Genomic DNA, 116,863 nt, shown 5'->3' with positions numbered 1-116,863 from the left:
GGTAGCAGTGTTGGTCTGCCGTAGTCGAACCAAAATAAAAAAAAATCCTTCCAGTAGCACCTTAAAGGTAAAGGGACAGCATACAGCTTCTGGGTCATGTGGCCAGCATGACTAAGCCGCCAGGAGCTCATCCCGTTGTGGGGATTCGAACCACTGAACTTCTGATCGACAAGCCCTAGACTCGGTGGTTTAACCCACAGCACCACCTGCATCCCTCCCAGTAGCACCTTAGAGGCCAACTAAGTTTGTCATTGGTTTGAGCTTTCGTGTGCATGCATGTGGTCTCTAAGGTTCTACTGGAAGGATTTTTTTATTTTCTTTCACTAGAGATTAGTTAATAGGTTTAACTGATGGGATAACAAGCACATACCAACCCAAGATTATGTTATCCATCTGTAGATTTCTTACTCTTTTTATAGAGCTGCAAGTGTGTCCAACACTCCATCCAATCCCACTGACCAATCTCTACTTCTCAGACAAGGCACAGTACAGATACTTTAGATACCCAACAATTTTATTTTTTAAATTGGTTTAAACACCAAAATCTGCAAAAGCCTCTCAAAAGACAAGGCAGTGATCCTCCAAGGCGAACATTCTTCCTTAAGCTTTTGTGATACATTAAAATTTACAAAACTTCAAAAGTAGCTGCAAAAATACTGTTTTCAAATAGAAAATATAGTTTCCATCTCAGGTTCAAGAAAAACTTTTCAATGCAATCCAGAGGCTTAGCAACAAGACGAGTCGCTTTCATTTCTAATACTTTGCAATCAAGGCATCACCAGGTTTAAGGCCTTTCACAGTTGTGCTGTGGGGGGTGGGGATGTGGGTGGCCTAAAATGTATGGTAAGTTTAAGTGAACCATGGGGTCTTTGGAGTGCTCTGTGCATTAAAAAGTAGGGTTAAAGCTGAGCAGATCCCCGACTCATCAGCCAGAATTGTAGTAGTGTCAGACCTAACTGGACTGGCCAAATCATTACAATTAAAAAAAGGAAGGAAGTGGATTTGATATGCTAAGAGCTGCATTCCACCAGGGAACTTTAGACATTGTTCTGGCTTCAGCATCAGTTTCCTTTGCCAGAACTGTTGCAAGAAATCTCCTCAAGAGGTCCACTGGAAAAGATGTCTGGGGAGTGTGTGAAGGGGGGGGGGGGGAGAGAGAGAACATTCCCTTATTCTTACTCCATAAGGGAAGGGAGTAAGACCTCAATAAAGGCACACAAGCTGAATTTCTGTCAGTTCAACTTCTAACTGTTACAGCATGATTGGAAGAGAAAATGCTTCTTTCAAGCATTTAGCTGTGTTCCAGTAATGCTAGTCCCATAGAGTGCAGGGCAGGATGCAAAATAATCTCTGGATGTCTCATTCCCTGGAAACAGATTGCCCAGCACAACTCTTGCCCAGCAGCCATCTGCTAGAGCAGCGTACACCAGTTCCTCTGGATACATGTAAACCCTTTCATCCTCCCTAGTCGGCGGAAAGCCTGAGACACATCCTTAGGATAATTAAAAACAAAACAAAACATACATGAGCTCTTGCCTCACCCAGCAAGCAAACAAGAGGAGGAAAAACCCGGTAGCTTATAGTGTGTATATTCCATCAGAGAGGATGAGGTGCTCTTTGGACATCGCAATAGGACAGTGACATGAACTTGTAGGGAAATGAAGTGCTTTTAAGTACCAGGAGTCAAAAGGGGGAAAACTACTGCGGCTGGAGAAAAGTCCAGTAGCAGTCTGCGTTTTTTTAAGGCAGTTGCTGGAGGACTTGTGTCCTAGAAGTGCTCTGTTCTCTCCATTCCAAGGCACTCTTCTCCACAGGCCATGGAGGGACCACAAATTCATTTTGGGTCTGCCCCTCTCCCTGAGCTTCAGACAACCAGGGAGCTGTGGAAGAGGACGGTGTCTTCAGCCTGGTGCCGCTTCCAAGTCTCCAAGCTCAGCGGAGGCGATTTTGGGTTCTCGCTGAAGTCGTCTCCCCTCGAGTCTTTCCGCAAACTGAGGATTGGGACCGTGTGAGTGGGCTGGCAGAACGTGCCCGGTGGCATGGGGCTGGGAGAGGAAGAGAAGTCTCTGAACAGGAAGTCCACACTGGGAATAAAAGGCTTCACCAGGCTGAATCGACAAAAGGCAGAGCCAGTTGGGTTGAAGTGAACTTTGTTCTTGTCGGGACAGGAGGGCAGGAAAGTCTGATCAGGGCCTGGAGGCCTGGAGAGGGAGAAACCACAAGGAGAAAAAGATGAGGAATGCAAGGATTGATGCCATCAACTGGCTGAGAGTTTCAACTGGTTGTTGTAAAGATCCTTTATACAGTGGGAACAGCAAGGAAGAGTGTGTGAAGGAGGAGAATCTGTGACATTCCTTGGTTTTGCACTTTGGGACATGGGCGGGGAATCTGCGGTCCAACAACACCTGCAGGGTTCAACTCGCATCAGGCCCAGCCATCGTGACTGATGGTTAGGAATGCTGAGGGCTGGTTGGTAGGTTGGATCGTGATGTTTCCCCAACCCCTGTGGGCCACTCGCATGTCAATCACTTGACATCACCGCAACATTTGGAAAAGCATTCCTCCCTGCACCATTTGCTGTTTAACCTTTCAGCCAACAGGCTCTTATAGAAAGCCAGGGTTTGCGGCCATGGCCAGTCAGCTGCTTGTTCTTGGCAGGTAGGGCTTGCTGTCAGTGCCAATCAGGGGTACACTTTAAGGCTCGCAGGTCTTCATTTGTCCCACACATATGACATCAGGTGGATGGGTGTGAATTTTGGGGGAAGCAGCCTCAAGGGCTAAATTAGGGCCTCCTAATTTGGACCACAGGCCAGAGGTTTCCCAGGGCTGATCTTGGAGGAGGTGGACTGCATTGGATAAGGCTGCAGTATCTCGGCCTGCTGTGTCCCTAGACGCAAGTACCATTCTTACTTACGCAGCTTCCTCAAAAGCCCGGATTTTCTCACAGCCCTCCGGAGGTTCCCGCTTGAACACATAGGTGTGGTTGGGACGAGGAGACAGGGCAAAGGCAAGGACTGGAGAAGTGCTGCCGTTTTCTGGCGGAAGTGGGGGAGAAAAAGAGAAAGGCTTGAATGTGACACAGACAAATGCAGAACCAGTAATGCTGAAATGCATCTAAATCTGGAAGAATCGTTTGCATAATGTCCCATCCAGGTCATTGATTCTAAAGCTATTCTTCTTGCATCTTCTGTACATTCAGCCTTATTAAAAATCAAGTTTTTTTTAAATATGTATCGGCAGAGTCTCTATGGAAGTAAACAGCAAGAGTCGTCAGTGTTTAGACGGCATCACTTTTATACTTTTGTTGCCAACTGCTGTGACACGTATTTTTAAACAAATTGGTGGTTGATAAAGGTTCTTATCAATAAAGGTTCACATGCAGATTCAGGGCTGTCTGTGTATCGTGTATACAGAAGGAAAGCTTTGGGTTTGGTTGGCTTTGGAAGTCTGGCCTTGCTCTTGGTCTCTGCTTCCCGTTTCCAACTTCTCCCTTCGCCACACATTCCTGGTCTTTATTCCTTCTTACATTCAGGGGGCACTCCCAGAAATCCCTCAACATTTATAAGTCCTCCCTCCATCCTTTCCCCCTTCACTGGGGTATCACGGAACACAGTGGGCTTTTCCCTGCCCTTGCTGCCATAAAAAAGTTACAAAACTAGCAGCCAGGTCCATGTGTAAAGAAGGGGAGATCACACCGTGGATGCAGAGGGTGGGATTTTCACCATTTATCTTCATAAGACTTGAGAAATTTGATTTGATACACGTTACAGCCAGGAGGATTCTAAATGCCCAAATAATTAGAATGGCAATTATTTAGGGATAAAAGATGTGATAGCCTGAATGAGCAGGGTAACATTTGGAATGAAGTTCAAGCCAATGTGACTGCCTTAGATTGTGACCTTGTATAGGCACATCACACTCTTTGCAATCCCTAATGTCCAAACTCTTCAACTGGTTGGTGGGCACCGAAGATCCATGGAAAGGGAAGAGCGGGCTGGATCTCTTTATTTTAGGGTTTAATTGCTTTGATAGCAATGTAGCACAAGTAAGTAAAATGAGGTTCATGCTCCATTGCTTGCCTTTGGTTACCCCTCCACCACAATTCCAAGGCGAGTCTCTGGGCGTTGATATGCTGCCACTGTTTTCTGGCAGGATTCAATCACATACCAGTAAATGCGGGCTGTGTAACGGAAGCCAATTAATAATGATGATGAGATGATGATGTAATAATTATACCCCACTCATCTGGCGGGGTTTCCTATGTACCTACGGGACCGCCTCTTCTGGTATGCCTCGTGGAGGACCTTAAGGTCCACAAAAAACAATTTTCTGGAGATTTTGAGCCATAAGGTTGGCTAGATTGGCCTCAATTAGGGCCAGGGCCTTTTCAGTATTGGCCCCAACTTGGTGGAACGCTCTTTCACAGGAGACCAGGGCCCTGCGGGATTTGTCACCTTTCCACAGGGCCTGCAAGACAGAGCTGTTCCGCCTGGCCTTGGGGTTGGATTCAGTCTGACCCCTGTGTTTTCCTCCCTCATGGTTTGGATTTATGGACTACTTAAAATGAGGCTGCATTTTAAATTTTAATATTGTATTTCAATCTGTATTATTTTTTTCTTTTATGTCTTATTGTAATTTTATTGGTGTTAGCCGCCCTGAGCCTGGTTTTGACTGGGGAGGGTGGGGTATAAATAAAAAATTATTATTATTATTATTATTATTATTATTATTATTAACTAGCTGGCCCTGCACGCGTTGCTGTGCGTTAGTCTGTCAAATGGAGGATAATAGCCCCCCTTCAGATCCCCCTGAGTCTCAGAGTCCCCGTTTTACAGGATCTCGTGGCAGAGGCGGGGTTTGTGGGCTAGACTCCATGGGGAGGGAGGGAGGAGCTGTGAGATTAACACCACTTGAGGGCGCTGTTTTAGTTTGTGGAAAAGCAGGTTTTTACCTGCGCATGTATGAGATGTGAGCAATCCGAGGTTTTGCAAACAATGGGGTAGTGGCATGGACCGTTGGGTCCAAATTCCAGGACAGTCGGTCAAGCGGTTTCGGAGAAAAGTGGAGCCCACAGTTTCACCTTTTTTACATACATATATATATATATATAATTTCCCCAGCCACTCTGGGTGGCTTTCAACAGAACACTAAAAACAATAAAACACCAAACATTAAAAACTTCCCTAAACAGGGCTGCCTTCAGAAGATGTCTTCTAAAAGTCAGATAGTTGTTTATTTCATTGACATCTGATGGGAGGGCGTTCCACAGGGCGGGCGCCACTACCGAGAAGGCCCTCTGCCTGGTTCCCCGTCACCTCACTTCTCACAGGGAGGGAACCGCCAGAAGGCCCTCGGAGCTAGACCTTTCTAAGGGTCCCACATGCCCGGAACAAACTCTTACTAGCCCCTTCTGGCTTACCTTTTCCCTTAGCCTCCACTGGCGGCTTTTCCAGCACACCGGGGGAAAGTTCCTCTGTCGCTGCTTGAGCAGGCGTGTGCGGGGACCGCCCAAAGGCAGCTGAAGGGGACGGAGAGAGAGAGAGGCTGCTGCAGCTGCTACTGCTGTGCTCCACCCGCAGCAGTAAGGCTTCTCTGGTGCTTCTCGGCAGCGGGGCTGGGGCTCTGTGGCCATCGGGGACATCCAGGATCTAGAAGGAAGACACTTCTTAAATTAATACTGGTTCACTTAGGGCCTTTTTACCCCAAGTTCTTATTTCAAGGCAGCTACTGCAAGATCAGTGCATTCATTGGGAGGAAAAAAAACCCAAGACCGTGTCCCGCAGCAGTACTGTTTAAAAGGCATGCAGGCATTTCGCTGTAAACAGCTGTAGTTTATCTTCCAGAGGAGATGTTGCACATCTGCTGTGCCTCAAAGGCCAGCTATGGACCGAGGGAAGGATGCAATGCAGACCCAGAGTTCAAGAGAACCAAATCAAACGTGTACTTAAAGTGTGTTATGAACCTTTAGGTGTGGTCTGTTTCTAAGTCATGGGAGACAAGGTTACTACTGTAGGATTCCTCGAGCATTTGGAGATTTCTTTAAAAAATAAAAATTAAATCACCATAGAAAGTCAGCGGCCCTCATTGAGAAGAAGGGGCTGTGGCTAGCTGCTGATGCTGTAGGTTCACCCTATCTGTACTTTCAAACAACCTTAACAGTTTCTATATGAGTGTTTGGAAATTTCAGTGCAGAGAATTTCAGTGTACAGCTCAGCATATGAGTGTGTCAGGGGTGGGGGCTTTGTATTCAGCTAGCGGTGCAAAAGATGGCAAAAGAGGCCACAAAGGTGTGCTCCGCATAAGAAGACTCCTCCGTCTTGCCCCAGCAGAGTTTTGGGAACCAGCCGTAACTCACCCTGAGGAGTTCCTCATCTCCTTGCTCTTTTACAAACACTTCTTCCAGTTCTTGATTGAGACCGTCGAGGCTGTTGTGCAAACAGGGGCTGATCGGCGCAGCAATCGGGGCTGGAAAGGGTGCAGGCGGGGAAACCTGCAACAAGGACACCCAGCAATGCGGTAAAACAAGCCACCGACAAAACTTTTTGCAAGAAAAGTATTCTCTACAGCAGTGGTTCTTTAAGGGTGTGGCGAGCATGGCGGGAAGATTCAAGGAGAATCAAGGAAACATGTAAACATTTCAGTACAGTATTAAAAAAAAATTAATTTGTAGAATATGGATACGATAGGTATCTTTTCAAAATTAAGCACAGCTAGCCATTTCTTTTAATTCTCCAATGCATTTCCTATCAGTAAAGAAATTGGGTGTGGCACGAGCAAATTTTTATTCTGAAAGTTTGAGAACCGCTGCTCTACAGCCAGTCCTTCTCTAATACTGAGCTTCAAATGCTCTCCTCTTTTGTTTGCCCAAGGGATATGGAGAGGTCAAGGGTCGGGGAACATGTGGCCTCCCAGATGTTGCAGGAATGCAACTCCCTTCGGGCACCAGTCAAGTAGGTGCATAGTTAATGGGCCAGTACTAGCACTCTGGTCCGGTATGATGCAGACTCACAGCACTGGTCCATGCAACCCATCCCTGACCCATCTGGCAATACTCTCTCCTAAGTCCTGCTTCCTAATACCCTTCTAATCACATGCCTCTCAAACACTGAACCCTCTCCTTTTTTTGGTCCAAGGGATGCCGAGAGACCTGGATACTGAGAAATGAACCTTGAATGCCTGGTTCAAAGGGCAGCTCAAGCACGATCCCTTGAGCTTGGCGCAAGGCTCTTGACCTCCGCGTACACAACAGCCAGCACAGGCCAGTAGGAAGTGTGTGTGCACCTCAAATTCCTCACATTGCCCTGGTGTGCACCTCAAATTCCTCACATTGTCCTCCCCCACCCTTCAAATGCAGCAGCAGAATTGAAGACTTTAAACTCTTTCCCAAAAATAGCCTCAAGCTCGTCTCTTGCCAACAGTCCATCAACAGCTGGACCCTGTTTTCCCCTGGCTGGATGGGGGGCAAACAAAGAAGAGGGATGTGGTGCATACCTTGGCTGGCGATAGGACACTATGATCCCCCTGGACGGGGGAGTTCTGGTCTTTCTCTTTGCTATTCCGGGCACCAAGTTTCGTTCTCTGGAGCTGCTGCTTCAGTTTGGCAATCTGGGGGATGAGAAGGCAACCTGCATTTAGAAGAGGCAAAGGACCTCGCAATTTCTTCTGCCCACGTGCAACGCAGGACAAGCACAGGCGGCAACTTCTGCAAGGCGGCTTTCCAGTGCTGGCTTACAGTCATGGGTTCGTAGAGTTGGAAGGGACCCCGAGGGGCCTTTCATCCAAACCCCTGCAATGCAGGAATAAGCATTGTCCCACCATGCAGGGATTGAACCTGTGACCTTGGCATTATCAGCACCATGCTCTAAGGAACTCAGCCATCTGGGATACCGTAACTTGCTGCCCAATTATCAGATCATTCTGATAGGACCAGTCTTTCCTATAAGAAGGTGTCACCTTTTAAAGGTGTTGCCTTTTAAGCAACTGGAGGTCACACAGCTAGGCCTGGTTTTTTGCCAATTGACTCATTCGCTCTGCAGGGGGGCTCCCTCTGGAATCTGTGCCCCCCCCCGTTTCTGCTGTGAGCTTTTTTTTAACACACACACACAACCATCCTTTCGAAAGGAAGATGGTTCATGAAACATATTTTTTATTTTAAAAAAATGCGAAAATGAAACTTGATGCATCCAATGCATTTTACCATGTAGCTTTTGTAAGGGAATAACCAAACTTTGAACTGTTTTGAGACACTTTGAACTGTTTTGAGAGAACCTACAGATGGATTTGGGGGCATAGCTTTTTCTCTAGGTGGCCTTCTCTTAATTTCTCTCACTGGAGAAGAGACACTGCCAGGTTTGTTATATTTTGCCCTCAAAGATACTTATGGGAAAGCCATTGAGTGCATCAAACATTGTTAATATAAATAAAGAATAAGCTCCGTTCGTTCATTCATTCATTCATTTAGAGCTAGTTCCAGGCTTCTGCTAAACACTGCAAGCAATGCTGAGTTAAGGCACCAATATCCTGACTTGTTGTCAGTGGAGTCTTGTCTCTTAGGGCAAATGGGGCGCTGCCCCACCTGTCCTCGGCCAGCCCCTACTCCCTGCCTTCTTACTTACAATCATTACAGGGTGTCAGCTTACACCTCAGTATAGAACTCAGGGGTGGTGATGAAGGCAGAATCAGCTGGCTTCTGGCTCCCCCTACTGTTGGGCTCCCTTGCCTTCAGCCCTTCCAATGCACAGCAGCCACTACTGCTTTTGGTGAACATGGTGCCTCCTCCCTGCCACTGCTTGCGGGGATCGCAAGCAACACTCAGCAACCTGTTTATTACTGTAAACCCTGGTTTCCCAAACTTGGGTCTCCAGCTGCTTTTGGACTACAATTCCCATCATCCCTGACTGCCGGTCCTGCTAGCTAGGGATGATGGGAGTTGTAGTCCAAAAACAGACCCCCGTTTGGGAGCTCTCTCACCTCTCTGCGGTGATCCACGCTACTCCACGAGGCAGAACGCTTATGGGCAGCGGCTTTCCCCACCTCTGCTTCATGCCAGGACACAGGAGTCTGCAAAAGAATTGAGCAAGGCATTCAGCAGAGCACGGCCAGTCCAAGCGAGTTCCAACACGGCAGTCTACTTTGCAAGAGTCATTCTGAAAACACGCCATTGGAGGGAGGAAATGTCATGCCGAAGAAGGGCTAATTTGTGGGACTTTGGAAAATGAAAAAATGAAAATAAAAAAATCACTTTCCTACAGGAACTAAGTATACAAGCACATTGCCAAACTACCTAGGAAACTCTGGCTGCTGCTCGGTGCATTTGGAATCCAGGGCAGAATGCTTGGCTGGCATTTTCCTACACAACGGCGTTGGTATAAAATGTCATGGATTACATAGGCCTGGATGGAAAAAGCCCAACTAAAACGTTCAAGAAAGATTTGTGAACTACTTTCTGTGCCTTCACATCTTCCTTGCAGAGTACGATAGCCAAAATTCACATAGAGCTTGTGTTCCACACAAGCTGCTTTCAGGAAAATTATCCCAGAAGTGTTCCCAGAGGAGGAAAACCTTAACTTGGAAGAGTGTTCATCCACATTTCAGCCAGAGAAGTCCAAGTGGAGCTCCATACCACTTCTTTTTGAGGGAGAATATGCCTCCCGCTAGGGCTGGGAGATATATAATCAAAAAACAGTTTGAAGTCCATATCGTGGTTATCAGTTTCATAATTTTCGACCTGGCAATATACTGCAAATCTTGACGAGTGTGCGCTATGCAAAAATACCAAGTGTGAAAAACTGAAGCCTGTAAATTCAATTATTATTAATGATGATGATGATGATGATAGTAATAATAATAATATCTGTATATTGTGATGTTTAGCTGGTGATATATCACAATGTTGAAAGCCAGATATGGCCCAGCCCTACTTCCCACATTGCCCTGCAATAACGTTTCCAGCAAACTTATAGGCTTCCATGCTTGGGTCTTTATTCAGGAACCGCAGTCCATCACGTCACAAAGTCTCAGGGCAATTTAACACTGCACGCACACAAAACAAACTCTTAAGAAAAATAAGCCGAATGCTACAAGCAAAATCCCAATAGATTCCAAGTAAAGGTGACAACGAAATTAGTTACTATAGGCAGAACATTATTCAAAGACTAAGGAAAAGCCTTATATTCATTTTAGGACACCCAGCAGCTCTCATTCAATCTCCGTGACCTGTCTGGAAATTTATTATTATTTTTTAAATTTATCAAAAGATCCCAGAGCGGTGGTACAACATTAAAACCACATTACATCAGTGATAAAAAAATTATAAAAAGCATGCTGACAGCCTAATATAATAGTAATCATCATAACAGTCCCACACTTTCACAGGCCATACATAGACTATTTAATAGCCATAGGCCTGGGTTAAGAGGAATGTTTTTGCCTGGCTCCTAAAGACATGTAATGTTGGTGCCTGGCAAGCCTCTCTGGGGAGAGCATTCCACAGATGGGGAGCCGCCACAGAGAAGGCCTGTTCTCTTGTTGCCACCCTCTGAACCTCCTCTGGGATGGGGGGCATAGAGAAGGGCCTCAGGTGACAAGCCAAGGGTTTGTATGGCGAGAGGCAATCCTTAAGGCTGAGCATTGCACTTGTCTGTTTACTACCATTCCAGGGGCTTGGCATGCAAGCATTGCTGGCCTGTGATATCAATGGCCCTCAAGGTGGGGCTGCACAGAAGCAAAGGAAGTGGTGGTGGCAGAATTGCCTAAGTTCGGGCAAGCGCTTGCAGACGAGTGGTTTGCCAGACCCCTATCATTCTAGGCCCCCCTTCCCTGATTTACAGGACAGGCCACCATGTCCGACAACCCAGATGGTTGGGCTGCTAGGACATGTTACGCTTCCATCTTGCTGGTCATGCTCCAAGACCAGCAGCAACTGAGCAATACTAGTGCAGAGAAAGCTATTGAGGACCAATCACCTTAGAGCTCTGCACTCAAGACCATGGGTCTGGGGACACCTCCGTTTCTCTGGTTGGTCCAGCTGCCAAGGCAGCAGAAGGGGCTTTTCTATCAGCAAGACTGGCCTCCCTAGAGAGGCTGTTGTAAAACAGGAAATCTGGCGGCCATTTTTGATGTTGTTTTTTTGCTTAAACAGCCCTGTTGAACAACCCTGCAGCAGCAAAGGATGCCCTAGGCTGGAAAGTTAGCTGGAACCGCTGCAAATCCCGACTGGTACAGGCCTTGCAAGTGGTGGGAGAGGAGTTGCAAGGGGCAGGACCCAGACATTTCGTGGAACTGTAGAATGCCAATGACCCCGCCCGCTTCATGCCAGGAAAAAAAATGTGCCCACGAGTGTTAATGCGGAGCCAAGGGTTGCCGCCCAACCCTTCAGCAAAGCTTTTCGGGAGCAGGAGCAAATAGCAACCACACTCGAGGTATTTTTAAAACCTCGAGATAAACCCTTATCTTTCAAGTTACAAAGCGCTGGTCCTGAGAGGGAAATTCCACCCATGCCGGCATGGGGGAGACTCACCCCCCCCATGCGGCAGCGACATCTCAAAAAACTATTTGCAGGTGAAACTGCTGCCCGCAGTGCAGAGTCCAGATAACTGTGGCACCCGGGCGCAAGCTTCCTGCCCCGGCTGTCAGAACGGCTGAGCTGCCCTGCCTGGAAACCCCACATCATGTTGCAGCGGAGAGCCTAGAAAGCTTTGCAGCTTCGTTTTATTTTGCTTCCTTGTTGAAACGCACACCGGCCGGCAGATTTCATGCTCGCCTTGCGCTCAAGGAAAGCTGTAGGCTGCCTCCATTCCTAAAGTGTGCACAAGAGCTTTGAAGAGTATATGGAAAAACATTGCTCTAAAAAGAATATGTTGATGTGCATGGATTAAGTACGTTAAGTATAAGTGAGAACAATAATTAGAAGTGGCTATAAGAGATGAAGAAGAAGAAGAAGAAGAAGAAGAGGAGTAGTAGTAGTAGTAGTAGTAGTTTGGATTTGATATCCCGCTTTATCACTACCCAAAGGAGTCTCAAACTGGCTAACATTCTCCTTTCCCTTCCTCCCCCACAACAAACACTCTGTGAGGTGAGTGGGGCTGAGAGACTTCAAAGAAGTGTGACTAGCCCAAGATCACCCAGCAGCCGCATGTGGAGGAGCGGAGACACGAACCCGGTTCCCTAGATTACGAGTCTACCGCTCTTAACCACTACACCACACTGGCTCTCTATTATCCAAAGAATGCAATGACCGTATTTAAATTTGAGCTAAAGGAAGTCGAGTCTTGGTGGAGGGAAGTCACAGGGGTATGTAGGGTTTATGTTTGCAGGGTAGGGAGGTACATGTATTTTGTTTTTAGTTTAATTTTGTATTAGTATTTGTTTACTTTAATTTTCTGTAACATTTATTAATAAATAAAAATGAAATAAAAAAATAAAGTGTGCACAAGATCTGGCTAGGGGGTGGAGAGGGAATGTGGGGCAGGAGAGGACCCCCCCCCCCAAGCTGCAGCTCTTGGTGCTGCTGCCACGGGAGAGCCCTGACTTTGAGCACCCTGCCCCTGCAGGCCCGGCCTTCTGCCATGAGGTAGGAAGTTTCCAAACACGTTATTCTAGTGGTGGCCAAACAGCTTCCGCCAAGGAGGAGAGAAGGGGAGGAAAGTGCTTTGAGAAGACAACCACGAGGTCTGAAACCACAAGGTCAGATAATCCGCAGGGAAGGGCGTGCCTCTCGAGTCTCATCCCCAAGGCTATAAATATAAATAAATCCTTTGTCTTCACAGCAGAAAGCGAGCCACAGCGCCCACAGAAAGGCAGGAGGTTTGGGAGGATCTGTTGAAACGTTAAAACCAGCTCTTGCACACAAGAGAAAAAAAAAGGATTTCAGGCACTCGCTTCACCTGCGACCTGAGCTTGCGCAGTCTACCCCGAGATCCCCCTGCTTTCCCCATGGGAGAGAGGCGGCGAAGTGGGCACAGCACCAGAACGTCAGGCTGCACAAAGTACGTGCCAGCTTTGGGCTAGGGAGACTCGGGTTCTCGGCCTGCCCAGCCAACTTTTTAACCCTAGACCTGCCTTGCACAGGTGGACTTGCATAGCTCTGATCCAGCCTCTTCCGTAAGGGTCATAGGTCAGGGCTAGAGCAGCTACTTTTCATGCAGAAGGTCCCAGGTTCAATCCCCGCAATCTCTACCTAGGCTTGGGAAAGACCCGTGTCAGAAAAGCTTTGCAGGCTGCTGCCAGTCAGTGTGGGCAATACTAGATTGACTTCAGGCCCGGCTTAATGTAAGGAAGCTACCCATGTTCTTCTTTGGTCACCCGGATCAGCAGATGCCATAGGGCTGTAGGTTCCAACATCGCAGGAGACCCAAGGCCTGGTTCCTGCAGAAGAGGTCAAATTGCGGGAACTCTACCGCTTCACATACATCTCAGTACTCCTGCAGGCACTCCCAACTCCCTGCACTTGGAAGTCTAGCATGTCAGGAAGAAAGGGTTTTCAAGTTCTCCATGCGAAGGAGATTCATTTTTATAAAAGCCTATTCAGCAACGTGAGACTTCACGCATGGTTTGAAGAGGTATGGCGCAGGTAAACATTTACCGTTGCACTGAAAAACAGCCCAAAGTCTGGCCAGGAGGGACAGCACGCTTGATAATGGCACCGCCATTCTGGAATTCTATCCCCAGGGAAACCTGCTTTGCAGCTTCAGGCTCCAAATTAACAGGTTTGTTTTTCCAGGATTTAATGCCTCGGGGCCCAGTCTTCATGTATTTTTATAGCTTCGCTGGGCTGCTTTTCCAGCTCCTGCCATGCTGTTAACTTTGCCTAATGGTGGTTGTTTTTTTTTTTAATGGATCTGCCTCCTTTCCAAGCTGTTGCTACTCTGAACACCACTCTTAATGGATGAAACATTGAACCCTGCAGGGAGCCACTCGAGCTAATGTACCTATTTGGTCACTGCTTGCGAGGCTGGTTTTGTAACACGTTCTCCATCTAGGCACTCCAATTAAAAAGGCTAGATTCATCTCTAGCTGAAAGGGGCTGAGGCTGTCCCCTTTTGTCTCAGAAGGACCATTTGTTGCTCTGCAGAAATATTTATGGGTTGCCAAGGCTTCCTCGATGGCTGGAGGCTCCCCGCTCCACCCGGGAGCGCACACGCCTTGCGCTGAGCAAGCCTCTCTTCCATCGCAAGAGCCCTCGTTCTCAAAAGCAGCGCATGGCACACAGCCCTGGGAAACGTTATATAAGGGTTTTGGCCCAGGGCGGTGAGCCGAGCTGAAAGAGCCTCGGAGAACTGAGCCCTTTTCCAGGAGGACAGCTGCCTCTGCAACAAAAGCCAAGGAAAAGTCAAGCGTTGCCTCTAACCAGCAGAAGCACAACAGGGAAGGCCTTCCCTAGAAAGCCAGACACAAAGAGCAGGGCTTGAGACTTAGGGCAGCACTCTCACCCAGCCTGGGCATGCATGCATTTTGCAGGGAAAGGCATTTAGACTAGAAGTTTACTTAGCTCAATGTTTTCCAGCATAAATTTTTTTTGGGGGGGGCACAATTTAAGTCCAGCTTAAACCCTTGCACATCTGGTTTTACAAGAGGGTTGCAAAACAGTGACTGGGATATTCCCCTCCCCGTGTGCATAGCCTTGCTTTAGCTTCAGCCAAAGGGAAAGGAGGCTGGGCAGTGCTGTTGCTGAACAAAAGACGGTCCCCCGTGGGGCGGCACCAAGAGTTCTCAGTACTATCGCAGGTTGTTGGAGGCAGCCCTCACTCCAAGCCCAGCAAATCCATTTCTGCTCATGGGTTGCTTTCTCCAGGTTGGGGGTATTGCTGTTTGGCGCAAAAGACACAAACCACACACACACAGTTTTATTTTTAAGTACTTTTGTTTCCGACTTCAGGCCCCACTCTAAAGTTCCTTAATGCTTACTACTCTTCCTTACCATGTACAGCCACCAAATGTGGAGACAGAATCACAGGATTGTAGCGTTGGAAGGGACCCTGAGGATCATCTAGTCCAGGCTTCCTCAACCTCAGCCCTCCAGATGTTTTTGGCCTACAACTCCCATCATCCCTAGCTAGCAGGACCAGTGGTCAGGGATGATGGGAATTGTAGTCTCAAAACATCTGGAGGGCCGAGGTTGAGGAAGCCTGATCTAGTCCAACCCCCTGCCAATACAGGAATAGGCAGTTGTCCCATACAAAGAGGTTAAGTTCAGCTACTGGGTTGAATGCCTGGGAAGGACACACCTCTCTTTTGCCTGCTTCTCCAACCAAACAGTCCGGTAGCACCCTTTAAGGACTACCTTAAATGCTTTTGTGGAGTGCAGCAAGGATGGGGAACCTGTGGCACTACAGATGTAGCTGGGCTGCAGTGCTCATTGCCCGTCATCCAACAACTGATGCCTCCTTAGCAACCGCCTCTCGCTTCCCATCAAGCACTGTCTGCTTGACAACTGTGTGGGCTGCAAGAAAGATGAAAGCAGAGGTTCTTCAGAGCACCTGCATCGCCAGATCCCATGGTTGTGCAACACAACTGGCTAAACAGCCCCTTCAGGCTAGGGCCTGGGCGATATATCAATATATCTCCCAGGACCGGTATGAGGAGCAGATGCCGATGTCGACTTCACTCAGCGGTACATCGCTGGTGAAAGTACCACCGCTCCCAAGTGCCTCTGCTAGTGACTTCCTCCAGAGAGCACTGCTAGCAGAGGTGGCGGTTGCACAAGCGATATATCATACTGTGCAGAGGAAGGAAAAAAAATCTGCATTGGTGAGGCACCGATAAACCTTGTTCCTCCCTCTGCATCTTTTAACTGCTCAGCTGAGGGTAGCGATGTTTCTATTTTACTTAATATATGTTAGGATTTGATTTCAGCGTTGCTTGTGCAGGTTCTCTTTTATTCGCTTGTGTTCAGCTGCAGCAATTTCAACCGGTGCCTCGCAGGCTGAGGCCAATGCAGCTGGTTTTTTCAACATCGCGGTATATCATCGCCCAACTGCAATGTTTGGCTGGTGATATACCACGATGCTGAAAAGCTGGCATCGCTCAGCCCTACTCCAGGCACTCCTGGGAGATGCAGGGGGAAAGTTCCCCAAGACTTTGCATGGTGTTTACTGGGGCTGGGCACCAAGATTGCCATAGTGGAGACAGAACTGTACGGGACTCGGCAACAAATTGGAAGTTTGCAATAAGGCAGGGGACAGCGCTGGGTTGAGTAGGACTGAGAGATATCTGGTTGTCAATGCTGTGATATTCCAGCAGCTGAATACCCCGATGTCCGACTCTGGAATGTATCTCGGCTGCTTCTTCCTTCCCACCTTGAGCTCCTTTTGCCTGCCTGCGCCTTTGCTGTCTGCAGCTCATTTGAACTGGCACGGTTTATCGCCAGCTCAAATTGTCTGAAACTGGTATCATGATCTGAACGCCATACAATTTCTCAATACATCACCCAGCTCTACTCAGGACAAAAGGCGAACCTCTGGCCTGATCTGGCAAAGCTTTTCTTACGAAGCATTTAAGTTGAGAGCGCTCATGTAAACACATCAACTGCTGATCCCAGCCTCACCTCTGGGAACACAAGCCCAACCAGGCAACATCTCCTGCCACCTTCATGATCTGCCCCATCACCCCTCCGTGATCCCCCACCGTCCCTGCAAAAAGGTATCTCTGGTACCTGTGTGGATTTGTCACTCATATGCGCTACGGCAGCTCCTTCCGCATCCCGAGGCCATTGGCCCAGGAGGTACGATCCGAGGACGGTGTCTAGGGAGGAAGTGCGCCTCACCCGGGGGGGCCTGTTCCGGCAGGCCTTCTCAACCGGACCAGCCGCAGCACATGGGACACTAGCTGGAGAGGAAGGAAGAGAAACAAGTTAAGAATTCGAAGCATCACTCCTAAATCTCTTCTACCTGCAGCAGAGGCTTATCTGTTTATTGCCAGAGGTGCCTTAGACTTCCCATTTGGATACCCCAGCTTGTTCAAAATTCAGCACCTAGAGTAGTAGTATTATTAATTAATTTATTATTAAAATTTATATATCTCCCTATACCCGGGGGTCTCAGGGTGATTCACAGAATAAAATCAAGATTAAAAACACACACAAAATAACTGATAAAACTAAAAACAGCAACCCAATCCCCCCCCCCCAATTCTAAAAGGGCATAAGATGTAAATCAGATCAACCAAAGGCCTGGTTAAAAAGGAACGTCTAAAGGTGTATAACGCCTAAAGGTGTATAATGAAGGCACCAGGCGAACTTCCCCGGGGAGAACATTCCATGGACGGGGAGTATTTACCAAAGCTTGGCTTTTGTTTTGTGGACTACGGAGCTCTCTGATGTTGTGCAGTCTCCGTTGGCTCCTGGTTTCAAAGCACAATCCAAAGTGCTAATTTTGACCTTTAAAGCCCACACTTTGGGGCCAGGCTCTCCTTAAGGCTGCCTCCTCCCACGCGGATGGCATTTGACGCCCTTCTCTGTGAACCCTCGCCACCCAAGATGTGGCGGGTTTTGCACGTGGGATTAAGGCCTTCTCTGCAGCATTCCCCAGGTTTGGGAACTCTTCCCCAAGGAACGCTCCTTTGGAAGATGGTCACTGTGCCCTACTTTTTATGGGAGACAGGTTTACAGGCTCAAGGGGCTGTCTGGTCCAAGCCCAGTTTCAAGAACCCTAAGGAGGGAAAGCAGGGGGGGGGGTCCCGATGTTGCCAAACAACTGTCAACAGACCGAATAGGCACCCTGGTCAGCTGGCCAAGCTTCCCCACTATAGTGAGTTGTATTAGAGTGAAATGTATTGTATTTCTATACACAGTGTTCACGCACCAGCGTGCACAAATTTCATGCAAATCTGAGTGGCTCTTTTTACTCCTCTGATCTTCTCTTGATTTGCTTATAAGATGCTCAGTCAAAACTCTGCTTTTGCTCGTCAGCAACTAAATTCTTTTCCCTTTTATTGCTACCGACCTCCTGTTACTTGTTGCGCCGTTTTATTGATTGGTTGTTTTATTGCTTTCATTGCTTATTTACTGCAACCAATTTAATGTTTGTTCTACTGTATTTCATTATTGCTGGCCTTGGGAGTTCCAGGACGCAAATGCATGGTTAATGGTTTACTGTGAACACAACTCTCTTTACCATGTACAGCAGCGACAAGCCAGGATATCTGGCTTTAGCTTTACGATGGACCATTTGTTTAGCTCAAACAAGCCATGAGAATAAACCATGGCTCTGTGCTGTGGTTTGTTTGGAGGAAAACACCATGATCAGACATAAAAGCTAAGCCTAGAAGTGTGGCCCATGTTAGGGGGGAAACAAAACAGGACCTCTCTCTCTGTGTTCATAGCATATTCCTAGCTACGGTTTACTGTGACAGGCGAACCGGGCCAAAGTCAGGAAGAGTTCACTTTTCTGCCTTGAAGGGCCAATGCAACAGATCAGCTTTCTAGATGCAGGAGCTAGCATCAAGTTTCCAAGCGTTTCATGAAGTCCTGCTAAATCCTCTTCCTGTACAAGTCAGCTGGGAAGGGTGCACCTGTAAACAAAGCACTACTACTGCCCTCCCCCTTTAAGACAGACAGGCGGCATTGACTTGGATAGTTTAGTCGGTAGAACGTGAAACTCTTAGTCTCAGGGTTATGGGTTCGAGTCTCACGTTGGGCAAAAAGATTCCTGCGCTGCCGGGGGTTGGGACTAGTTGAGCCTCGTGGGTCCCTTCCAGCTCTGATTCTATGCGTGAAAAGTACTGGCTGCACCTCCCCTGGATTTTTCCAAAGGGAAAGGCAGACTCACACCTCCTTTGCAACAGAGGCAATCTAAGCGCCTTCTGAACACACTGCACCTGTATCCAATTTAGCGTGAGAAACACGTTAAACACCCCCCCCCCCCAAATCCACTGGCTCGCTCAGTGGCCTTGGGCAATTCTCTCAACTGAACCTTCCTCACAGGCTTAGAGATGAAATACGAGATGAGATGGTGTAACACCTAGCCCTTGGGACAGACATCTAATTGCATCTTAATACATTCGCTTCCCAATTGCTTCTGTACAGGAATGCATCTCCTCCTCTTATTTTTAGACTGTATACATGTAGGCTGGGTTTGGTGTAGGGCTCCCCGGCCGAGCCCAGCCTCCTCCCCCCCCCCAAAAAAATTACAGGGATCTGCAACTATTTTCTTAGTAAAATGATGATTACTATTTTCTTGACTGTGCCGGGGCAAGTCTATTTTATGCACTTATTTCTGATGCCAATGGCTGCAACCATATTTAGGAACAGCTGTGTGCTGTGAACATTCCTGCTTCCCAGCATTCCCAGTCCCTGGTCCCCATCAGCGCCATCATTTCTGGAAGTTGGTAGGGGCTAAGCCTCAGTTCGGGGACCCAAGATCTCAGCTTTGGCAAGCCATAGCTTGTTGGCAGGGGAGGAACGAGACCACAGCTCAGTTGTAAAAGCACACACTTTGAAGGCAAAAGGTCTTAATCCCTGGCATCTCCTGGTAGGAATAGGAGACACAGCCATCTTGGAGAGACACTGTCATCAGAAGCAGACAACCCTGAGCAATGATCCAACTTTACCTAAAGCCACTAGGTAGGCTTGGGCAGGTCACGGTGCCTGATCTTAAGTGTTAATTGTAGCAGGTTTTATTACTGAAACCTCAAGAGCCTCTGCTCTTTTGGTTTCAGATCACAGGGGGCCAGTTTACTCACTGGCAAAGGAAGCACGCTGCACAGCGCTCACAAGTGCTGTTAACCACATGGGTCCTGAGCGGCATATGTGACATTCGCCATTGTCTATGTCTCCATCATCTACCTTGCAAAGCCACCTCAAGAACCTTGACGGATGGATATAAGGCAAGCTGTGCCCTGAAAAGCATTGCATGCGGTTTAATTGTAATGGAGACTCAAGACACGTAAGGAAGCTGCCTTGTGCAGAGTCAGGCCCCTTAAAAACCATAAGAGACCTGGCTGGATCAGGCCATAGGCCAATCTAGTCCATCATCACAGGGGCCAAGTAGCACCAGTGTTAAAACTCAAGATATATAAGCTAGGGGCCAAATGGCTCTTTAAACCGAGGTTGCAGTCGCCAAAACGCACTAGTTGCCATTTGGGGGCAAGATGGCTCTAAAGTCTTATTTTTCAAATGACTGTTATTGATCCGTAGTTAAACATCTGGCTAGTTCAGATGACAAGTTGAGCTAGATTAAGAGCTTTGAGAATTCAAAGAAGAAAAGTCACTTGATCCAGAAACAGTCCACATATATACTGGCTTATTCAGACTTCTCTTTGTTATTGGTGACTGCTCCTGCTCAGGCTGCAAAGAAAAAGCATTTTGGTTCCAAACGTTCATTCCGATTGTGCACATAAATATAACTGATAGAATCCTACAGGATGGGGTATTAGTGAGTCACAACAGTCCAGGAAGAAGACAGATTATTTCCACACATGGAGGCCTACCTCTGCACCCTATTCCTAGGCAAGCAAGGTTCATGGTCGCAGTTCAAGGACACATTCCAGCCATGCAAAACAAACACACTGAAGGAAAATGTGGCCTGTGGGAGCGGTGTGTGGCCTGGAGAAGAGCCCTGGGGGCCACACAGAAGCATGGAGGGCCACATTTTGACCCCAGAAGTTGCCCATCATACAGGCAGCGTTAGAAATTGAGATATGAAAGCTAGGAGCTAAATGGCACCTTAAACCTAGGTTATGGGCACAGCAATGGAATGTCTAGGCACACTTTTTTATAATAAGAATATAAAGCTGAAAATGAATGAACTGCAGCTAAAATATTATGCTCATTTTTCACATGGTTTAGTGCTTCCCCTGCACACACCCCTAATATTCTTAAGAGGGTCTCTTCTCTAGTCTTCAGAGAGTAGCTGGAAGTGGGGAGGCAGAAAAGGGTCCTCCTTTCCTTCCACACTCTGCAGTTTTAATCTGAATTCTTAGGCACAGTACTGCGCCCAGAGCTCAGAAACTGCTCATGCTAACGAAATTCCTGTCGCAAAATGCGCCTAAACCATGGGCAGACAAACTAAGGCCCAGGGGCCGGATCCGGCCCAATAGCCTTCTAAATCCGGCCCGCGGACAGTCCGGGAATCAGCTTGTTTTTACATGAGTTGAATGTGTGCTTTTATTTAAAATGCATCGCTGGGTTATTTGTGGGGCATAGGAATTCATCCCCCCCAAATATAGTCCTGCCCCCCCCAACGTCTGAGGGACAGTGGACCGGCCCCCTGCTGAAAAGGTTTGCTGACCCCTGGGCCTAGAACAATGGGAGTTTCGAACACTGCACCCAGGGTATATTATTACCCTGCACTGTCCAGCTTCCCCATTTCTTGGGGGTTGCTTTTTCATATTTAGCATTTTGAAGGCTAGACACCCCCCCCTGCTTGCCGGCACGGTGCATGCTTCCTTCTCTCACCCAACCAATTTCTTTCGTAAAGCAAAAAGGGGTGCAGCAGCCACCCCCTTGCATCAACGCTTTCACCCTCCGCGCTTTAGCAGCAGCAGCACAATACTGGGCTATCGGCAAGTAACTGGTACTAGCCTGATTAGGAAGAAGAAATGGAAAACGCTGTTATCATGAGGTGCAAAGGCCCTAAGAACCGCATTGTAATACTTCGGATTTATGGAATATCTAACCACTTCACAACATGTTCTCGTAGCAAACTCTACAGCCCCTCCCACAGCACACGCCTGTGTTATCGATGTACTTGGGGTGTGTGTGTGTGGAGGCGCAGAGACAGACCAAGTGGCACAGAGCCACCTGCAAATTTGTGGTTTGAGCTGGAGAGCTCTGAAGTGACAATTTCCTGGCTCCCAAGCTCACTCTCAGCCATCACGCTCCCAGCTACTGCGTTTAAAGCAAAAGAGAAATGCCAACCGAAGCCCCAAGGCTAGGGATTGTTTGCTTTTCCATTTACACGTAAAATTAATATGCACTCGTAATAACCAAAGCCGGGACCTCCTGGTACGCTGCCAAGGAGTGATCTCTGGCAGCTCCGATTCAGGGCTCCTGACTCACAGCAGTTGAGCAGCTATTTAAGGCACCCCTCCACCAGGGTTGTTGACTGAGCATCAGGCAGGCTCTATTTGAGGCGCATGCAATGCGCACTCCGTTTCAGAGCAGTCTCCAGCCAGCTCAGAAGGCTGGTTCAGCAGCCCGAAAGCTCTGCCCTTTAACCCTAGAGGTTTGGCCGCTTTGTGGTGAAAAGGCAGCCTGCACAAACTCATGATCCCAGGGTTGGGGTGGGGAGGTCAGCTAGTAAAGCCCCCCCCCCCAGCCCATATAACTCGCACCTGATAGGCCCTGCCATGCTGAAGGCACCTGTGAAATCAGTGGCTGCCATAGACAGACAGAGAGAGAGAGCGCAGAGCCAAGAAAGATTGCAGTCCCAACAGCTGGCCTGGGAGCACTTCTCAGCTCCCGTCAAAGCAGCACAGCCTAAAAATACACCAGAGGCAGCAAAACAATGCTCGCTGCAAGACAAAGATGGCATGCGAGAGAAGCAGAGGCAGGGCGGGGTGTCCTGTTTACAGCGCAGCTCTATTATCAGCCTAGTCCATTAGGCTGGGTTCAGCCCAGCCACACCTGGCTGCATATTCTAGACTCCCATCGCTAGCTGAGCATCTCCGATCTGGGGAGTGTGTTGGGGGGGGGGGGGGACGTCCAGAACAGAACAGCTCGGAGATAAATGGGACCGGCACTATCTCGGACCACCAGTCTGGCAGCTGCCTCACATCTTCGGCTCCTCTGTCTGGGACAGCTCCTTTTTAATTCCCTAGTCTTTACACACTGAAAGAAGGTGGGGGCAGGGAATCAGCATTTTGGAGAGGCGGCAAAAAGGGGGGGTTCTGCTCCTTCTTCGCGCCCCCCCCCCAATACTCAGCTGCATTGGCTCTCAGGAACGCAGGCAACATTCCCTTCCCAGCTCATACGACTGCAAGATGCAGAGAGCCAGAAAGAAAATACCTGGATAGAATTCAGTGGGCTGAATACATATGATCAATGTACAAAATGGAATATAATACTGTTGCATGCAATACAACCAGAGCCACAGGAACTAATGGGAGTCCCACATTCCCTTCTCTGCTTGACTTCTGCACTGTTTTTCACTAGCGGTGAAAGGTATCTGAACTGCTGCTGCTACTCATCTCAGCTTGACCCCAAAGCTGGGGAAAACTCATTTTTTCCTGGGTGGGGTAGAAAATTAATACGGTAATAAAAAGTGTTTCCCAAACTTGGGTCTCCAGCTACAACTCCCATCATCCCTGACCGCTAGGGTCCTGCTATCTAGGGATGATGGGAGTTGTAGTCCAACCAACACTGCAATAAAATATGAATTAATGCATGGGTAGCCGAGTTCTCTATTTGGGTGTGGGTGCGCATGCGCACATTCTTCTCCAGACAGCGTTCTGAGTGCTGGAAGTGTTTCATGCTGCTGCACAAACCAACTGTCTCATGTGCGGTCTGGTTCCATAAGTTTACCATGTGCTCAGGCATTCTTACATCATATTTATACGTGCAGCTAAGCATATGAATGCACGTTGCATACGAAATGAAACCTTAAACAGAAGCAACATTTACGTAGCCTGGAAGACTTTTCTCCTCGCAAGACCCATCAGCCTCAAGCAGCTGGAATGGCTGAGAAGTTGCTCAACGCTTCTGTCTAGGCAGGCCTTACAACCTTTGGATGATCTGACAAGCGCTCCCACTGTGGTTTCCATATACAGTATTGCAATACGCAACTGTGGGTTGCCCTTTTCTCATAGCGCGATTGTTTAAACCAAAACCATGATTGCAAAATAAAAGGTGCAGATTACTACAACAACCACAAGTCGTAAAATAGGTTGTGAACATTAGCTACACTAAAACAGGAGTACAGATACACAATTAGTAGCCGCCTTAGGGGAGCTGCCAAGTATAGCACAAGTTGCCGAGTATGACCAGATCATCTTTCTACAGTAGTTCGAAAGCATTGTATGTTTTAACTGTTAGCCACTTTTGAGTTTCTTCTGGCCAGGAGCTACCGTATTTGGATAAAAACAACAGAATAATTATGCAGCTTTGGTTGATTTGACTGCCATTATTATTATTATTATTATTATTATTCACTGCATTCTGCAGGGAGCCACAGGGAGCAATAGTCCCAAGTCGCAGTGCAAAACCTTCTGACAAGAGTAGCACAAGGAAAAACAGCAACCTAGCAATGACCCAAAGAAAGTATTAACATTCCACGGAAACTTCCCATGTAGAGAAGTTCTTTCAGAACCACCACAAAACGAGCACCACAAATCTTCAACACCCGCAGCAAAGGAAACATCTGCACTACACCTTTATATAAGTAGCACCACACCCCTTTAAAAGACATTGCCTCCCCCAAATAATCCTGGGCGCCATAGCCTGCTAAGGATGATGTTGGGAGTTGTTCGGCGACCCCTGTTCCCCCTTGCAGAACTACAATTCCCAGAGTTCCCTAGGAAGAGGGATTGATTGTTAACTACCACTCTTGAGAACTGTAGCTCTGAGAGAGGAAAGGGGGGGAATCGTAACAACCACCAGCAGCCTTAACAAACTACTATTCCCAGGATTCTTTGGGGAAAACCATGGCTGTTTAAAGCAGTGTGCTACTGCTTTCAATGTATATAGCACAGATGGAGCCTATTATTATTATTATTGTGAGCAGCCTGGGTGCAACAAGGAAGCGGTAGTGAACAGACCCAGACCCTGGACACTGTTGAAACTCAGGAAAAATTGATACTCCACCCAGGCACGTATCCTACTGCTTACAGTTCCACTAGGCCCAGTAGCTAAAACGTCCAGCTCATAGTAGAGACACTCTTATTTTCCATTCTTTGCTAGGCAGGAGAAGAGCCAGCAGTTGTTCGGAATATAAAAGCTCTCTTCCATCAGCTCCATCCACCCACACCGGCGACGCAAAGTGGAATTTTTGTCCTTCGGCATCCAAACATTTCCACCCAGCCAAGAATACGCCCAATATGCACCATTTGGCAAGCAGCATCCCAACCGACCAACCAACCAGAAACCCCCACCCCTACATACACACACAAACACCCCTTACTAGCCAACATGCCTGGTGCTTCCAAAAAAAGGGGTGGGGGTGGTTCACAGTGGTTTCCCTCTCTGCTCTTGGACCGGTGCACAGCACCTAGGCTGCAAGGAAACTATTTGGCGGAGAGGCTCCAATGAAAACCCCCAGCATCAGATGGATGAGTCACCTCGGGTTTTTGTAACAGCAAGTTCCTGAAAAGTGAAATATCACCACAATGTGCTGCAAGCCAGAGAGAATTGCTCCCTTTGCCCTGGTTGAGAAGGGGATGACTGCCAACTACCGCTCATGTCTGTTCCAAAGCCTCTGCTTTGCTAGTTTCCATAACCTACTTTCTTATCAGCTGATTAGCAAGCAGGGACCAGTAGATTCTGCTGCTCCGTTTTAACTGCCTAGACAATCTCTGGGGCAGAAGCCTCGAGTCTTCTGGCCCAAACTACTCCCACTGATTCTATTTTGCTCCCAGGAATCCAGAGTTCCTGCACTGGGCGGGTGGGGAGGAGGCAGAAGCAGCCTTCTCTCCTCGACAGCGGCACTGAGTGGCACAAACTGCAGCAAGCAAGAACAATCACTGGGCACACGGGGAAACCCTAAGTGAGGAAGCCATCCCCAACTGCTCTCCTGGAGCAAATAGCATAGAGAAAACCGTAGTGCTTCTTCCACCAACCTCGATCGGTTTGCTTGGGTCCAACAGTCATTTGGATTCTCCCCCTTAGAACTGACTCCATCAAAATGCAATTGCACCAGGCTAAATCAGCAAAAGGGATGAGATAGCCAGGACGCACGATGTCAGATCAATGCAGGGACCAGCTGCCATTCACTCTGGGCTGTTCAAGAACACAGGAAGAGCCAATGAGCCGTTTAGTCCAGCGTCCCGTTCTCATAGTTGCCAACCCTGTGGGAAACCAGCTATCAGGATTCTAGCAGAAGAGCACTCTTCCAACCTGAGGTTTCCAGCAACAGGTATTCAGAAGCACAGCTGCCTCCAACTGCGAAGGCACAGCAAAAATAAAAAAGACCCATCATGGCTAACAGGCATGAGTTTGGAAGCCAGTCTCCAGCAAGAAACATGGGTAATGTTATGGAAAAGCTGGTGCCTGGATTTCCTTATGCCCCTCTTGTCACATGCCTCTGAGCTTGCAGTCCATTATTTCAAAGCCTTGAGTGCTTCAGCAGAGAGAGAGAGAGAGAGAGAGAGAGAACGAGAGAGAACAGTACAGTACAGTACAGGAAGCAATTGGTAAAATTCACCAGCCAGGGCTTATACTTAAGAGTGGAAGTCAAGAGGACTAAGGTTGGCAATGGACTTTGAAATGTCTTCTTGAGGAGCCACAGCCCACCCACACCCCCTATATCCAGGCAGGGGGGAGTAACTACTGGACAGAGAAGCTCGAGACGTAAGCACCTTTAAGAAAAGAGGGGGAGAATAAACTATGCCAACAGCATCCCCCTTGGGTGAGGTTCTTGGGGGGGTGGGGGTGAGCAGAGAAGGATAACTCTCATGCACCCTGCCTGCAGGGTGCTTCCTCCTCTACCAAGACCAGCAAGATCCTGTCTGCTCAGAAGCACAACCTATATTAGCAGTTTGTATGTCAGCTTTCACGGTACTGTTTCCATTAAGCGGTGACTAATATCTCTACTGTTCCGGCACAAATGCCCCATCAGGATCTCAGCTCTGCGTTTTAAGGGCTGTCAGAATGCCAGATTTAAGCCATCTGTGAAGGGATGATGCCAGGCAAGGCTGCTTGGCTCCCCCCCCCCCCCCCGGTACACAAGAGGGTACTAAAGACATAGAAACGAGCGACTTGGACCTCAAACGCAGGAACAGTTGACAGATTCCCCCCCCCCCCAGTTTACAGAACTGAGAGGAATTAGCTGGTGGCTCACACGGCAGTTTTACTCAACTCAGACCGAAACAAGCCTCACATTTTCCAGCTTGGTAAGAGAACAAGACCAGGACTGAAATCATGGCCTTCGTTAGCATCTACTCCACAATTAGGTGCCTTCTCGGAATCGAATGCACCAGCAACAGGCAGCTGTCACTGCCACACCCTGCCCGTCTGTTTCACGTTTAGATATCTAAAGGGTAAATAAAGAGAATAAATTTGCAGAACGACATGCTACACCAGGAGTGCAGAGTCCTTAGTCCTCCAGATGTTGCTGACTCCAACTCCCATCAGCCCCCACCAGCATGGCTGAGAGATGCAGTTCAGCAACATCTGGATTGCCCCCCCCACTGATGCTAGACACATGTGCATCTTATGAGTGTGCGCCAGTGGAGATCCCTAGGGGGAGATAACCACCCACTACTTCTCCACTAAGTCACCCTGCCCTAAAACTTGTTTTCCTCTCATACTATTAAAAGCTCAGATACAATATATAAGCTAGGGGGCAAATAGTTCCTTGAACAGAGCTTGCAGTTGCCAAAACAGAATGTCTAGTTGCCATCTTTGGGGCACAACAACTCAAGCCTTATTTTTCAAATGACAGACTGGCTGTGATTGATTCTCAGTTAAACATCTCGCTAGTTCAGATGACAACCTTGAGCTAGGTCAGGCATCCCCAAACTGCGGCCCTCCAGATGTTTTGGGCCTACAATTCCCATGATCCCTAGCTAACAGGACCAGTGGTCAGGGATGATGGGAATTGTAATCAAAAACATCTGGAGGGCCAAAGTTTGGGGATGCCCGAGCTAGGTTAAGAACCTTGAGAACTTTATCCAGGGACAGTCTACATATATAACTGCCTATTCCTTCTGTATGTGTTTTTCCCCTGAATGGTGACACAGACCATTCATAATGTAAGAATATTCTTCACAACTGAGCAGGGCAGTAGGGTGGGGTAAGTGAAGACAAGCTGCAACAATGAACTGTAAGTTTGTGCCATGCTTTTGCTCAGGCTGCACAGAAAAAGCATTCTGGTTCCTGAAATTCATTCCGATGGTGCAGATAAAATGTAACTGATAGAATTCTACGGGATGGGGTATTAGTGTGTGAAAACGGTCCAGATCCAATTATCCCCAGACCTGCACCTCCAGATTGTGGAGATGTCAGGCACCATCCTGGTGCCCAGGGAACCTCACAAAAGTGGCTGATAGTCAGGTGCAAAATGCCCCTGGCTAATTTCAAACACAGACGTCCAAAGGAGGTGGGGGACGGGACGGGACTTAGCAGTGCAGTGGTGTGTACACAGAAAGGTTAAGGGCATCTGTTGTCCAATGCTTCATTCCAACTCTTCCTCCTCCTCATGCTTCTGTGACCTAGAGGGAGAACCTCTGCCTGCCTTTTGTTGTGTTTGCAAGAAACATGCAATTGGGCCCCCCCAATCCCAGTACCAGAGTGTGCTAAGCCTGCTTTTGGAGACAATGAAACCTCCCCACCCGGGAGCGCAGACATACCGCATGCAGGGCAGCACTGTGGGTGCAACTCTGTTGCATGAGTGCTAGCATTCTCGGCCTGCTCACCTACAGCACTTTGTACCACTGCTGCCTATTTTGCACCCAAGGAGGCCCTAGGCAGGCAATAAAGGTGGATCCTTCTGCCATCCCCAAAAGCATTTTATAATCAGCCCTACGACTGGCCCCTATCCTGCAGCCAGGATACCAGACGCGCGGCAGAGGTGCCAGTGGGTCAAACTCTGGACCTATGCTTCTTCTCTTGAAGGGACAAGTCCCAGCAGCTGTATGGATCGAGGGACTGCAATGGCAGCCACCAGACCTCATATAGAACTATCAAAAGCTTGTTGCTTTGCCCTCGGCCGCTGACTGAGCTTGCTGCAATGCTAAAAAAATGTTCATAAACATCCCAATTGTGGAGTAAGAGAGAAAGAGACCACCGTGCAATGCTGAAATCCAACACTCCTGCTGAAAGTGAAGTGGAAGATCAACTGAAGGGGTTTTGGGGAGGGGGAGTATTTCTGCATATTAGGGGAGATGGGCGTATTATCCGTTTGATGCTGCAGCCAGGCCATAATTGTGCCAAACCCCCGAGTTGCTCCTCTATAATCTGGCCCTAATGTAGCACTCCAATGATTTTATGACGGTTCAGGGCTTTTGGCAGCTGAAGAGATGCGTTTGTCATCTGGCGATGGGCATCTGGTGACTGCAGAGCACTCTGCTCTCAAGTTCTCTGCAGCAGCCTCCCTCAAAGCACAGGGACAGGGGAACCGCCTGGCCCAGAGCGGCTGGAGAGAAGGTACCAATGAGGGAATCTTTCACATAGGCACCAGGCACCATTTTTATCCTCGGTATTTGCAAGCAGCTTTTTGTACTATTTATAGCAGAAAGCGGTGCATACGTCTTAAATAAAACGAGGTGGCATGAGCCGTTGGTGGAAAGAGGCGCAAACAGCTGAATTTCCTAGGTGGCCAAACACACACACACACAAATATGAAAACTTTGGCTCAAAGCCTTTTTTAAAAAAGAAAAGGGTGAAGGGAGAGAATATCTTGCCTCCTTCTACTTTTGCTCCAATATATTCCAGTCAGTGTCTTGATGGGTTAGCAGATGGTAACTACGCTCTGTTGCGGTTGTGTTTGCAGGATATTAATGAAGATGGGGTGATCGTTTTAACGAGAGGTAAGTAAGAAAACGAAACGAAAAGGTGACTCAACAGGGCTTACATAATGTTGAGTTGCTTGCCCTGCGATAATAGGACGTAACTTGCAGTGCTTACCTATTGTGTACGAATTTGATTGCCAGTCTCTTACCCTTTGGGGTTGCCCCACTGACAGCAGCCTGCTGTGCTTCCAAATGAGTAGGCTCAAGCTGTGGGAGTGGTTGGGTTCTTGCTCTCGATGGGCAGGGCTGGCTGGCATCTCCCAAGTGGTGTTGTTTTCCAGGTGCAGCAGAGCAGGGCTGGGGAATCTAAGGTCGCTACCCATCTCCAGCCAGCAACAGTCCTCCCACTGCTACCTGCCTTCTCTTGGCAGCCACTTTTCTGTTCATGTGCCTAGACAAGATGGTGGCATTCAGCGTTCAAAATTTACCAGGTGCATTTTGCACCTGCTGATCAGCCACCTGCGACCAAGTGAAGATGCCCAGGTGCCAGGATGGTGCCTGATGTCTTCACCATCTGGAGGCACATGCCTGGGGATCCTTGGATCGTAACCGTTTTCACACTAGCAACATTTCCTGCAGAAGAATTCTGCTATATTTTGTCTGCACAATCAGTATTAATTCCAGGAGCCAAAGAGCCATATTGAAAAAATATGACTTTCGAGCCAGCTGACTCGAAAAACTGCAACTAGACATTCCATTCTGGCGACTGTAACCCTGGTTTAAGCAGCCATTTGGCAACTTAAGCAAACACTGGTTGCATCACTGGTGATAATCCTCCCATGATTCCAATGCCAACCATCTCCAAATGAAAACAGGACTGTTGTTTCCTCTTCCTCCTTTCCATTCTCGTGCTCCTCAACAACTTTAGGATGGCTAACCACCTAACCGGGGGAATAACCGCTACCACCACAACCCTACAGGATTTTAGTGCTTCTGGGCCCGTTGCCAGGGTTGTGCGAGCACCAGGATTGGGGGCTAGCTGCCAGAGTTTGAACAGAAGCCGGAAGCAACGTTTTCACATAGTGTGCAAGGCTGAACTGTGTCGCCCAACGCGTGTGTAACCAAGGAGGCAGAATGCTGAGCTCAGAGCTAGCTCCTCATTTCCGCAGGAGCTGTGGCACGAGGGGCTGCAGGGTGAAAGGGCTTTCTCTGTCCCCCGCAGGCTCCCTAAAGCTGAGGAAGGCAGGGTGGCGGGCAGAGCAGCTTGGTGGCGAACGTCAAGGTGATTTCTCACGCCCACTTCCCTTCGCCTCACACAGAAAGAAAAAGCACAGGCTGTGCCCACTGTATTCACCACCACAGGGAACATTTTTTTATATTAATTCTACTCCATCTACCACCTCTGCCCAGGTGCCAGGAGCACACACATCCTATGCAAAGCAGGCCGAGAGCTTCTTTTTTGGCTGCATGCGAGCCTATTACCTGCCTTGCCATCTCATATTCCTTTCTTTCTACCCACTCAGCCTGAAATATAAATTCCCATGCCTCTAAGGCACTGCGTGTACTTTCCCTGGCACGGCAATAACTACTTTCTGCAAATGGGAGTCATTTGTCAAGGCCCTCTGGTAACCGAGGTAGTATTTTTAAAAAGGGAACACAAAAAAACACACCTCGGTCCTAACTAGTACAGCATTAACGTCAGCACTGGAGTCGGAACTAGATAATGAAAGAGAAAATGGGATCCAAGGGATCAGGTCTCACTGGAAACAGATGGCATTTCCCAGCCTCCTAATTTTGATAAGCAGCCTTGAGGGGATCTAAATCTTGCAACGCTGCTAATGCCTTGTAGGATCTGTGTGGATCTCTGGAGCAATTCTACATTTTCCATTTGTTGCGCTGGTAATAAGAGGAAACAGAAGCAGACATGTGTTTAAACTTGGATCTGCCACGATCTTGCAGAAACGTGCTTGTGCGTGGGAGGGGGGCAATTTAAAGAGCAAAGCAGGAATGCAATCTCTCCACTGCCTATCCTTTTTGCTTCTCAAAGAGTAACCTCCTCCTCCCCCCCCCCCGCTTTTGTGGGTTTCTGCAAATCTGGGTGCAAACACTCAAATCTCCTGGCATCAAGCATCATCTGACCCTGAGTTCTCGGTTCCTTATTTAAACACACTTAGCTTGTATTATGTACACAAACACAAGTGAAATCTACACTTCTGTATTCCCCTTTAAGCTGGCAAACACATGCCCTGAACTCCAGCCATTTTGCCGATAGGAATGTTGTTACATGAGGGTCCCCCGGGATGCCTTTGTCCACCAGAGGGGGAAACACTTTCTCTCTAGGAAGAGTTTCTCTATGTGTGCAATGCAGGGTCTGAAAGGAATTACTAGGGAAACAGAGGGTGTTTTTACAGAACACCCCCTTGCTAGGACAGAGATCATAGCTGTGATGTGTGTCAGATGCTCAAAATAAGGCACTGTCAGTCTTGTCCCACAGCACACACATCCTTACTTTTTAATACTGGAATTAAATTCCTTCAGTTCAGATCTCACCATTAGCTCCCTTAGGTGATTCACAAAGTAAGAAAGATACCCTCATTTCAAAAGGGGAAATGGAAGAATGCAAACCTTTTTTTTATTATTCAAACAACTTATTAGGATGGGTTTCAATATTTTCAAAGGAAAACTTGGCATCAATACACTAATAAAACAGATATAAGGTATACCCTGTTTCTCATATTTTAAGGCATCCCCATAAAATAAGCCATAGCAGGATTTTTAAGCATTCAAGGAATATAAGCCATACCCCGAAAATAAGACATAGTGATAGGAGCAGCAGCAATGCCGGCCGCGGCAGGAGGAGGAGGAAAAAAATAAGACATCCCTTGAAAATAAGCCATAGTGTGTTTTTTTGAGGAAAAAATAAATATAAGACGTGTCTTATAATATGAGAAACACGGTACCTATTATGAATTTAATGGAGAGCAGCTAGGCCAGAAATTGGGGAAATTTCTTTTGGAGTCTGGCCATAACATTGCACTCGACTGATTTCATTACGGTCCTGCCTTTGGCAACTGAAAATAATGCATTTGTCAACTAAGGATGGGACAGCTGCCGACCTCAGAGAATTCTGACTTGCTGTGTGCTGTCTGGGGGAGTTTAGCAAGTTGTCATAAGCTGCACATGGAGCAAGAATAGACAGGATTCTATAAGCTAGCAGCCCAGTGTTATTAACCCCCCCCCCATGATCATAAAACCCTACCAATATAGTTTAAGTGGTAAATATGTTTAGCAGTGTTTCCAATAAGATGCACATCCACCAAAGTGGTCAAAAGGCAACCTGTTTTAAGGCAACTGCTGTGATCAGAACCACCCTCATTGACGTTTCTTATTGCTAGAGATAACGGCAAAGTGAGGTTGTTGGTTTGTTGTTTTTTTAAAAAAGCATCCAAAAGCTGGATCAATGAATTCTGATGTGACAGCTAATATAGCCTTGCCGAGCCTCAGCCATTAGATCAAACCAGAACTCCCTGAAAGAACTCCTTTGCCAGCAAGCTGAGCAACAGATTCCAAGACTAAAATGTGCAGAGGTGAAAACACTTCACTCAAAATGCACTATTTCCTCAACTTATAAAAACAACAACACAACACTATAAAGTGTTCTGGCGTACACTTTGGGATAGGCCTGTAAGAACACATACAGTAATACAGTCCTGCAAGAGTACAATCTGAACAAACAACTGTTAGTGCTTTATTTTCACAGTTCAGTCTCCCTCCTTAGGGGAGCTTGCACAAGGTGTTAGGTACATATGAACTGCAACAGGTGCATATGATCTGGTACTAGGTACTCACCCTAAGATTAAACAGCCATGGCTTTCTATTCTTTAAAACAGTAACTCAAGCAAACCACAAGAGCAGTAAAGGAAAATCAGTAAGCCAAGCTAAGCTCCCCACAGAATAAGAGAAGCCCAGCTTCCCAAAGCACAAACACACAGCGTCTATACGCCCTAGAGAAGAATTTAGAGGAGGGGAATAGCAAGAGACTGAGGTTGCCACAGGCAAAGGCACATCCTTATCTCAGTTTCCAACTCCTGATCGATCCATCATGCAAATGCGCTGAGAGTTTTAGCTCCTGCTTTTTGCGGTTATGTACAGAATCATCTGCTGAATAGGCTAACCATTTTGTCTGCAAAGAAACATTGGCCACGAACTGGCTAGTGTTAAATCAAGATGACCCAAATACAGTTGCCTCCCCCCCCCCAAAAAAGAAAACCCTGCAGAGAAAGGAGGTGGTAGCATATCATAGTAATTGAATCAAAGTGCAGCAGAGGGGGGGGGAAGAGTGTTATAATTGGGCATCTCTACTGCCCATCTCTGCCAAAGTTCTGTCCTGCTCCGCCCCCCCCCCCCGTTTTCCCAAACTAAATCTTTCTCCTGTCCCACCTACATTAAGCTCCTACCTTGTTCCTTAGCCATTTATCATAGCCAAGTACACAGAATACATAGCAGAACACCTTGCTACTGCTCCCCCCCTTACTTCCGTATCCCTCCCCAGGTGCTTGCTGCTCCCTCCATTTTACAACACAGAAGCCATCAGCTGCCACTGCTCCTCACTAATCTTGGCCTTACTTATCTACACCCACTGTTTGACCTGCCCTATAGCTTCCTCTGTTCCAAGACCATTTGCAAATGTTTTTACAAATCCCCACCTGTTCAAGCAGCCTCCATTTTCACAGCCCAGGAAAGCCACTAAATATTCCCTCCGAGAGCTGGAACTGCTTGGTTCCACCTGCAGCAGCTCCATCAATTATTAGTCCTTTTTAAAAAAGATGCCACAACTCTTGTTTTTGTTGCAACAAGCTACCATGTCTCCCCCTCTGGAAGCTGACTTTTCCCCCACATCCAACTTTTGTCCCATCCCATTTTTTCACCATATACGTGTTTTCATACCTTCTTCCACATAGGCATCCTAACTTGGACCACAAGCAGAGCTCCAGCCTGCAGTGCAAGAAGCTCCAGGGAACACCCCCACCCCCAAAACAGCACCGCCCATCCTCTTCCTCCACACCCACTTTGTTTTAAGCTGCTCTTTTCTGAGCCTTCTTTCAGCTGTGCAACATCCCTTTTCCCCCCTTCAAAATAATACAACTCTGGCTGCATTCCAAAGCACAGCCACATCATATGGCAACAATGATACTTGCAGCCTATTAATCTCCAACGTTGTGTTGTTGTTTTAACCTTCTCCAACACTCGAAGCGTAGGCCTTTTTCAGGGGAGTTTTCCACCAGGCTCCCGAATATCCTTTTTTGGTGTGGACACAGCCAACCCACCCACCAACAGTATATGTACGCAGGATTTTTTGAGGGGTGTATATGTTGGTTCATCCCAATTTGCATTACTTTACAGTTACTTGATGGAAGAATCTCTCCTGGAGCTTTTGCTGCCTGTTCAACGCAGCAACTGCAGATTGCCTGAACTCAATCATGCTTAATAAGCTTATTGTCACCTGTAAGGGGGGGTCCCCCTCATTTTTCACACCCTGCCCCCCAGGACTTAACTTTCGCCCCTTCAACTCCACAGACTAATCCCCCTCCGATGAAGGGCAACATACAAATTTAATAATAATTGCCCGACTACTTCAACCCCCTCCTTTCTTTGCACCGTATTATTTTAAGAGCGACTTGCACCCATTGCTTTCTCAGCCCCCCCCCCAACTCATCACTTGCCCTAATGCACCGCTTTCTCCAACACGGCTCCCCCATCTTACTTTTTCCTCTCTACTGCACCCCACCCAGCTGCTCAGCCCCCCCAACAGCCCTCAGAAACGCGTACTTTCCCCTTTCTACCCCCCTCCCATCTCGAACTTACCGGTTTTGTTCCCCTTCCTTAAGTTTGCTTGCTTGCCCACCTACGGCCCCCAACCTGCTGCCCCTCAGGCAACTACCTACCCTGTCCCCACTACCACCAGGTAGTTAGGCCTAGCCAGGTCTAGTTTAACGGACGCCCCCCCCCACAGTTACCTGCCCGGCCCCCATCTCCGCCTCGACGGTGCTGCAGCTGGAAGGGGACGGTGGCCCTGAGCGGCTGCAGCCCGCCCCGGCAACACGAGGAGGTACCTGCTGCCATGTACCAACCCCGCCACCTTCAAAGCTCCACGGGCGAGGTGGTCTCGGCGGCAGCAGCTTCCCGAGCGCCCGGCGGCTGCTGCAGACCCTCTCGCGCCGCCTCCGCCGCCGCGACTGAGCCGCCCGCGGGACGCCCCTGGCACAGCGTCCCCTTTTCAACGCACTAGGGGCGGGGCCCCGCATAGTGGATGCCGATCATTGGCCAGGGGAGTTGGGCTGGGCAGGGTCCCCGGTAAAAGACCACGCCCACAGGACCGCCCCCTATGCCTGCCCGCACCGCCGCTAGCTGTGAACAGGACGGAGGGCCAATGGGGAGGCTTCGGGCTTCTTGCACGCAGCGCGCGACCTCCTCCTTCTCCTGCAGGTTTGCTTAAGTTAAGACGGTCTCCCATAGACTTGTGCTGGTAAGGCTCCTATGCAAGGCTGCTCGGCTTCGAGTTGTGGTGGGGTTTTGTGTGCTTGCCCAAAAGGTAGAGGCGGGAGCGAGAGAAAGGCAGGGTTGGGTTTTTTTTTTTTTAAATGCAAGCTGCGATTCGACCGAGCAAAGCAGCACTCCCCCACGCCCCCAGGAAAAAACAACAACAACCAACCCCCGAAAGGAAACAGCTGGCGTTCCTTCCAAATTTACCTTTTATTTCGTGTGGAAAATGGGGTTTGGACACATGGGCGTAGCCGGGGGGGGGACTGCCCCCCCTAAATCAAGTAAGTACTGTAAATCAAGTAAGTACTGTAAATCAAGTAAGTACACATTGTAGAAAGACGTTGACAGATTTTTCAGTGCACAAGGGGTCAAAAGAAAGACATTTAAAACAATTGTTGTTGAGACATTTTATTCCGAATCTGCTAGACAGAGCCAGGCAGAGGATGATGACAGGTGGGTGTCCTGCTCCCCCCCCCAAAAAAAAGCATAAATCCTGGCTACACCCGTGGTTTGGCAACATGGTGGTTATTAGCAGTGGAGCATGTCTTAATCAGCAGAAATGTTTCTGCTCAAGAGTGCCGCACCCCCTCCATAAAGCTTGCTCCAGGATTTGGGGAGGAGAGAGCTCTTAAGGAAATAGCCATGGGACCCAAGCAACAGTTGGAATCCAGCTGTACAGTGGTACCTCGGTTTATGAACACAATTGGTTCCGGAAGTCTGTTCATAAACTGAAGCGAACTTTCCCATTGAAAGTAATGGAAAGTGAATTAATCCGTTCCAGATGGGTCTGCGGCGTTTGTAAACCGAAAATTCGTAAACCGAGGTGTTCATAAACCGAGGTTCCACTGTATTTGGGAGTAGTAAAGTTATCTGGTTTCCCATCCCCACTGTCGGGTCTTGACTTGTAAGAACACTGAGCTTGAGCGTTGACTTGTAACACAGAACCAGCAGCCCGAGGAGAAGCAGCCTTAACATTCGTTTCTGCATACAAAGAAGGAACATGGATATTGTCACAAATCACTAACCCATATGCTATCGCTGGCATGCTCTGTCCCCACCAACAGCCTCTAAATGCAGAGGCCCTGACAATACAACCCTACCTGTAACCAATGATCTCTCTCTCTGGGCCTACTAGGCATGTGACAAGATGGCAAACACAGCTCCCGGAGGAAGCACAGGCGTTGCAGGAACACTGACAGAAACTAGGCCAAAATTAGTGCCAAGTATACAAAGTGAACAGTGGAATGGCAAATAGATGGGAGCCTAGGAGAGGAACTGGTTTGCACTGGTGCAGGAGACAGTGCACTTGGCAGTCAGATGAGATGGAGTGCAATATTGGACTGTTAAGGAGCAAAAGTTCAGCACTTCTTAAGTTTAACCATTACCGGTAAATGTCAAGGTGGGGAGCAGTTTTTCCCTTCTCAGTTTACTTGGAAGTCTGAACTCTCCCTGCATTCTTAAACATAATGAGGCAAAGCCTCCTTTCTGACCATTTTGCTATTACAGGTAAACAAGCGAGTTGTGACTGGGAGGAGGAAGTCAAAATTCCCAAACAAGGGGAAGCTTTCCAATTGCATCCCCAAGCAAACAAAGGAACAAATTAAAGGAGCTGTGCTAAAATCTGGGAGTGCAGTAAGTCATGTAAAGAGCCTCCCTTCCTTATTTATTTATTGATGCTTTATTATTTTGATTATTATTTTGAAAGGCATTTTTACCTTTTACAGTACTAGTCTTCTCTGGAGTGTCTGCAAAGTAGCTGATGTGGTGTGTCTATCTCTTAAAGAAGCTAGAGCAGACTCCATGAAGCCTAAAGGAGATAAGAGGCAGGGAGAAAGTAGCAGCAGGTGCTCCTGTTTCTGCAAGACAACTTCCTTGCATAGTAGCTCAAGATAGATTATTTATGGACCAACCTACGCTCTCCCCCCCCCCTCTAATTTGTAAAGAGCCAGACAGTATACTGTACAAGAAAGACTTGCCAAGTGATTCACAGGTCAGCACTGGCCAGAGAAGTCGACACCTAGCATATTTATTTGCACATAAATTCCTTTGAAATGAATGGGCCTTGTTTCCATACAAGTGTGTTGAACACTAAAGCCTTGAGGCTGCTATGCACATGTACTTAGATGTGACTAACGTGCCGATTTTGAATTGTTTCACTGTCTTACAGTATTTACATTTATTTTATTTTTATAGTTTTATTCTGTTACAAGCTGCCACCCTGGACTCTATTAATGCTTGTCAGTAAACAAAATAAAAACCTACTTCAGTCTCTGGTCCTGACCAAATAAAAACAGAGGGGCAGCCATAATAAATCAGTTGCAATAATAACTTTCATTTTGTAGCACCTTAAACTAAACAATGTCTTAACATTTAAGGAACCCAAAGTCTGTTGTTATGTGGAAGTCCCACTTAACTTAGTGCAATTTATTTCCAAGTAAATATTCAAAAGACTAGTGTGCACAATTTATTAATGTCCCAGAAATGCCTACACCTAAAGTGGGTCATGCAACAATTGTTTAAAAAAGAAAGAAAAATGGGATGGAGAAAGGGGACAGCGTACACTAAAAATTTACGTTAATTCCACAGTTTGAATTACTCCCAAGAGACCCAGCCAAGATGGCCAATGTCAGGGATGATTGGAGTTGTAGTCCACCAACATGGTGGGCACCAGGCTCCCAAGTCCTTGTTCCAGTATGACTGTAGTGTGCATGTGCTTGAGAGGAGCTGCACATCTTAAAATGTAGGTCCTAGATCTGGACACCTTGCACTTCCTTGCATCAGAGCTACCCACTTGCAAATGATTCTTATGTTAGGCTCTTATGCCTTTGGAACAACCCCCAATGTAATCCAAATAAAAGGAAGAGCGATAGCTTCTGCCTATCAGAACACCGTTGTAGTTTTGCCTAGGTAAGGAGATAGACCAGGGCAGCACTTGGCTTTTGTATTTTCAGAAATGAGGAATTAGCCATTGTATTTTTTGCCCTCCTAGTAGGCCTTGGTACAAGTCTCCATATCATAGCCTCAATTGAAAGTCTGCTACCACCTCCCGCATTCCATGTTAAGATTCTTACCAGTTGCAACCTTTACCACTAGCCTCCTCCATTTTTGTCAGCCTGATGAAGGGTTCTGGAGAACTCGAAAGCTTACCACACTATCTTGTGACATTTTGGTCGGCCTAAGAAAGGTATGACCCCAGCAGCATTTTGGATTATGTCTTAAGGACCAAAACTGCTGCTTTGCTTTTTGTGGCACCCCGGAGTATATTATAATGATGAAGATGCATTCCTTATCCTGGTTTTATGGTTAGACTGCTGACCTACTCCCTCCCACGTCCTCTCTGCACTATATCCTGTCTCCACCCACTCACACAGTTCAGGATTATAGTGCAGCTGAGCCATTTGACCTCATTGCATCAATGACGGTCCAAGGGCAAGAACACTGAAGTTAGCATCCCACCCCCCAGCTGGGCGACACTTTCACACCAAACAGGCTCAGAGCCTTTAGCTCCCTTTGGGGGTTGAACCACCATAAATTTAGCATTTGTGTTTTTAACTGCTTGTGTATGCATCTGGCTTTAACAAGTTTTCAGATTTTGAGAGACATAAATTCAACTTGCTGATAAATTGTATGCCTAGTTAAGACGGTGGGGAGCTCACCCATGGGTATGAGTAAGCTAAGTAGCACTAAGACAAGATAGGCTACTGATAGCTTGGATTTCAATATCAAAACTCTACTCATACTTGATTACAACACTATTACTGTACTAAATTCCAACCTTATTATCTGTTACTGTAATCCAACTTTATTCAGGAATCTGGATAGAGGATACATGGATTAGACTCACAAAGCATCTCAAACAGACTTTCTATCCCACTGTCTGAGGAGTGTGACAAAAACTTTTTTATTCTACTTTGATTTTATTTTTTATTGTTTATTTTTAAACAGGGGGTTTATTTTTAAACTGACCCAGTTGTTTATGCTCCTCCCATGCACTGTTTTACTGTTTATGTACCTGTATCATGTTTTTTTAAACTGCAATAAAAATGAGATTTTAAAATCTGGGACCCATTTGGGGCTAAAAAGATGGGGGGTAGAAATGTTGTGTGTTTGTTGGTTGGTTTTCCCCCTTATATGAAGTTTTGAGTCAAATGCACCTACAGGGTATCTCATAGGGTATCTGAGTAACATGAATGGTGGTGACTGGAGTGGCCCCAAGCTAGTTTTATACACACAGGAGTTCTTTCTGCTTGAGCTGAAACAAAGCTGTGGGGCATACATTCTATTGGCAAATAAAGGCACAATATCTCAGGAAACAGTAGGGATGGCTCAGGAGCATATGTTCTGTGGGCATAAGGGTTCTATGAACTTCATCTGAACCTCTGAAATGAATAAGGCACTAGGAACTGAAAGTACAGAATTTAGAACAAGCCTCAACTGCAGGGTAGTTGTAAGGACAAAAAATACAAATACACACTATATTTGAAGCACGTCCCCACCCCCAGCACAAGGAATTCTGGGCACTGTAGTTTGTTAAGAGTTGCTGAGAATTCTCACTCTGAGGTATAAACTACTGTGCCCAAAATTCTCTGAGATAAAGAATGTGCTTTAAAGATAAGTTTGTTTGCAACTGTAGTCTGATTCTAAACAGCTAGTCAAGAGCGTGGTGTGGATAATATTGAGGTTGCAGGTTCGATCTCTGTATGGGACAGCTTCATATTCCTCCATTGCAGGGGGTTGGACTAGATGATCCCTAGGATCCCTTCTAATTCTACAATTCTAGGTTTTTAGGAAGACTCTGAATTAAGCACCAACCTATCCATGCCTACTTGGTGGTGGGAGAACCCACTTCAATGGGGCTACTTCCAACCAAACAAGCTTAGGAACAGGCTGCAAATCTCAAGTAAGGCTTACAATTCATTACAGTAAAAGATTTGTGTGCAGGCTTCTTAGATGTAAGCCCCACAGAACACAGCGGTACTTCCTTCTGCAAAGGCATGCATACAAGGCTGCCAAACCTGTTCTTTATAAAGGCACTATATTTAATAACGATTTGTGTTTTAGTTGATTGACATATGAATAAAGCAATATCATTTAGTTTAGATTATGCATGCTGCTATAGTATATACTATTAGGGGACTTCTCTATTACTGTAAGTTAAAAAGCAAGGTTTTTCAGAAAACTGTGCACGACCTGACACTCCCCCCATGGTACTGTATTAACTTTTTTTTAAAAAAAATGCATTGCCCAATTAGTCAGAAGTTTGAAACTAATTAATCGACATAATCAGTCAACGAGATGGAGCCTTAGATTCAGTAATTCAGCCATTTGTAACTTCTCCAACATCCCAAGGGTTACTGAAAGAGACAATCGCGCACCTTTTCCTTACGCATAGGGGAAGCACCACCTCCGTTGCCCAAAGTAAAGATGGTTCTTCCACCACGAAGAACGCAGGCTGGGCCCCTAACCAAAGATGGCGGATCCAGCATCGGGACGAGTGCGAACCGCACTGCACTTGAGGTCGGTCGACCTCGAGTGCAGGAAACCACAACGGCGCCCGCCTCAAACATGGCCGCCTCCGCTATAGCGAGTGGAGGAGCTGCCCACAACCAAGATGGCCGCGGCACTTCACCGGCGACTGGTTCTCCGAGGCGCCAATCCCGACTCCAAGATGGCGGAGCGCCGTCGGCGTGAGGTGAGGTTAGTCTGCGTCACGTGACAGGCAGGACGGGGGTGTGTGTATCCCCGTCGTGTGTCCCGGCGGAAGAGTGAAGGGAGTCGGCTGAAAGGTCGCAGCTGGAGGGAAAGGGAAAACAAAGCGGCGCGGCCTAGCGCTGGAGAACCGGAGATACGCCAGTCACCACGGATACAGCCGGAGCCAACGCGGCGGCCGGGGCGCAGCCACCCTCGCTGCCTCCGCCGCCTCCTCCGCCGAGGATGTCGCGTAGGAAGGTGAGAGAGCGCAATCCGAGCTAAACCCCCTTCCCGTCTCTTCTCCTTTAGCTGCATAGACCGTCAGGCTCGAAAACCAGTTAAAAACGTAGGCCTTCAAGCCCCTGCTTCATCTTGTGTCTTGATTGGTCGCCGCTGCCTCCCGCCGCAACTTCAATGGCCATCTTCGCCATCAGTCAAGCGCAGCCCCCACCCTCAACGGTTATTTGTTTCCCTCCACCCTTTCGGTGATTGTTGTGTCCCGCCTCCTTTCGTTGCTCATTGGCTCTGCGGCTGAAATGCCATTGGCTGCTTTCCCTATCACTTCCTACTGGAGCGGTTTTCTTTTCCCCTCCTCCTCCGTCGCTCCTGTTCCCAACGACTTCATACTTGGCTAGGTGCCTTGGGAGCGGGTGTTTAAGTAGCTGCTGATTGGCCGGGCATTCTGGCCTGAATTGGCGTCCACGGGGTCCCGCCCCTCTCTTCTTTCTCCGTTTCCCATTGGGGGACAGGGTCGCGTAAAGGTCCTCCTACTCGCTGTTATGATTGGAGGAAACGGAAAATGGCATAGAGGGTTCAAAACAGAGCAAGCAAGATTGACTGAGCCATGGAGATGGGTAACAGCCATGGCTATAGTTTTGTGCTTACTTGGGTGTAAGTCCCATGGAATTCAGTAGGGCATGCTTGTAAGTCAATCTTACAATCGGTCTGCATGTATAAAAGGATTGATCATTCTGGCTGCAAACCCAAGGCTCTTTTTTGCCACTATCTAGTTTTAAGTACAGATAGAATTAGTTTTATTTCAGGAGAGTAGGAATTGTACACATTTTAGAGGACTTTTCATAGTCTCTTACAACAAAGGAAGGGAGGCTGCGATGTGAATAACAATTCACCAAGAGGTTTAATAACAGGACATGTTTCGTAATAGCTGTATCTTGAATTGGGCTGCAGTCTTGGTTTTGAACCATCAAGCCTTTTAACTTGGGCAAGAACCAAGGTACAGATATAGCTTAAAAGAGCAGATTTCTAGCCCACAACATGTTAAATAGGCAGATACTCACAAGGAGCCTAGAAGGCTCAAAGTTTCAATATTCATATTGCTTTTTAAAATGTATTTCTTTTATGAGACACACACATCCATATACACCATGGGGATTGACCCGATTCGTACCTGCTTAGAATCAGCATTGCTGTAGCATCTGGTCCTCCCAGGTTGTTCAGTGATCCCATCAGTCTGTATATTAAAAAGTGCCTGTTTTGCTAAAGGTTCACAGCAACACAATATAAAGTTTAGCAGACCAGTTCTGTTACTTGTGCAGATTGCCTTAAAGCAACCAGTAATAACCTCATTTCATGCAAGTGGAAAGGAGAAAGAAATACTGGGGGAAAGATAGTCATGGGAAGAGAGGGGGAGAGAGAGAGAAGGGGTAGGCTAACCTACTTTAGGCTCAGGTCCTGACCACATTTGTCTCTGGCTGCACCCACCATGCAGCTCCACAACAGATTAAAGGTAAAGGGACCCCTGACCATTAGGTCCAGTCGTGACCGACTCTGGGGTTGCGCGCTCATCTCGCATTATTGGCCGAGGGAGCCGGCGTACAGCTTCCAGGTCATGTGGCCAGCATGATAAAGCTGCTTCTGGCGAACCAGAGCAGCACACGGAAACGCCGTTTACCTTCCCGCTGTAGTGGTATCTATTTATCTACTTGCACTTTAATGTGCTTTTGAACTGCTAGGCCCACAACAGGACAAAGGTTGACTGCCCCAGTTATAATCAGAAATGAGTTAGGATGGCACCTGTAGCATTCAAAGACCCAGCTTCATCTCTGTTTGGAGTGCTATATAAATGAAACCCTTATTCCCTGCAACTCTGTAGATTGTTTTCTCTCCCCTCCCTGGTATTCCTCTTGTGTCACATACATCATTACAAGTGGGGAAACAGAGTCAGAGAAAAAAAACAAAAAAATTAAGTGGGAGGAATTACAATAGAAATTGGAAAGCATGATGGGGGAATTTGCTCTCATGGTCTAACTTAAGGACCTGAAAGAATCGTGAGTCAGAGGAGGGCTATTCTTTATGCTTGTTCAGTCCTGCAGTGGAAGCCAAATTGAGATGTTTGTCTTTCTCTGCAGTGTGTTGGCTTGTCTCACATGCTTGAGTCTCTTGTAGAGCCATCCGGTCTGCAGCCCCCCTCAATGCAACACACCTGGTGTCTGCTCCTGCTCTGACTACTGAATATATTGCACCAGCTGTGTGTGAAGTGGGGTGCTTTCTGCTTGTGTATCTGGATTGTGTACAAGCTTCCTTCCTTTCCCACCCACCCCCTATAGGTAGTAATTGAACAGATTTCCCTATCACTGTCATTTCTGTCACCTGTTAAATTTCTGTCTGCCCTACCCGAACCAGGCAACAGCTCTTGAATGTGTGGGAAGTGACTGATGTGTGAACGGTCTTTCATCTGTTGCAATGTCATGATCCTACAAAAAGAGAATTGTTCTGTGACAGGTTCAAAATTGATGCCAATAGTAGCAGACTGTGAGTTCGAGAGCCAAACTCTGCTACTCTGTCCTGCATGCCATGCTTGTAGTAAAGGATGCATTGCGCTGGCAAAAAAGGAAAAAAGGTATTGGCTTTAGGCTGGCTATTTAAAAGGAGCGGCAGCTGCTTCTACAAAGACAGGGTTTGTTTCAGACTTGAGGAAAGCTAGTCTGTGTAGTAGGTTTGGGAACCTGTGGCCCTCCAGATGTTGTTGGAGTATAAATTCCATCGTGCCTGACTGTTGGCTGTGCTGGCCAGGGCTGATGGGCATTGGAGTCCATCTGAAGAGCAACAGGTTTCCCATCCTTGCTGCATAACTTTCCGTCTAATGTGGATTGCTGTGTGCCCCTGCATGAACCGTTCAGCTATAGCTTTTATTCCCTGGGTTTTGAGATCTGATCCCTGTTTGGTGGCAATTGCAAAAACAGACTTTTGCTCAGAGTGTGTTGATTCCTGTGATGTGAAGATTGTGGTATACACAGACTGGGTGGTTGCCACTTTTTGGCTGGTCCTGTGTCTTTTGAACAACATAAATCAAGGAGGTGAACCTTTACCACTACTTATCTTTATGCTAGGAAGAAAAATTGCCTGCACACTTGCAGCTCGCTAATGCACCGTACCATATCCTCCCCTATTGTGTTGACTGAATGAGCATGAGACTTGGGTTACAGGCACAATATGCTTCTCCTCAGGCTAAAGACTGTTTTGAAGTTGTGGCCAGAATACAACAGACCTCATTTCTTCTGATGGGATTGCTCCTGTTGCCTTCTAGACAAAGTTCTGGAGAGTTCAGTTTGACCTATGCAATCCCTCTTGGCTGAAATCAAAGATCAGTGCCGTCACCGTGTCCCATTGCAATCCCATATACTAAATGATCACTCACATATAGCTGTATGCATGGTCTGGACAGCAAGAGCACAGAGAGGCATATTCTTGTGGATGTGTGGAGATTCACCAGTGCTTTAGCCTAAGCGTTTTGTTCCAACCCGTTGTAAGAGGTTTCTGTTTTGGCTTGGTATTTCTGCAAGCACAGTGTGCAATCCTTTCTAGTTTACGATACCTGTTTTTCTGAAACATTTTAGTTAGTGCTGCTCCTCAAGGAGCAGGCCCCAGATAAATGATGCATGTTGCTTATGTGGCTGAGTCTTTGGCCTTTCAGAGGAACGCAGGCAGCAGTTCTGACGGAACCGAAGACTCTGATTTCTCCACGGACCCAGAGCATACAGACAGTTCAGAGAGTGACGGGACGCCCCGCCAGTCTGCACGTGTGACTCGCTCTTCTGCCAGGCTCAGCCAGAGCTCCCAAGGTAGAGCGTTTGAATGTTTGGTCTTAAGCCTTATTCTAAATGGCATGAGTTGTATAATAAGCTGATGTCTGCCCTCCCCACCCCACTCCATATGTAGGCACAGCCAGAATCTCAATTGGAGACATTCTAGCTTTAGTCCCACCCACCCCTGAAGCCCTGTAAGCCATTGCACATTCTGCATTAACCACCTTGTGGACATGCAACAGGTCAGTCTGTAAGAGAATGACCTCTGAATAATAACACCTTTAAAATGAGCTTGAACATCAAGTTGAGGATATTGATGGGTAATATTTCGGATTCTGTCTCCCTGGAGGATTTCCAGAGTTCCGTTTGGTGTATGCAAAGAAGCAGCAAGGAGAGGCATTGCAAATGTTGGATATTCCAGTATTATTCCTATATTCCAGAGAGAGGCTGAGAGAGTGGCTCTGAGACCAGAGCTGAGTTGGGATTTGAACCCAGGATCTGCTCGCTCACATCCGCAACTTACACTGGCTCTCATATACTCAAAATCTGAACTTGGGCATGGAGTAGTATCAGAAAGAAGCTCACTTATTACCTTGCTGCTCTTTGCTCCTTAACTTGTGCTTTTGAAAATCCTGGCTATATTAAAATTCTTAAATCTTCAGAACTGATATTGATGTTGGGAAGGCAGTCTGCACTGTGTCCTTCCGTGCAGGGGGCAGATGTTTATGCAGTGCGAGTATTGCAGATGGTTTCTCCCAGTGAAACACTTGTGTCTGTGTTTCCCCACTTCCTTACCTTCCCATCCTCTTAAAACTAGATTCCAGCCCGGTTCGCAACCCGCCATCGTTTGGAGCAGAGGAGCCTGTTTATTCCACTCGGAGGGTAACTCGTAGCCAACAGCAGCCCACACCCGTGACTCCCAAGAAATATCCCCTTCGACAGACCCGCTCGTCAGGATCTGAAACGGAGCAAGTGGTTGACTTTTCAGATAGAGGTTTGTAAATGGCTGGGCAGGATGTAGAGTGGCTAAAACTGGCACAGTCTGGGATCGTGCTGAATTTATTTCTATCATGTTCTTCATCGGATTTCTTTAGAACTTTGATGACTTCTAGGTTAGGTTGAGGGGGCACTAGCTTAGCCCAAGGCTGCTTTTGAAATACTAGTTGCTGTGTTGATCCCAAAGAGAGTGAAAGCACAGCTGAGATGGTGCCCAGTTGAAGTCACCTTTTATCTGCCCCTCTGATTTCTTTCTCAATCTCAAGATCACCCTGACAGTTTTGGTCAGGAGAGCAACAATACATTTCCTAGTACAGTATTGCTTTTTTAGGCTTGGCATTTTGACCTGCAAGGGATTCTGGGGAGGACTTTTTTCTTGCCGCCGCACCGCCCCCCCCAAAGTTTATTGGGCTCTGCTCACTTTTGTAACGTTGTGACTCTACACAGACACTAAAAACGCCGCTAACCATGACGAGTCCCCACCCCGCACACCGACTGGGAACGCCCCATCTTCCGAGTCCGACATCGACATCTCCAGTCCCAACATGTCTCACGACGAGAGTATCGCCAAGGATATGTCCATGAAGGATTCGGGGAGTGACCTGTCCCATCGTCCCAAACGCCGTCGATTCCACGAGAGCTACAACTTCAACATGAAATGTCCCACGCCTGGCTGCAATTCATTAGGTACGGTGGAACCTTCCATGATATTGAGATTTCGTTAGCGGACTCTCCCTCTTGCCAAAATCCCCCCATGTCCCCTTTCTTGTTACCAGCCATAAGGCGTGTTCTTTTGGCTCTCCACAGGACACCTGACGGGAAAACACGAGCGGCATTTCTCCATATCTGGATGCCCACTGTATCATAACCTTTCAGCTGACGAATGCAAGGTAATTTATTCTCTTGGAAAACGAACTTGTGGAAATGGAAAGAGATCAGTCAGGAGGAATGGCATGGGGAGGGGGGGGAAACTTCAGCACAGCTCATCCCACCCACCGTTTCTCGTCTTTTCAATGCTGCTTTGCAGGAGAGAAGCGGTGCTCAATGTTTGGACACACAACATGGCCATGTAATGTACAGTACAGCCTTTGCCAGCTTGCTGACCTTCAGATGTTTTGGATTACCATTTCCGTCAGCGGCGCTGGCTGGATCTGATGAGAACGGTAGTCAAAACCATCTGGAGAGCACCAGGTTGTCAAAGACTGGTGCAGCTCCTCTCCTCTGAGCGTTGTGATTTGTGACACAGAAACAAACATGGGGACAAAATTCTCATGGGAAGCACGCTATTTGAAGCATACGTAGGAATTTCTGTTCTCAGGCTTGCGCAGGGCTGTCCAAAAATCCAGCAAGCCTATGATTTGCGTTTTAAAATGGTTATTTTGAAACTTGAATAGAACCCTTCGTTTGTAGGCTTTGGGTGAGTATGTTGGTATTCAAAATTTCAATTTACAAATTTCCTTCTTTTGTTTTTCCAAGAAGGTTAACAATTTTAAAAAATTAGTATGCTGTTGAACACCAGCTGTTTGCAGCAAATGTCTCTCTGTGTGTGATATTCTGAGTCTTTGTTGCATGTGACTAAGAAATTATTTCCTAGGGACTCTGTTAGAAACCGCTGAAATGAACTTGAGGTGGTAAGATGGGGCAGGGAGAGGTGACCGGATTTTCTCATATTGAATGTGTATGTAGGAATTAGTTAAATTTTTCTTTATTTTGTAAAAATTATACCCTACATCTTCAGCCACCATGGTTCCCGGGGCAGAAGACAAGACAAAAATGCAGCAATGAAATATAAAAATCCACCTGTAATTTGGGGCAGAAATTCCCGATGGAGCTGTGTAGCTTGAAGTTGGGCTTGAGCCCTGCCACTTCTCTTTTGAAGCATCAAATGCTGTTTGGTCAATTGTGAATTGAGGGCTTATGGCTCTTTGGATGTTCCTCTCCTGCCTGCAAACCTCAGAGATTCCTGGGCTCAGGGCCAACAGTACCTTAACTCCCTCACATTGTGGTTTTGGTTGGACTGTTCTTACATTATCTGAACAAGAATTTGCATGGCGTGAGAAGGGAAGGATTGATACGACCTCTCTCTGGATTTCAAGGTGAGAGCGCAGAGCCGTGATAAACAAGTCGAGGACAGAATGCTGTCTCACCGACAAGATGATAACAACAGGCACGCTACCAGACATCAGGTACTTCCATCTTACGTTTTTACTTTTGCACCTTTATCAAGTATGCACTGGCTTTGACACCCCAACAGGACCATCTTTTTTCTAGTGATCATTGACATCTCAGTTTCAGAAGACAGTTAAAAAACAAACAAACCCAGAATCAAAAGCAATTTTATGTGGAAATTCTGTCTGAAGCTGTGTCTACTTACCTTGCTGACCACATTTTCTGTAATCTAAAACTCTTGTGGGGAAACGTTCCATTCTTCAGTTTTACCAAGAAAAGAATAAATATGTTAGTTTCTAAAATAATGAAATACAACTTGCCCCGTGATAACTTGAGAAGAATTCATGCTTTGTGCCTTGTTTGCGGGATGTGGTTCCTTAGATTGCGTTCACTCTGTATATGTTCATCCTTCAGCAGTAGCGATAGGTACAGTATGTGTGAAAGCCCACCAAGATCTACGAGTATAGGGCAGTATACAAATTTAATAAATTATAATAATATGTTTTGTACCCTTTCAAATGCCATACAGTTCTCACAGTCATCTCTCTGTTGCCAAGTGAGGGACATGTAAATAACCCCTGATATTTTTCAGGCACGGTCCCAAGTATACCAGGCTCCTGGTTTGATACCATCTTGCTTTACTGGGATAAAACACACATAATACAATGCAGTGTGGCAAGAGTCCTGTTATGCCATACAGCGATAGTGGCCAGTGATTAGGCTCGTGTTGGTTTGCAACGGATGGTCTGGACTGTTTGACATGGATGTGCAATAGACGAGCATCTGACTCTTGCAAAAGCATACTCAAAATAGTAACAGGTTAGGAACCTGTTACAGGTAGGTAAACAAAATTTTTTAAAAAATTCCTTCCAGTAGCACCTTAGAGACCAACTAAGTTTGTCAAAGGTATGAGATTTCGTGTGCATGCACACTTCTTCAGATACCAATATCTGAAGAAGTGTGCATGCACACGAAAGCTCATACCTATGACAAACTTAGTTGGTCTCTAAGGTGCTACTGGAAGGAGTTTTTTTTATGTTAGAAACCTGACAGTGTTATGGTCCTCTGCATCTGCCGGATTGCTGGCAAGGCGAATGTTTCTGGGCATGCTCAGCAGACTTCACAACACCACAGCCAACACCCCTCCTCCATGGAATTTGGTAGCTAGCTTAGTGCTGTTTGATTCAGAGTATTTTTTGCAACATGAGCTGGTGTTGTGTGCGAAAGAAACACATATCCCATTAAGTATGGAATGGAGTGCAAGCATCCATTTCAGCGCAGACACACTTGAGCTGCCAGACCCATGCAGCGGGAGCAAAGTATACGCTTGTGCCATATTGCATATGCGGCATTCCATGTCAGAAAGGTGTGGCCTATAGCTCAGAGTTGGGGGACCTGTGGCCCTCCAGGTTGTTGCTGGACTCCAGCTCCTGTCAGCAGCCCCAACAAGCACAGCTTGATGGTCGGGAATGATGGGAGTTGTAGTCCAGCAACACCTGGAGGGAGGCCCCCCCCCCAGGCTTCCCATCTCTGTTACAGCAGATGAAGCAATAGTTGGCCTGCTTTGGGGTCAGAGGGCTCAGGATCCCGGGCAGGTTGCCGCCTCCTATGCATGTCCTGTGTTTCTCATCCCCTGTATAGGCACCAACTGAAAGACAGCTAAGGTACAAAGAGAAAGTAGCGGAGATGAGGAAGAAGAGGAATGCTGGGCTGACTAAGGAGCAGAAGGAAAAGTACATGGTACAGAAGCTTTCTCTCTCTCTCTCTCTCTCTCTCTCTCTCTCTCTCTCTCTGTCTGTGTGTGTGTGTGTGTGTGTGTGTGTTTGGCAGAATCAGACCACCCTTAATGTCATGGCGTATTTCACACCCTGCACAGAGGGAATAGTTAATTTCTAACTGCATCTGATCCCAAGATTCTAGGTCATAGAACCAAAACAAGAACAGGCAGTCATGAGCTAAACACTCCTCCAGTTATTTCAAATCCGTTTGTGAATTCCAGCCTTGCTGCTTCCCATCCCTTCTTGCATGGAGACCTTCATGTCCTTTGGCCCTGCGCGAGGCCGTAGTTTGGGAGGGGGGCTTTTAGGCCACCCAGACCAGTCCCCTGTGCGATGTAGGGAATTAAGTGCTGGAGCAACCCCATCCGGTTCCTGCCCAGCCTCTGCATTGATGGCTTCCAACAAGGGAGAGCCCACTGCCTCTCTAGGTAATTGGTTCCCTTACTAAACTGCTCTTACCATTAAGATATTTCTCTTAATGTTCAATCGGAATCTATTCTCTAAATGCACTGGACTTAGTCCTTCCCTTTTGGACAGCAGGGAACAAGCCTTCGCCCTATTCTGTCGGACAGCCTTTCAAGCAGTTGAAGAGTGCTTCTGTAGATTTTCCCTCCATTCCCCCCCCCCCGGGTTAAACACAGTTCCTTCAACCTCCCCTCATAGGAGTTGTGTTTCATACTATATCTGTTGCCTCCCGGTCCAGTCGGTCTCCACTGAGTGGGGGACCTGTAGCTCTCCAGACGTCGCAGAACTACAGCTGCCATTGCCCTCTGCCAGCAGAGCCAGCGGTCAGGAATGATGGAAGCTGTAGTCCCAACAACACAGAGGAGGGCTGCCCCTTATCCACAGGCTTCTTAAAATGTGGTACCTAGAACTGGATACAGTACAGTGGCACCTTGGTTCTCAAACGGCTTGGCTCCCAAAGAAATCGGCTCCCAAATGCCGCAAACCCAGAAGAAAGTGTTCCTGTTTGCGAACGTTTTTTGGAAGCCGAACGTCCCGGCACGGCTTCCGCTTGAGTGCAGGAAGCTCCTGCAGCCAATCAGAAGCCGTGCTTTGGTTTTTGAACCATTTGGGGAGTCGAACGGACTCCTGGAGCGGATTTAAGTTTGACAACCAAGGTACTACTGTATATGCTTCATCTCTGTATTGACTCCTTGCCTCTGCACTCACAACAGCCCACATCTCTTCTTGTCCTTATAAGCAATCCTGCATTAAGCTTTCCTGGCTCCCTCGGCCTTCTACTTCCCTCAGAGCAAGAGCTAGTATAATTTTGCTGGCCAGCAAGAAAGGACAGAGAGTGGAGGCTGAGGGAATTCATTTTCCCCAGGACAGGCCAACTATTTCTAAGAGATTATTTCTGCTCTTTGCTGTAGGAGCACCGGCAAACCTACGGCAACACCAGAGAGCCCCTTCTAGAGAATCTGACCAGTGAGTACGACCTCGAGTTATTCCGACGAGCGCAAGCAAGAGCCTCTGAGGATCTGGTAAGAGGACTGGGCTGGGTAAGATACACATTCTTCCACCGTCTAGGCTTGAAGTAAAACCATTTGTACTCTTTTTAAATTATTATTAAGCTGAGTGTGAATCGCTTGTGACTCCGTTTGGACAGAATCAAACTTCTGAGCAAGGGGTGGGGAGAAGTGAGCAAAAAGAAGGGAAAGTATCTTGGCGTATCCTCAGAGTCTAGAGATGGGCGACAGCAGTTGTGTATAAATAAATGGGCTCCTTCCTCAAAAGGGCTCAGAAATCCAACTATATGCAGAAAACAGGCTAACAGAGAATCTGAGGCAACTGGTAAAGGGACCCCTGACCATTAGGTCCAGTCGTGACCGACTCTGGGGTTGCGCGCTCATCTCGCATTATTGGCCGAGGGAGCCGGCGTATAGCTTCCAGGTCATGTGGCCAGCATGACACAGCTGCTTCTGGAGAACCAGAGCAGCACATGGAAACACCGTTTACCTTCCCGCTGTAGCGGTACCTATTTATCTACTTGCACTTTGACGTGCTTTCGAACTGCTAGGTTGGCAGGAGCTGGGACCGAGCAACGGGAGCTCACCCCATCACAGGGATTCGAACCGCCGACCTTCTGATCAGCAAGCCCTAGGCTCTGTGGTTTAACCCACAGCGCCACCTGGGTCCCGAGGCAACTGTTACTGGAGGCATTTGGCTGTAGGCTCTCACGAATCACGGCAGCTGCGAGGGGAGGACAGTTGGGCAGGGGGCAAAAGCTGAATCAGCAGAACGGACGGAGAGAGCCGTGTGGTGTAGAGAATCTTGGTAGACTCTCTTAGTTCCTGAGCCTGCAGAGGATTGGAGAGGCAATGATGGATCTGGGTTTCTGACTCCTCGGTTTTGAGAACAAGGTATTTGAAGAGCTGTATGTGGATTTTTTTGACTTCTAAGTTACTGCTAACTACATATGTGCTCAGTATTCTGAGCTTGGCTCAGCCCTCTGGTCCCAATCTTTTGCTAGTCCGTTTCAGTTGCTGTTTTTCCTGGGAATCAGAGCTCTTGACCCCACTTTCGTTTGTGGGGATGGGGACCGCAAGGAAGTGCCTCTCCCACTGTTACCACACTTAATCTTGAAGAAATGAGGAGAGGAACTCGGTTTCCAAGTGTGGGACATGCCCCCCCTCTCTGTTCATTGACACTTTTAGATTAATGTGAACTGAAGGCTAAGTCTATTGATGACAGAACAGCAGGAGATAAAATGTGGAACCATTCACATAGCAGAATGAAAGAAGATTGCCAGCTTCTTATCTGCTGTGCATCTGCTTATATTTTTAGAGTGTATCTATTGCCCTTCAGGAAACACCTCAAGACAACTTACAAATAAAACCGTTTTTAAAAGTATAGAGGTACAGCAGGCCATTCTTTGGAAGCTGGACCGCTTCTGTCTGCTGTGGCCTTGATCAAGGTAAACTATGGTCACTCCCCTATTTTTATATTCTTCGTGTCCTTTCTCCACCCCCAAATTTGGCCCTTTCTTGGATGTTTCCACTGCAAACCATTCACTAGATCACTTAAGGTTCTTTTTTTCTTTTTATCATATCTTTCTTTACAGTGGTACCTCTACTTACGAATAACTCTACTTACAAATGTTTCTACTTACGAACGGAGCTCTGTCCGCTATCTTGGATGTGGTTTAGATAGGATTTTTTCTACTTACGAATTTTTTCTCCCAATGCATTCCTATGGGATTCGACTTACACATTTTTTCGACTTACAAATGTGCATTCGGAACGCATTAAATTCGTAAGTAGAGGTACCACTGTACCTTGGTTTAAGAACAGCTTAGTTTATGAACAACTTGGATTAAGAACGCTGCAAACCCGGAAGCAGGTGTTTTGGTTTGTGAACTTTGCCTTGGAAGCAGAACATGTTCCGCTTCCTGTTGAGCGTAAATTGAGTCCCCCGCTGCCATGGGAAAGCACGCCTTGGTTTAAGAACGCTTTGGTTTAAGAACGGACTTCCAGAACGGATTAAGTTCGTAAACCAAGGTACCACTGTATTTGCAATTTAGATCACTCATAAACAGTGATTCGTACACAGCTGATTTTGTTTTTTGTTTTTACAATTTCTCTACCAGCATCAAATATCTATTTAGTTTTCCCTCCTTTGGGGGGGGGGGCAGGTGAATTCTACGTCTTTGACCAGGGTTTCGAGCTTTTTTTTGGACTACGACTCCCATCATCCCTGACCACTGGACCTGCTAGCTAAGGATGATGGGAGTTGTAGTCTCAAAACAGCTGGGCGCCCAAGTTTGGGAAAGCCTGTCTTGGACGAAGGCAGGTATTAAAGACACTGCAGTTGCAGTTGGAGGGAGCCTAGTGCACCGTAAGAGCTGTGACAAGTGTCACATAATGGTTTTGCATTGGCCCCTTTTTAGATTTGTGATGAATAATCAAAGCACATTTCTCAATGAGACCGGCCTCTCAAACCGTTTTCTTTTTTCTAAAAAAAAATAATAATTAAGAAAATGCTAACAAAGGGTACGTCTTTAAAAAACGACAACAAAGAGGCGTGCAAAAAGTGGACCGTTCAATTGTGTGGGAAAGCTCTGGCAGCAGAACAAGTTTTTTAACCTGCCGATGGCAGCAGAATGTGGATTCAGTCGTACCGGGGCTATGTCAGCTGAATGGCAGTTTCGCTGTGGATGCACTGGTCCTGCCAAAGGACCTCCAGAGAGAAAATGCCTAGAGAGAAAAGACGATGCTTTTGAAACCTCGCTGCCTATCTGGAGATGCAGGTTTGGGGTTGCTTGAGGCTTAATCTACATCTTAAGCGGAGTTGCGTCATTCTGTTTCCTTCTCAAACTCAAAGCAGGCTGGGGTGGGAGACTGCCTGAGAAGACATTCAGGTGGGAATATGCACCCTTTCCCTCCTGGTCCTTTCCCGGCTCAAAACTCCCCCCCCCCAAGCCTCTTTTCCTCTTGAAGAGGATGGGGCGGCTCCTCCCCAGAGTGAAAAGGCAGCGCGAGTACAGCCATTTTGGGCTGCAGGACGATGAGAGGGCCATGGGTTAAGCAGGCTCTCTCGGCCTGCCCGTTTTCTGCTCAAAGCAGACCGAGCTGCTTAAGGTTTAAATAGAAAAGAAAAGAAAAGGCTGGAGGGGAAAGAATTGCAGAACTACATGTGTCATAATCTTTGGAAGCCAAGATACACAGACATATATGCCCAGCCCCACTGTTTCTGAGCCAGTATTTCTTGGCCCTGCTGTTGGGGTGTGGACGGCTGTGTCGACGGGCCCCTGAGGACTGTCGCTGAAAAGTGTGAGGAGATGAAACAGCTTTGTAAGTGTTCTCATTTGGAAGAAGCGCCACTTTCTTTCCGCGGTGACAGTTACACTGAGCGGAGGCCTCCACCTCGCTGCCTTTCGCTGCGTAAGGAGGTGCCAGACTTCCGAAAGCAGTTGCCTGAGGTGCAGTCTGCATCTCTTCGGTTTCCCAGCTTGGAGAGAGCCAGAAGCCCTGAGGCAAGAGAATAGGTCCCTTTTCATGTTTGATTGAAGCTCATTTGGTGCTTTCCTTGTGATATGACCCCTCAGGCCCATGCTTCGCCCCCAAAAGATTAGGGAGAGACTTCTGCCGAACGTAGAGCAAATCAAAAGGGCAGGTTGGCAAAGCAGCGTGGCTTATCTTGGGGTTCTGCGGAGAGCGGACCACTTCCAGTATACAGTCATACCTCGGTTTAAGTACACTTCGGTTTGAGTACTTTCAGTTTAAGTACTCCACGGACCCGTCTGGAACGGATTAATCCCCTTTCCATTACTTTCAATGGGAAAGTTCGCTTCAGGTCAAGTACGCTTCAGGTTAAGTACAGACTTCCGGAACCAATTGTGTACTTAAACCAAGGTACCACTGCAATGCTTTGGTACTTCTGATAAGTCACTTGGAAGTGCTGAGGCCCCTATTCCATGTGGCCATGGCGGCTTTGAGAACAGCACTTTCTTCAGATTTGTGTTGGGAATTAATCTGAAAAAGACTGCAAACTGCCGGGACCTCCAAGCTCTCTGCATTGTTCAAGTCTTGGGGAGGGGAGCGTATTAACTGGCCTTCCAGATTTCCCGTCTCCCAACGGCTAACTGTGACCAGAGCTGCACAGCAGGTCAGGTTAACCACCATGATGCCAGGGAGCCATGATTTACCGCCAACTTCCTCCCCACAACCCCAGTCCTCGAGCCTCGGCATGAATGCAGCGTTAAAAGCTACACATATGCCAGCTCACCTCTGCTGCTGTGCCCCCATCTTGTTCACAACGAGAGAGGAAGAAAATGCACACAGTCTTCGAAAATGAAAGGCAAGCGGGCAGTGTCTCTGGATTTGGTATTTATATGCTCCCCATCAGACTGGGTTACCTTACCACTCTGAAGGGCTTCCAACAAACTAAAGCACATCAAACATTAAAAAGTCTGTATAGAGGGAAGGGTGAATGTGAAAAAACCTCCACTACTGAACAAAGGTGTAAATGACATGTTTTGCTCTGGTCTCATCCCCCACTATCATGTGATCCCAGAAGGTTGTTCAGAAGGGAATGGCCATCTGCCATGGATGCTTTAGATTCCTGCATTGCGGGGGGTGGGGTGGGTTGGACTAGATGACCCTTTGGCTCCTTCCAGCATTCTATGAATATTGCCCTCAGGTGGAAGACAGTTCCCTCCACAGTTGTTCTCAAGGCACCATGGTGAGGAAGAGGAGACAGAGGCTGCAGCTGCTGTCCTCTACTAGACACCTTCACATAGAATTTACACACATTGGGCTTGATCCCCCCCCCCCTAAATTAGGTTGCCATCCCTATGTGTGCTAAACTGGGGTTAAGTCCCATTCAATTCATTGGGGCTGAGTAGGCATGGCCAGGGTGTGAACTTGAATGTCTTTGAAATCATTGGATCCAGCTAGTCTTGTCTTTTAAGTTCCGTGGATTTGAAAGCGTGGTTAACTTGGGATGGATCCAGACCATAGTTGGCCAATTCCGTATTTCACAAGTTCAGTTTCCTAACAGTTTCAGTTTTCTGTTTGCAACAAGTTTGTGGACCTTAAGGCTAAATAAAGAGAGACTTGAATGTGGGTGGAGCAACTTGCATTTCCAAAGATCAGAGTGTGGCTTTGATGATTTTTATTGCTCTGCCGCTCCCTGCGATTAGTGAAATAAGCAATTCTGCATAAATTTTCTTAATCTGTGTATCACTTCTACAAAACTCAGTTCTTCCCGATACTGGAGTCTGTTTTGATTGTAGAGGAGTTTTTGGGGTGGGTGGGAATGTTTTCTGTTTTCACGTGGGTCTAGCATAGATCGTATGAATAAATAGCATCGTGAACTGTTTCTTTTTTAAAAAAATCATTTTTATTCCCCTTCTCTCTCAATAGGAAAAGCTGCGACTTCAGGGCCAGATCACAGAAGGGAGCAACATGATCAAGACGATTGCTTTTGGCCGCTATGAGCTGGACACATGGTACCATTCTCCCTACCCAGAGGAGTATGCGCGACTGGGACGCCTCTACATGTGCGAGTTCTGCCTCAAATACATGAAGAGCCAGACGATACTACGCAGGCACATGGTAAGCTTGCGAGACGATTCGCACCATTGTACTCATCCCTCTGGCCCTGCTCACGGAACTGCACTTCCCCTGGTTTGCTGGTGAAGAGCCAGCAAGTTCAGCTGCATTTTGTTGAAAGTAGTGACGGGGCTGTAGATGCATTGTGGAAAGACTGCTATATGAAAAAGACCCCCTTGCATCTTTTTTGCCCTCCGGTGTATAATAATCATGATGATGATGACGAAACAAAATAAAAAAAATCCTTCCAGCAGCACCTTAAAGACCAACTAAGTTTTTTATTTTGGTACAGTGGTGCCTCGCTTAACGAATGCCCTGCTTAACGAAATTTCCGCTTAACGAAAGGTTTTTTCTAGCGGAGGTTGCCTCGCTAGACGAATTCGTTTTATGAAAAATTTGTCTAGCCAATCGCGGTTTCCCATAGGAATGCATTGAAATTCAATTAATGCGTTCCGATGGGCAAAAAAAAAAATCAATGCATTCCTATGGGATTCGCTAGACGAATTTTTCGTTATAAGTAAAGACCCGTGGAACGAATTAAATTCGTCTAGCGAGGCACCACTGTATGAGCTTTCGTGTGCATGCACACTTCTTCAGATACACTGAAATAGAAGTCCCCAGGCGCTTATATGTAGAGAAAGGGTGGGGAGGGGTATCAATGATGCTGCTGCTGCTGCTGATGGGAGTTGTAGTCCCAAAACATCTGGAGGGCTGAGTTTGCCTATGCCTGGGGTAGAGCTATTCCCTGGGGTGGCGTGCTCATACAAGAAGGAAGCTGCACCTGAATTACTACAAAACAGGGCATCTAACATCCAATTTTTAAAAAATGCACCCCGACTAGGAGAACGGCACAAAATCCTGATCGCAAGGTAACTAATTAATAGCATCAGGCACAGGCGCAAAGCTGTTCTCTGGTAATATCAATGCGGCAGAATTGCCCTGCCCGTAAATTCTAAATCTGCATTCATAAACCTATTTTACGTTAAGCAGCAGGGGGGCTATACCCCTGCAGGGAAGGGGTCCTTCACTCATGGAAGGTGGAAAGTACCATCTGCTGAACTGGTGCCGCTAGTTGGTCTAGCTCGGTGTGGAATGGGCACACTAGAATCAAGACTCTGTTGGAGCCCAGTCCTGGCACCTGCTTAGCAGCTTCTCGCTCCACTTCCAGAACAGCTTTCTGCCTGTGCAGCCTTGGCTGGAGCAGAAACGAGCTATCTGGGGAGGGAAGCACAGCATACAGTAATGAACCCTGTAACCTTGGGGCGGTGCTGCTGCTTCTTCCTCCACAAAAGGCCTAGTTTCACCGCGGTGCCTGGCACCACGTCTTGGATCCAGAGGGGCGTGGTCTGGCCATTAGCTGTCTTTCAAGCACAGCAAATCCTGGACTGGATTCCTCTGGGACTGGCTGACTTTGAACCACTCTGCAGCTGATCACAGTTGGCATCCTTCCCCATCACCCAAGCCCATTCTGTAGAACATTCTAGTCAAGGAAAGGCTGCTCTTTCAAGCACCGATTGAACGTTTCGCTTGAGGGCCGGCAGCATCCTGTTTTCTCCCTGCAGCAGGTGGCTATCAAATGCTCTTTCCCGAAAGGCCTGTATAATGTAAACCAGACCATGTATTATTATTATTTCTTGAATTTATATACCACCCTAAACCCAGCTCACAGGGCAGCTCGGGGCAGCTCACAGAATAAAATCAAGATATAAAACCACAAAATACATAATAAAAATAAAATCAACAGCCTAATAGTCCCCCTCCCCACAAAAATTATTTTTTTTTATTATGTAGAAGAGCAATGTGGTCTGGGAAGTTAATAAGCACACACAAGCACAAACAAAGTAGGTGATGTTAAATCTAAACCTAAAAAATAACAATGAAAGAACTGGTTTATTGTTAGAGGGTTGAACTTGCTCTCTGCTACTACTAAATCTGGACCTGCCTCCATAGATCAGCTACACTTGACCATACCTGTGGACTTTGGTCAGCCCCCCATATTGTTTGGGCGCACCGCCTTTTTATTGGCTGAGCAGAAAATGTGTAGCTGCTTCTGCTGCCATGTTATTGTGCCCCCTAGTAAGTAGCTCATTCTTCCCCTTGCAATTCTCTCTCCTGCCTCTTTGTGCTTCTGGTGCCGTTTGTCACACTTGGCGACCGTGCTAACGCTTGTGCAATGCTCTCCGTAGGCGAAATGTGTCTGGAAGCATCCTCCGGGTGACGAAATTTACCGTAAAGGCTCCATTTCGGTGTTTGAAGTCGATGGGAAAAAGAACAAGGTAACATACTTAACCGGAGTTGGCTTTGGAGGAGGAGAGAATTTGTGCAACACATTGTCTTTTGTGGGCCATAGGCAGGCTGCCCAGCTGGCTCTCCTTGAAGTCTGTCAACCCAACCTGTCCCAGCTCTCCCTGAAAAATCCTAAGGTTCTCATTAGGACCAGTGCCAAGGGTTGGCATTATTGGGCATCTAGCGAGAGGTCACACCCTAGCAGGGGCCCATTGACAAGAGCCATAGACCTATTGCAGGAGGGTGTCCTATAGAGGATGTCTTGCCCTAAGGCCTTCCAAAACCTGGATATGGTACTGGTTGTTATATTGGTCTAACTCCATTGCCTTTGAGTGTATTAGACAGGTAGTCATGCCTGGCTTACTAGTGTCCACAGAACTCCTGTATAATTTTTATTATTATTTATTAAATGTATATGCTTGTGCATGCTTGAAGCAGACTTTCTCTCAGGCTGCTACCACAGTTTCTTTATATAATAATAATAATAATAATAATAATAATAATAATAATAATAATTTTTATTTATATGCCACCCATTGACTAGGTTGCCCCAGGCACTCTGGACAACTTCCAACAAAATATTAAAAACACAATCAAACACCAAACATTACAAACATCCCATTACAGGGCAGCCTTCAGATGACTCCTGGTGGGAGGGCATTCCACAGGGCAGGCGCCACTACCGAGAAGGCCCTCTGCCTGGTTCCCTGTAACTTCACTTCTCGCAGTGAGGGAACCACCAGAAGGCCCTTGGAGCTGGACCTCAGTGTCCGGGCTGAACGATGGGGGTGGAGATGCTTCTTCAGGTCTGCAGGTCAGAGGCTGCTTAAGGCTTCAAAGGTCAGCCCCAACACTTTGAATTGTGCTTGGAAGCGTACTGGGACCACTGCCAGAAAACCAGAGATGGGCCAGTCACAGCTTCAAAGAAGCAGATTTGGCCAAAGGGATTTTTCAGGATTTGGGGGCAGTGAGAGTGGTGCCTAGAATTGGCCACCTCCTCCCAACACATCTGTGCTTTGACATGCCTTCTGATTCTTCCAGATATACTGTCAGAACCTCTGCCTTCTGGCAAAGCTCTTTTTGGACCACAAGACCCTGTATTACGATGTGGAGCCCTTCCTCTTCTACGTCATGACAGAAGCCGACAACACCGGCTGCCACCTCATAGGCTATTTCTCCAAGGTCGGTAACAGCCTCTTGAGCTCTGCTCCACAACCAGGGCACTTGCCACGACTTAGGCATTAAATCAGAACGACGGGCCTGCTCTGGAGAGGGGGTTCAAAGGCTGGGCACTGAATCTGTCAGAGGGCACAAATTGTACAGATGGAAATTTCTGATGCCAAACAGAGCCAGTTATTCTTGGTATTCATGAGGCTCCTCCACCCCACATAGTTGCATGTGCAAACACCTGCTTCCAGTAACATTCATAAGAGCTGGGTTTCGGTGGTATATTAATCAGAAATCAGGGTGTGCTCTTGCATTGTGTGGCAGGGAGTAGCACACCTCAACACATACACCCCGTCTCCAATCCACAATGGGATCAGTTCCGACTATAAATCTCCTGAGCTTTCTTGAAAAGACCCTTGGGTGGGTGGTGGTTCTGCTCATTGGTTTGCTGGCTTAGAATTGGTTCAACATCAGGTTTGTGGACTGAATCCTCATCTTTTAAACCGGTGGTGGCCAAACTTGGCCCTCCAGCTGTTTGGGGACTACAGTTCCCATCACCCCTGACCACTGGTCCTGTTAGCTAGGGATGATGGGAGTTGTAGTCCAAAAGCAGCTGGAGGGCCAAGTTTGGCCACCACTGTTTTAAACAGAGGAGGTTGCTTCTAGCCTGCTCCTCAGTAAGGGCTTGTTAGCCCAGGCAGCCAAACTTTCCATCTCAATCTTAGTCTCTGTTTTGTTGACAGAGGAATATTGCAAGCCCAAGTGTGATGTGAGGATAAATGAAGACCTGATGTGGGCTCTGTTGGTTACTTTACATTTGACCTGAATTCCCCAGATACAGTGCTTTGTCATGCTGATCAAAATAGAGCACAGGAACAATTTGAATTTCACTTTCACTGGCAATGCGAGAGGCCATTTCCCAAAACGGCTGTTAGAATTATTGATTCTGTTTAACTTTGGTCTCTGGCACGTGCAGCATGGCCACTAGGAGTGCTGCATCAAAAAACTTTAATAATTTGCCCTTGGAAGTGCAGCACTTTTCAAGTTTTGCCTCATACATCTTTACATGATAGGTTGGTAAAATAACCGTTTTGGTACAGTTTCAGTGAGAAGATTAAACAAACAAATTCTGTTAGAGAAATGGACTGTTTTGCCCATCTCTCAATTTGTGCGGGTTTTGAAAACAGCACCCTTGGCAATAGAGACGATGCTTGTCTAAAATTCAAGGGGAGGGAGTTCCAAAGAGTTGATGCCACCACACTAAAGTCCCAATTCGGACCTCCTAATAAGGTGGTATCTGCAGGATGCCCTCTTCTAAAGTGTGCAGCGGTCGATTGGGCATAAAAAGGGGTAAGACAGTCTTTTAGGTAACCTGGTCCCAAGCTGTATAGGGCTTTATAGAACCTAGCTCAGTAGTCTTCTGTGCATCCTGTTACAGGTATTAAGGACAAAGTTGAATCTTACGATCACTCACTTCCTTTTCCAGTTTGGCGTTTCCCCTCACAAATAGTTTGGAATCTACTCATCGCCCAGGCAGGCATTTGGGGAAACGGCCACCACAGCCAAACAAGGCCAATTCAAGTTGTCTCTGTATGAGCTCATATCAAAAGAGCTTTCGCTGGCATTCCCAAGACCTAAGGGGAGCTGATGTTTGAGAAATGCAGGCCCAAAGCTGGGGTTTCAGCCTGAGGGCCGTATTCCCTAGCAGGTGGGACGAGGGGGGAGCCAAAGATGTTGCTTTTGTATAGTAGACTGCATCCCAGCCATGCAGAAGACGGGTTTCTTCACCCACCTCTGTCCATCTAAGCAAGCAAGAGACATTGTCACCGTCCGAGGACGCCAAACAAAACCGTTCAGAGAGGGTGCAGAGCAGGACCAGTGAGGAGTGTGGCCTGGGAAGAGTCTTGAAGACCACATAGAGAGGCCTTGAAGGCCACATTCAACTCCTGGGCCCGAAGTTCCCCACCCCTGGTCTAAAGTCTCCTCGGGTGTCCAGGACTAGCTCTGTGATTCTTTGCATTGCAGCCATTCTGTTTTGATCAGCTTGCAAAAGCCATGCATTTGAACTTTTGCCACGATGTGATCAGTTCTTGTCAAACATGACCCTTCGCGGCTATACTGTTTACTTCCAGGAGAAGAACTCATTCCTCAACTACAACGTTTCCTGTATCCTGACGATGCCTCAGTACATGAGGCAGGGTTACGGCAAAATGCTCATCGACTTCAGTAAGTGTGGGCGGACATGTGCTTTTGTTCTTAATCCAATGCTTACAGACTGGCACAAATCAGACTGTTTCATAGCCTCAAATGTGACACAGAGCAGTTGAGGGTTTTTTTAAAACGCAGCATGGTTGTTAGTGTATAACTTTTTGACCCCCCCCCCCCAAAAAAAAACCCCAATGATTTCCTGTATCCTATAGGGATGAACTTTTGCTTAGAAACACTATAAGCAATTCGGGACTAATTTTCTCACTTGTGAAAAAAAGGTCACCCCGAAATGAAAAGTTGGAATCACTGTATATGTAATGTCACTACTCATAAGTATTAGCACATTGAAAAACTTTATGGAACTGTTTAGGACTTTTACAGCTGTCTGAAACTTCCTGAAACTGTATTGGAGAATCAGTGGAAGCGGGAGCCATCCGTACTCCAGATACCAAAAAGTAATCAGTGTGCAGAATGCACAATCAAAGCGATGCGGGAACATTATGGTGCTTGTGGCAGAAAGAAAGACAAACTGCAACCTCGGTTTATTCTAAGCAATAAGCAGTAATGCACAATGTACAAAACCTTATACAGTGGTACTTCGGTTCTCGAACAAAATCCGTTCTGGAAGCCTGTTTGGCTTCTGAAACATTCGAAAACCAGCTTCCCATTGGTTGCAAGAGCTTCTTGCACTCAGCCGAAGCCGCGTCGCATGTTCGGGTTCCGAAAAACGTTCAAAAACGGAAGCATTTACATCCAGGTTTTCGACGTTTGGAAACTGAAATGTACAATAACGGAGCCGTTTGGAATCAAGGTTCCACTGTACAAGTGTTAGAAAATTTGCAAGCTCTATTTTTCCTGTATTATAATATATGCTATGCATATTACATAATGCATTATACAGTTACATATACAAAAATCAATTTATTGATTTCGGGGGGACCTTTTTTCAAGAGTTTTGGAAATGAAAGTTCATTCCGTTGTTCTTAGATAAAAGTTCATCTAATTAATCTTAATGGAGCATGAGGTTGTAAAAAAGTTATATCTCTAGTGGCCGTATGACCAGGGTCTCAAGGCTGTTAAGACGTAAATAAATGTGGTAGCTGCTTTCTTAGCAATCACCATCTTTCTATAACAAACCCTTTTGGTCGAGGGCCTGTTAGCTTGGAAGTAAAATTTGGCCACCTCCAAAATAAGGTCGCTTCTACATATTTCGGAGGTGCTTTAGCTTTGCAGTAGCACAAGCTTTTGTGATGTTAAAAGAAAATGACGTTTTAAAAAAGGCTTTAAAACGAAACTGCCTGACAGGAAGCTACGAGCTTTTGACAGCAGCTCGGGGATGGTTGATGACTTCATTCAGGTTCCAGAGAGTTTGCTTTGTTCTCTTTCAACAGGCTATTTACTCTCCAAAGTGGAAGAAAAGGTTGGCTCTCCAGAAAGGCCCCTCTCAGACCTGGGCCTTATTAGCTACCGTAGTTACTGGAAGGAAGTTCTTCTCCGCTATCTGCATAACTTTCAAGGCAAAGAGATCTCCATTAAAGGTGGGTTCTAGATTTTCCTCCCCAATGCATCAGTAGCAAACAGCACCTTTTTAAAATGACAACAACAACAACCCTTCTAGTCCAGGGGTCGGCAACATGCGGCCCATGGGCCAGATGCGGCCCACAAAGACCGTTTTACTGGCCCACGAGCTGTCCGCTCAGCAAATCCCCCACGTGCTGCACTAAACCAGCGCAGCGCTAGGACTCGGCAAGCAGCGCTGGGACTCGCTGAGCGGCGCAGGAAATTGCGTCTGCGCATGCACACCTACCGTAAATTGCTTCTGCACATGCTCAGATGCCTAAATAGCTTCTGCGCAGGCGTGATTTTCGGCGTCTGGGCCTGCGCAGGCATGATTTCTGGTGCCACGGACATGCGCAGACGCAATTTTCGGTGTCGCACTGCGCCGGTCCAGCCCATGGACGATCTCTGCGGGAGTGATCCGGCCCATGGCCAGTAAGCCTTGCCGACCCCTGTTCTAGTCTTTCTTCCCCGAAACTGTGAAATGTAATTTCTCCCACCTTTGCTCCTCCCTCAAATGCCAAAGGAGCAATGGGGGGTGCTGAACCCCTGTTTACCTTCCCCCTATATGCTGAGATTCTGCTAGCCTTGCTCATCTGCTTCCAACCTACCTTTCTCAGCCATCATTCTTGGGGATCTTGTCTGGAGTAGCTGGAGTTGGCAGGAGACAGCGAGAGCTCTCTTGGTGGTTTGTCCCATATATCCCCCTCGCCCCCCCCCCCAAGCCCCTCAGTAAAACACACTCTTGCTTCTCTGTTTCAGAAATCAGCCAGGAGACCGCCGTCAACCCTGTTGACATCGTTAGCACTCTGCAAGCGCTTCAGATGCTCAAGTATTGGAAGGGCAAGCACCTAGTCTTAAAGAGGCAGGTAAGTTGTGGGACTAATACCTGTGAGAGAGGGGCGCCCTCTGCCTCTCTTGGGTCACTGTGCTTCTCTCGAGAGATTTCTAAGAAAAGCATCACTCTTTCGCCCGAGATTTGCTGTGAACAAAAAGCAGAGAGTCCAGCTTAGCGCAGAAACCTATTGCAGGATTGTTTTGTGCATGTGACCAGTCAGTGGTGAGAAATTGCTATGTTTAAGGGCTAGGCATGGCTACCAGGAAAAGTGTTCCTTTACTCCCCACCCACAGAGTCTCTCTTTCTTTCCCTGCCTCTGTATTTCTGCTCGTGGTGGCTGCTTCTGCTCCAGTTGCAGCTGCCGGGGTTCTTGACAATGTCAGACATGCGCCCAGTTGGTCACAACAAAGCTGCTTTATTGGAGCAGAAAACCCACGGCAGTTGAAAAGAACAAAGTGTGCCGTGCAGACAGACCGCAGGAATGAGGTTCCAGTGAGCCAGTGTTTCTCCAGCTTGGGTCTCCAGCTGTTGCTGGACTACAACTCCTATCATCCCCCAGTTAGCAGGACAAGTGGTCATGGATGATGGGAGTCGTAGTCCAACAACAGCTGGGGACCCAAATTTGGGAAACACTGCATTATGGGAACCCTCTTGGTGCTCCCTCTGCGCTGCGTATCTCATTTACCTTTCAGGAGACGTTTGGGTTGTTTCAGCCATCAGTCTCTTGTCTACAGTGTCGTTTGAAGTGCCTTAGACTAGAGTCAACTCACCTGGTAGCCACAGGTGATAAGGAATTACATGCCGATGAGTGATCAACCTGCAGAATGGGAGGTGCAACACTACATCCTTTTTCTGCACCAAGCAGGATACTAGAGAAGACACAGGGCCCTTTCACTCCTTTGTCACCCCCCCAGGAGGCTACTAATATTTTTTGGGCAAGCTGGCGAGTTTTGTGGGCTTAGGCTGCAAACCTAACCCTATCTACTTAGGAGTAAGGCTCGTTGAATTCCAGTGGGACCTACTGCTGAGTAGACATAGTTAGGATTGTGCTCACGAGTAAGTCTCACTTGTTCAGTGCAAGGCTTACTCCCCAGTAACTGTGGTTAGGGTTGCAGCCTCAAATGTTTAATTGCTACTTAGCTAGCACGTAGAAAACCCTGTCTGCTAAGCAAAATCGCCTCCTTGCTACATTCGTGATGGGCCCCGGCAAGCATCAGGTTAAGGCAGGCATCCCCAAACTTCAGCCCTCCAGATGTTTTGGACTACAATTCCCATCTTCCCTGACCACTGGTCCTGTTAGCTAGGGATCATGGGAGTTGTAGGCCAAAACATCTGGAGGGCCGCAGTTTGGGGATGCCTGGGTTAAGACGATAACCAGAATGTGGAGAGATCAACGAATTCAGCCTTCTTCCTTCGTTAATTCTTCTCTGTCTACTTCTCCTTCCATCTCTAAGTTTCTCTAGCATAGCATTGAAACACCCAGGCATAGCAGTCAAGTTTTCCCTTTTCTCGCGAGGAAGCCTATTCAGCATAAGGGAATTTCCCTTTAAAAAAAAAAGGGAGAACTTGACAGCTATGCACCCAGGATATTTCAGCCTCCTGCAGCCCCCCTCTAAAACATTAAGCCTGAAACCCCCCAGTGACAAGATTCGATCTGCAGAAAACGCAGCACACAAGCAGGAAAGGTCCAGCGAATTCTCAAAAATGGAGGTCCACGTTTGCGCGATGGAAACCGAAGTTACTACTTGTCAGTTACACAGAAAGAGAGTTCTCCTAGTACAGAAGCCCCGGCTGTTTAAACTGGGTCATTTTGCAGCACAAAACTACTACTGTGTTTGTTTCCTTGAATTTAGGGCATGCTTATGAATGCTAGATGCAACTCTGTCATCTTGTTAGCAACTTCCCCCAGACATTTAACCTGCGCCTTCCCTTTTTCTCCCCCTCTCCCTTCAGGATCTTATCGACGAATGGATAGCCAAAGAGGCCAAGCGGTCTAACAGCAATAAAAGCATGGATCCCAGCTGTTTGAAATGGACCCCTCCTAAGGGCACTTAATTTGACCAACCTCTCCGAGAAGTGTGGACACCTCCTCGCCACCGACCACCACCACAACCCCCTTTCCTTTTCCAGCATTAGGAACTGCCTTTGGGATCGCAGATTTGTGACTTGCTGTTGGTACCAACCCTCCCCGCCCCTCTTCCACATGCCTTCAGGATGTTTCTCTTCTCCCCGGGACCGTTTTGACCCAGGTCCTCCCTCCGCACGGCAAGGTCGGGAAGATCAGAATGGATACAGTGTCAATGTGGCCCCGGGAAGGGGCAGTAAGATCTTCCGGCGCACTGTTGCAACTTGCCGCTCCGTGAACCACAAGGCCCTAGTCCATAAGATGGTGTCGTAACTCGTAATTTCTTAGTTGTTTCAGCCGCCTGCTTCCGTGCAACCTTGGAGGGCCTGGTCGGCACCTGCTGCGAGGTGGTAAAGGTCCTCCACGATACAGAGGGCTGTACTGTTTTAGATTGCAAGTGTGGGGCGCCGTGATTCCCCATGCAAAGAATTCCCTTTCAGTAGAAAGCCAGCAGTGACAGGGATAAAGATTCTAGCAGGCTCTCTATCTCCTGTCCTAGTTTTCTACTCACAGGGTTTGTTTGTTTTTTAATACAAAGGAGAGCATTCGAAATCAATTATCTCCCATCAGTCAAACGAAATTTTGGTCCAGTCCATTCTACCCCATATTCCCACCCCCTTCTTATTCATTCTGCTGCACCTTTGGATCCAGCCTAAAGGTGGGCTTGTGGGACCATTCTCCCCCCCCCCCCGTGTCACGCTGCAAATAGAATTGATCTGACACCCCCTTGGGATCCTTCAAGAACATCAATTTCTCATACCCGTTTGCAGGTCTGAGTGCTAACTGGATATTGGACAGCAAGCATGTGCAAACAGCAGCTATTTATTCCTTCCCAGCAGGGCAGGAAATCTCCAGGAGACTGATTGAATGTGGGGACACCCTTTGGCTGCTTCCCCTTCCCTTTCCCCGAAAGGTTTGAACGTGCTGCTATCTCTGTGGGCAACACAGCTGAGTCCCCGGTGGGGGGAAGCCGCCTAACGGAAAAAAAGCACCACTTCTCCCACTCCTGCAGTAGTTGTGCCCTTGCCCAGTGTCACCTAACATTGAGCTTCTTGCTCCTCCTTGCAGCTGCTTTTGAGTGCTCTGACCACAAACCCTTCTGAAGAGCCAGCTATAACTGTTCCTTTGCAGGAGGAGAAATGGCACAACCAGCAGCCCTTACCAGCCCCCTTGTGCTGGTGCCTCCTTTCCACTCCCGACACTTTTTGTCCTTTGAACTTCCTCCCGCTCCGAAAGAAACCCGCACCTAGCAGGCCAAGGAGCGTGCATTCAGCCAGACGGCAGCGGCTGCTCAGAGAGCACCGCCAGCCGGACGCCGCTCCTTTTGCCAGCCTGTTCCCGCGCAGCAGCTTTTGCCGCCCAGGTTTGGCGCTACTTTGAATTGCGGCGGTGATCCAACAGTGCCAGATCTAGGCGGGAGTTAGCTGCAGTCGGCTGGCTTGCCTTCACGCGGTGATAGTTTACTTCCCTTCGGCACGTTTTGGCTCCTTTTTGCGGTCCACGCTCCTCCATCTCTTGAACCATCTGTGCTCATCCGGGGACCACCCTGGACCTTCTCCCACCTCCATTCTAGCCGTTGTTTTTAAAGGATTGCCGGGGGGGGGGAATCAGCTTCCATTTCCCAGAATGTGTGCTTATTTCACCCATAGATTGCAAGAGCCCGTAAGTCCACCACGGCCAGGCGGCCTGCCCCAGTCATTTCTGACCTCCTCTACTGGTTTTGCTCGATGGTCTCGCAGAAGTATGAGGTCCCCCAGAGAGGCTGGGTTTCTCCCACACTTCTAGGATGCCATACCTGCTTGCATGCAGGTCCTCATCCCAAGACAAATTCGCCCTTAGAAAATTTGTGAAAATAGTTCCAAGAGCAAGCAGGCATAGCATCAATTTGACGACAATAATTGGTGCGCCCCTTTTCAAGGGGAGCCCTCCCATCTTTTAAGTGATCCATCACTCCCAGGCTTGGGGTGGAAACCCTTGCCTGATCTGTGTGCCACCTGTTCCCAAAGACTGGGAGGGATAGAAGGGAGAGGAAAGGCAGGAACCTTGTGGGGTAGGTGGACCTTATAGGCTATCTGTTAAGGGGGAGAGTGCTTGGCCGTTTTAAAACGTCTTGTAAAGTCAGAGGTGGGGACTGCAGCTCCCATCAACCCCAGCTTAGGGGATGATGGGATGAGCCACAGGTTCTCCATCCCTGCTCTAGGTATTAAGCTCACAAATTCACCTTAAGTGTTCAGAGACCAAAGGGAAACATCCACCGAGCACACTTTGCCCTAACCTTGCTATTCACAGAGAGGACAGCCCCATTGAAAAGCTGCAGCAAGAGAGGTCCCTTTCCTTGCAGAGTCAGAAACCTTGACAGGCTCGCTCTTTGAAGGGCTGTGCCCCTCACACATGCCACCGGCGTGCTTTCAGAATTGCAAACCGCCGGTGGCATTTGTCCCGCGCTGCTTCCGGCTACCTTTTGTGCAGGGCAGCGTCGCCTGGTGAGACCCCAGCATTTGGGGGGACCAAAAGCCCACTCCCCTGAACGCTGAGGTGCTTTTGCACAAAGTCCAGGGTCCGAGGGCACATGTCCCGAGCCACAGACCAAGCTGGGCTGTGTGTGTGTGTGTTTGTGTCACATGCAGCACAACCAAAGAGGCCACAAAGGAGATTGGGGTGTGTGCGCGAGTCACATATTTGCCACCTCACTCCAGGTTGCATCTTAGTACTGTTTGTCATCCCTAGAGCATAATTTTCTTTCCTTCCTAGAAATTACCTTGGCACAAGCCTTTGGACCTTGGGGATGCCTGGCCAGAGAGCGCAGTGTGTTTTCACTGACTGCCGTCGGTCGGATGGATGTGTTACGATCCATTTCCAGCAAGTCTGGTTTTCGATTGTAAGGTTTGGCAAAAAAAAAAAAAAAAAACCACCCTTCCAACTCGAAGCAAAACACCCTGAGGGCATAAATAGCCACCCTTTCGCCATGTCTATGGCCTCTAGTCTGCTGCGTCTGTGGAACACAACCTCTTTGTTTCTAGCCAAACTCCGCTAGAACCCACCTCTCATTGTCTCCCATCTTGGGACAAAATGGATTCCAGTTGAAAGTCGATCCCTCTAGCACAGATCTTTCCGCAAGCACTCCTGTGGTTGGCTCTCGTGTTTGGTTTTGTCTTTTCATTGCCATCCTAAATCTGCCAAAGTTTATATTTCTGTGCACATTACTGGCAAGTGTCATCCAGCACTCTCCGCTTCTAGTTTTTAGCAACTGGTGAGGTGGCGCCCTCTCAGGTGGGGAGGGGAGGTTGGCCATTCTTGTACAGAAGTGAATCTCTGTTTCCTGGATATGTTAGAATATGCTACCAGTGTATCTACTTCTCAATAAAGCATGTTCTCTGCTCTAGTATTCCAAGCATGATCATTCCTCGGGGGGGGGGGGATGTTTGTGCATTGTGTCCATTTGAGCTTTGGCCTTTTGGAGACTTCCCAGCCATTGCCCATTTTGCAACAAACAAAACTGATCCCCTATATAAACGACGCAGGTGAAGCCATTTGCTTGTATCGGCTTCTGGCACGTGTTTCTTTCCTTTCTTCGCTCAGATTCTTCCAAGTTCCGGGAACCCAAGGGGAAAGATAGAATCTTATCAGTGGGACAGCACATTTTTGAATGCAGAAAGTTCAGGTTTCGGGCCCTGGCATCTCCAGTTAAAAAGATATCGGGAAGCAAACCTGGAAATGTCTTCCACCTGATAACTTAGAGCCAAAGCCATTAGGAGAGGAGAGTACTGAGCTAAAGATCAGTTCTCGTATCTGTGATCTGGCAGTGTAAGGTAATATGGAGAGCTGAGGCCAAGGCCAATTTAAATGCTAAGCCTGGGGTACCTATGGTTTTCTCAGTGTACTTAATTGTCTCTGACCATTGACCATGATGGTTGCATGCTGCAATCATAGAATTGTAGAGTTGGAAGGCACCACAAGAGTAATTACTCCAGCCTCCTGTAATGCAGGAATCTTGCCCAACACAGGGCTCGAACCCATGACCCCAAGATCTACTGACTGAACTATCCAGGTTGTGGAATCCAATAACCGGTTCCCTATCCCCGTTCCAAGTACTGGCCTAACACAAAGGAGCCCTGGGCAGTGCAACTTCCCATGGCCCCCATTTTTTATTGGAAGTCCCATTCTAGTAAAGCTTGAAGGTGAAATTGGTTTGTTTTTGTACTGTCAACTCCCACCGTCAATTGAGACATCCGTGTAATTCATTTGGGGCTAATGTTTCTTGTTGATGTGCCCTGTGACTTGAGTCATGCCGATACACAACTCTGGATCTTCCATTGGGAAACAATTCATTTCCTATTAAATGGGAGGCACCGTTGAGACATCAACCATGGGACAATTTGCAGAGATTTCAAACCTTCCCACGAGAGTTCCCAGGGGCGATGGAGATTGGGTCTTAAAGTTCTCTGATCAGTTTAATAGACAACCCTGGTTTTAAAGCTGGCATCAAAGCAGTTAAGAGCATGAGCTGGAAGGTTTCTGGCTGGTGTGGAGGACTCCCTGGTCCTGAATGTGGTAACCGTGCCCCTGAAGGACCAGGTGCACAGCCTGGGAGTCATTTTGGACTCATAGCTGTCCATGTCCTCTGTGTCCGGGGCAGCTGTCTACCAGTTCCATTTGGTACGCAGGGTGAGACCCTACCTGCCTGCAGACTGTCTCGCCAGAGTGGTGCATGCTCTGGTTATCTCCCGCTGACCCAGAAACTACAACTAATCCAGAATGCAGCAGCTAGACTGGTGACTGGGAGCGGTCACCAAGACCACATAACACCAGTCCTGAAAGACCTACATTGGCTCCCATTTCTGAGCACAATTCAAAGTGTTGGTGGTGACCTTTAAATCCCTAAACAGCATCAACCCAGCCCTCAACCTTCATCCCCGTTATTCAGCCTGGACACTGAGGTCCAGCACCGAGGGCCTTATGGGCGGTTCCCTCCGTGCGAGAAGTGAGGTTACAGGGAACCAGGCAGAGGGCCTTCTTGGTAGTGGCACCCGCCCTGTGGAATGCCCTCCCACCAAATGTCAGGGCAATAATCAACTACCTGACTTTTAGGAGTCATCTGAAGGCAGCCCTTCTTAAGGAAGTTTTTAATGTTTGATGTTTTATCATGTTTTTTATATTCTGCTGGGAGCCACCCAGAGTGGCTGGGGAGGCTTAGCCAGATGGGCAGGGTATAAGCATACATACATACATACATACATACATACATACATACATACATACATACATACTGTATTTTTCGTTCCATAAGACGCACCTTTTTCCTCCTAAAAGGGAAGAGGAAATGTGTGTGCGTCTTATGGAGCGAATGTGTGGTCCCTGGAGCCGAATTGCCCAGGGGCTAAAGGCAGATCGTGCTTTTCTTTTCTTTTAAGAAAGAGCTAAAGGCTAACGAGGGGAAAAGAGTGTTGAAAGGAACCTGCTCAGCAGCTGATTGCAAGAGATCAGGGAGGGGGATAAGGGAGCTAGCTCCCTTCCCGGCCCGGCCGGCCCCTTGCCTAGGCCTCAATTCTCTGCAGAGGAAGACGTGACTGGCTGATTAGATTATCTGTCTGGAAACTGTAGAAATGGGTCCATTTCCTTTCCTAGAAAAGCTGCATAAAAATCCCATAAAACAGGATTTTTTTCCTTTGCAAGGAAACTCAACAACTTTGAGCTGATCCTAAAAAATGGAGCTTTCCCCCTTTGCAAAAGGAGCTTCCTCAAATATTTAATGGGGAGCAAAGGCACCTAGGCCTCTAGGAGTTGGTTGCTTTCTTCCTCTAAAAACTAGGCGCGTCCTATGGAGCGAAAAAATACGGTGCATGCATGCATACTACTCTCAACCCCAGTGGTGGCTGGTCTAATGGAGACAATGGAACACCTACCTCAATCTGTCCCCACCTATCCGCCACCTGACAACTAGTTCTGCGGGAGGAAGGCTATTATCTGCCAACTTCTTAGTTTTGAGTCAAGTCCTTGCAAAACTCGGCAAGGAGCAGGCGGCAGACAAAACTTGGAATTAGTTGACTGTACCTGTCACTGGCTCTGGCTTGACTTGCTCGTCACCTGACCAGTCCCAATGAATGCCAGTCGCCACTGCCAACCCCATTCAAAGCCACAAACTCTACGATGGATTTTTTTTAACACCTGCCTCCTCTCCATCTTGGGTTTGTTTCACAAGAACATGGTGCAGAGAAAGTGAAGACAGCCCACAGATTTGCAAACCCATTTATGCTACTAGGCAGGTGCTTAACAATGGAAGGCGATATAATGGGAACTGTAAAACACGCAAAATGTTTGCCATTCTTGGCTACTCGAGAAACAGGTGACATAATATCCGTGGGGGCTGTAGAGCAGAGGAGGAAATGGTACCAAACAGTAGATCTTGCTTAAGATGCCCAGGGTGGAAGTAGCTCTCTGCTTGCCCATTCCTGTGTCGGCTCTGGGAGAAGAGAAGAAATTGGGGATCAGCAAAAAACAACACAAAATACGGTATGTTATTTTTTGTGTGTGTCTTGCCTGAGGCAAAGAGGTTGCTCTCAATAAAGCTCCATAATAACAACAATGCTTGACGTATTTAGTCAAATTCAATCTAATCACTAGGAGTATAATAACCAGTGGCAGACTTTGTGCTTTCAAATTTTAGCAGGGTCCTGTGCAACACCAATCACGCTCCCCTAAATGAGCCTCTGGTAATAATAACACCACTACCGTACTAACCCCAAAACAAGCAAACAAATTGAGTTAATTCTTTGAGCAGATCGACACTTGTGATTATCGAATTTCTTAGCTGCATAGCAGAATTTTATAATCATAATCATAATTTATTATTTATAACCCTGGCTGGGCTTTCCCTTCTGGGCGGCTTCCAACAAACATTAAAATACATCAAATATTTTCTGTTGCTATTGTCTTTTTATTGCTTATTGCAAACTCCCTGGAAATTACTGTATCAATGGAAAGGGCAGAATATATATATATATATATATATATATATATATATATATATTCCGGCGTATAAGACGACCCCCAACTTTTCCAGTTTAAATATAGAGTTTGGGATATACTCACCGTATAAGAAATACGACCCGGCGTATAAGACGACCCCCGACTTTTGAGAATATTTTCCTGGGTTAAAAAGTAGTCTTATGCGCATTAAGGGGTGGGGTGGGGTGGAAACGATAAGAAATGTAGGGAAATGAGACCCTCCGTCTCAACCCACCTCAAGAGGAGCATCATCATCCCATCAGCCCTCTAAACATCTCTCCTTGGTGCCCTAGGGTGGCAAAGAGGAGGGCACAGGTTGGCACAGAGATTAGGCACTTTCTGATCTCTCAGATGCATTTGGGGAGGAAGACGGTTCACAAACGTAAGCAATGTATTTGGAACACCCCTTTGGGTGCGCTTCTGCTGGATATACCATACTTTGACTGTTCCCTACAAAATAACAAAATTCCTTCCAGCAGCACCTTAGAGACCAACTAATAATAATAATAATAATTTATTATTTATACCCCGCCCATCTGGCTGGGTTTCCCCAGCCAATTTGGGCAGCTTCCAACAGAAAAATGAAATAAAATAATCAATTAAACATTTAAAGCCTCCCTAAACAGGGCTGCTTTCAGATGTCTTCTAAAAAATCTGCTAGCTGTTTTTCTCTTTGACATCTGATGGGAGGGCGTTCCACAGGGTGGGCGCCACCACCGAGAAGGCCCTCTGCCTGGTTCCCTGCAACTTGGCTTTTCGCAACGAGGGAACCACCAGAAGGCCCTCAGTACTGGACCTCAGTGTCCGGGCAGAACGATGGGGGTGGAGACGCTCCTTCAGGTATACTGGACCGAGGCCATTTAGGGCTTTAAAGGTCAGCACCAACACTTTGAACTGTGCTTGGAAATGTACTAAGTTTGTCATTGGTTTGTCATTCTTCTGAAGAAGAAGTGTGCATGCACACGAAAGCTCATACCAATGGCAAACTTAGTTGGTCTCTAAGGTGCTGCTGGAATGATTTTTTTGTTTGTTTTGACTACGTCAGACCAACACGACTACCTTCCTTTAACTTGACTGTTCCCTGTGAAAGTTGGATGTCTCTCCTCAAAATTATGCATACCAGAAAAAGTGGGGAGGGCCGCTTTACATGTCACAAACCTACATACCTCTACAGCAGAGTGGAAGAGCACCTTGGCATGGAGAATGGGTCCTAGACCAGTGGTTGAGCATTGAGTTCTCAGATTTGATCATCTCCAGTTAGGGCTGCATGTCATGGACTGGTTGGATGCAGAGGAATGGTGGGAGGCGAGCGGTGACTCGGAGGTCGTGAAGCAAGTGGAGGATGCAACCACGGGCTGCTGTAGTCACACCGGGAGCTGATTACTCTACGCACCCCAGAAGATTTAACTCTTGAATGGGAGGACTTTCTCATAGCATACAGCCTTTAGCTTTGAATACGTTTGATGCTCATCATCGCCACGCTTCAATAATACAGCTGCAAGCTAAAAAGGCTCCTGAAAATATTTCTGGGTAGCGAAGGGACAAAAGCCACCACTCATCTGGAGACATCAGAACCATATGACTCTTAATACTCAATAATATATATTTGTGAATGGATCGGATGGAACTGCTCCAATTGTTTTAACAGTAATTCCCAGGTTCTCTTGGGCACCTGGCGTGGCACCTATAGGGAGGGACGGGACGGGGTATGCAGCGCCCATAGGGATGGAGCATGCTGCAGGGCCTCCGCTGCCCTTCAGCTGGGGAGGAGGCAGTGGGTGGACAGTGCGGAGCCTGCGGACACCGGAGATGTGTGACTCGGCCGCGCTGCAGGCCCTGCTGTAAGAGCCCCCCACCATCTTGTCACCCCCCCCCCTGAAGTGAAGAAGACGTAACAGGAGGAGCTTCCTGCAGCCAATCGGAAGCCACGCCTTTGTTTCCGAACGTTTTGGAAGTCGGAAGCACTTCCGGAACAGTTTCCATTCAATTTCCGAGCTACCACTGTAAACAACACTCAACACCCTCCAACATTTCTCTGATGGAAACAGGGACGTCCACCTTCCAGGATCAAATCAGAAACCAGGATGGCTTCTGCAAATCTGGGTCTGCCCCTGGAAAACAGGGACACTTGGAGGGTCTTCACTCAAGGAGGGTGCAGGGAAGTTCTCGTGAGGGGTATGGCAGCCTGGGAAGAAGGGGTTGGGTTGAGGAGAATCCAGAGGGACAGGTAGCAAGACCTGGAGGGTCACAGTTGCCCTCCGGGCTTGAGGCATCCCCACCCATTGTTTAAAATGGAAAAAGTAGTCACCCTAACCGAGCACTCCCTGCGATAGACAATGCCCAAAAGCAAAGGGCTTCTGCTATAACGCTGACTTGCAAGGACTCCTTACTCACCTCTGGAGCGTTTCCCCATCAAGCCGTAGAACTGCTGGAGTTTACCCCTCTTCACCAAGTCAGCAAAGTCCTGGGAGGCTCTCCTCTGCAGATGGTCATCCTGGAAAAGGGCAGAGGTGTTTTGACTGAGGAGTGGCTTGAAAGGCAAGCAAGAACCCACTCTAGAGAAGCACCTGAAGGAATGAGGCCAGGATCACACCTCCTGATCATTTCAGAAAGGGCTCTAGGAATCTGCACAACAGACGCAAGTTCTCCGTGTTTTCGAGAAGCAAGTTGCTAGTATTACACTTGGGCAAAAAAAAAAAAAAAAATGAAAGGCACAAATACAGGATGGGTGACACCTGGCTTGAGAGCAGTACATGTGAAAAGGATCTAGGAGTCTTGGTAGACCACCAACTTGACATGAGTCAACAGTGTGATGCAGCAGCTTAAAAAGCCAATGCAATTCTGGGCTGCATCAATAGGAGTATAGCATCTAGATCAAGGGAAGTAATAGTACCACTGTATCCTGCGCTGGTCAGACCTCACCTGGAGTACTGTGTCCAGTTCTGGGCACCACAGTTCAAGAAGGCTACAGACAAGCTGGAACGTGTCCAGAGGAGGGCAACCAAAATGGTCAAAGGCCTGGAAACGATGCCTTATGAGGAACGGCTTAGGGAGCTGGGTATGTTTAGCCTGGAGAAGAGAAGGTTAAGGGGTGATATGATAGCCATGTTCAAATATATAAAAGGATGTCATATAGAGGAGGGAGAGAGATTGTTTTCTGCTGCTGCAGAGAAGCGGACACGGAGCAATGGATTCAAGCTACAAGAAAGAAGATTCCACCTAAACATTAGGAAGAACTTCCTGACAGTAAGAGCTGTTCGGCAGTGGAATTTGCTACCAAGGAGTGTGGTGGAGTCTCCTTCTTTGGAGGTCTTTAAGCAGAGGCTTGACAGCCATATGTCAAGAATGCTTTGATGGTGTTTCCTGCTTGGCAGGGGGTTGGACTGGGTGGCCCTTGTGGTCTCTTCCAACTCTATGATTCTATGATTCTATTCTAGTCCTCATGGCACAAATGTGCCATCCTATCTGATCCAGCAAGTGCATCAAGCAGGAAAGTTCATCTCTGTAGGTGGGGCTGCTGCTCGAGGCACAGCAAAGCTGGAAGCACAGGCACCTAGCCATTCTGGTAACACAGACAAGATATCCAGGGTTGCCACTGCCAAATAGAAGCCTGAACAATTGTGTGCTCACAGCCTCTTCTAGCTCTCTAAGCTAGGGCAAGTACATATCTGAGAAACAGGACCCCGACAGACATGGATGCTAAATTTGTGCCTCCTGTGAGATATGGCTGGACGTCAGCTCCTATCATACCTGACCATTGGCTATGCTGGCTGGAGCTGGTAAGAGCTGGGAGTCCAGCCGCATTTGGACAACACACACACACACACACAGCACTCTTGGACCACTTTAGAAGGCAAGGCGAATCCTGGGAACTCTTGAGGGGTGCTGGGAGTTGTAATAATAATAATAATAATAATAATAATAATAATAATAATAGTAATAATTTTTTATTTATACCCCGCCCTCCCCAGTCAAAACCGGGCTCAGGGCAGCTCACACCATTAAAATTACAATAAAGCATAAAAAGCAATTGATTAAAATACAGATTAAAATACAGTATTAAAATTTAAAATGCAGCCTGATTTTAAGTACTGTAGTCCATAAATCCAAGCCATGAGGGAGGAAAACACAGGGGTCCAACCCAAAGGCCAGGCGGAACAGCTCTGTCTTGCAGACCCTGCGGAAAGATGACAAATCCCGCAGGGCCCTGGTCTCCTGTGAAAGAGCGTTCCACCAAGTTGGGGCCAATACTGAAAAGGCCCTGGCCCTAGTAGAGGCTCTGTGTAGCTCTGTGATGCCTGCACCCTGAACAAACTGCAGTTCATAGGGTTGTCCATGGCTGTTAAAGTGGGGCAAGGGTGTTTATAATGTGTGGTGCAAATGGCGTATAACAGGTTCTCCAGCCCTGATGCAGGAGGATTTCGTACAAAAGAGCCTGGGGCAGGAAAATGCAATGTTTATCAATGAGGGAATTTTTGCAGTACCTCTGTGCCTTGTGTTTTGTGCTAGAGAAAAACACCAAGAACTCTGGTCAATGTGAGTTTCAATTGTGGGAGTAATCCCTACTCACTAGTCCGTAGTAAATTATAACAGACAATAATCTATTCCATTGCATGGATTCTAACGGAGATTACAAACTGAGATTACTGTACATGCAATTGAATGGATTATTGTTTGTTGCTGTAATTAATAACAAGAACTCCAATTCATTTTGTGTTTTGTGCTAGGCATGGTTCAAAGTATGTAACCTTCCGAACAGCACAGCACACATCCACCTGATCAGGCGTTCTGTGTAACTTGAAAGTGTCCCAATTTCTGTACTGATGAAAACGGTTTAAGGCAGCTTCTTGGTTGACTTCTTTTGTGTTTCAGGGCTGCCTAGCATGTAAGATTATTTCCTACAAAACTGTCGACAGGAGACCTCCTTGCACACCACAGCCAGAGTGAAACACAGCGACCAATATCTTTCAAACAGTCATATATCCCAAGTTTCACTGCAGCTTACAATTTAAAAACAAAACAAAAATGAAACATCACCAGTGGTTCAAAGCACATGCACAAAGGTCTATCTTGTCATAACTGACTGTGCAAAGCATCCTATTTACAATTTACACACTCCTGGCTGCCTGAAAATAATAATCTGAAATTTTGGCAAGCCACCTTGCTGGCTATTATGCTAGACGGTGGAGCATAAATATATAATTATTTGACCTTGTATCTCATTTTTTGCATATTAACAGGTGTAGAACTTATTGCACAGAGTGTTGATTTGTCCAGCAAATCGATTAATGTATTAATCTATTTAAATAATTAAAATCATTCTGGGGGGGTTGTTGTTGGGGGAATGTTAGCAATCCTGATGTTCTGGTTCCCCACATTTGCAGTGAAATGCATCCATCAAAAAATTCACGACTGCTTTCCTTCCTTCCATCTCTCAGTCTTTAAAACCATGAACCCCAAGGCTGCGATCCTAACCCCGCTCGCTTGAGAAAGGGAGCCCCACTGATTTCAAGTAGGACTTGACCCTGAGCTGGCATTAATGTTTTATCGAAAGAATTTCAATCGCAAAGGAAGAAAGTGAGACAAGGAAAAAGAAGAAGAGGAAGAGGAAGAGGAAGAGGAAGAGGAAGAGGAAGAGGAAGAGGAAGAGGAAGAAGAAGAAGAAGAAGAAGAAGAAGAAGAAGAAGAAGAAGAAGAAGAAGAAGAAGAAGAAGAAAGTTGACACAGTTAAGCCCGTGCTCTCACGAAATACCTTCCGTGCTCAAATCCAGGGGTAACCCAAAGTTACCTTAGGGGCTAGGTCTCTCCAAGAGGCCTCCTCTTCTTGCGATGCCGGCACAACTACCGCTTCCCCTTCGAAACGAAACATCTGCAAAGACAGGAAGATCAGAGCCAAGAGCAGTTTGAGAGTGCCCATCTTGCCTGGCTGATGATGTCTCCTTTGACACTGTCTTTTGCCGGTGATCAGAAAAGCAAGAGAGTTTTAAAAGACGGGAAAGGCTTCTCCCACAGTCTCCTCTCTCTCTCTCTCTCTCTCTCTCTCTCTCTCTCTCTCTCTCTCTCTCTCTCTCTCTCTCTCTCTCTCTCGTTGCAGAGCTGTCAAAAGCTACAAGTGCATCAATTTATGTCTTTTGCTCTCTTCTTTGCTCCTCCCAGTCTTGTCAGTGTCCCCCAGCTCTGAGTCCACCTCTTTTCTCCATCTTTTAGTTATTTAACCCTGTCCAGAAGACTTGCCCCTTCCCAAACCTACGAGACCTTTATTCCCCCCTCCCCCATGGACTGAATTCAAGCTCTGGTGTGGATTCTCCTAGCCCCAACCCCCAAACAAGAGCAAGGCAGAGCCCCGTTAGATCCAGGGTAGGTTTGCCATATTTCAGGAAGTGAAAATCCAGACACAAAAGTTCTTAAGCCTTTGAAACTTTTGAGCTGTTTTTAAAGAAATTCGCCAAAATCTAGACTTCTGACATGGGTTGCCATACGTCAGGACTTTCCAGGACACTTCAGCGATTTCCACCCGGACACTGCTTGGGTCTAAACCACTGAGTCTCTTGGACTTGCCAATCAGAAGGTTGGCAGTTCGAATCCCCGCAACGGGGTGAGCTCCCCTTGCTCTGTACCAGCTCCTGCCAACCTAGCAGTTCGAAAGCATGTCAAGAACAAGTACAGGTAGATAAATAAGTGGGAAGGTAAATGGCATTTTCGTGCGCTCTGGTTTCCACCACGGTGCTCTGTTGTGCCAGAAGCAGTTTAGTCATGCTGGCCACATGGCCCGGAAAGCTGTCTGTAGACAAACAGCGGCTCCATTCGGCCTGAAAGCAAGATGAGCGCCGCAACCGCATAACCACCTTTGACTGTACTTAACCACCCAGGGGATGACAGAGGACAAGATGGTTGGACAGTGTTCTCGAAGCTACGAACATGAGTTTGACCAAACTGTGGGAGGCAGTGGAAGACAGGAGTGCCTGGCGTGCTCTGGTCCATGGGGTCACGAAGAGTCGGACACGACTAAACGACTAAACAACCACCACCACCCAGGGGTTCTTTACCTTTACCTTTTACTCCAGCTATGTTCGTGAAATTCTGGGTGTATGGCAACTCTAATTAGCTACAGAACCTCCATGGAAATTCATTTCCGCAGGGCTGGTTTCCTATCATCCTCAAAGCCAAGATAGGGTTCTGTGTAACTGAGGATTGGGGTTCAAGATGACCGTGACAGACTGGAGAATTGGGCCAAAACTAACAAAATGAGTTTCATGAGGAACACATGTAAGCAGGGGCGTAGGAAGGGGGGGGAAGCGGTCTACCCTGGGTGCCACCCTGACGGGGGTGACAAGATGGCCAGTGGCATTTACCGCAGGGCCTGCAGCGTGCCTGAGCCATGCGTCTCGGGTGCCCGCAGGTTCTGCACTGTCCCCCCGCTGCCTCCCCCCAGCTGCAGGGCTGCTGAGGCTCTGCGGCATGCCCCATCCTGTCCCCCCCCCAAGGACGCCGGGCGCCCTGTCCCTATCAGTGCTGTGTGCCCCATCCCCACCCTATGGGTGCCATGCATCCCACCCCTCCCTATGGGCACCGAGCACCCCATGCTGTCCTGTCCCTATGGGCACCCCGCAGTCCACCCCTATGCGTGGTTTGCCCCACCCCTATGGGCGCGCCACCCTGGGTGCCGGAGAGGCTTCCTCCGCTGCTGCATGTAAGGTCGTATAGGGAAATGCCAGATGCACAAATATAAGATGGGGGACACCTGGCTTGCTTGTTGTGCATGTGAAAATAATAATAATAATAATAATAATAATAATAATAATAATAATAATAATATATTTTTATACCCCACCCTCCCCAGTCAGGGGGACTCAGGGCGGCTCACACCAATAAAATTACAATAAAACATAAAAAGCAATTGATTAGAATACAGATTAAAATACAGTATTAAAATTTAAAATGCAGCCTCATTTTAAGTAGTCCATAAATCCAAGCCATGAGGGAGGAAAACACAGGGGTCAGGCTAAGTCCAACCCAAAGGCCAGGCGGAACAGCTCTGTCTTGCAGGCCCTGCGGAAAGGTGACAAATCCCGCAGGGCCCTGGTCTCCTGTGAATGAGCGTTCCACCAAGTTGGGGCCAATACTGAAAAGGCCCTGGCTCTAGTAGAGGCCAATCTAGCCACCTTATGGCTTGGGATCTCCAGAATATTGTTGTTTGTGGATCTAGGGGTCTAAGTAGAGCACAAGCTTAACATGAGTCAACAGTGTGATGCAACAGCAAAGAAGCTAATGCAATTCCAGGCTGCATCAAGTGAAGTATAATGCCCAGATCAAGGGACGTAATAGTTCTGTTCTCTTCTGCCCTGGTCAGAGCACACTTGGAATACTGTGTCCAATTCTGGGCACCACAATGTAAGAAGGAGGTTGACACGTAAGAGCTCTTTGAAGCCCTTGTAAGGTGATGGACTCTCCTTCATTGGAGATTTTTAAGCAAAGGTTGGATCACCGTTTGCCAGGGATTCTTGAGCTGAGATTCCAGCTTTGCAGGGGGTTGGGCTAGATGAGCCTTGGGGGTCCTTTCCAACTCTACCGTCATGTGATTCTATGATCCTGATCCAAGCTGAGCATACGAAGCTGCCTGGTAACCGGATCTGAAGTGGTGGCAGGTGGCAGGACTCAGGAAACTGCCAAGTGATTAGCTGCAATCCCTGCATTGCAGGGGGTTGGTCTAGATGACCCTTGAGACCCCATCGCTGCACTTCTAGGGTTCTACAGCAGCTGGCTGCCATTAGACCAGGAGGTGGGCGGCCTGTGGCTCTTGGATTGGTTTCAAGTGGCTGGTGGACTAATTTCAAAAGCACCCTCGAGGCTCTCAGTCAGACCCCTGGCAAGTGTGTTCTGTTCCTCTCCCCATGCTTTGCTTGGCACCAAGAAAAGGGAACTGGGCAGGGAAAGAGAGAAAGAAAGGGGGGGCAGAGAGAAAGAGAAGTGGCAGAAAGAGGGTGGGGAATGGCCTTGGTCCCTTTTAGTTCTGGCTTTACCCACCGCTGGGTTCAATCCCATCCACCACCAGCACATAATCCCTGGGCATTTTACCCCCTAAGAGATTGACAAAAGTTTGCCCAGCCTTGCATTAGACAGACGGTCTCCATCAATGACTGCGATGTGACCAGGTTACACAGATCTTGGCCGGAAAGAAGAGTTCTGTGTAACGCCAAAGTCTGCGTGCTGCTGCTGCTGCATTGCGAAAATCCATAGACTGGTTGGTAATTTAACTTGGAATTTTTGGCATCCACCTGTCTCGGGACACAATGAGAGGTCAAGTCAAACCATCCTGTTAGCAGGACCAGGGTGACCTCCCTGGTGCACAAACCTGGGCAGTGTGTATGGCAGCCCTTTTTAAAAAAAATATATTTATTGGATTTTACATAAAGAAAAATACAAAAGTATAAAACTGTATCACTAAATCTTGTTTCTTCAATATTCAATTTCCGAGGTTTCTGCGCCTCTCCACCAGCATGGCAGACCGGAAGTCCCAGTGTGTATGGCAGCCCTGGGCTGCTCAGATGACAAGACTACCCCCTCTCAGCCTCGCTGACGTGGTCCAAAGGAAAGCAGAGCAAGACATTCGGCCCCAGTTGGGCTGCAGGAGTTGCTGGAAGGAAAGATACAAGGCACCATCCAACTGCCTTAGGGACTCCACTCCAGATTTGTGTAGGGTTTACTCCTGAGCCTTTTCTCCTTACGAAGATAATAATAATAATGATGATGATGATAATAATAATAATAATAATTTATTATTTATACCCCAGCCACTCTGGGCGGCTTCCAACAGAAAAATAAAACACAGTAATCTATTAAACATTAAAAGCCTCCCTGAACAGGGATGTCCTACAAGGCAGAGAAAGTTGAGGATCGGAGCTTTCCCTTTTCTAGATAACAAATGTTGGAAATGTAAAGAAAAGGAGGGTACTTTTTACCCTATGGGATGGGAATGTAAGAAAGTGAAGGACTTCTGGGAAATGATTTATAATGAATTGAAAAAAAAGTTGAAATATACATTTGTTAACAACAACAACAACAACAACAACAATTTATTATTTGTACCCCGCCCATCTGGCTGGGTTTCCCCACCACTCTGGGCGATTTCCAACAAAGATTAAAAATACAATAAAATTTTGTTTTAAAAGACCAGAAGCCCTTCTATTGGGTATTGTGGGTACAGAAATTCATATGAATGATTAAAAAATTGTTTTTATATGTGATAACTGCAGCAAGGATATTGTTAGCCCAAAGATGGAAGCCAGCTAAAGAAGAGGGGCAAGAGAAACTGATGAACTATGCTGAGATGGCGAGATTAACCGGGAAAATTCGAAACTAGCAGGACCAGACCAAAGGAATGGAAGAAGCTTTCGATATATTTGGAAAGCAACCGTAACCATTTGACATTGCTTGTAGGGTTAAAAGAAGTTTTGTAAGGAGTAATATATAAATTATTGTGAAAAAAATTAAGAATAGGTATTAAGATTTGAATTTATAGCAATAACTACAGTGTTGTTGTTGTTGTTGTTGTTAACAAATGTATATTTCAACTTTTTTTTCAATTCATTATAAATCATTTCCCATAAGTCCTTCACTTTCTTACAAAATGCATAATTAGAAAAGATTTTAGAAAACCATCAGTTGAGGTTGAAGGAAGTCTTAGGCTGCGATAGCCAAAGATTTTGACATGATGTTTAAAAGAATGATATGCTGGAAAATATGTGTAAGAACCAATAAAAATTATTATAAAAATAAATAAATAGACGGGCTCCCTTCCCAGGTGGACGAGCCCCGTCTGCCCCTCACTTCCTTCTGCAGCATGCGCAGAAACTGCCTTCTTGACCGTTGGACCCCCTCTTGGTCTCGTCCGCTCAATCTGCCGGAGTCTGTCTTTGCTTGCAGGGGAAGTCCCTCGCTCATTGAGGGTTGGAGACCCATCGTCTACCCTCTCCTGGTTTAGCCGGCCAGCTGAAGCCGTTTCCCACGGTGTGGCTGCTTTCACATGCTGGCAGCTTCTAGGAGCCACAGGTGAGAGCTGAGTCTGGGATGGGGAGCCAAAGGTGGACAAGCCACCTTTGAGCACAGTATTGTTCTTTCTAGCTGAGTATGGCAGGTGGCATCTCTCCAGGAAGAAGGCAGGCAAGTGAGGAAAGAATGAGGGCCAACAGACGTTGGTAAGGCAGGGCCCCGTTTGCCCTAATAAACCTGCCTCCGTGGTCAGGGCCAGCGCGTCCATTAAGGTGAACTAGGCAGTTGCCTAGGGCGCCAAAATGGAGGGGGCACTGGCACGACAGGGAGCGCTGCTGGCTTCGCAGGACTCGCTGTGCCGCGCGGCCACCGCGCCCCGACACCACCTACCCGCATCCAGGGCGGGCGGCAGCAGCCTTTGGCTCCAGGCGCCGGAGCTGCGCTCTACTTCTTGGGCAAGTGGGAGCAGCTGCTGTTGCGCCCGGGGCCAGAGCAACCTAGCCGTCAACATCGCAGGTAAGCGGGAGGGGCGCTGGGAAGGGAAGGGGTGAAGGCTGGTCCAGGCCCGCAGGAAGGAAGCAGACGCTTGGGGGGGGGCGCGCCAGAAGGTGATCTTGCCTAGGGCGCAAAAAACCCTAGCACCGGCCCTGTCCGTAGTCAACACGCTGCAGAAAGAGATCTTGTTTTTGCTAAGAACCGCGTTGCATGTATGCAGAGCTTTCAGGGTTGAATGGAGCCATTGGGTTTTTCAGCCCCTTTGCATCTCTTTTTAGAAATGAAGTCACCGCTTCTGGGTCAAAACGATGCATCACTTCTTTGGAATGTATCTGCTTGGGATGCTGCTATGGAGAGATCCTTGTATGGTGTGTTCAGCCCAGAACAGACTGGTTCTCTGCTTCAGAGGACAGGAAGGGAGCCAGGGAGGAGAGGCTCAAATGCGCAGCTTCAGGTAGCGTGAATGCGAGACAGCCCAGTTCCAGGATGCAAGAAGAGCCAGCTGGATCAAGCCAATGGGCCGCCTAGTCACAGAATCATAGAGTTGGAAGGGACCCTGAGCGCCATATGGTCCAACCCTCTGCAATGCAGGAAATCTCAACACATGGTATCCCATCCAATTTGAAACCATACCAGACCCTGCTTAGCTTTGCAAATGTGCCAGCAACTTTATTGCGGAACCACTAGCAGGTACATTGATTTCAATGGGTTGACTCGGAGTAAGACTTACCCAGCTGCACCCTGTTCTGTTGGTTTTTTTTTCCCCTAGTGAGAAAATAGAAGGGAGGAAATGAAGACCTGGTATATAAAACATTAATACCCTTTTTGTTATTAGCAGTATGCCTGGAAATTGCAGAATGTTGGAAACCAGCAGACAAATGGACTCTTGAGTTACGGCTCCATAGACTATTAAATCATTTTGCTCTCAGGGAAAAACTGACGTTCAGTATAAAAATTGGCCAAAGGCAAAGCAAAATGGATTTTATTTTATTTTTTTGCCACCTGGAAGCCGTTCATGGACTACATCGAGATGCAGAAATGGAAGCTGCACGTCTCAGCTGCCTTTTCGAGACTGTGGGACTCTGGTTAAAGTGATGATCATCTGGTTGACTTGTCACTTACCTCCTTGTCCGCCCCCCCCCCCCACTTAGATATGTCCTCGAGTGAACTGAGGATGCTTGTTTTCCTGGGGGAAGGCATTTAACACTGTTGCTGTTTTGGTCTTCTGAAACTCAGGCTGAATTCTGCTTTGAGGCCAGTCAGGTATCTGAAACACACAGTCCCCTCTTGTGTGGGGCACAGAATAGAGTCAGGGTAGAGACGTAAGAATACCGTGTTTCTCCGAAAATAAGACACCATCTTATATTTATTTTTCCTCAAAAAACCACACTATGGCTTATTTTCAGGGGATGTCTTATTTTTCCCCCTCCTCCTCCTCCTGCCACAGCTGGCATTGCTGCTGTGCCTATCACTATGTCTTATTTTCAGGGTATGGCTTATATTCCTTGAATACTTAAAAATCCTGCTATGGCTTATTTTATGGCTATGTCTTATTTTTTGGAGAAACAGGGTAAGTATCAAGGAAAGAACTCGGAACAATCTGCGACAGCAAAAGCAACAACTGAGGTTTGCTTGTACATGGTATAACAACAACAACAACAACAACAACAACATCATATTTATACCCCACCCATCTGGCTGGGTTTCCCCAGCCACTCTGGAAGGCTCCCAACAGAATATTAAAAACATGCTAAAACATCAAACATTAAAAACTTCCCTAAACAGGGCTGCCTTCAGATGTCTTCTAAAAGTCAGAGAGTTGTTAATTTCCTTGACATCTGATGGGAGGGTGTTCCACAGGGCGGGCGCCACCACCAATAAGGCCCTCCTCCTGGTTCCCTGTCACCTCACTTCTCGCAGGGAGGGAACTGCCATAAGGCCCTCTGAGCTGGGCGCCTGTGTCTGGGCTGAACGATGGGGGTGGAGACTCTCCTTCAGGTATACTGGGTCACAGTAGCCCTTGGTTTGAGGGTTATGTTTACTGAAGGTTATGTTTACTGGAGGGGGGGGGAGTCTTTGGGGAAATAGAAACAGCTGTCCCAAGGGATCGCCATGTTTCTTTTGCTACCTTTTGTATATCAGTGCATTTTCAAAAGGCGTCGCTTGCTCACAGCGCAGACATGGCATTGCTCAAAATCAGCAGAGCATCGATCTGTTTGCACTGCGGCAGCTAAATTAGGCACATTCAAAGCAGTTGTTCGGATGCACCTGGGGTTTTTGTTTGTTTGTTTAAACACTCTGTCTCAAATAGGAAGCTGACGGTTCAACGAAAGCATTTGCCAATGGCGCCATCTAGTGCTTTCTGGTTGCATTGCCTCAAAAACTGTTTTGCAGGAGGGGTTCCAATCGCATACCAGGTATTTAGGTCTTTTATTTATTTAGTGAAATGCATATACCGCTTGATTGCAAGAAAAACCTCGAAAGACTTTAGAAAAAAATGTATAAATTATATAAAATAAAACTGTAAGATAAGAACAGTTAAATAGGGACGTCCTAAGGAAAAGCAGGACGTTCCGGGCTCAAATCAGAAAACAGGGCGGCTTCTGTAAATCACTCGGAGGGTCTGTTCTTTTCTTTGCAGTGACTGTATTGTACGAAAGGAACAGTTAAAAACAAGTATTTGAAAATATTCAGAAGGTGATTAAAAAGAAAATATTCAGAAGGTGATTAAAAAGAAAATATTCAGAAGGTGGCTAAAAAAGAAACATAACTTCTGCATATCTGCATAGGCTTGTCTAAGGAAAAATGCTTTAAGGAGGAGCTTTAAAGGTTAAGGTGAAGGTGGCTGTCTGGTGTCAAGAGGCAGGGAGTTCCAAAGTTTAGCTGCTGCCACACTAAAAGAGGGATTCCTTACAAGTGTGGAATGAGCATTTTGTGGCACCTGAATCAATGGCCGTTCCACAGATTGAAGTTGTTGAGTGGGCATATATGGGGGTAAGTGTTTGTTGCTCTGCCACAACAAATCCAGTTACACACACACACACAGACACACACACACCAGCCTATTTGTGGTTAGGAAAGTGGGGAGATGCATTGAAAAGTGTGGGGTAATGACTGAGGGGTGCAAAGACATATTGCCTCTGTGCAAACAAATCAGGATGAATGCTCAGTATCTTATAACTTCCCTGCAAACTTGTCTTCTCAATAAAGAACAGGCATGGTGCAATTTCTTTGTAAACTGTGCCCAAGCAAATCAGGATGAACGCTCCATAAGCAGGTCATTCGGAGGAGCCCTTAATCTCCGCAAAACGGTTACTGCACAGGCACGAATTCCTAAAAGCTGAGCTGTCAATTCTGCTTCTGATCTTGTCCGGGAATTTAGGAGGCTCTGGAAGTCGGACTACAACGCTTAGCTTGCTCCTGGAGTGGGGATCTTCTGCCTGTGTTGTAGAAATGCCTCCACTTCTCCCACTGCCGGTAAATAAAGCAAATATTTCAAAGGCACCCGCCCTCTCCAGTGCTCTCCCATCCGAAAGGAACTCAGATCAGACAGTAACCTTTGAGCTTGGCAAAGTGTGTGCGTTTGTGCAACGTATTGATTGCTACTCCGTTATAAATGGCCTGCTTTGCTATTTTAGGGGATTTTAAATGGCCTTGAATTCTTGTCTAAGAAACGCAAGTGTGTGTGAGAGAGGTGGGCAGCCAGGAAGAGGGAGATCTCATTTCCTCACACACAAGGGGTAACAGCAGGGCTTGGGGCAACTGCGAGGTTTATAGAAGTACAAAATATATTTTAAAGAAAAACAAACCTAACTCAATGAGGACAGAGTATGCTCAGCAGGCATGACCGAGGCCCCTTTTGCACTATACATTCAGAGCAGAATCATACCACTTTAAACAGTCAAAGCATCCTCCCACAGAATCCTGGGAACTGTAGTTTGCTAAGGGGGCTGAGAGTTGCGAGGAGACCCTCACAGAGCTACAATTCCTAGAGTCCCCAGGGAACCATAGCTCTGCGAAAGATATAGGGGTTGTAACGGATTAGCCTCAGGATGGAAGATTTATTACACCCTGGATTAAAAGGTAAAGGGACCCCTGACCATTAGGTCCAGTCGTGACCGACTCTGGGGTTGCGCGCTCATCTCGCATTATTGGCCGAGGGAGCCGGCGTATAGCTTCTAGGTCATGTGGCCAGCATGACAAAGCCGCTTCAGGCGAACCAGAGCAGCACATGGAAACGCCGTTTACCTTCCCGCTGTAAAGGTAAAGGTAAAGGGACCCCTGACCATTAGGTCCAGTCATGACCGACTCTGGGGTTGCGCGCTCATCTCGCATTATTGGCCGAGGGAGCCGGCGTATAGCTTCCAGGTCATGTGACCAGCACGGCAAAGCCGCTTCTGGCGAACCACAGCAGCACACGGAAACGCCGTTTATCTTCCCGCTGTAGCGGTACCTATTTATCTACTTGCACTTTGACGTGCTTTCGAACTGCTAGGTTGGCAGGAGCTGGGACCGAGCAACGGGAGCTCACCCCGTCACAGGGATTCGAACCGCTGACCTTCTGATCAGCAAGCCCTAGGCTCAGTGGTTTAACCCACAGCGCCACCTGGATTAGAAAGAGTTAATCCACCTCCAGCTAACTGACAGCGCATCCTTAGGAGGCGGGACAGTGCCCGGTTTAAAAAGGAGGGAATAACCGTTTTGGCAGCTGGGGAGTTGGAAGAGTGGGAGGTTGGTGACAAAGAGGGAAGAAGAAGGGTGTGGGGCCAGGATAGTGGTGGATTAGGTTAGGCTTAGGATAACATGAAGTTAAAGTCTGACAGAGTTAATGTATAACTGTAACTAAGCTTGTAAACTTATGCATCATTAAGAAAAGAACAATCATCTTTTTGTGTGTGCCAAAGAGCATCGTCTTGGTTATTCCAGAAGTGTTTTAAAACTCACAGAGGTGGAGACTCACACTGGAAGGGCAGTATGGTGAAAACCTAGAGTGCCACAAGTTTGCCAGGGTGACATGGCAGACTGATACAGTGGGGATCTGAGTTGAGGGAGTCCCTGTTCTGTAGGCAAGAGGTTGTTCATTCAAATAGCCCTGAGTGTTTGTGAGATCAGGCCACGAAAGCTGGAATTAGACTCTCTTTACTGAGAGGCCCAGAACTGAGGGGTTTATTTTAAGGCGTAAGGAATTGCGTGGGGATTGCTTTACCTACCCCTATACCTTTTCGTCTCATATTCTATTGGCAACGTCGGCGAGGGGGTTGGTCGCAGGGGTCTCCTCACAAACTCTCAGCACCACCACCACCACCAGCAACAACAACAAAATTAATTTTATTATTTGTACCCTCCCCATCTGATTGGGTTGCCCTACATTTTTGGGGGGAAGCCACGACTGTTTACAGTGGTACGGTATTATTGCTTTAAATGCAGAGTGCAGATGAAGCCTGCCTGACTGCTGGGGTGCGGGAGGGACAAAGGAATGGCAGTGATGGGAATGAACGGTCTGGAAACTTGAACATTCCTCCTCGCAACAGTTTTGTTGCAACAAGCCCCACTTGCCTGTTTCTGTTAGCAGACAGGACACAACACCTTTGTCCCCCATGGTGCTTTGCCCTCTAGTGGCACCGGCATGTCGATATCCACCTGTCAGAAAAGCTTTTCATTTCTCCCGAACATGTTGTGATGGATGAAGTGAAATAGCCTTGGGCAGCGCAAGCTAGGGACAGGACAGTTCCACTCCTGTCAAGTACTAGGAATCTATCTGTCTATCTATCTATCTATCTATCTATCTATCTATCTATCTATCTATCTATCTATCTATCATCTATCTATCTATCTATCTAGATTCAAGTGTTAGTTACAGGTAGGTAGCCGTGTTGGTCTGAGTCGAAACAAAATAAAAAAATTCCTTCAGTAGCACCTTAAAGACCAACTAAGTTTTTATTTTGGTATGAGCTTTCGTGTGCATGCACACGTCTTCAGATACCTGATGAAGTTATCTGATGAAGTGTGCATGCACACGAAAGCTCATACCAAAATAAAAACTTAGTTGGTCCTTAAGGTGCTACTGAAGGAATTTTTTTAGATTCAAGTGTGTTATGCACATTTTGGAAATACTTGCCATTCTTTGTTCCCTGACTAAATACTCCCCCCCCCAAACCCGGAAGGGAACCCAAGGGAAGGGAACATAAAAACAAGGACAAATCGCCAGGTCTGGATAGCACCCACCTGAGAGTTCTTAAAGAACTCAGGTGTGAAATTGCTGGTCTTCTTTGAAAAAAATATGTAACTTATCCCACAGCCTTCAGACTTGAGGGCTGGAAAGTGGACCAGGGGACACCAATTCCTAAATAAGGGGTCCAGAAGGTAAACTACAGGTCCATTAGCTTAACACCTGTTCTGGGAAAACTGCTGGAAAGCATTATTAAAGATCATAGAATTGATAAGAGTCGGAAGGGACCCAGAGGGTCATCTAGGCCAACCCCCTGCAATGCACGGATCCTACCCATGGCTGTCCCTGGTTGGGTTCAAAGCACCAATTTGGTAAAGTATGAGACTCTTTGATGGGCAAAAGATTCCTGCATTGCAGGGGGTTGGGCTAGATGACCCTCAGGGTCCCTTCCAACTCTACAGTTCTATGGTTCTATAGATAGATCTGGGGAGTTTGCACAATTGCCCAACTTTCTCTCCCCACCCCCTCCTGTTATTTTAAACACCCTGTCTGTTGGAGAGTTCTGGAGAACTTGAAAAGCTCACTCACTTATTTGGCGAAGCTGTTGAGCTGATCTTAACAGAAGTTTTTGTTTTACTGTGGATTTGGCGGGCAATGAAACAATATGACCACTTTTTGTATGTAAAGGCCCTCTGGAACAGGCATCCCCAAACCTCGGCCCTCCAGATGTTTTGGACTACAATTCCCATCATCCCTGACCACTGGTCCTGTTAGCTAGGGATCATGGGAGTTGTAAGCCAAAACATCTGGAGGGCCGCAGTTTGGGAATGCCTGCTCTGGAAGGAAGAAGCCTCGGCCAAAGAAGATAAAGAAGAGGATTGGCAAAATAAATTATTGAATTATGCAGGACAAATTGTTACAAAAAGGGTAAATGTTTAATGCATATTTTTTAAAGCTTTGAGTATAGATTTTTTTACATTAGTATAACTTTTAAAAGTCACTTGTAATAAGGTGAAGAAGGGTTTAAAATTGGATTGTTTATAAGGTTTTATGGACGTGCATGAACAAGCATATTACAATGGAATCAAGAGGGGGAGTGGAGGGAAATCGACCAAAAAAACTGTGGTTTAAAAATTTGGTTATGATTTTTTTTTTTTTGTTATTTTTGGAAAATCAATAAAACGTTATCAAAAAAAGGTATATAAAGACCCTTCCTGCAAAAGCTGTGAACTGGTGTGTGTGTGTGTGTGTTTGTAACAGTGTGCAGGGAAACAGTGTTTGCCCTCCTTCCAAATGTAAGGGGCTACTTTGGCCCACAGCTGTGCAAAATTTGGGGTGGCGACAGGGTGCATGGAAGCAATCGCTCCACCCCAAACTGCCCGTCCTTCTGAACTTCTGATACAATTGTGTTGATTTCCTTTCTCTGCTTTTTTCCAAACAATCAGACCGACAAAGGCCGATCTCCCTCTTGCGCACCACGTGAGCATTTCCCCTGGACTCTGACTCTGCCCAAGGGGACCTGGCTTCATGCCTTGGGGCTGTCGGAAATAGAGGTCGCTAATGGATGGAGGGATAGGAAGCCAAACTCTCCCCTTGCCTGAAGAACAGCTCTGTGTGTAATTACCTCGATGTTTGTGTCTCTGAGATCCTGTCTCTCTTAATGATCTGTGCGGCCGGAACCTGGTTTTGTCCATGTCGGGTCTGATCACTTTTCAGGCTTTGCAGCCAAGCAGAAAAGCCTGCATTTGATCGCCTTCAGTTGCTTGCATGGCCCTGGTGCTTTTCGATTCTGACTCCGAACCTCTCTATCTGAGGTTTAGCGTGTCAGAAAGGAAGGCACATCTCATGCTTCGAGGTCTTCTTTTGGGTGACCTGGGTCCTACTTTCCAGAAGACAGTCTTCTCATCCGAAAGGCGGATGCGGAAAGCCATCTAATTAGACTTTAATTTGATTTGACCTGTTTTTAGGAGGTAATTTATACCATTGTTATATATCTGGTGTTAGCCGCCCTGAGCCCGACTTCGGCCGGGGAGGGGCGGGATATAAATAAAAGATGATGATGATGATGATGATGATTATATTTAGGAGCACAATCCTCTATTCTCGTAGAATTGGAAGGGACTCCAGCGGTCATCTAGTCCAATCTCCTGCAATGCAGGAACCTCAACACACAGGCCCCCATCCTGGATGCTCTGAACTAGGAAGGGAATTCTTACTGAAGCTGAAGTGTAGGTGGGTTCCCACAAGGCAAGACACAGTGATAACAGCAAGAACCTTTATTGAACTACATAACTGGGAAATGGGGGCAAAACAACTGCTTATATACATTTCTGAAAAGCCTGGGCCACTCCCACTCCCAACGTGATTGGCTACCTAAACTTCCAAGAAGCGAATCACGACTCAGAGTTCAAGGGCCAATGGCAGAGGTCCAAATCCTGAAATGTTCTGCGCTTGGACATCATGTATCAAATCAGAACACAGGAGCTCAGAATCCTTAGTTCTGACTCAAGCTCAGGCAAACACAGAGCACTGAATACATAACAGCAGCCAATTCAGGATTCTGATGGGACGCTTGGTCCATCTAGCTCAGCATGGTCCACTCTGATTGGCAGCAGCTCTCCAGGGTTTACGGCAATGAAACATTGCCGGCCCTATCTGGAGACACCAGGGATCGAACCTGTGACCTTCTGCATGCAGCGCAGATGCCCCACCGCTGTCATGGGCTGGTTGGATGCAGAGGAACGGTGGGAGGAACCAGCTGGGGAATCCCCCAAGGGAAGAAGGTTCAGAATTTGGGGAATGGTGGTGGGGTGACGATGAGTGGTCAGAGGGAGAAGACTGGGCGGAGATTGGGAATGTTCAGGGATGCAGGAGAGGATATATTGTTTTATTATATCCTATTCCAACTTGGGTTAACAAGTTCCACAACTTAGCAGAGAGCAACATTCCCCTTTTAAAGTCACACAGCGGATACGTTTGCTTAGGTTCACTAAAACCTCTATAATAATATTGCCCTGGTATTTTCCCCTTTATTTAAAGTAAGACACAACACAGTCTTCTATAAAAGTATAAAAAGAGTTTACTTACATTACACATCTGTTCACAATAGGATCCCAGAAGGCAGACGTAGCTTAGAAAAAGTTACATACACTTGGAGACTATTCCATAGGGAATAAGTTCCTTTGTCCTCTCTTGGCTGGAAGCCAAGGGGGCATCTCTGGCTAAGCACATGTTGCTTGTTTTGAAGAACAAAGTCAGAGAGAGAGAGAGATGGCAGCCAGTCCTATCCGTTTGTTACCTGCACAGGTGAGGCCGCACCCACCTCTAGCCACATGGAGGAAGTCTGTCCCAGCCCAGGAGAAACAGAAAGTTCCGACTGGCTGGTCCAGACATCCCCTTCTATGTCCACTCTAGGGATGTTGTACTTGACTGCTCTTGTGTTTCACATCCCACACGGAGGAGGTGTTGGAAGATGAAGAGGTAACAGGGCTTAGTGAGCGGGGAGAATCTGTGGCAGAGAGAAGTCCAGAATCAGAGGCAGAAGCTGAAACAGAAGAGTGGGATGAGGGAGGCCAAGAGGCAGAGATGAGTCAGGCTGCTGAAGAGTCAGGGGTGTCTCCCCCTCCTGCTGCAACAAGCTCCCTTCTTCCTCATCCCCCCCTGCCTTCCAAAACCAGAAGAGGGCTGAAATGGGCAGAGCAGTCTTTTTTTTTACATAATAATAATAATTATTGAATTTCATAACAATTAATGATACAAATCTCATTCATCATGTTATTTACAATTATTCTCCCTCCCCTCCTCTGGACTTCTCTCAACTCCCCCTCAGCTGAGTTATTTAGTTTTATTTATTGTATCCTGCTTTTCCTAAACAAAAATAAAATCCCTTATCATTTCTCTGAAATATCTGTTACTCAAATGAAATTGTGGAAGTTTATTCAAATCCTGCCAGTGAATCCAGTCCATTCTGTTGTTTCTGCAAATAAACTGTAAATGGTTCCCAGACTCTTTTGAAGTCCTTTTTGTCCTTCTCTTGTAGTTTGTCTGTTAGCTTAGCCAATTCTGCATAGTTCATCAGCTTTTCTTGCCATTGTTCCTTTGATGGTATTTCTTCCGTCTTCCAATATTGTTTAATCAAGATTCTTGCCGCTGTTGTAGCATACATAAATAACGTCCATTTTTCTCTTGGTAGCTCTTGATTTGAGATACCTAACAAAAAGGCTTCAGTGTGTTTAACAAAATTCATTTTAAACATTTTTTTCAATTCATAGTATATCAGTTCCCAATATTTTTTAATGCATTTGCATTCCCACCACATACAGTGGTGCCTCGCTTAACGAATGCCCTGCTTAACGAAATTTTTGCTTAATGAAAGGATTTTTCGAGCGGAGCTTGCCTCGCTAGACGAATGCGTTTTACGAAAAATTCGTCTAGCGAATCGCGGTTTCCCATAGGAATGCATTGAAATTCAATTAATGCGTTCCTATGGGTAAAAAAAAAATATCCAATGCATTCCTATGGGATTCGCTAGACGAATTTTTTCGCTATAAGAAAAGACCCGTGGAACGAATTAATTTCGTCTAGCAAGGCACCACTGTATGATAAAACATTCCTTCCTTTTCCTTACATCTCCAGCATCTGTTATTTTCTTTCCTAAACATCTTTGCCATTTTCACTGGTGTGATATACCATCTATACATCATTTTCATGTAATTCTCTCTTAATAGTATGCAATCTGTGAAATGGGCAGAGCAGTCTTGGCAACTGATCTTTATGGGATAAGACCTCCTGGGGTTGGAGCTGTTGTGCTCATTAGGCCTGACACTCAGCCAAGTCTGTGGAGATCCTGTTTCTGCTAATAAAGAGTTAAGTCTGACTTTGACAGTGTGATTTACTGCTGCCTCGCTCTCTGACAGCTACTGAGCTACGACCCTTCCCTTAATGCAAAGGGAATTCTTAATGCTGACCATTCAGGCTGCTGAGATAGGCTTTTGCTCTGATCTAGGAAGGGGATTATTCTGGGGAAAGGGGAGGGTGGGATCGGCCAGCAGGCAGGGGAACGCCAAGGCTTCGCTGCTGCTGAGAGATCTGTTGTGATCTCTTTTGAACACAGGGGAAATGGTTTGTGTGACATTCTCCCTTCCCTGTGCTATTTTCCAGTAACATGGAACACGAGGAATGGCAAAGTGCTTTGTACCTGATGAGGGCGAAGCAGCCGCAACAGCCACCATCACCATTTTGTTTTTAGAAAACACCCCCTATGAAAAATAGGTTTTGAGGATAAAAGATCCAAATTTCAAATAGAAGTGCTAGAAGGCAAAACAAAGCTTTTGGCAAAGATGTATGATCTGTTGTTGGAGTGGTATACAAAAGATGAGTTGACAAAAGAAGTGATGATTAAATGGGCAAAAGATTTGGGGCATAATATTGAATATGATGCGTGGTTGAAACTATGGAATCAAACTTTAAGATTTACAGCATGTACTGCCTTGAAAGAAAATGTATATAAGATGATGTACAGATGGTATTTAACTCCAGTTAAGTTAGCTAAAATGTATAGAATGAGTGATAAAAGTTGCTGGAAATGTAAAGAGAAAGATGGTGAATTTTATCATATGTGGTGGACATGCGAAAAAGTTAAAAGATTTTGGGAAAGTTTATATAATGAATTGAAAAAGATGTTTAGATATACCTTTCCAAAAAAACCAGAAGCATTTTTGTTAGGAATAATAGGAGGAGAGATTAGAAAAGAAGATCAAACACTGTTTATGTATGCAACAACCGCGGCTAGGACTTTGTTAGCCCAAAAATGGAAATTACAGGAATTACCTACAATTGTGGAGTGGCAGATAAAAATGATGGACTATGCTGAACTTGCTAGATTGACATGCAAGATTCGTGACCAGGGGGAGACAAGGTTTCAAAAGGACTGGAGTAAATATGTGGACTATATGGAGAAAAACTGTAGATCATTAAAAACTCTCGCAGGATTAAAATAAACCTTACGAATTGACCAATATGTTAAAAAAGGAACTGCAAAAAAAGGAATTAACAAGAAACCCGCATGAAGGGAGGGGGGGAAGTCATAGCTCGGCGGAGCAAGGTAAAAGATGTGAATATAAGATTTTGTATAAAAGATTGGTTTTGTTAATTTGTTGAATTCGGAAAATTGGAATAAAATGTATTTAAAAAAGAAAAAAAAGAAAACACCCCCTATATATAATTAAATCTGCTTTTAGTCTGCTTCCCTATCGACGTGTCACAGGGAGAGGGGAAAACAGCAACAACAACGCCTTATCAGAGTCGGAGATGACAGCATTTTCCCAGGGGAAGAGGAAGAGGTGGGAGCGGAGAAGAACGAGACGACAAAAATAGAGACAAGAAGTAATTAGTAGCAAATAATTCACAGCAAGTCCCCCCACCCACCCACTGCCACCAGTCTTCCAAGTCACTGAATAGATTCTGAAGGGGGGGGAGGGCAGGATCGGAGACAGGGCTGGCCCTACCATTAGGCAGAGTGATGCAGCTGCTTCGGGCGGCAAATGTGGAGGGGTGAGTGCATAGTTTGCAATCTGCCCTAAACTAGAGAGAGCCCTCTGGTGCCGTGCGGGATGCTGCCACACATCTCCAGGGTCGAAGTAAGAGCCAACTGACAGGCTTATTGGGAATGGACACAGGCGGGTGCCATCTCGCCCTTTGCCTCAGGCAGCAAAATGTTTTGGGACTCCAGGATGGGAACAGCCTAAACAAAGGACACACAACGGCTATTGAAACACATTGGTTTCCGGACTAAGAAATAAACAGTGGTACCTCGGATTACAAACACATCGGGTTACAGACTCTGCTAACCCGGAAATAGTACCTCAGGTTAATAATAATAATAATAATTTATTATTTATACCCCGCCCATCTGGCCGGGTTCCCCCAGCCACTCTGGGCGGCTTCCAACAAAATATTAAAATACAGAAATCCATCAAACATTAAAAGCTTCCCTAAACAGGGCTGCCTTGAGATGCCTCCTAAAGGTCTGGTAATTGTTGTTCTCTTTGACCTCTGGTGGGAGGGCATTCTACAGGGTGGGTGCCACTACCGAGAAGGCCCTCTGCCTGGTTCCCTGCAACTTAGCTTCTCACAACAAGGGAACCACCAGAAGGCCCTCGGCGCTGGACCTCAGTGTCCGGGCAGAACGATGGGGGTGGAGAAGCTCCTTCAGGTATACTGGACCAAGGCCGTTTAGGGCTTTAAAGGTCAGCACCAACACTTTGAATTGTGCTCGGAAACGTACTGGGAGCCAATGTAGGTCTTTCAGGACCGGTGTTATGTGGTCTCGGCGGCCGCTCCCAGTCACCAGTCTAGCTGGTGTTAAGGGTTAAGAACTTTACCTCAGGATGAGAACAGAAATTGCATGCAGGCGGTGTGGCAGCAGTGGGAGGCTCCATTAGCTAAAGTGGTACCTCAGGTTAAGAGCGGTTTCAGGTTAAGAACGGACCTCTGGAACAAATTAAGTTCGTAACCAGAGGTTCCACTGTATTGGATTTCTAAAGGGTTGTTGGGTTGTATGATTGAAGTCAGGCTGATTGGTTGCTTACATCAGTGGTTTTCAACCAGTGTGCCAGGGCACCCTGAGGTGCCTTGAATGATAGTCAGGGGTGCTGTGGGCAACACTGACCTCTGTCTCTCTTCCTTTCCCTCCCTCTGATGCCCTCTCCCGTCTCTGCCTCCCTAAGGCTTGCATGGTTGTTTGTTGCAACAGCCCTGGCTACAAGCTCCACAGGCGAATGGTGCCTCTGGGGCTGGCCAGGGGGTGCTGGTTTGCCAGGAGCTGAGGCGGCTTCGGAGTAAGCAAGCAAGTGGGCGAGGGAGCCCAGCCAACCCATCCTCCAGCCCTTGCTGTTGGGAATGGACAGACAAGTCCCAGGCCCTGTGGGGCAGTGTGAGGAGGCACCTCTCTTTGGGGCGGTGGGGGGCAGCTCAGAGACCAAGGGTGGAAGCAGCGGCTGCCCAGAGGACTCCCAAGGAGAGGGGAGAAGAGGCTGAGGGAACCCTCCACAAGGGAAAGTGTTCAAAAAAGGGCGAGAGGCTTCTCATAACTGGGCTCCTGAGCCCCACAGGGGTGCCACAGAAAGAATGTAGTTGTTCAAGGGAGCCATGGACTCACAAAGGTTGATAACCTCTGGCTTACATAGTGATTTATAGGGCATTCTCACTGTTGGGAGTAACGCCTCAACGCCTTCTACATGCGCTGCATTAGAAGGATTTTGGGTATCACACGGCAGGACAGAATTCCAAACAAAGGTGTTCTCTCCCAAGCCCATGTGCCCAGCATGTTCGCCCTCCTGTCGCAGAGACGTCCACACTGGCTTGGTCGTCTCCACAGAAATGGAAGACGGCAGCATCTCCACGGAGAGCTGGCATCAGGCGCCAGGCCTGTTGGCAGACCAACCCTACTCTACAAAGATGTCTACAAATGTGACATGAAGGTTGGCAACATCAACCCTGCGGTGTGGGAATCCCTTGTGGACAACCGCAGTGCCTGGAGATAGGCAGTCAAGTCATGTGCTCATAGCAGTGACCAGAGGAGGGATGACGGCTGGGGGGAGGAGCGCAGAGAGAAGAAAAGCCATGGTGCATTTGAAGCAGCACAACTGGACACCTTCATCTGTCCCAGCTGCAACAAAACATGTCTCTCCAACAGTTTGACTTCACCCCCAAAGGCTCACACCTCCATTGCCTACTTAGACAGACAGATGCCAACAGATTTCTCCCTCCACCAGCACCCCAATTAAGTCCACTTGGTCTGGAAATGGCCCACACAGCCCCCGCCCCCAGCAAGAGTGTCGACAGAGTACATGGTTCAAATTCATTCATGGTTCCTTTAATACTTTTCCTTTCTCAGCAAGATCTTGGGAGAGGACAAAGCTCAGTTGGGCTGCATTACTCCAGTGGCTAGTTTGGATCTGTCCAAGGTCCTGCTAATTTTTGAGTGACCCAGCCTACCAAATTGACAGTGATCAAGTCAACCGCATGCCTTTAAAACACTCTGATACCACTTATAACAGTCAGGGCTTCCCCCCCCGAAGAATCCTGGGAATTGTAGTTTGCTGACCTCACCGACCTACAGCTTCCTGAACCCTTAGCAAACTACAGTTCCCAGCATGCTTCATGACTGTTAAAGTGGTAGAGGAGTGTATTTGGTGGATGTGACCTGAGAATTAGCCTGACTACCTTTGACTGAGTCAGTCCATCGCCACAGCACCTCACAGCACCCCATGCCCTGTCGGCTTCTGCTAGTGGTCGGGGGGACAAATTAGCACCCGTGCTCTCTCACCATTCCTTCCAGACTACTGTGTCGTGTTGCATGTGGGGCTGCCCTTCAAGACAACTTGGGAATTATAGAATTGTAGAGTTGGAAGGGAGCACAAGGGTCATCTAATAATAATAAACCTTTATTGTCACAACACCACCTGTGTGCAGTGAAATTAAACGAGCCCCCCTCCCCCCCACATACATCCAGTCTTGTTCGCACTCTGTGTGCTTGTCGGAAGTCAATTGCACCACTATTTTTTTCCATTCAGCAGCCCAACAGCCCACGGATAAAAACTGTTCTTTAACCTTTTGGTGCAGCTGACTATACTTCTATATCTCCTGCCTGAAGGTAGGAGATTAAAGAGGTGCTGGCCAGGGTGTGAGTCGTCCCTGAGAATTTTCCTCGCTCTCCTGAGGCAGCGGTCTCCTGCGGTGTCATCTAGTGAACTCAGGGGACAGCCTATGATATCATGTGCTGTGTTCACCACCACCTTCTGTAGGGGCTGTTAGCACTTCGCCGGCCGGGGGCCAGTTGTTAGACTGGACCCACAGAGCAAATATGCGATTATTCCCCAACGTGAAGAACAACACACACAGGAACATTTAGTAGTGGTTAACTACTAGGTGGCGCTGTGGGCTAAACCACTGAGCCTAGGGCTTGCTGATCAGAAGGTCGGCGGTTCGAATCCCTGTGACGGGGTGAGCTCCCGTTGCTTGGTCCCAGCTCCTGCCAACCTAGCAGTTCGAAAGCACATAAAAATGCAAGTAGATAAATAGGAACCGCTATAGCGGGAAGGTAAACAGCGTTTCCATGTGCTGCTCTGGTTTGCCAGAAGCGGCTTTGTCATGCTGGCCACATGACCTGGAAGCTATATGCCGGCTCCCTCGGCCAATAATGCGAGATGAGTGCGCAACCCCAGAGTCGGTCACGACTGGACCTAATGGTCAGGGGTCCCTTTACCTTTACCTTTACCTAACTACTTTAATATAGAGAGCTGCAGAGAGAGACGTCCTGTTGCGGCTTGATGAAGAACGACACGATGAGACAGAATGGTATCAATGGGAAGGCGACCCCGAGAATCGTGGGGCGCTCCCTTTTATTAGTGATTTTTACAAGCTGTCAAAGATTAACCCGCTAACGCAACTTTTAGCCAACGATGGTACCGCGACTCCATACAAGGTGATGTTCCTGGGCACGTCACTTCCAGGCAACACCCTGAAACTCCCCCAAATGACCACCCTTATGGATGTGCTATGTCTCACGTACTCTGCCCATGCTCCTGTCACATGTCACTCTCCCAACACCCCCTCCTTGACCATCCCATTGTTTTCACCCCACTGCTCCAACCTGATCTTTCCTGTTTCATCCTGCCATGCCTTGCTTCGTCCCGTTCTGACCTGTGAAACTGACCCGTGCATCCCACTCTGACCTTTGGCTTGGTTTGCCAGTGCGCAAGTCCCTTGCCTTAGACAGAAGTGACGTGGCATGCCACCGTCATTTCCTATGCTTGGCATGGCATGCCAGTGCCAACCTAGCCATGTCATTCCTACAACGTCCGGCATATTGGGAGCCGGAAGAAAGAGTGTACAATACAGTGTATACATCACGTGAGGAGAAAGAGATAAGAGACTTCCTTCTTCCTGGGAACAGACACAAATACCACACTAGCCTCGCTCTTGAGTAGCTCAGCAGTGAGCAACAATCTCAACATCCTCCCCCGATTTTTGCAACGAAAGGGCTATGAAACGAAAGAGCTATGAAAACGAAAGCACCATCCAGAGACATAAACAAACAGTTGTCATAAACATAGTACGACCCTGCCGCATAAACAGTGTTGAACCTTGCAACCTGTTGTTGTGGCTTTGTCACCTCTGTGGACTGAGCCTGTGTGTCTGTATCCTGTTTAGGAGTGCCAACTACAGCTATATTAGCAACCGCTGTGTTGGCAAACTCCCGAGAGTACCTTTTGGGTGGCTGACCCTTAGTACAGTGTTTCTCAACCTTTTTTGGGCCACGGCACACTTGTTCTATGAAAAAAAATCCCGCGGCACACCAACTCTGTGCCGCCCTATATTTAGTGTAGTTTGGAGGGGAGACATGACATAATCATTACACACACGGGTGCAAAAAGTGCATGGTGTAAAAGTTGGAGTTTAATGGCAAAAGACTGTTGAGGGGTTCCTTTGCGGGTCTGTTCTGCATTATGTCCTTGGCGGAGCCACTCGCCGCCTTCTCCCCGTGTGCGCAGCCCCGGCGGCGGAGTTTCTGCAGCGGAAGGGAACAAACGACGGACCGACCTCTGATCGGTCCCTGTCTGTGTGGGCTGGGGCTTCTTGGTGAGGCTCCCTTTTGAGGCTCCCACATGCGGCTCCGGAGCTGCGGGTTGCCGACCCCTGGGCTAGCAAGAAGAGCACCTCACCTTCTGCAGGACTCCTTGCCAAAGAGGCCGCTCACTCCCGCGCTGACCAAAAAACTCCCGGGCGCCGCCAGCAAGAGGAGCGAGAGCAAGACAAACAGCCGTGGTGGTGGCTGTTGAGAGCTGCGCTCGCCCCACCCCCGCCGTGACCTGGCCGGCTTCCTTTCCGGCGGGTCAGCGCCCCTAATGGCGGCCGCCAGTCACGTGACAGGGCAGCAAATCGCCCTTCTCATCGCCAGCGTCTCCCGGCACACCAACCAGCGTCCCACGGCACAGTACTGTGCCGCGGAACAGCGGTTGAGAAATGCTGCCTTAGTAACTCTCTCAGATCTATGTATGAGGTGCAGAACCTCTTTGCTGAGTTTCTCCCCTTCAGGACTATTAAATAGTGGGTAGACAACACAGCGATTCTTCAAGAGGCTCTTTATTTGGAAGCCGGAACAGAACTGAACTGCATTGCCGAGCTGGCCTGCTTTTATAGAAGCTGGCTCAAACAATGTATCAAACATAATTCAAAGTTCCCTCCTAAAACAACTGTCAAGGACCTGAGGGAAAACTATATACACTAATACATAACACCCCTCCCCACCGAGAAAAGGCATTAGTTACATTCGTAATGGTTTCAATTAGGTACAAGAGCATAACGGTTTCAAGGTACATAGCTTCTATTTCCAATGCAACGTTTCAAATGCAATTACTAACATAGTCCCGTAAGTAGGATGGCTGCTTGGTGACCCTGGTGGAACGCCGAGGGCCAGTACCAGTGTCCAGGGGGTTGGCCGATTCCCGCTGAGACTGTGGCGCCACCGATGGTGGCAGTGAGTCCAAGTTTCCTGTCTCCGTGACTGCCGAAGGAACCGCCACGTGCGGACTCGGTGGATGGTCAGGCACAGCAGTGGCCCTAGACTCTGGAGGGCCATGCTGAACCTCTGACGCCATTGGCAAGGATCCACGTCCGCAGCTTGTGAGGGAGGTGTAGATTGAGCCTCGCCTTCTGTTAGAGTTTGCTCCGGAGCTGGGGGTGCAGTTGGGGGCACTGTGGCAGTGTCCAAATTCCCAACCCTGCGCCTCAGCTGGTCAATGTGTCAGCGCCATAAGCGTCCGTCTTCGAGTGCCACCTAGTATGAGCGAGGTCCAGTGACTCCCACTACCGTGGCCGGCACCCAAGGAATGTCTCCCACAAAGTTCCGGGCAAAAACCCGATCCCCCAGAATGAAAGACCGTCAATGGTAAACAGTGGCTTTCTCCTGGGAACAGACACAAATACCACACTAGCCTCGCTCTTGAGTGGCTCGGCAGTGAGCAGCAATCTCAACAGGGACTTCCTGTCCGTGGTTGCTAATCTAGGCCAACTATCTGCAATGCAGGAATCTTTTATGCCCAATGTGTGGCTCGAACCCACGACCTTGAGATTAAGAGACTCATGTTCCACAAATGGAGCTATCCAGTAAAAAAACAAAAAACCCCACAGCAGCTGGATTACTAACCAAGACTACCGTGTTTCTCCAAAAATAAGACACCGTCTTATATTTATTTTTCCTCAAAAAAACACATGGTGGCTTATTTTCAGGGGATGTCTTTTTTTAAAAAAATTAAGTATGGCACTGTCTATGCCTATCACTATGGCTTATTTTCGGGGTATGGCTTATTTTCGGGGTATGGCTTATTTTCGGAGAAACACGGTATTAGCAGCTAATGCTGGTCACACTGTTTGGGCACCTGAAGCAGAAAATCCCACAAGGGCCTCCCTTGCTTCCTGGTGGCACAAATAATAAAACGTGAAATGACGTAACAACACAACACCCCAAACCAGCTGCCTGAGGTAGCCACTTCCCTCTGCCCAACGGTAGGGCTGGTTTGTAGGCCAGAATACTTCAGGCCAACACTCAAGAGCAAGTAGTTTGGAGAAGGGCCACACCTGAGTGGAAGGGCACCTCCTTTGCATGCAGAAGGTCCCAGGTTCAATCCCCGGCATCTCCAGGTAAGGCTGGGGGAGGACTCTGTCTGGAGAGCTGCTGGCAGTCAGTGTAGACCAGTGTTTCTCAACCTTTTTTGGGACACGGCACACTTGTTCCATGAAAAAAATCATGAGGCACACCACCATTAAAAAAGTTAAAAAATTTAACTCTGTGCCGCCCTATATTATAATTATGACTGTAAGAAACACTTGCCAAATATTGCTTTCCGGCGGGTTAGTGTTGTGTATTGGCGGCCGCCAGGCTCGTTTGCACTGAGCTTTGGGAAAGAGGAGGAGAAATATTGCTTTCCGGCGGGTCAGTGCTGTCTATTGGCGGCCGCCAGGCACGTGACAATGCAAATCGCCCTTCTCGTCGCCGCACGTCACGGCACACCAGCCAGCGTCTCGCGGCACACTAGTGTGCCGCGGAACAGCGGTTGAGAAACGCTGGTGTAGACAGTACTGATCTATGTGGACTGTGGATCTGACACAGGAAAAGGCAGCTTCCTCTGCATCGGCCTTGCTTTCCGGCAGCAGTCTGGCTGCTCCATCTTCCTTTCACGGACCTCGGAGTGAGCAGGCCCAGGAGACCAACGTTTTCTTGTTTGCGCTGTGCCAGCCTTGTGTTTTCTGACCCTGGATTTCCAGGCAGCTGGGAACAAATAGCTCCTAGTTACGCACCGGAGTGTCTCGGATTGTTTCGGCTGTTCCCATTACACAAAAGGCTGCACACACATCACGGCAGTCACGGTAGGCAGCGCCTAATGCACAAGCTTCGGAGAGCCCAGGATCCCCAGGGAGCATCCTGTGTGTGCTTCAAGGTTGCTAGTTGTGATTTAGTCTGCTTCCATTCCTCCTTCAGGCAACCCACGTGTAAGAAGGGAACTGGCTGGTGCACATATAACATTCTTCGGGGTCTGTTCATCTCCAGCACTCTCGACTCCAAAGCAATCTGTCCCTGTTAAAGGCAGGGATGGAGGCCTGCTTCGTTGTTGGACTCTTGATGCCCATCAGCCCCGGCAAGGGTGGCCCATGATCAGGAACGATGGGAGTTGTAGTCCAGCCACATCTGGACAGTCGCAGGTTCCTCGCCCCTTCTGTCAAGGCTGCAGAGTGAAGCGGAATGAGAAATACAGGGCAGCTCGGATAGCTCAGTCAGTAGAGCCTTAGCTTCTCAAGCTCAGGGTTGTGGGTTCAAACCCCACATTGCGGCAAAAGATTCCTGCATTGCAAGGGGGATTGACTAGATGACCCTTGGGGATCATATATATATATATATATAATATTCTATATTCTAATTTACATTTCAAAATATTCATTTAAACAACCTTAAATCCATGACTTCACATCCCTGCATACAGTGGTACCTCGGTTTATGAACACAATTGGTTCCGGAAGTCTGTTCATAAACTGAAGCGTTCATAAACTGAAGCGAACTTTCCCATTGAAAGTAATGGAAAGTGGATTAATCCGTTCCAGACGGGTCTGCGGAGTACTCAACCTGAAGCGTACTTAACCCGAAGCATGGGTGTAATTGGTTCCGGAAGTCTGTTCATAAACTGAAGCGTTCATAAACTGAAGCAAACTTTCCCATTGAAAGTAATGGAAAGTGAATTAATCCGTTCCAGATGGGTCCGCGGCGTTCATAAACCGAAAATTCATAAACCGAGGTGTTCATAAACCGAGGTTCCACTGTATTTGACATGAACTAAACCAGGCACCCCAAACTTCGGCCCTCCAGGTGTTTTGGACTACAATTCCCATCATCCCTGACCACTAGTCCTCTTAGCTGGGGAACATGGGAGTTGTTGGCCAAAACATCTGGAGGGCCGCAGTTTGGGGATGCCTGAACTAAACCATTCAGTAATCCATGGTTACATCCATCAAAACTTATTTACACTATTGAATTTGTCTTAATGCTACCAGCGTTTTTAAATAAACACAATTTTCACCCATATATTCAGTAAACCTTTCCCAGTCTTCTTTAAACGTGCATTCTTCTTGTTCTCTTATTCTAGATGTTAAATCTGTAGTAAGCAGTGCGTATTCCATCAGTTTAAGTTGCCATTCTTCTTTGGTTGGGACCTCGCTCGTTTTCTGTTGTGTATTGAGTCAAAGGATTTTATCTCTGTATTATTATTGTCTGTATTTGCATTAGGATAAAGTAACTGCCTTTTGGTTCCAGAGGGTACAGCTACTATTGGTTCATTTAAGCTGCTGTATTTGGATCCTCTGTCTTATTGGTTTCCTCCAAAAGGCAGCACTGTGATTGCTTGATATTGTTCCCTCCAAAATGTATCCCTTCCTAGCTAGTCCCCTGTCCCTATAAATGTAGCTTTCCTCTCCTCAGTCTTCAGTCTTGTTCACTTTAATAAAGAGCTGTTACTAGAGAACTGTCTCCAGCATGTTATGTCAAGAGAGCTGAAATCACAAACCCCACGTCACAACATTTTCCATGGGGTCCCTTCCAACTCTACGATTCTGTGATCTTAATATTCATTGCATTTTCACTTCCAAGGCAGGGTGGCCTGAGTTTGCTGGGTGAGTCCAAGCCCCTGTGCTGATTCTGCCCAGGGATCAGATCCAGCTTCCCTTCTCATCCATAAGCGAAAGAGATTTTTTAAAATGAGATTTGTGGTTGGTCTAAATTGGGGTTAGCCAAGTTGAATTTCATAGCCTGACCTTTGATATTGTTTCTTAGAGGTTGTGCCCAGCAGGTGGCAATAGACTTCCATCACTAGATCCCCATTTGTTTAAACTAAGCCCCATCACTTTTAACCATTTAGTGTCAAAAAAAGCCCAAAGAACCCGCCACCCTAGCAACTGATTCGCCAACCAGTCGTATAGATTCACTCTGCTACGTTGCTCTTCTTGCCTACAATAAATGCTTGTATTGGAGAACAGTGCTATTATTTTTTAAAGAGAGACCGGATTCTTGTATTAAGGCAACGACTTTGAAGGCTACAGCTAGAAAGAAGAAGAAGGAGAAATAAAACAACCTTAGTCATGCCTGGAAACCCCCCTCCTCCATTTTTATTTTATTTTATTAATTTCAGGCCTAGCAGGCCTAGATGCACCTGGCGGCCATTTTAATTTCCCACAATGCCCTAGAAGTATTTCTGCTTTGTGGGACATTGTGGGAACTTAAAATGCCAGGGATATGGGTCCTGCCCTCTGTTAATTGTGGAACGTCTAAGGGATTATGTACGTTATTGCAAATGTAGCAGGGGAAAAGAAACCCGACATTAGCTCACATTAACAATCAGAATAATCCAGCAACAATCCTAAATTAAGCATGTATATTAATATGAGCAGTCCACATATCCAAACAAATATCCAAATGAAACTGACGATTATAAGATGGGTTCAGATAGAGGCACCTCCAACAAAATCAGTGGGGTCTTGGGAGGGGGGCAAAATTGGGGGGGGGAGAGAGATCAGGTAATCAGAATGTGATTCTCAGTGAAGAATAAATGTGATCGGGAAGGATAGTGAAGAATAAATGTGATCAGGAAGGATAGAGGCGACTTTCTGAAGATTGCTTCCAGGAGAGATGAATTAGTTCAGACTTACCGGTACTTAATTCACACTTCCTGAACCACAACAGGTCCTGAATCACATTGATTTTTCAAAATTGACACGCCTCCGAATGTTACAATTCAGTCCTGCGCCCCAAACTGCAGATACTGTATTTGTAAAAATAATATATAAAAACATACAAAAGCTCATTATATTAGGAAGAATCATTTCCCAAACTGAGTATGTTAGGAAAAGAGGCATACAAAATGTGCATATTAGAGCTGCGCATGAACACGTGTACAGATTTCTCAAACAAACCACGCAAGTTGGTGCTAAAGCCGAATTCACAGTTGGAAAAATGAGAAACTGACCAAAGCCGAAATGAACGGATCCGTCTGGCTCTAAGCAGGATTTTATTTTGCAAATTAAAAAGCGCTGGGGCTCCAGGTTGACTTAAAGACACCTATCCTAAAACCCAAGTTTGTGTGTTGCGTTAGTGTGTTGGGAGGGGAGATCTGGCTTGTCCAACGGCAAGGCCGCACCAACTCTGCATGCAGCCAAAGGCTTGTGTGTTTCTTATCATTTCGCAAATCTTAGGGCTGCCCGTCTGAAACGGGTGTTGGGGGCCGAGCTTTGGTAAGCCCAGGTTTGATTTGAAACCCTGCTGTTGGAGGGTCTCACCGCAACAGGCGCCCGTCTTGCAGGAACCGTCCTGGGGAGGAAGTGTGGTTTTTGCCGCTGCCGCATGTGTCCGTGGGAGCTATTTGGAGATGCGGCCCCACCCTCAAAGGCCATGACGGATGACCAGGCTGGAGGATAAAAGGCTTTCCTCCGAAATCGGCTCTGCTAAAAATAAACCACGGCTGGCTTTCATGTGTCTCGAGACCTAACTGAAACCAGCTGCCGGGGGGCAAGTGCGGCCTTTTCTGCTGCTGTTGCTTCGAATCCAAAAACCCTGCAAATGTCGCGTAGGGACGTTGATGATATCGGATGGGAGAATGTGAGATGAGTCTAAGGCTGGATTCGAACACTTGGCAGAAGACTTGGGAGTGAGTCAGCCCCCCCTCTCTCAGGCAAGGAAGCCATGACCCAAGAATGGGGAAGCTGTGGCTCTATAGATGTTGCTGGACTCCCTACCCACCCCCCATCATACCCTTGTTTGTCAGCTGTACTGGCTGGGGTTGGAATCCAACCATTCTTAATCTCAAGGTTGTGGGTTTGAGTCCCATGTTGGGCAAAAGATTCCTGCATCGCAGGGGGTTGGACTAGATGGGCCTCAGGGTCCCTTCCAGCTGATTCTATGAGTAATAAAACCAACAACCACACACACACACACACACACACACAAACTTATATACACACATATCTTATATATACATATGCACACAAACTACTGAAAAATAAAAAGTACAAAATTACGAGTGCTCAGAGTAAGATAAGATACAAAGAAGAAGGAAGAAGAAATAGTACCAATTTAGAAAACAAAACAGTATAATAACAACAAAAATATATATTGTGTACATTACAAAAAGAGAGAGGGGGAACTTGTTATTGCAGATAACCAGACCTTAATCTAATATGGTATTTATAAAAATCAATTCCAAATACAGTTGTACCTCGGAAGTCGAACGCCTTGCGACCCGAACGTTTTGGCTCCCGAACGCCGTGAACCCGGAAGTGAGTGTTCCGGATTGCAAATGTTCTTTGGAACCCGAATGTCTGATGCAGGTTCCATGGGTTCCGATTGGCTGCAGGAGCTTTCTGCAGCCAATCAGAAGCCGTGCCTTGGTTTCCGAACATTTTGGAAGTCGAACGGACTTCCAGAACGGATTCCGTTCGACTTCCGAGGTATGACTATATTGTTGAATTTGTCTATGGCGAGTCTGCATTTGTACACAACTTGTTTGTGTGTAGTGAAACATCTGGAAAGATGCAGGCTTCCCCAGCTGTGGTATAACCACTGATTCTGCTCCCCTGTCCGCCAGTGGAGAGAAAAGTTAATAGGAACATAGGGAGTTGTCTCATACAGAGTCAAACCATTGCTCCATGTAGCTCAGTGTTAGCTACACCGTGGGTGGGAAAATCTTGAGTTCACAGGCCTAGTTTTGGCTACCAGGCCACCCCATTTAGCCGATGAGGCTGTTTTCCCGAAGCCAAGCCAACTTTCATCAGCGCCATTATGCGCGGCTGTTACCAGGGATGGTGGGAGTTGTAGTTCAGCCATATCTGAAGGGCCAAAGGTTCCCCACACCTGTTTTTAAAATATGTACACCCCACCTTTTCTTACATAGTTCAAGACGGGTTCACAAAAGAGCAAAACACAACAGGCAGCAGTAAAAGCCAGCAGTAAAACGGCCTAAAAGCCACTGCACTAAGGAGCATAATAAAACAGAACACAACGCCAGAGCCAAAACCCAGAAGGATTGTGTATAATTATGGGTAGGCAAGCAATAAAAAACCCAGCAGCCAATGCCCTTTCTAAATAGGGAGCCCTTAATATTGCAAACAGGCAATACAACTTTCCCTAGGAATTGAGATCCAAAGGGTAGCTGCCGGCTAAAGGCCCTCCTCTCATTTGCAGCACCTTGTTTGTTAATTTCTGCGAAAATTTATTCACAGCTGCGTAATAAACTACCCAAGTGGTGAACAAAAATGTACAGAAACAAGGAGGAAGTACATTTAAAACGGTTTCAGGATTCTGCATTAACAACAACAACAACAACAACAACAACAACAATAATTTATTATTATTGTGCTGGAGGAGATTCTTGAGAGTCCCATGGACTGCAAGAAGATCAAACCTATCCATTCTGAAGGTAATCAGCCCTGAGTGCTCACTGGAAAGACAGATCCTGAAGCTGAGGCTCCAATACTTTGGCCACCTCATGAGAAGAGAAGACTCCCTGGAAAAGACCCTGATGTTGGGAAAGATTGAGGGCACTAGGAGAAGGGGACGACAGAGGACGAGATGGTTGGACAGTGTTCTTGAAGCTACGAACATGAGTTTGACCAAACTGCGGGAGGCAGTGCAAGACAGGAGTGCCTGGCGTGCTCTGGTCCATGGGGTCATAAAGAGTCGGACACGACTAAATGACTAAACAACAAAAACTTATACCCCACCCATCTGGCCAGGCCTCCCCAGCCACTCTGGGCGGCTTCCAACAGGATATTAAAAACACGATAAAACATCAAACATTAAAAACTTCCATAAAGAGGGCTGCCTTAAGATGTCTTCTAAAAGTCAGATAGTTGTTTCTTTCCTTGACATCTGACGGGAGGGCATTACACAGGGCAGGCGCCACTACCGAGAAGGCCCTCTTCCTGGTTCTGTGTAACCTCACTTCCCTCTCGCAGTGAGGGAACTGCCAGAAGGCCCTCGGCGTTGGACCTTGGTGTTTGGGCTGAACAATGGGGGTGGAGACGCTCCTTCAGGTATACTGAACCAAGGCCATTTAGGGCTTTAAAGGTCAGCACCAACCCTTTGAATTGTGCTTGGAAACGTACTGGGATCCAATGTAGGTCTTTCAGGACCGGTGTTATGTGGTCTCGGCGGCCGCTCCCAGTCACCAGTCTAGCTGCCGCATTCTGGATTAGTTGTAGTTTCCGGGTCACCTTCAAAGGTAGCCCCACGTAGAGCACATTGCAGTAGTATAGACAGAAAAAGGGGGGGGCAGGGCAATTAATGCACATTTTATCTTTGGACAGTAGGCTGGTTTCTCTGCAAACCCCACTCTGTCCTGCACCCAGGCTGGCAAGAGGCATGATCAGAGTTCAAGGACATATCCCAGCAGGGCAAAAAGACTCAGGGTTGGCGTACTGGAAGCAAGGGCAGTGATGGGAGTGGCTTGCTTAGAGGGTGTGTGGCCTGGGAAGAGTGCCAGGGGCCAGAGAAAAGTGCCTGAAGGGCCGCATTCAGCTCCCAGGCCAGGGGTTCCTCACCCTTGTGGGCTTCTCATAGGCAACTGGCTGGCCACTGTGAGAACAGGCTGCTGGAGTTGGGAAATGATTTATAATGAATTGAAAAAAATGTTTAAAATTAAAAAAACCCAAAACCCAGAGTCCTTTCTGTTGGGGATAATCCAGACTGAAATTCCCAGGTGTCAGAAAAGGTTATTTATGTATGCAGCAACTGCAGCCTGTGTTTTGTTAGCCCCCAAATGGAAAATGAGCGAGGTCCCAACCAAAGAAGATTGGCAACTTCAGTTGACAGAATATGCACAACTTTGAGACTTAACATATAGAATAAAAGAACAGGAAGAGCATACATTTAAAGAAGATTGGAAAACCCTTATTGACTACTGTATATGGGAAATAATTGTGTACAGCTGAAAACGCCGGCAGCATTAAGATAAATTCAACAGTGTAAATAAGTTTTGATGGATGTAATAACGGAAAACCGATTGGTATAGTTTTTGTAAAATATGCAGGGATATATAAGATATGTAAAACGAACCATGGAAAGAGAAAAAGGCCAGTCATTGATATCTTAAGTATGTAAAATGTTTATCTGAAATTGTAAAACAGAAAATTGAATAAAAATCATATTTTTTTAAACCAAGAGAACATGCTGCTGGAATGGATGGGCCTTTGCATACCAGATTGTGTATAATAGGAGAAATGCTGATTAATTTTCATGAGGACTAAAATAAATAAATAAATAAAATACGGATATGGAAATATGAGAACCAACTTAGGAGTGGAAGAAGGAGAAACAGAGAGCTTTCTCACATCCCCGGTGACCTGGCCACAGCCTTTCCCCACCAAGAGACGAGATGTCCTTCTGTTTAAATTGCAGTAGCCCTCTCTAAATTTGCACCACCATCCATGAATGAGCACCTGCGCACTAGATGCAAAGGAGGAGACGGGATAGCTCGGTCATTAGAGCACGAGACTCTTTATCCCAGGGCTGTGAGTTCGAGCCCCACGTCGGGCGAAAGATTCCTGGGCTGGATCCTTGCGGCCACTTCCGTCTCTACAATTCTATGATTCCGTGGAATCTGTGCTCCCCCCCCCCAACATTCACTTCAGCTCAGCCTATGAGCAGCTGGACCAGGAAGAAGGCAGGCAGGCGTATTGGTCGGTCCTCGCTTGTGTAGGCCGTTCGCATCTGGCTCCGACAGTCGGATCCACAACAGGGGAAGGGGAGGAGGAGGAGGAGGACCTGCCTGGAGCCTCCGTCCCCGCATCTCTGCACTCTTTGAACTCCAGTCACCCTCTTCCTCTGTAATTAAAGCCTTATTTTTAGGCACCCCTTCCTTATTCTATTTAAAGCCCAGCAGCCTCCTCGGCACAAGGCAGGCAAGGGAGCAGCGCTGAGCTGAACCCGCGGTGGGCAGGGAAGGCTGAGCAAACGAATCTCCCAAACGGGGAGTGGGCGGCACCAGCAACCGCTGGCAGGGAGCCCCAGGCCACAGTTCGGCCGACAGGGCTTTGCTGGGGAGCCACCGCCACAATGGAGGGGGTGGGAGGAAGTTGCCCAGGGCTCGTTTCATCCAGCGAGTGGGCACTGATGGAGACATATCTTCTGTTATCTTGCAACGCGACCGAGAGAGAATTATAGGGTTGCTACCTTCTTCTTTTTTGCTTACTCGGGCCTAGCTTATTGACCAATACCAGGCTGGCAGGGACGTTTTTCCTGGCAGGGCGATAAGCCATGGTCGAAGCTTCACTTGCAACATTCTGGGGTGCCGGGTTTCTGCTGAAAGCACAGCAGGAAGGCCTGTAAAAAAAATCAATAGGTGGCAACCCTAGGAAATTGACTGGCACCAAGGGATGCTGTGCTGGCAGGGTGGATTCAGGCCTATTGTTGTACCTAGTCTACCTGAGATGCTCAGCGTGTGAAGAGGTTTGAGCTCAGCTGCATGACTCTCACTAACGCCTCCTATACCAATAAGCTCAGAACGTTCACCGCTAAGCTAAGTTCTACTGCCTGTGCAACTTTTCTGGTTGATGTATGGAAAAGCACATGAATCTGACCTTTGGAGTGTTTGTAAGTAAACCACAATTTTGACTTACCAGATGTGTGGTCTTTCTCTACGCAAGGAGACGTGGGAAACCTTGGAAGGAACTTGGACATATTTTAAAGGTTTAACGGTCTATGTTTGCATGCTTTACTTTGCTGCATACTGGGACGCGGGTGGCGCTGTGGGTTAAACCACAGAGCCTAGGGCTTGCTGATCAGAAGGTCGGCGGTTCGAATCCCCGCGACGGGGTGAGCTCACATCGCTCCTGCCAATCAAGCAGTTCGAAAGCACGCAGTGCAAGTAGATAAATAGGTACCACTCTGGCGGGAAGGTAAACGATGTTTCCGTGCGCTGCTCTGGTTCGCCAGAAGCGGCTTAGTCATGCTGGCCACATTAACTGGAAGCTGTACGCTGGCCTCATAGCTGTCAACTTCCGGGTTGGAAAATCAGGGATCAGCAGCGGCACGGCACCGGAAGTCGCTTCTGCGCATGTCCAGACATGCGCAGAAGTGACTTCTGGTGCTGGGCTGCCCATGTCTGCATGTCTGGGCACCAGAAATCACTTCTGCGCATGCCCGGGCATGTGCAGAGCCGATTTCCGGCAGCACTCGGCAAGCCAAGTGAGCGAGCAGCCAGCCAGGAGCCGGGACATTTACGCAGCTAAGGAGCCTCCCTGGCCGGCAGGAGCTGCTTTCTTATAAATCTGGGGGATTTACGGGATATTTTGCAATTCGGGATAACAGCGGGAAACGGATTTAAATATGGGGGTTTCCCGCGAAAAACGAGTGAGTTGACAGCTATGCGCTGGCTCCCTTGGCCAGCAAAGCGAGATGAGCGCTGCAACCCTAGAATCGTCTGTGACTGGACCTAATGGTCAGGGGTCCCTTTACCTTTACCTTTTTTACTTTGCTGCATATTTTTTGACTTTAAATCTCTGGTTCTCTCACTCAGGGATTGTTGTTGTTGTTTAGTCGTTTAGTCGTGTCCGACTCTTCGTGACCCCATGGACCATAGCACGCCAGGCACTCCTGTCTTCCACTGCC

The 116,863-nt window shown here is 47.3% G+C and overlaps 3 protein-coding genes and 1 long non-coding RNA gene across 8 annotated transcripts; 1 reads left to right on the top strand and 3 right to left on the bottom strand.

Annotated features, from left to right (window-relative positions):
* Positions 1-496: 496 nt before the first annotated feature.
* FAM117A (family with sequence similarity 117 member A) lies at positions 497-35,944 on the bottom strand. Of its 3 annotated transcripts, none has more exons than XM_088655631.1 (9): positions 35,556-35,790; positions 29,748-29,989; positions 16,652-16,824; positions 8,971-9,060; positions 7,492-7,605; positions 6,356-6,490; positions 5,420-5,648; positions 2,915-3,035; positions 497-2,201 (listed from the first exon to the last, which is right to left on the bottom strand). In XM_088655631.1, exons 3-9 carry the CDS (start codon positions 16,670-16,672, stop codon positions 1,865-1,867), a joined length of 1,047 nt encoding a protein of 348 aa, XP_088511757.1. In that variant the 5' UTR covers positions 16,673-16,824; positions 29,748-29,989; positions 35,556-35,790; the 3' UTR covers positions 497-1,864. The 3 variants fall into 3 exon arrangements, with proteins under 3 accessions (XP_088511757.1, XP_088511756.1, XP_034991300.1); XM_088655630.1 differs by lacking the exon at positions 29,748-29,989 and adding an exon at positions 31,300-31,434 and having other exon boundaries at positions 35,556-35,787; XM_035135409.3 differs by lacking the exon at positions 29,748-29,989 and having other exon boundaries at positions 35,556-35,944.
* A 529-nt stretch (positions 35,945-36,473) lies between these two features.
* Positions 36,474-42,263, bottom strand: LOC148683811 (uncharacterized). Its single transcript, XR_015946621.1, has 3 exons — positions 41,457-42,263; positions 37,797-37,888; positions 36,474-37,062 (listed from the first exon to the last, which is right to left on the bottom strand). It is a non-coding gene; the product is annotated as an uncharacterized LOC148683811 (long non-coding RNA).
* KAT7 (lysine acetyltransferase 7) lies at positions 41,671-71,385 on the top strand. Of its 2 annotated transcripts, none has more exons than XM_035134877.3 (15): positions 41,671-42,030; positions 45,707-45,854; positions 46,636-46,812; positions 47,262-47,501; positions 47,622-47,704; positions 48,911-49,000; positions 50,625-50,723; positions 52,138-52,248; positions 57,631-57,822; positions 60,006-60,095; positions 61,147-61,287; positions 63,405-63,498; positions 64,872-65,018; positions 65,800-65,906; positions 67,829-71,385. In XM_035134877.3, the coding sequence occupies exons 1-15, from the start codon at positions 42,016-42,018 to the stop codon at positions 67,928-67,930; spliced, it is 1,836 nt and encodes a 611-aa protein (XP_034990768.1). In that variant the 5' UTR covers positions 41,671-42,015; the 3' UTR covers positions 67,931-71,385. The 2 variants fall into 2 exon arrangements, with proteins under 2 accessions (XP_034990768.1, XP_034990767.1); XM_035134876.3 differs by having other exon boundaries at positions 41,811-42,030; positions 52,138-52,266.
* Positions 71,386-74,232: 2,847 nt separating this feature from the next.
* Positions 74,233-81,092, bottom strand: TAC4 (tachykinin precursor 4). 2 transcript variants are annotated; one of them, XM_088655634.1, is made up of 4 exons: positions 80,794-81,092; positions 77,400-77,499; positions 75,241-75,294; positions 74,233-74,460 (listed from the first exon to the last, which is right to left on the bottom strand). In XM_088655634.1, the coding sequence occupies exons 1-3, from the start codon at positions 80,920-80,922 to the stop codon at positions 75,257-75,259; spliced, it is 267 nt and encodes an 88-aa protein (XP_088511760.1). In that variant the 5' UTR covers positions 80,923-81,092; the 3' UTR covers positions 74,233-74,460; positions 75,241-75,256. The 2 variants fall into 2 exon arrangements, with proteins under 2 accessions (XP_088511760.1, XP_088511759.1); XM_088655633.1 differs by lacking the exon at positions 75,241-75,294.
* Positions 81,093-116,863: the final 35,771 nt, after the last annotated feature.

This window comes from Zootoca vivipara, chromosome 12 (assembly GCF_965207765.1).
Source record: "Zootoca vivipara chromosome 12, rZooViv2.hap1.1, whole genome shotgun sequence".
Classification (NCBI taxonomy): Eukaryota; Metazoa; Chordata; class Lepidosauria; order Squamata; family Lacertidae; genus Zootoca; species Zootoca vivipara.
Note: the sequence above shows the minus strand (reverse complement) of the source record. Positions and strands in the feature narration are given on the sequence as shown.

Bases quoted from the DNA above. Each gene is read 5' to 3' on its own strand.
- KAT7 (XM_035134876.3), top strand. The intron at 47,705-48,910 runs GTAATTTATTCT...CTGGATTTCAAG, and splicing joins TTTCAGCTGACGAATGCAAG to GTGAGAGCGCAGAGCCGTGA. The intron at 50,724-52,137 runs GTACAGAAGCTT...TCTTTGCTGTAG, and splicing joins AGCAGAAGGAAAAGTACATG to GAGCACCGGCAAACCTACGG.
- TAC4 (XM_088655633.1), bottom strand. From the start codon at position 80,922: ATGGGCACTCTCAAACTGCTCTTGGCTCTGATCTTCCTGTCTTTGCAG. The intron at 77,500-80,793 runs GTAACTTTGGGT...GCCCTTTTCCAG, and splicing joins GGAGAGACCTAGCCCCTAAG to GATGACCATCTGCAGAGGAG. The intron at 74,461-77,399 runs GTGAGTAAGGAG...CTCTTCTCCCAG, and splicing joins GATGGGGAAACGCTCCAGAG to AGCCGACACAGGAATGGGCA.
- FAM117A (XM_088655630.1), bottom strand. From the start codon at position 35,661: ATGGCAGCAGGTACCTCCTCGTGTTGCCGGGGCGGGCTGCAGCCGCTC. The intron at 7,606-8,970 runs GTGAGAGAGCTC...CTCATCCCCCAG, and splicing joins GCGTGGATCACCGCAGAGAG to ATTGCCAAACTGAAGCAGCA. The intron at 3,036-5,419 runs GTAAGCCAGAAG...CACTTCCGCCAG, and splicing joins AGTGGAGGCTAAGGGAAAAG to AAAACGGCAGCACTTCTCCA.